Genomic DNA, 142,948 nt, shown 5'->3' with positions numbered 1-142,948 from the left:
AATTCAGAGTTTACTTTTACAAGCATAAAAGGTTATCAGCTTTAACCTCTGCTGCAGGTTTCGGAACAGAGGAAGGGTTAGGATCAACAAACTAAATCTGAGCCAAAGTTTAACTTCTAGTTTCCTTAATTGAATATGTGTCACAAAGGATAAAGAATTTATCATATTCTGTTTGATTTAAGTTTTACTAAGCATCCCACCTTTTTTTGGAATCAGGACTTGTAATACAGCACAGCTCAGAAATACATCTACAATGCATAATGCACTACCTGATTGCTCATAATGTGCAACACAGTAGCTTATGTCACACAGTGTTCTTTAGATTCAGTGTTTAAAGAGAAGAGAAATGTCTTCTGTATTCATTTCTGGGTGCTGCACAATCAGAATCTCACCCTGAATGTGGACTGCCACTATCAGCAGGAAAACCAGCAGCATCTTCATTATGGACGTAGATGTGTTTGAGAGAAAACAATTCAATCATGTATCAGTGGACTAAAGACTTGAGGCCTTAAAGCACGATAGATATTCAAAGTATAACTTCTGTGGGTGACACACACATTCCAGTGAGAGCTGTCTGTGTTCTTGCTTTATAAAGATGAATACTGCCCTCTGGTGTCAAACATGAGGAAGTACATTCATTTGAATCATTCACATCATGGAAGAACAATGAGACAGTGGGCCCCTGGACACAGACATGTAAAAGGGCCCCCAACACTCCATTAGAGGAGCAAGATCCTCAGAGTCTTTGTAATTTTCTCTCTTTGTAGTTGAAGAACTCTGAGGGGCTTTTTGTCTCTTTAACGTTGTTTTGAGTCTCTTTATGGTCTTATGTGTCTCTTTGTGGTCACTTTATTTCTCTTTTAAGTGGTTTTGTGTATCTTTAAAGTTGTTTTGTGTCACCTTGTTGTCATTATTTGAACTGTGCATTAATACCTTTACTGACAACAAACAAATATGACTTCATAGTTTTGGGTCTCTTTACTGTCTTTGGGCTTCTGTAAGGTTGCATTGTGTCTCTTTGTGGTTTCTTTATGTCACTTTGTCTCTTCTGGTTGTCTTATGTATGTTTGAAGCTGTTTTGTGACCTTTTTTTTTCTGCTCTCATTATTTATTTCTCCTGCCCGGCCGTCATACTCTTCAGTATAGTTCACAGAGTTAGCAGTAAAAAAAAATTGGTGCTCATACACACACACAAAAGAGGCACATATGACACATCATTCAACTTAAGACAGTGGGAGTTAAGAAATGGCAAGTTAAATAAGAAAATAAATAAAAACTAGGACTGCAAGCAGTACTGAACGGGCCCTCGCAGTACACGCGTGTCGGGGCATGCTGCCGTCGGGGTGTGTGCGTTACAGGGGCCAGTCTATACCAGCCCTATGAATTTCATTGCCTTAAGTGTTATAGTGTGGCCACGGTACCAAATATGATATTAGACTGCCACCGCAGTGCCACCTAGGGGCCGATCAATAAAACCTTAAAGGGTTGTCCTCAGGAGGGCATTGAGAATAATTGTACCAAGTTTTGTATAATAATGCACAAACTATCCCTTTAATCCTCATACAGTGTCTGAAGGAGGACTCTTAACTGATATGTATAAGTTAGAAGAGGCAGGTAGCAATGGTGGAAAGTAACTATGTACATTTACTCAAGAACTGGACTTAAAGTACAATTTTGAGGTACTTTTATATACATTTTATGTAACTTTATACTTCTACTCCACTACATTTTGAGGCAAATATTGTACTTTTTACTCCTCTACATTTAGCTGACAGCTTTAATTACTTTTACATTTAAAATGATTACCCATTTTTATAAATTAAACCACTAAAAACTTAACTTAAACTGAAAAGTTTATTAGGTAGTTAAAATGAGCGGAGTGGAGTCATTTCACAGTGTGGTATTAGTACTTTTACTGAAGTAAAGGATCTGAATACTTCTTCCACCACTGTCCTTTTTACTTCTTTACTTTTTAAAAAAAACTTTTTTTAAACTTTTTATTTTAAACGTTTTTGTAAAACTTTTTTTTAACCTTTTTTTTTTTAACTTTTTTTAAAACTATTTTTTAAAACTTTTTTTTGTAACTATTTTTAAACTTTTCAGGTCGAGAACTGCGCATGCGCGGCTTTGCAGCGTACTGCGCATGCGCGGCCCCGCTGTTGACTGCGCATGCGCAGCCTTGCGGCGTACTGCGCATGTGCGGCCTTGCGGCGTACTGCGCATGTGCGGCCTTGCGGCGTACTGCGCATGTGCGGCCTCGCGGCGTAATGCGCATGCGCGGCCAGTAATCCCGCACATGCGCAGTACGCCGCAAAGCCGCACATGCGCAGTACGCCGCAAGGCCGCACATGCGCAGTACGCCGCAAGGCTGCGCATGCGCAGTCAACAGCGGGGCCGCACATGCGCAGTACGCCGTGAGGCCGCGCAGTACGCTGCAAAGCCGCGCATGCGCAGTTCTCGACCTGAAAAGCTAAAAAAAAAGTTTAAAAAAAAGTAAAAAAAAAAATAAAAAAATTAAAGTTTAAAAAAGTTTTTAAAAAAAGTTTAAAAAAAAAATACGTTTTTAAAAAAAAGTTCAAAGAAAAAGTTTAAAAAAAAGTTAAAAATAAAAAGTTTAAAAAAAATGTTTAAAAAAAAGAAGTAAAGACGAAAAAAGGACAGTGGTGGAAGAAGTATTCAGATCCTTTACTTCAGTAAAAGTACTAATAACACACTGTGAAATGACTCCACTCCGCTCATTTTAACTACCTAATAAACTTTTAAGTTTAAGTTAAGTTTTTAGTGGTTTAATTTATAAAAATGGGTAATCACTTTAAATGTATCATGTTTTTCATTTTAAATCTTGACCTGAAAAGTGACTAAAGCTGTCAGCTAAATGTAGAGGAGTAAAAAGTACAATATTTGCCTCAAAATGTAGTGGAGTAGAAGTATAAAGTTACATAAAATGTACATAAAAGTACCTCAAAATTGTACTTTAAGTCCAGTACTTGAGTAAATGTACATCGTTACTTTCCACCATTGCTACCTGCCTCTTCTAACTTATACATATCAGTTAAGAGTCCTCCTTCAGACACTGTATGAGGATTAAAGGGATAGTTTGTGCATTATTATACAAAACTTGGTACAATTATTCTCAATGCCCTCCTGAGGATAACCCTTTAAGGTTTTATTGATCGGCCCCTAGGTGGCACTGTGGTGGCAGTCTAATTTCATATTTGGTACCATGGCCACACTATAAAACTTAAGGCAATGAAATTCATAGGGCTGGTATAGACTGGCCCCTGTAACGCACACACCCCGACGGCAGCATGCCCCGACACGCGTGTACTGCGAGGGCCCGTTCAGTACTGCTTGCAGTCCTAGTTGTCTTTGGGCTTCTGTAGGTTGCATTGTGTCTCTTTGTGGTTTATTTATGTCACTTTGTCTCTTTCTGGTTGTTTTATGTATCTGTGAAGCTGTTTTGTGACATTTTCTTCCTGCTCTCATTATTTCATATTATTTCATTTCAACCATATTATGTAACCATCATTTACTTGTGAAAGTGAAAAATTAATACAAATATTGTTTAAAAAAAAAAGAAACAGTGTAATGACACGTCCTACGTTAATATTTTGAAAAATTAATTTAAAAATCTTCAAAACCGAAGATGCACACCTTCGTGCCATGCGCAAGCCACATAGGAAATCTTAGGTCAGTCTAACGGTCAGCGAAATATGCCCTAGACACACACACACACACACACACGCTTCTTGCTTTTATAGATAGATATACTTTTGTAAAAACTTGATCAAGTTCTTGTTTTCTAATGGCCCCTTGAGCCCCTTTTGCACCTTTTTGTAATAATTTTGCATCTTGTAGTTGTTTGATTGATGCCAAAAAAAATGTTAGTCACTTCAAACGCATTCAGTGATCCAGTCACAAGCCTGTTTCGGTCCAGCTTTAATAATAATTTACATACTGTATGGATGGTATTCAAATGTCAGGAGTTGTTGGTTTCATGATTAACAACAACATATTGATTTTAAACTCTTCCATCGTTCATATTACAGGTTTACCTTGAATGTGTGTTGTGGTCAGAAGCAACTGTGTTTTCCAGCCTGTTCACAATATTTGCAGGTACTCAGCATGTGTGTCAACCTGTTGGGTACCATACGAGTGGGTTTTACTGCATCGTGCATCTGTTAAAGGCACATTTAGTAAATGTTTTTAAATGCTTTACAGTGATTGTCTAAACTTAGTGGATAATGAGGTATTAACCAGCCTCATTTGATACTCCAAGCAGGATAAAAAATAATTTCCAAATACTGCTCGACTCAGATCTGGTTCGATTGTCTCAGGCTTATCAATACAATTCATGGTTTGAAGTCCATAATTACACAGTTACGGGAACTGTGGATGAAATGGTACACAAAAAGACAAAAAAAATCTCTGTTGTGTTAGTTACAACTATAAAACAATGATATACACACTTTTTAAAAGCTGTTAAAAAATACAGGACATCACCAAATACATAATATACAAAGAAATGGAAAGTCTTCCTCCAGTTTGACACATTCAGACATTTTCATACAGTATTTGTGTTGTACTCGCACCAACAGCTAGAGACAAACAGATCATCAAGAAGAAATGTCATAGTGATAGAAATGCTGCTTTAAACATCAGTTGGGATGGTTTTGCATAGTTTGAAGAAGAGCCTGCAGAGAGTCTGATAGCAGTTGGTGAGGTCTGGGCCAAAGTTAACGATAATGTAGTTTGGTAGCACCTGAAGCTGCCACCAGAGGGATAAAACCCATAACAGAAAAATTAAGGACATTTTTTCAGAGATTTTCATGTACAAAATGTTGAATTCCATTCCTATAAACAGGAGCGGTTTGATTTCCAGTGACATGCAGGGTCAGACAGTGACATACTGATATGGCTTTCCTGCTGCACAAAGACCGCACTGTCCCATGACACAGTAGACTTTTAGTTTTCCACGCCACTTTCAAAACTACTGGACCCCGACAGAATGCACGTGAAACCATGGCAACAGCAACCATAGAAACCAGTTGCAAAGGTTCAAGCCTCTCACAAACACCAAATATCCTCACAATCTTCATCTCATGGTGAGAAAGTTCATAAAACTTTTTTTTCTGATACGAAAATCAGGTACTTTTTGAAAGACTTCCTCATTCACAAGATATCCTAAAGCTAAGAGAAAAAAACTTAAATTGAAAGGTCACGTCAGTCCCAACTTCAAAGGGACGGTTCGACCCAAAATCAGAAATAAGCATTCTCCCTCTTACCTTTCATTCTATTCATCAACCTAGATTGTTAAGGTGTGAGTGGAGGTATGAGCCATAAAGATGTCTGCCTTCTTTTCAATATAACAGAGTTTTTGGCACTTTGCTTGTGGATCACAATAATCCACATACTCTGTTGTGAGCAGTTTCATGAACAACTACACCAAAAAGAAAATAGTATTTTTGATTTGGGGACATTTTTGTTTAAGTTAGAGCCTGTGTCTGGACCAGGTCTGCAAATTTATCAAGTATCAAGCAGAAAAAGGAGCAGCCAAACTTTGTGTGCAGCGTGTGGCAGCAAATGTAAAGTGTAGGTCACACTGCATCTCCTCAAGAATCTCAAGAATAAGAAGTTTCTCGCCTAATTTCTGGGCATAAATTAAGGGAGAGTCTGTGGGATTAAAAGCTGTGGAGCAGAGTGGGCTGCTTCTCCTCAGCCTAGGTTGCAAAATGTAGATCATTATATTTATTCAGTGCTTTTTTGTGCCTTTTTATTGTGCACCAACCTCACATTTACGGGTGTATTGCAAAAAACCCCATTGAAAGTGTAGTAGCGCTACAGTTTGCATTTATGTGAAAGGCAGCTGAGACAAGATTCTGCGTTGAGCCGGTTCAGACAGCTGCATGGATTATAATAAGAGTCTATCTGCTGCATGTCATGTGCGAGTGAAAAACGCCTCTAAAACTCTTGCTGTCTTGACAACTCAGCACTAAAACTACCTTCTAAGTCACTACCTGCTGCAGGTAATGCACCAAAAAGTTAAGTATCTAACTTACAAAAGCACATCTTGAGATAACCAACAAACCAAAACGACACATAAAACCAGATGGTGGTTTCCACAACACGGCACCACTTGAAAATTCAGTTTGCAGCCCTGAAGAACTTGAAATATCTTTGCTGTAATCCTAAATTTAAAATTTTATTTTTCTAACTCAGACCAGTCACCTGTAAACCAATCAGTACAGATATAGTGAGAAAGTTCATCCATTAAACATGATGTCATCCATAGGAACAGGGTCAACGGTTCCCCTTCTCTTAATTTAAGTGTCCCTCATTTCTTCTTCTTCTCACAGCAACAGTTTCAGAGGAAACTCTTAGCTAGAATTTTTCAGCGTCTTTAAGGAGGACACGTCATGATAAGATAAGATCTTGTGTAAATATCACCCTTGATGTGTAAAGAGTCTTGAACCTTGGCAACAGGGAAACAACATTCCTGATATGCATACCGTAGTTATCACTGTCAACATGAACAACACACTCAGATGTTCTGGCTGCAACAAACACAAAACACATTATGGCTGTATGAGGCTTAAGAATAAGGCACAAAAGGTAGAATAACTCTTGTATCAGTACAGAAACACTGGGGGGAGGGGCGGAGTGGCATTTTGTGACCCTTTGAAAAAAAACACAAACACCAGCAGAGTGCTGATGGTCATCATACGTAGAGCAGGAGGAGATGTCGGCTGGTTCGGCTGTCTTTGGTGTCAGCTCTTATTAGTCTTTAGAGACTGGGATTTAGCGGTTGCTCTTCATGGCCTCCTTGGCTGCCAGGATGAGCGGGGTGAGGCTGGACAGAGGCTTGGCCAGCTTCAGGAATGGGTGCTGCAGATAGACAGAACAAAGGCGAGAACACGTTGAGGAACTAACTCCATTTTCCAGGTTAACTCACATCACTTACCTATATAGGGTACAAAGGAAATAAACTTTATACCTTTATGTTTAAATTTGTCATTTTAAAAACGAAAATGTCAAATTAGTCTCATGTTCCAGAGCCTAACTCACAAAATTTTGCTCCTTTTCTTTGTCATCTGTGATCATAAATGTAATATCTTTAAATTTAATAGCTGTTGGTCAGACACAACCAACTATTTAAAGTTGTCCTCTGGGTTTAAGGAAATTGAAGTGGACTTTTTCACAATTTCTGCCACTTTTAGACCAAAAGATTAACAGTAATATTAATGTTAATATTTCTTTATGCAATTTCGGCCTCTAAATGTGAAGATTTGCTGCTTGTCTTGTTTTAAAAATGGTATACAGACTTTTTTTTATGGCCGTTGGTTGGAAAACACACTAAATTTTTAAGTAACCTTGCAATCTAAGTAAACATAATGGCCATTTTAAAATATTTCTTAGACAATAATTTGACAGTAATAAACACATAATTAATTGAGATTTTAAAAAATCTGCAGATTCGTCTATAATGAAAATAATTGTTCCCTAATGTGCAGTATGTGGTCGTGTGTCGGCCGTTCTACCTGCAGCAGTTCTCTGCCTGATCCTCGTTTCTCCACGTCCATCTCCAGACAGCGGGACAGGAAGGATCTGAAGATAGGAGACAGCTTCTCTGGACTCTGCAGCTCAGGAGTCCCATTGGTGGCGATTAAATACAATGCCTAAGACGAGCACAATATCACAGTAAGAAAAATAGTATAGTGTAATCTTTAAGCATCACAACATTAATCCATTTCTTTGCATATTTTTGCTAAAATCTGACAGACAATGAAATAGAAACAAATTATGGTTTTTTTTAGACATTTTGGTAATCATAATAATCAAATGTGATTCTTAATGATCAAAATGGGGAAATGGAAACAGTGACAGAAAAAACAGAAACTTAGTTAAGGACTTATTTTTAGTGAAGAAATAATTCAGAGATTTGGGGGGAAAATGTTTATATGCCCTCTTGATGAGAGTTAGATGAAGAGATCGATAGCACTCTCGTATCTTTCCAATAAATATGAAGATATAGCCAGTTAACTTAACACAAAAGAAACAGTTGACCTGTCCAGCAGTAAGCAAATTAACCACCTACCAGCAACTCTGAATCTCAAAACTGAAGTTTATTCAATTATTTAACATTTTCTGGTTCATTTTTTCCTGTTTTACATTATTTCAATTGTAATTTTTGGGGTTTAACCAGACAAAATGACCAATTTAAAGACATAACCATGAGCTCCACTAAACACTGATGGCCATTTAATAAACTATACTGGGGCAACTGTAAACAGACTAATATAAAAAAATTAGAATATCATAGAAAAGTTTATTTATGTCAGTAATTAAATTCAAAAAGTGTAAATAACACATTATATAGATCCATTACACACAGAATGAAACATTTCATGTCTTAACTTATTTAATTTCTTCTAATTATAATGATTATGATTTACATTTAATGATGACCTAAAATTCAGTGTCTCAAAAATTTGAATATTACAAAAGACCAAAAGACAAAAAGTATGTTTAATATGGAAATGTTGGCCTCTGAAAAGTATGTCCATCTATATGCACTCAATACTTGGTTGGGGCTATTTGACTTTAACTACTGGAAATTGACTTTTCCATCATAATTTAAATTTATTGAAATGCACCTGTATATTCAAAATATTTATGATAATAAAAATAATTGGTACTGGCCACCAAACAGCAGAACAGCCACCTGTCATTTCTTCCTCCCAGCACACACTCACCCTGAGAGGGTTCTCGTTGAGATATGGAGGCTCTCCCTCCACCATCTCGATGGCCATGATCCCCAGAGACCAAATGTCCACTTTGGGCCCGTACGCTTTCCTGGTCACCACCTCTGGAGCCATCCAGTACGGGGTGCCCACCATGGTGCTACGCTTGCTCTGCTCGGGGGTGATCTGGGCGCAGAAGCCGAAATCAGCTGCAAAGAGAGAAATAAATATCTGTTGTGATCAAGTTATTCCTGGTCCTTGTCCCTGATGCCTTAGATATGTGTCCCTGCTCTCCCTCACTGAGTTTGACTGATCCGTCCATCCCCAGCAACACGTTGTCACTCTTGATGTCTCTGTGGATGACCTGGTTGGCATGAAGAAACTCCAGAGCCTGGAGGACCTGGATGCAAAGAGGGACGAGGGTTAGGATCCCCTGCAGCATGTGCACATATGATGTGATACACAGTCCTACAGGTGGCAGTAATGCACAAAGGCACACTGCAATAAGACAGCAAAGGCAGGGAAGGCAAAGAAGACTGCAAGCTAGTAAACATGATGTGAACTATTCAGGTTTAAAAAATGCCAGTAAAATCAGCTGTGAAAGCATTTTAAGGAAGGAGAAGCATTCAATGGACACACAAAACATTTTAGTTAGTAAGTAAGTAAGTAAGTAAGTAACTCTGAATGTAAACATAGCTTTTGATAAAAATGGGCTCTGGTCAATAAATAAGTCTATTGAGCCCTCCACTGGATATAGATTTTTCCATACCAAAACACCATGACTTCACAGTTCATGTCATGGATTTTTTTTTCTTCTTTTATTTATTTTTTTTAAATGTGAAAACTTGTATCAAATGATTGGCTCCTTGTATAATCCGAAAGCTACATTTAAAATACTTTAGAGCTACACATTTTTGAGGTTGCCCTCTAAGCTAAAGTGAATGATTTTGTGATTCTTTGTACATTTATTTTAAGCCTCTCCATTTTTTTTCTCCCTGGAATAAGTCGAAAATTTGTACTGAACACCCAAGAAACGGTCAGGATATTTCCAACATAAATAGTTGTTGCTGAATGTTTTACAATAATCAAATTACAACTATTAGGGCCCGAGCAGGCAACGACCTGCGAGATGCCTATTGTATTTCGAATGATTATTTATTATTTTTATTCTCATACCCAAATGATCGCATTTTTCATTGCCTGAACATACCCCAAAACTCATGAAACTTTAAATATAAGTCACACCTGGCGAAAAATGTGTGGTATTAGTACTTTTACTGAAGTAAAGGATCTGAATACTTCCACCACTGTCCTTTTTAGTTCTTTACTTTTTTTTTAAACTTTTTTTTTTTTACTTTTCAGGTCGAGTACTGCGCAATGCGCATGCGCAGTACACTGCAAAGCCGCACATGCGCAGTGCGCTGCGGGGCCGCGCATGCGTATTACTCGACCTGAAAAGTAAAAAAAAAAAAAAAAGTTTAAAAAAAAAGTTAAGAAGTAAAAAGGACAGTGGTGGAAGAAGTATTCAGATCCTTTACTTCAGTAAAAGTACTAATACCACACTGTGAAATGACTCCACTCCGCTCATTTTACCTACCTAATAAACTTTTAAGTGGTTTAATTTATAAAATGGGTAATCATTTTAAATGTATCATGTTTTTCATTAAAGCTGTCAGCTAAATGTAGAGGAGTAAAAATGTACAATATTTGCCTCAAAATGTAGTGGAGTAGAAGTATAAAGTTACATAAAATGTACATAAAAGTACCTCAAAATTGTACTTTAAGTCCAGTACTTGAGTAAATGTACATTGTTACTTTCCACCATTGCTACCTGCCTCTTCTAACTTATACATATCAGTTAAGAGTCCTCCTTCAGACACTGTATGAGGATTAAAGGGATAGTTTGTGCATTATTATACAAAACTTGGTACAATTATTCTCAATGCCCTCCTGAGGATAACCCTTTAAGGTTTTATTGATCGGCCCCTAGATGGCACTGTGGTGGCAGTCTAATTTCATATTTGGTACCGTGGCCACACTATAACACTTAAGGCAATGAAATTCATAGGGCTGGTATAGACTGGCCCCTGTAACGCACACACCCCAACGGCAGCATGCCCCGACACGCGTGTACTGTGAGGGCCCGTTCAGTACTGCTTGCAGTCCTAGTTATAATTTGTATTTGTAGATAAGGAATCTTTAACTTATCTCCACTAGATTTGTTTTTTCTGCAAAACATGTTCATTCTGCATATTATTAATGTTCATATCCATGTTCATGATGCTATCATATCTAGAAGTTATTTGGTCCTGCATAAAAAAATGAGTGTCACATATCTTGATAAATATAGCTTCATAGCTGTAAAACACATGGTTTGGGATAATTTTTTCTGCATATTTTCAAAAGAAGAATTATTTTAATTTCCTTGAAACTTTATTGGTCAGTATTGATATTCATTTCAGATATTTAATAGTTAAATACGTGAGGAGCATGGATTTGGAAGATTTAACAAGGTCCCATGAATTTATCATAAGTTTTTAACATGATTTCTTTTCTTTTTAATATGAGAAAATACATTAAATTAATGGCAAAATGTTCTGAGTTCTGGGTGAGTTTGTGTGTCATGATTTATGTATGAGGCTTGAATTATGTGACGAAGGTGCTTTGACAGGTTTCACGGATATTTTCTAAAGTTTTTTTGAACCACTTCTGTAAGCTCAGGTGTCAATGAAAGAATCCCACCTCTCTGCAGACGGCGGCGATCTGAGCCTCGTCCATGCACGTCTCAGTCACAACATCAGTTAGAGAGCCACCAGCCAGGTACTCCATCACCACAAAGAGCTCGTCTCCTACGAGGAAACTAAAAGCCAACACAGTCACAAAGTTGTCGAATCACAGTCGGCGCTGTGGATATTTGTCTGACTCTGTACAGTTTGTGTTCGGTCAGTGTTACCTATCTACAAAGTTGACAATGTTGGGGTTCTTCATCTCCTTCATGACCAGGATTTCGTTGATAATCAGCTCTTTCTTCGGCTGCTTCTGCAAGTTGATCTGTTTGATGGCCACCTGCAGAACACAACAGCCTGTAAAAGTGGTGCCACCTATACTGCCCTACAAAGCCTAACTGCAGTAACTACATTTTTGGTCAAAGTTTTGTCTTGTGACAAAATTTATGATACATATAATTTAAACTCTGCACTCTTAGTATAACTGCAACTTTCTGAAAATTGAACTGTCAAATTCTTAAGATGTAGATGAACTAGGTTTTAAGTACAACATATTCATTTTGAATAGATATCTTCTTACAAGAGGAAGATAACTCTACTGATAAGTTTATCAGGAATTCAATACAGCAACAAACAAATATGACGATGGAATTGTTTCATTTCAAATATAAGGCTAAAATATCTTTATAATAATATCTTGATTATGATGAAATTCAAGCATTTTTCAAGAATTAAATTAAAATTCAAGCATTTTAAAAAAAAACATAACGGTTAAAATTTTATATTTCTTCCAACTTTTTAAGACAAACCTTCAGTCATGGAAAAACAATATTAGACCACCTTTGTTTTCTTCATTTTCTTGTTCATTTTAATGCCTGGTGCAACTAAAGATACATTTGTTTGGACAAATATAATTAAATATATTGAAATATTTATAATAATAAAACATTAGAATATAATTTTATGAAATAAATACAAAAGTTAATTAAGTAATGTAACTTGATGTCTATAAACCATTCTTCACGAAGAGCCTGGCTGAATAGGTAGGTTTTAAGTTTAAAAATAACCAATTACTTGTTACTTTTATAGTTAAAATGTACTCCTTCAACCCTACCACTTATATATACAAACTTCTTTGTATCTCTTCCTAAAACTCACTTCTATCATATTGCCTTTATTGACCTTTTCCTTCTTTTACATTGTTTTTTAAATTGTTTAATTGTTTTTTATTTATGTGTTCTTAAATTGCATTTTGTTTACTGTCCACACCTTGTAGCTTTGTTTTGAAAGGTGCTATACAAATAAAGTTATTATTATTATCATTTGTTTTTGTTGTACTAAGCTCAATCCAACCTCCTCTTTAAGTTAAGGGGAAACTATTGTGTTTTGTAGTGAGAGGAACACAGGCTGCAGGAAGCTTACCTCTTGTCCTGTGGCAACATCTATGGCTGTGTAAACTGTGCCAGATGCTCTGAAAGTGACAAACAGTAAGAGGTGAAATAATCTTCAACAACCTGCCCTTTTTTGGTCAGTTTTTCAACATGCTATCCTGCCAATTTTCACTCTCCACATCATCCTGATTCTGGACTCACCCCTGGCCGATCTTCTCATAGCGAGTGTATTTCTTCTTAGGGTCGCCGATGCTGACAATAGTTCCTAAATAGCATAAAGAAAACAGTCGAGTCAGCTTTCCTGGAGCTAAATATAAATGCGGCTCTGCCTGCGATGTGTCATTTCCAGTGAATCTGCGTTACATACGGAGTTTCTCCATGATCTCCTCGTCGGTCATCTTGCCTCCCTTCTTCTTCTGTCTGTCCGCTGCCTTCGAGGCGCCGTCTACCTCTGGAGCTGGGAGAGGGTCGATCACCGACCTCGTGTACACCTGACACGACACAGGAAATAAACACTGAATATACTGACCATGGGTGTTATTTTCCTTCTCATTTTACCACGTTTACATTTGGCCAGTGTTGGTCAAGTTACTTAGAAATAGTAAATAGTTACCGATTACTGATTACTTCTCCAAGAAAATGATCCAGTTACTTTACTGATTATTTTTGTAATTAGTTACTTTAATTACTTTGCTTAGTTACTTTTCAAAAACACGATGCACAACCTGAAAACGCTATACAAAGCAAAAGACCTTTCAGCCTAATTCTATTCTTTCTGCATATTCCATCATATAAAATTGAATCAAATGAAACAGTCGTGTTCTCTCTCAAGGTGTCCTGAAAATGACTTTCTCTGCGGCAGCCTGGCACCACTTTTGGTCGTTATTTTTTCCATGATGCTTCGGAATGATTTAGAGTCTACAGTGGAATTGTCCTCGACAGTATAGCCAGCGACGAGCTTCTTCAGTTCAGCGGCACTAAGTCCTGTCGCTCATAAATCTATTTTCCCCTGTTCCTCAGGAGAGGGCCCGTCGGAGGTTTGCCCGGTTGAATTGGACATAGTAGCTGCAGCGGTCATGTCAGTGGGGGGATCCCGGGGTGTCTCAATAAGTTTCACATTCCTGTGCCGGCTTGCTAGCTGCTTGCTCAGATTTGAGGGGATATTTTTCGCTGTAGATAAAAGTTTTCCCACGCAGCATGTACAGTGGATGCTAATGTTTTTGTCACTTTTTACCGAGTCAAACTCAAAATAATGTCGGTACTTCCAGGCATTAAACGCTACATGGTCCACTCCATCTCTTGTTGACACACGTGTTTGTTACCACGGATACTTAGATGTGATTGTCATGAGACACTCGTACAAACAAAATCCTGGTTTAGTAACGCAGCCTGCTTGCGAGAAAGTAACACTAATCTAATGACTGTTTTTGCAATTGTAAACCCTTTACTCTATTCGTTACTTGAAAAAAGTAATCGGAATACAGTAACGCGTTACTGCCCATCACTGCATTTGGCAATTAGATATTCAGCCTACTCTGGTAGCAGAATCAACTAAATGTGTAAAAAACAAATAGTAAACTAGGTGACGTTCGGATACAGTTAGTACAACTAATTCTATATATTTAATTTTGTAAGTATTGTTTAAAATAACACGTGCAGGAAAAAGTGTGGAAAAATCACAATCTTTTCTACTCACTGATTTTGTGTGTTCTGGCCGCGGTGCCACAATCGGAGGTGGTGTGTCGTCATCGTCATCATCGTCTCCATCCTTGCGACCCGACGGCGAGGTCGCTGTGCCCTCCTTACCTGGCTGCAACAGCAAACATACAGAGGTTAAACAGAGCGACAGGCAGAAAGTGCTGAATGTATTCAGAGTAATTATGTGAAGGAGAGTGGAGGCGATGAAGGGGACTCCTCACCGACGGAGAGTCTTTATCTGAAAGAAATAATGTGTAATAAGGACAGATGAGTGATTCAGCACATTTTGCAGGATTGGACTTTTATTTAAGCAAAAAATAAAACAACTAACTAACCAGAGGCAGAAAAACTGAGGTATTTCTGTTTTCCACTGGTGGAGTCGTAGAACTTGAGAATGTCGAGGACAGCCTGAGGATTCTGTTTCTGTTCTGATTTACTGATGTTGGAGGTTTGAAGGAGACGGGCCCACTGCTCCGGCATGCCCTGGACAAAACATACACACACATTTAAAAAAACATGTACAGAGATCTATCCTTCAGTATAAATGTGAAACACTCTTGGTGATTCACCCAAACAGCACATACGGAAGCTCCTGTCACGAACTTGTTGCAGTTATGTTATAGCTTGTGATGCTGCATTGACTTCCCTTTTACATGTTTTGTTCTTCGGATTGGACCAATCTCTGGATGTTGCCTAGCAACAATTTACTTCAAAACCACTGTTTGGGAAATACACTTTGAGTTGGATGATTAGAGTGATATGATTGTCATGTCTATATGATGCATATGTGGCTGCAAATAAGTGAGACTCTGGCAGAGCAAGGCTAGCTGTTTCCCTCCGTTTCCAGTCTTTATGCTAAGCTATGCTAACGGAATCAGCTACAGGAGCATCTCAATAAATTAGAATATCCTAAAAAAGTTTATTTATGTCAAAATTCAATTCCACAAAAAGTGGAAATGACATATTATATTGATCCATTACACACAGAATAATTCAGTGTCAATTCAGAAAAATTCAGTGTCTCAAAAAATGTAATATTACAAAAGACCAATTTTAAAAAGTATTGTTAATATAGAAATGTTGGCCTCTGAAAAGTATGTCCATCTATATGACTCAGTATTTGATTGGGGCTATTTGACTTGAACTTGAACTGGAAATTGACTTTTCCATCATATTCTAATTTATTGAGATGCACCTGTATAAACATAAGAGTGGTATCAATCTAGGACAGCATGATTATCGCAAAAAATCCTCATCATGATTGTTAAACACAATTACCAACTTTGGTAACACCATGTATTCATTGAAGTAATATATATATATACACACTAAAAACCCTAAACATATCTTCAACATTTTGATCAACTATATTCAACACAGAACTTTATCTATCATTCAAGACAAAACAAGAGCATCATTGCAAAACAGAATGTGGCATATTGCAACACAATAAACCAAACTGAGTTGCGTAAAATGTCACAAAAATAAAAAAACACATTGCACAGTATTAGGTTTTTATACTTACAGTGAACTCTCCAGTGACAGAATCAAAACCCACGTGGATTGTGTGTTCAAAGTCTGACGGGGAAGAGATCTCAGGCCTGTCCTTGTCGCGGTCCTTCTTCCTGCCTCCTGCAGGTAAAGGTCAAGGGTCAATGTGTTGGTCATCTACTGCAATGCATGGGATTTTTCTCTATTGTAGCCGGTCAACTAGGGGTGGGAGATATGGCCCTAAAAGATTATCACGATATTTCAGTGTATTTTTGCAATAACGATATTCTTGACGATATTACAAAATACTGAAAAATATATAGGAAATATGATTTTTTTTTTGTCTGTATAATTAAAAAAAATGTCAAAATATAAATCAATCATGAATCTTAAATGTAGTGCAAAGTGCAAATCTCAACAGTTACCAAATTCCCCAAAAATACTCTTGACTCTTGAGTATTAGCAAATACTGGGGCATTTTTGTACATTTTAAAGCACAATGCATCAATCTCATCCACTTTGAGAGTGTCTAAATGTGAGCAAAGACCTCACTTAACATTTTCCACAGTAAGGCATCTTGTTTTGACAGTCTTCATGAAAATTCTGTGGTGGATTTAACACACTTTGCTCTTATTTTGAAAGCTGCATGTGTTTAGCGACAGGAAGTAATGGTAGCTTTTTGTGAGCAACACAAATTGTTAGCCTATGTTAGCTCACGGCTAATGAACAGTATAATGACAGGTGACAGACACTCTGCTGAGCAACACAACGCAAAATAACTTTATATTATGAATAGTGTAGATATACTTTCAGTAGCTTGAAATGTGAAGTTAGCGCAGCACGTGAGACTATGGTGGGCCGCCACAGTCTAGGTCAGGGTTGGGCAACTTAAATGTTGGAGGGGGCCACAGTTTTTCATGGACACTTCCACAGGGCCACACATGGGAATGTGCACCAGATATGATGAAACTGCAATTTTAAATATGTTTACAGTGCAGTAACTTAACATATTTCATGCTCAAATGCATGTATAACAGTTTAAATAGGAATACAAAAGGTTTGAACCAAATAAAAAATAACCACTTTATGTGATGTCTTTTTTTTCAGTGCACGAACAGCAGACCAACGTTAATTGCAAGAAGTAATTTTGTTCATTTTTACACTACACTTTTAAGATTTCATGCTCAAATGCATGTAGTTGTACTGAGGGCCACTTCAAGTGAGGGTGAGGGCCGTATGTGGCCCCCGGGCCTCCAGTTGCCCATCCCTGGTCTAGGTAATTAACCCTCTGGAGTCACAGATCACACTGGCGAAATCAAATGACATGACTTTTTCATGACGTCACAATATAAAAAAAACGAAGCCCTGCCGTCAACTTCCCGTTAAAGTACTGGCTTGAATGCCAGTTTTTGTTTGATGATGATAGGCCGAGTAAAACCAGAGATAAAGTCAAATATAGTATAATATTTAGTATAAAAATATAGAACTAGATGTTATCCTCATGTTATGTCTTATATGTTATATTTACCACCTTTGTTCACATTTGCAACATTTAAAATCCTCCATTGAGCATGGTTGTGCTTTGAAAAGAAAAAAAACCCATCATTTCCAAAATCTGATTTTTTTTGCTGTGTTTTATGCGGTTCAAAATGTTAATCCGGTAAGTCGAAGTGAAAAAGTAATTATCGGATCATATAGGTGAGGTTGTTAAAAAAAAAAAACTATATCAACATAGCATTGTAAACATTTTTAAGTTGTATATACACGCAGAATGAAAAGGATTCAAAAGTGGACAAAATAGCCCAAGAATCCAAAATGTTAATGGGAAACCCTTACGCCACTATGTCAAGAAGAAGTAATGTTGCAAAAATCGTGATATGCATTTTTACTTTACTCATAAAAAAAATATCAGTATAATCTTGAATGATACGATATGGCACATCCCTACGGTCAACCAGTGGTGTACTCTCTGATCTCTTACCTTTCTCAGAGGCAAACATGGAGATGATCTTATTTCTGGACTTCCTCTCTTCTGGTACAGACGGCAGCGGCCGAGAGCTGTGATTGGCCGACTGGGCGTCCTTGGTTCCTCCTCCTTGGCTGCTCATCCTGACAGGGGGGGCGGGGGGCTTGTCCTCACACACTCCGCTGTCACACATCTACACACACGTACACCTGCATCGACGGGACGAAAGGCACGAATGACAATGCATACAAGAAAAACAGTAAGTCTGTAGCACGCTCAATCACTGGTTCAGTTCTTCCTGTTTTTTTTTTTTTTTAGATTTCACAATGCCTGTCAAAGTCATACGTGTTAGCTCAAAACACTGCTGAGAAACGACTCCAAATCAAGTAGCAGCTTAGCTTACATTAGTCAGAGAAAGATACAACAAGAAATTAAACTCACACAGACCTAATTAATCCGTCCATGCCACAATCAGTGGGTCAGCTCTGAGTGTTGGAGCGAAAGGGAACAGAGAGTGTGAACAGGAAGCAGCGCTGAATGGGCAAAGTGACGTGTTGAGTCTCGTTACACGGCTACACATGAATGAGGAAGGAAAAGAGGCACACAGAGAGAGAGAGAGAGAGAGAGAGAGAGAGAGAGAGAGAGAGAAAGAGAGAGAGAGGCAGAGAGAGAGAGAGAGAGAGAGAGAGAGAGAGAGAGAGAGAGAGAGAGAGAGAGAGAGAGAGGCAGACAGAGAGAGAGAGAGAGAGAGGGAGAGAGAGAGAGAAAGGTGTCTAGGAGTGAGAGACAGAGAAAAGGAAGAGGAGTAAAGAGCAGCTTTCAGGCATGAAAACTGAGCTGGGTGTGAAATCTCAGAGACATGATGTAGGCATCAGTGAAGTACTGTGATTAAGGGCAATTTTGAAGGACTCATACTTGAGTTGAGTAATTCCATTTCATGCTACTTCATGCTTCCAAACTGCACATGATAAGCATATGAAATACAATGCATTGTTGTATATTAAGCCAGCAGTTTCCAATGTTTCTGTTATGTTAAAGTAAAGCAATAAAGCAATGAATCGCTCAGTGTGTGCTGTATTGACTAAAAGCTGCCTTCTCCTGCTGAAAAATCTGTCGTTCCTCTGCATCAGACGACAGTAATGTAGTTGGAGGTGAGGAAGAAGTATGGGCAACTTCAGCTTTGATTTCTAGTCTAGAGAGCCTGGGGAAGTGCTCTAGATACAGCTCAGAAACGTCATTGTTCACTTCGATTACATTGCAAACTAGCACATGGCATCCCAAAATATGAGTGCAGAGGATGTTATGGACGAGGGCTAGGGCTGGACGATATGGACCAAAAGTCATATCCTGATATATTTAGTCTGAATATCGATATATGATATATATATATCCCAATATTTTTAGTGCAAAGTGAGAGCAAATGTTCAGTCAAAGTCAAATATTACATGTCACAAGTAGTTTTATTGAAACTATTTACTTAAATGAACATAAATATTGTAGAAGAACAGGAGTACCTTTTTTCCAAATCAAAGCTCCATAAAGTGCACATGTAAATAAGAAATATTTAACTAAACATGACAATCCCTAGTAAGGGCAGCATTTATATATAAAGAAATAAAAAAAATTTGAACTATATCGATATATGCGATATGGTCTAATTCCATATCACATTTAAAAATATATTAATATATCTTTTACATTGATATGTCGCCCAGCCCTAACGAGGGTACATTTTGCAGATTTTAGGCTGACTTGGATATTTAGCCATATTTACTTGAGTGTATGGACAAAGAAATGCAGAGTAGAGGATATAAGCAGTGGTGAACCTTTTGAAACCTGAGCTGCCAAGAGCAAACTTTGGCTGCTGGTTCCACCGCTGCCAACAAAAACTAAATAATTATGCTACTTTTATTGGATGCTGTTGCGGATGAGTGTGTACATTACTATGCATGAAAGGGTTACTCCTCATTTGGACAGATGTGTGCTGCGGACCTTAAGGATAACCAAGGACTTTATGGCCCATTTTTGTGATTTTATTTTGCTAATTTAATGGTCTGTAACCATAAGAGGAGTGAAAGCAGCTGCTTAGGATCCAGCTGCTGACATTAGGCAGACGCTCAGGTGCATCCTTGTACATGTAGACATGGCTGACACAGCATGTCAATACAGAACTTACTAATGTATTTATTTCTTCAGTTGACTACATGTATCATGAACACTGATTGGACACCTACTTAAAAAGTGGCCCTTTAATTTCCCTTCATGTTGATTGTTAAAATAAGCCCTTTTAGTTATTATATTAAGAGGTTGTTTTTTTTTGTCAGGTCTTGATTTACCTCCTCCACCACTGGTAGACTGAGTATTACCCTAATATGGTGAGATTACACACACACACACACACACACACACACACACACACCAGCACCTTCGAGTCTTGCAGAGCGAGCAGTTTGATCGACTCTGAGCTGCAGCCTGCATTCTTGTTGGTGACATCACAGACAGGAAACAGGAAGCAAACAAAGGTTTCCTCACTTCCTGTGTCTGACCGCCAATGACACACCATATATAAAGGCAGGATAACAGACGTGGCTCAGGTACAGTAGGTATGCCCGTGACCTTTCCTTCACACATATATAACTCCTCCTCCTGCAGCAGCTCTGCTGACCTCACTCACCTTTGGCACAAAACGCCAATAATTCAATTAAATCAGGCTCCAGCAGACAATAAATCCTGATACAAACTGCTCTTCCTGAACAAATGAACAATCCCACACAACAGTAGGCCTTTGGGGCTATTGGGGAAAAAACTTCTACACAAGCTGATTTGTCCTGTGTAATAACAGAGTCCTCGGGCCACAAGCTGGAGACACATCAGCACTAACTTGACTCAAACTAGTCCCCTCCCTGCATAATTTCATAGACACTCATTGTACTGTAAATGGTGCTTCATAATGAAAGCACTGCTACTGTCTCTTCTATGTTTACGTTTTATCACAGCCTTACTGTGTGCAACCTGTAGTGGCTTTTTATAACTTTGATTGTACAATACAGTCAAAGTTCACATTTTCTCATCATTATAAAACAAAACCCAATAAGCTCGTCCACCTACAGAACATGAAACACTCTCCTTGCTTTCTCAACAGCTCTAAAAGCCTCTTCAGTCCCTTCACCTCTTTCATACAATCAGCTCAGTACTCACCTGTTTGTTGCCTCTTCTGCGTCTTACAGAAGACCAGGTAAACAATAAAAACGGTTGTATTCCCAGCGAGTGAATGCTCCTTTTCTTCCTCCAGCACTCATTTGTCTGCTTAGCCCTCACTGCTTTGCTTCCTCACCCCTCTTTCTCTCCTCTAAAGGCAGGTCTTAGCAGGCTACCTCATTCCTCAGCAATCTTGGATGGGGACAAGCGTGTTCTTGCCCCAGCAGGATAAAATTAGGCCTAGTCCAGCCTTAATGTGCATTTTCAAAGTGTGTGTGTGGGTGTGTGTTGGGCTTAATGTTGGGTGCTGGCTGGCCAGGCTGTAACAAGTTGTCTCTCAGTAGGAATTCCATAGCTGCAGGGCTGCAGGGGCTGGGCGTGTTCTCCTGTTCATCTCACACACACACACGGACACACACGACTCCTCCTCATTCCCTGCCCTTAAACACACACTCCACATGCCAACAGGGGCTCCATTGTGAGCACTCCAACATCTTTCATGTCGCTTCGAGCTAAGCTTACTGAGTGCAGCAGGAGTAAAAACTTTGAGGGGAGCAGGCAGGTGCACACATCAGCACTGCAGGCTACATGCTGGTGTGTTTGTATAAGTGCACACACCCTCGTACTGCTTGCATGATTAATGGATTAATTAAGTGGATTGTCAGCAGAGATTTCTAACCATTATTTAATTATCGGAAGGAATAGTTTGACATTGGGGGAAATACTCTTTCCTAGAGTTAGATTAGAGGATCGGTACCACTTTCCACAATGTCTGTGCGCTGGAGTTAGCAGCAGGTTAGCTTAGCTTCACCAGAAAACATAACACAAAATGATAATTGTGTGTTTTAAGGCGGATTATGTGCCAGATTAGTTCTTAGACAAGACACTAGGATGATCCTGGAGGAATTAGGGCTGGGTGATATATCGATATAAAAGTTATATCGATATATTTTTTAAATGTGATATGGAATTAGACCATATCGCATATATCGAAATAGTTAATTTTCTTTCTTCCTTTATATATAAATGCTGTCCTTACTAGGGTTTGTCATATTTAGTTCTTTGGTAATGTTCGTTCTTCTTTTGTCATATAAATATATTTATTTCAGAAAAAGATTGGCCTATTTTATTTCAAAGGCTATTTCTATTTGAGATCTTTTTTTTATTTAAATGTGCACTTTATGGAGCTTTGATTTTTTTTTTTTTAAAGTACTCCTGTTGTACAGTATTTATGTTCACTTAAATAAACGGTTTCAATAAAGCTACTTGTCATATTTGGCTTTGACTTCGACTGAACATTTGCTCTCACTTTGAGATAAAAATATCAGGATATATATCATATATTGATATTCAGCCTAGATATATCGGGATGTGATTTTTGGTCCATATCGCCCAGCCCTAGCAGGAGTCATGAAATAGTCTGCCACATTCCTCTGTAAAACTTCAGACAGAGCCAGACTAGCTCTTTATGCTAAGCTACGGTTGTTGGCTCCAGCTACACATTCACCGTGTGAATCTTGTCATCCAAGTCTTGTTGAAAGTGTATTTTCCTAAATGTCAAACTATAATTTAAGCAATTTATTACAAAAGCTGAAGATTTGCTGGTTACAGCTTGCGAAATGTTAAAAAGTTGCTGACTTTTTTTAAATACACAGTAGGAGAAAAGCATTTACATCCATCGAGTCCCTTGGGATATGGGCTGCATGACATTTTCTTGGTGCAACAGAAAGTTTTCATTTGTTCCACTGAGTGAGGCAAATGCTGTGCAGATGTCAGCTTTGTCTCTGTAGATATCTAGAATCTTTACGGCAAAAGAAGAAGTTGGAAAGGCTACATGCTGGTGTATAGATATATTTAAAATTTAAAACTTTACATAATGTCATATAAGGAGGACTGATAAACTATGACCTGCACAAAATCTGCTGACTGAATATATTAAAATATAAATAAACAGTTAAAGTTAGCTAAAAGGTTTCATTTCGGCACATATCAGACGACATTTACGCTGATGCTGATATTTTTGTGATAGAGCTGGAAATGATGAATCTATTGGACTCTAATTATGAGATTATTATACTAAACATGTGACAAGAGGCCATACATGCATGGAAGTTTATTTTGAAGTAACACAAGCCAAAAACATTTATAAGACATTACATAGCATTCTGACAGCTTGTGTAAGGGGCCAACTAAGGACTGTTTGTGTTATCAAATAATTTGGCCATTATTCTGTGGTTAATCAACCCATTATTCAGTCTGTAACATTTTAGAAAATAGTCAACAAGCTTCTCCAGAGAGCCTGAGGTGATCTCTTCTAACTGCTTTTGTCCAACCAACAGTCCAGAACTCAGGGAAATAAAATTTACAGAGCTTTAACAGAGAAAAATAAACAATTCTCATATTTTTTGAACCAGCAAATGATTTAGTGACTCATATGGTTTATTCAGGCTGCACTTTTCCTTCACATTCCGGTTTCTATGCTTTTATTTTTTCAAATGTATTCCCTCAAATCAGACTAGGGTTGGGCGATATGGACCAAAAGTCATATCCCGATATATTTAAGCTGAATATCGATATACAATTTGTATCCCGCTTTTTTTTAATCGCAATATGAGAGCAAATGTGCAGTCAAAGTCAAATATGACATGTCACAAGTAGTTTTATTGATGTTTATTTAAGTGAACATAAATACTGTATAACAACAGGACTATCTTTTTTATATATCAAAGCTCCATAAAGTATAGGCCAATCTTTTTCTGAAATAATATATTTATATGAGAAAAGGATAACGAACATTACAAAACAACTAAATATGACAAACTCTAGTAAGGGCAGCATATATAAAGAAAGAATAACATTTTGAACTATATCAATATGCCATATGGACTAATTCCATATCACATTTAAATACATATATATATATATAATTTTTTTTTTATATCAATATTTTGCCCAGCCCTAAATCAGACCCTCACAGAAACCTTCACAACTCTATTTCTCATCTGTTCTCTGTTTTTATCATCGCTGTGCCTCGGAGCCACTCTGCCCTTTTATGATTTCCATTCCCCATTCTGAGAGTAGCACTTTCTATTCCCTGTGGCTGGCCGCCATCAAGGGAAGCCCACTTCCTCATCCTGGAACTCCCCCGAGCCCCTGAGGGTCACAGGACCGGGCCGGGCCAACCAGAGCGCAGCAAACACAGCCTCTGAGCTGTTTACAGGAAGTGGACAGCAAGCCTTTTGTATTCGGCTTCTATAAAAGGAAATTTTGCGGAGGACTTCCTGGAAGGAGTGATGAAGCCGACACACACACACACACACACACACACACACACGAACACACACGAACACACACACACACTCTACACCCTTTCATTCACTCACACAGATACATAGAGACAGACATATAAACACACACACATTTGTACTACATATATGCACACACTCCCTCTACAGTTCACTGATTATGGGTCTGCCAGTGAATAAATACAGTGCCCAGCTGCACACCCACACCTGAACACCTTATCCTGTTATTCAAACAGCCACCTCACCCCTGTGTCAACATTTGGACGAATCATATCACCAACCTGGCAACCCGAAGTCCCACGTCACTGTCAGAACTTGACTCTACAGTTTGGACCAGGTACAAAAACAGCCTCAGGACTCACAGTCGAAGTCTGTTAGTTTCAGGGTCTTGTGCATGAATGACCGGTGCAGTGCAGCTGCAGGATTACCAGTCCAGACTCAGGAATCACAGCCAGATTTACAGATGTGGAGCATATGCAGGCAGATTTTTGGAACCCAGAGGGCATGAGTCCAATCTAAACCAGTCAAACACACATTTTATATCATACTTTATGTTATGTTATCAGTTTAAAGCCTCCACACTGCCAGGAATACAAATCTGGTGTCCTAAGCGGTAGTTTGCATATTTGTATAAACATCTTTTAAAGCAATTTGTTTACAATTTGTAGACAATAGTTTATTTCTGAGTGCTCCAAATGCTTCCACTCAAATGTGTAATGATACATCAATCTGTATCGATGTATAGATTCAATGATTGGCCATCTGATATCATCAATGCAAAGTGAAAATATTGCTATTGTCATCTTAAAAAAATATTGCTTTATTTTGAAATTCCACCTTGCCATTAAAAGAAATAGATTGATTTGTATCTAAATGATTGGAAGAGCTCAGTAAAATAGTCAAATTATATTTTAGTTGCTTTTTGTGTGTCAATATAAATGTACCTGGGGATATAATATGTCTCATATCGATCACAGGTATTGGGGTGAACTGTGTGATATCAGCAGGTATCGTATTGTTTTCCACCAAATTAATATGATATCAAATCCTAATTAAACTTGTGATTTTTACACCACTACTATCACTACAAGAAAAGTGATAATTTCCAAACCCTGACCTGAATAATATCCATTAAAGCACACTGTGTGTACTGTAGCTACATGTACATACATATTATACTGTATGAAAGCTGTACACTGTTGCACAGATCAACTTAAAGTGACAGAGTCTTTTAAATGTGATCAAACCAGCTTCAGATATCCATAGGCCCAACTCAGTGAAGTAGGCCAGACTCTGCTGTCTGTGATGGCTATTTTTTTTTCTATTGACATCACGTGTTATTACAATATTATAGTGTCCCTGTACACTATTATTAATTTGCGTTAAAGCCACAACTCCCACTGACAATAATATTGATCTTGTGGCTGCTGCACTTTATTTATATCCCTTTAAGAGACTAGAAAACTGTCTTCTCAGCAGTTGAGGAAAGGGAAAGCCACTTAATCTGAACGCTTCCTCTGCCAAAGTAACGTCAATAGTAACCAAGTTTTTTACAAAGTTAGTAACTTTAATGTCAGACGGATTGATATGTTGAATGAGGATAATGTGTAAACTCACCGGTTGCTGTCAACCGCAGAAAATCAACCGCACTCTGGCCAAACTCCTGAAACTCCGCCCCGTCTCTGCTGGTTTTCACTCCGTTTAAAGGCCCAGATTTGACGCTGAGATTTCACGAACCTCCCTCAAGATATGGAGAGAAAAATTCGCTATCCTGTTTTAATCACAAACACTTTAATCCTGTCTCTCTCCCCCCGAGTACTCTGAGCCTGAGCCTTTTTGCTTGGCCCGGGGAGGAACCTGGCGGAGAGGAAGCGGAACGTCGTAGAAACAAACCGAGGAGGACTCGGAACCTCGCGGCTTCCGTAGCGCCTTATTGGGCAAACGTAAAGGGCGCGTAAAATGCAGTCAGCAAAAGGTAAACAGGAACCAAGGTGGCTTTCATTTCAGAATAAAATCTATATACTCTTTTGTGAATTCCAAAACTGTTTGTTCAAAAATAGGGGCTGAAATCTTCTAATTACCCTGTTGAAATAATTGCCTAACTCATTTTTCAAGTTTTGCGGAAAACACAAAAAACTTTACCAAAAGTGTAACATATGACATGTATTGATCATTTCACTCGAAAAGGATGTAGTAAAGGATGGCTATTGGTATAGTAATAACACTGTGTGTAAATGATGTAACTTAAGAGAAATAAATGACTTAGGCAATTTTTTAAACATGCCTTTGTGACTTAAGCAAGATATGGTAACACTTTATTTTGAAGGTGTCTACATAAGAGTCACACAAGCCTGTCAGAAACATGACATGAAAAGTATCATGAGCATTAATGTTACTTCAAAGTGTCATTAATGTTCATTACTCATCCCATGTCATGTTTATGACTCACTCATGTCACTCTTATGTAGACACCTTCAAAATAAAGTGTTACCATATCTTGCTTAAGGCATGTTCAAAATATTGCCTTAGTCACATTTTATTTTGACGTAGGCATGATAAATCCGCTTAAGTCACACACTTGACATAGGCCATTATCTTAAAGGGGTAAAATCACATGATCTGATCAACTGAGGATGTAGGCGATTTTATGAAAGGTGGCCGGCGTCATGAGGAGATGATTTAGGCACACACACAAAAATTTACAAAAAATGACTTAGGCGATTATTTTAACAGTGTGACCATATGTTTTATAAACGTTAAACAAATGTGCAGAAAACAAAAATGTGGTTGTGATAAAAACATAAACATTTATTTTGGAGGCTACTACCGGAAGTCCTACACAAACGACTGCTGACTTGACATTAACTGATTTACAATCACAAAGTAGCTCAAACATCAGCGGCAGCAACATACTGTAAACGCACAGATCCACTGTGGGAAAGTCGACAGTCGCCGAGGGGAGAAAAACAGTAAGGAAAAACACTAATACAGTCAATGTAAAACACACTCATTTCGGAATTAAAGACGGTATCGTACGACAAAGTAACAACGCAATACCCCAAACTAGCAGCCAGCTAAGTCTCAAATATTTAACGATAGCTCGCTTTCAAGCAGCTTTAACGCTTGTGTATTATTTAACTAACGTTAGTAAACATTAAGCTGCGTTGGCTTAACGATTGGATAGTTTATTATTTGTCCAGGAAGAAATCATTTTTCACAGCAGGTGCATACAGAGCAGCACAAACATGTCAGACATAAAGAATGATACAAAGTTATTAGTGGAGCTTAGCACCAAGTGCACTGCAGCTGTGACTGATCAATTAATTAATTAAGGTTTAATAGCTCATAAGCCTGAAGGGAAATATCGTCACCCTGTTAAAATAATCGCCTAACTAATTTTTTCAAGTTTTACAGGAAACACAAAAAACTTCACCAAAAGTGTAACATATGACATTTATTGATCATTTCACTCAAAATGGATGTAACAAAGGATGGCTATTGGCATAGTAATAACACTGTGTGTAAATTATGTAACTTAAGATAAATAAATGACAGAAACATGACATGACAAGTATCATGAGCATTAATGTTACTTCAAAGTGTCATTAATGTTCATGACACGTCCCATGTCATGTTTATGACATGCTCATGTCAATCTTATGTAGACACCTTCAAAATAAAGTGTTACCATATCTTGCTTTAATCACAAAGGCATGTTCAAAAAATTGCCTTAGTCACATTTTATTTTGACTTAGGCATGAGGAGTTGATTTAGGCAAAAAAAAAAAGGCGATTATTTTAACAGTGTGACAATATGGGGTTTGGTTCTTGGTTAGCTGGCTTTGCTGTTCAACACAACAACATTTACTTCTAGTGTAGGAATTTGCTAGTTTTTCTGCAGAAAACATGGACACAAGCCTGTTTGTCAATTTATATTTAGTAGTCTGTACCTGGTTCGACTCTTATAGTTGTTACAACCTTATTTGTGCACCCATAGGACAGACTATTATGAGTCATGTTGTCAGCTGAAGCTTCCCTCTCTACTGTTTGTCATCAAACTGATTTCCTTCTTTTGTCTGTTTGTGTTTATGAATGTGTCTGTCTTTGCTCCAGGTGTCATGTTTTCTCGCAGGTGGAGATTCGGTTGGGACAGCCACAATGAGGTGGACCTCTTCACAGACCGCCATGAGACCAATGCAGAGACCCTGTCCCAGACCATTAGAGCTGCCATGTCTGAGGAGCGGGATACAGATAACAGCGTGGTGATTGGCCACCTGAAGGGCACCGTGGTCGGCCTCAGATATTATACCGGGGTGGTCAGCATCAACTGCTTTTTTTCTTCTAGTGCACAGATTCACAAAGCGGACAAAACGGAATCCATAAAATCATCTGTTTCTCTCTTTCCAGGTGAATCCAGGTGAAATGGTCGGTTTAGTGCGACAGCCCCAGAATCAATATGACCCCAATGCTGTGATGGTCGCCAACACTTATGGCAACCAAGTGGGCCACATCAAGCGGGAGCTGGCTGCAGCTATGGCCCACGTCATGGACAACAATTTGGCTAAAGTAGAGGGGTGAGTAGCCTGTTGTTTTGCATTCTTCTTTACATTAAACCCCATCATTTTCTTTATATATAGTTTTTGAGGAACTTAAGGCCCACTGTATTTACATAGGGGATAATATGTATTTGTGTGTATATTTTCTCTCGTTGCTGTGTCAGGGTGGTACACACAGGGACTAATAACACATTCACCATGCCAGTGATGCTGTCCTTCTGGGGGAAAGAAGAGAACAAAAAAGCTGTGATTGAGAGCATGGCACGTCGTGGATTTAAACTGAACACAGGTGTAAGCAGCGCAGCAGGTACCAACACACTCAACCATCCAGTCTCACTTACCTCCTGATGGAAAACTTCTCATATGTAATCACGTAGCCTGCACTGTTGCATTAAAAATGTCAGTTTTCAGTCATTGTTATTAAGTCCACTGTTTATTTTGTCCGTCTGTGATTTCAGGTGCAAGTCAGAAACCATATTACAGTCAAGGTGCTCTCGCTCTGGCATCTAAAAAAGGATTAACCATCGCACTATCTGCAGAGGAGGTAATGTACTTACATTAAGATAATGTAATATATAGAGATTTTGTATAACATTTATACAGAAGTCATTTAACATTGACGTTGCTTCACTTAAACAGCAAATATGTCTAGGAAATTCATATTGTGTTGGATATATAATGTAAAGCAGGTTAACAGTTATCAGTAACTGTATTCCTCGGCACCCACAATGTGTGGTCGAAGCAAAATATCTGAACATCATGTAACAAAGCATTGTTGGATGATTAAAGCTGGCAAAATTCATTGTTTTAGGATCTTTTAGTGCTTAGAGAATTCATTGTGCATCAAATGTTGCATAATTGTTTTGCTAAAATAATTTGCAATGACAATTTATTTGTATTAAGTTCTCAAGATTGTGAGACGTATATAGGGCATTAGCCAGCCAGTAGTAATTGCTTTTTTTCTTTCAGCTGAAGAATGCATTTGACAACCTTTTTGAGGGCTTGATGGAGAGTAAAGACGGAGAAAAGGAAGCAGCTGAGGTGTGTATTTAATCTGTTATCTGTCAGCATTTTATGTTTGTGCTTGTGGTCAGCATTTTGTCTCATTTGGTATTTTCTACCACTCTCACAACAATAAATTTAGTTTACTTTAGTGTATTTTGGTCGTTTCAAACATATCTATTTCCCTAAAAGCTCACTTAAATACAATTTTTATGTCTTCACGACAATATATTTTGTAAGTCTGGATAGACATGGATGTAAACTGCAACTTGAACGCTTGATGGAGGCACATGAGCTAATGATTATAGTTCTGCCAGTTACATAATTAAGAATTAAATATGAACATGCACCTCTCTTTCTCTGCAGTCTGTGGGTACTTCTCTCCTGCTCCACCAGAAGCAGGCTTTGTCCTGGATGTGTGCTCGAGAAAACAAGTCCTCACTGCCGCCCTTCTGGGAGAAGAGAGGCGAGCTCTACTATAACAGCCTCACGTGTTTCTCTGCCAAAGAAATGCCAGAGAGAATACGTGGGGGAATTCTGGCAGATGACATGGGGCTGGTGAGTAAAATGCACCGTTGATGTGATGTGATACCATTTCTGTTACAAATAATATGTTGTGATGTTATAGTTATTTGTGTATTGCAAGTTAATTTTTTACAGTACAAGAACTCATGATGAGATTGTTTGGTCAGTCGCTCAATACTTTATATAGTATATCAAAATGTAAATTGTGTTTTAAAATGTTGTGTGTATATGTGCTGAAAAAGAGGCAGCAAATGTTGACCTAAAAAATCAGTCATACTGGTAAACATTGTAGACGTTTTCTCAACAAAACAAACGGGAAGATAAAGCTGTTTTCCTACATTTACTACAATAAGGAGCTTCACACTGCTGCTGTCCAAGCAGACATGAACCAACACTAAACGTCCTGTTTGTGTTTTCCAGGGAAAAACTCTGACAACCATCGCTCTGATTCTCACCAACTTTCACAATGGAAAGCCTCTGCTTGTGGAAAAATGTGTGAGTGTAGCTCTCTGTGAATGTCTTCTTTTCAGACAGTGTGCAGTCTGAGTAATGTGGAGGAAGCTCATTGGATTATAATAGCCCATTCTGAGGACGGACGTCGTTCAGAATGCAGTTGACAGGACCCATGCTTTTATCCACTGCTCTTTATTGAATTAAATTAAAGGCACATGAGTGCACAGGGAAATTATTCACAATAAGGAATGAAGCTTAGTCAGTTACTTGTTAGAACCTGCAGTTCTGAAAACAGAAAATGAAAGCACAGAGTTTAAGGCATACTTACAATAAGAAAGTTTGCTTCACATACCTGAACACGCCCCAGTTAAAATGGTACATATTAATAACCGAACAGATTAAGTAATTTTCTAAATTTAACTTAACATAAGCTTGTACTTTTACATAGCTTGCCATCCTGTACAACAAAACCAATGTGTTATATAATAAGCAGCAATTAAGGCAGATCGTGCCATAAATGTGCTACAAAGAGAGGTAAATTTAGTTCCTATTGTTTACATCCATGTTACATTGAGAAAGAGTGCCATCTAGTGGCAAAAATCGACCAAAAATAGGCGTACATAGTGCTGCCAGCTGGGACTCTAAGATGCCCCATCATCAATTACACAGTGAATCTCAGGAGCTAAGCAAGCTATGTGGAATACTAAGAAATATACACACATTAATAACAATTATTTTCTACAATTATACAAGAGAATTTTGTGCAAAATTAAAATGCAGCATACATAGTACAATCATGTGAAACTGTATTGCTAATCACTTGTGTTGAACCATCATAAAATGTTTGTTCATATGTGTGCAGGGGGAGCGGTCTTCACCTATCAAAGCCAAAACTAAACCAGGGAAAGCCTCCAAACTGGAAGGTACTCACAACTTTCAATAAATTAACTATTTATGTAAAAAAAAAAAGATGTATGTTTACGTTCAGTCTTCCTTTATCACTCTTTGTGAGTGTGTGTGGGGGGGAAGTGTGGGCATGCTTGCATCCAAGAAAACAAAATGTGCGATAATGAGAGATGACTTGTTGTCTGTGTTTCAGGAAGCAGCAGAACAGGCGATGGAGCAGGAGGGAGTGATGCAGCAGCTGGTTCTGCATGCTCAGACATGTAAATGGGATTTAATTGAATTTGGCATGCTTAGATTATAGCATTTTTTATTATCACTGCATAGTTTAATCATGTGTAAAGGGAAAATAGTTTAATCATGTGTAAAGGGAAACTTGCTCATGCACATATTTTCCTACATTTAGTCTTTCTGTATGTCTAACGTGCCCACCTGTTTGTAAAAATGTAATAATGTTTGCAAGCTTGAGGTATTATTGATTTAGCTAACTTCACTTTGCTCTCTGTGTATTTCTACTCTGCTCCTGCCCGGGTCAGTCCTCAGGTGGAGGTGCCAGATGAAGGTAAGAATTTATTGTCTTCTCCATATGGGTGGTTGACGTGACGCTCAATTTTTGTGTTCCCAGTGACAAATATTACTAAAATTTGATAATATTTCATTAAAATTAATGTTTTAATATGCAGTTCATTCTTCTACATCTAATCCATCTGCAAACAATGAGTATCGTTCTTCAACTATGCAAATATTCTGTTTTGAACATGACATTTGTCCACCGGTGCAACTGTACTAGGTAGCATTACTTATCTTAAACCAACTGTAATTTAATGAAAAATTAATCTAAATACATTAAAATACTTGAATGCATGTGATACGAGTGTTTACCTAATGAATCTAGAGGATATAAGTGTTAAGGTCTCTATGTAGAGTTATTATGACACATTACATTTTGTCCGCAAAACTGATGTCCTTCTGGAGCAACGGCATTATGTAGATATAAAACAGGCATTAATGTGACCACCCCATTACTGAGAGGGGTCCTTCCAGAATCAGGAAGGACAGAAGACATCTCTGGAGCAGGTGGACTGCACACAAGATCAGTTCTGTCTCAAATATTTTCATAATATTACTATTTCCGTGTAGTGTTGGAACTGGTCGTCTTAAGGTAGTCCTTTGGTACAACGCAGTTTAAGTATTGATCTGAATATTTTTATCAATTTACATTGATTGATAATTGAAAATAATGTAAACCTTAACACTGTTACTCAAGATGAAGAATGTCTCTCATATAGCTAGGCCGCAACCTAGCATTGATTTCGAAAATGTCCACTGGTGAAACGCACTGTCCTATAGTACAACATGAAGTCAGTTTCACTTATTTTTTTCCTTTACTCCTATCATAATGAAAATTAACATAGTGTAAGCAAACATGTAAACAAACATTTTTTGTATTACAAGTTCTATTGAAAAACTAGTTTAAATATGCAAAAGAGCTATAATCCGAGTCTAAAAAATGAATGGAGGTTAATGGACGGCCGCATTTGGATGACCCGTCCTACCTGGCTGACGGGAGCTTCTCTGTCCTGCTTGGGGATTTCTTCTCCTCTGTTGCCCCCCTCACCTGTGGGGTCCCTCAGGGCTCTATACTAGGTCCCATCCTCTTCCTATTATATATTTTACCCCTAGGGGACATCCTAGTCAAACATAACATCTCCTTCCACTGCTTTGCAGAAGATGTCCAGCTCTATCTGCCTCTTAATGTTGATGGGCAGGCTGCACTCCAGCCATTGCTTGATTGTCTGGCTGACATCAGATCATGGATGGGTGCAAACTTCCTCAACCTTAACGAGAGCAACTTTTAATGACTAATTTAAGTAGCTTTTTGCATTTTCTCTTAACCTCAGAATTTGAGGACAACACAACTCAAACCTTCCTTCCCTGTTTTGTTAAAGCTAGTTTGATTTCCATGTTGAAAGTGAGAGGCTGAGGTGACCACCAAGGAAAGGTCTAGGAAGTTTAGGGAGAGGCTGAATGAAGATCCTGAGAGGGAAGAGAACTTCCTGAGAGAGAGACGCAGAAAGTAAATTTGACAATGTTTGATAATTAATTTGACTTTGTACACGACATGGGCATACTAGTACTCTGTTGTCCAATGGTGCAACGGAATGTCCTGTGGTGCAACAAATTGAATTGTGAGTGGAAAAGGCATTTTAATGAAAAATGTATGTAAAAAGTGTGGGATAGTACAATAATGTTATCATCACTATGCAGCTATACGGATGAAATGAAGATTCCTTGGGTTTTATACCAATTATAATGAACGTAACCCAGGCATTTGGGTGGAGTCTCTATGTGTACATCTTATAGTATATAAATAACATAATTCTGAATTTTTTGGGGGTATGTTTGATGTGGAAATATAATTGGGACAAACTAATATGCCTTTGGCTTATCAATCTTATCTGTCCAACATTCTCTGAATTAAATAATGACATTCTTTATTGTGTTGCACCGGTGGACACATTTTAGGACTACCACACCAAAAAGTGAATAATATGTGAAGAATTAGAAATGGACACATTCATTTTTGAATTGTTCACATATAAGGGAATATAATTATATATCATTTGACATATATTTTTGAATTATTATTTTTTTCACTTTGAATTTGAGTTCACGTCAACCACCCATATACATACAGTCATGGAAAAAAATATTAGACCACCATTGTTTTCATCAATTTCTTGTTCATTTTAATGCCTGGTACAACTAAAGGTACATTTGTTTGGACAAATATAATGATAACAACAAAAATAACTCATACAAGTTTAATTTAAGAGCTGATATCTAGCCAACCATGGAAAATATCTAGATATCAGCTCTTAAATTTCTATCTGACTTCTTCACTTACAGGTACGAACAAAGGAAAGAAGAAAGCCACCAAGCGAAAGCCGAGTAAAGGTACAAGCCCAGTAAACTCCTTGTATTTGTGCATGTAAATATGTATGGCGCTCTGACCAGTGAACTGATGTTTGTAAATCAATATTTATCCTGTATAAAGTCATTATCACCATTCCCTGTGAACTGAATCAATAATCTGTCTTTCTGTCCAGTATTTCTGGAGGATCTGGACTTTGCTGCAGCGCTGGCTGGCCCAGCAGCAGATACAGGCCTAAAGAAGAAGAAAACGGCCAAGAAGGCCACAACCCCACTTGGTGGGTTCTAACAGTAGATTTTTACCTGGTGTGTTTTGTGTTTCACATACTTTATACAATTAGGGGCTTGCAAATGAACAGCTGTAGTGATATTGGAGATGTTTGTGTACCTCCTTGTATGTGCAGTTGTGGAATCCACCATCAGTGAAAGTGCGGATGAACTATCGGCTAGAACGACTCTCATCATCTGCCCACTCTCTGTAATCAGCAACTGGCTGGTAGGACATTTTCAGTCTTTGAACGTCATTTACACAGTCCTGCTAAGTAGCCTGGCGACAGGTGTAGGTAAAGGCTGTTTTCTGCTCCTGGTAAACAAATAACTAACTGTTTATCATTAAAGCTAAGGGCCTCATTGAAATGCAAGTAAAAAAATCAATATGTTATCAAATGTTGGTCATTTTGACAAGGTGCCACTCTCAAACCTACTTTTGTGTTGTGTTTTTCTTTCCTTTGTCGTGTGTGTGTGTGTGTGTGTGTGTGTGTGTAGGACCAGTTTGAGGAGCATGTGCGTGAAAACGTGAAGCTAAATGTGTATCTGTATTATGGCTCAGAGCGCAACAGGAACAAGTCATTTCTGTCCTCTCAGGATGTGGTGATCACCACCTACAACGTCCTCTCGGCCGACTTTGGGGTGAGTTTAGACGGGTCACATGTATTTCTGTTAATGAGGGAAGGAGGCAAACATGGGAGACACAATTAATATGTTGGTAAAGACTGTATGTTAATTTAGTTTGATAAGCAAAATGATTGTCTGTCGTGAATCAGGATTGTGTGTTTAATTCATATCATAGCTTCTTTATTAATAACAAATATTACGTGTTTGTCTCCCTTTATAGAATAAGAGTCCCCTCCATGGGATCAGCTGGCTGAGGGTTGTGTTGGACGAAGGACACATTGTAAGAAACCCCAATGCACAGATGAGTAAGGCTGTGCTTGGCCTAAAAGCTCAGCGGCGTTGGATTTTGTCAGGTATACCTGCACCTTACCATAGAAAATTCAGCATATGAATACACACACAACCTCTGTATGGGTGATTATTTTTTATTGTTCATTGTCTTTTTTAAAGTTAAAATTGTGTGTGTGTGTGTGTGTGTGTGTGTGTGTGTGTGTGTGTGTGTGTGTGTGTGTGTGTCCTCCAGGTACTCCTATCCAGAACAGTGTGAAGGACCTGTGGATGCTGCTGGCTTTCCTGCGTCTGAAGCCCTTTGATGTAAGAGAGTGGTGGAACAGAGTGATCCAGAGACCTGTTACTCGGGGAGACAGGGCCGGCCTCCAGTGAGTCCTCACGGACACATTATATTACACGTTTAATGTGGTAATAAGACTCCAGAGGGCGTTATCTACTGCGATAGAATCTGTAGATGGGGTGTTGTTGCAATCCCTACATATTATTAATATGTTTACACTTTTTGAAATTGATCTTACTATTGGGAATTTGGTCTGACGAGCAAATCAACCAACCGTCGGTTGCTTGATTTTGGTCAATATGCAAGTATGAGTCAAATATAAATTAATAATCAGACGTCCAATATAATACACTGTGCGCAGAAACCTTCAGACCCTGGTGAGGTGCATCACCCTGCGGCGGACCAAGAGCAGCAAGGTGAATGGGCGCCCCCTTGTGTCCCTCCCTGAGAAGACAGTATCCGTGGAGCAGGTGGAGATGAACCAGTCGGAGAGAGAGGAGTACGAGCTGGCACGCAATGAGGGAAGGAACACCATCGGCAGGTACGTGTCAGTCTGTGTTTGTGTACATGTTCATGCATGTTTGCATATAACAATGACATGAAAAATTGCTCACTAATGATAAAGAGTAGAGGCCATTTTAACAGAACCTACAGCTGTTTTAAAATGTTAGATGTTACAGTGATGTTAGTTTTCTACTGTAAACTTCTGCATATTGCTGTCTTTTTTTTTTTTTTAAAGTTGCCATAACTGCGTTTATGTGTAGATACGTCAGTGAAGGGACAGTCTTAAAGAATTATGCTGATGTGTTGGCCATCCTGATGAGGCTTCGACAGCACTGCTGCCACCCTGATCTGCTTGGAAAAACATCCTCAGACCCTGGTAAGACCTGTAGTGTGATGGTATGAGACTTATTCAATAGCTGTCAATAACTGTTTGCTTGAGTTTTTATTGAAAATGTATTTTGTTTCCAAGGTTCTCCTCTGTACAGTCAATTATAGTAAATTGTCCTGCCATTTCCTATTTAAAAAAAAAAGAGAATTATAAGTATAGTTATAGGTCAAAGCAACATGTAAGAAGAGCATAATCCTAGAAGATAAACTTCCCTTCATGTCATTATAAAACCCTACATTTTCCTGATAAAAGAGGACATGGTGTTTGTGTCCTCAATTGTAGCTACAGCTCTGGCCTCAATACATGTTTAGCAAATATTTTCAATTATATATGTATGTAATATTTTGTCTGTAGGTGCTGCAGCGACGCCTGCAGAGCTGCGTGAGCGTCTGATAGAGAAGCTGCGGCTGGTGTTGGCCAGCGGCTCTGACGAGGAATGCTCTGTGTGTCTGGATTCAATCCGTCTGCCCGTCATTACACACTGTGCCCATGTTTACTGCAGGCCCTGCATCGCACAGGTTATCGGCAATCAGCAGGTACATGTACTGCCCACAGCAGACAGCAGGGGGTTGTAACTCCTTAAAATGCAAGTTTTGTCTTTTGTATAATCATATAATAGTGTGTGTGTGTCTTTGCATAGGAAACATCGCGCTGTCCTCTCTGTCGAAGTGACATAAAGGCCAGTGAGCTGGTGGAGTTTCCACAGGAGGCAATGGAGGAGGAGAACAGTACAAACTCTGAGAAGTGGAGGACAAGCTCAAAGGTACACTGCACGAACTGAAGCTGCAGAATTAACCAAGGGATAAAAAATAAAAAAAATTAAATGCAGAAGTATTTTAAACCTTAACTGTGAGTTGGACCTTTGCTGGTGCTGTGCAACATCTTCCTCTTTAAGTTGTCTACAAATAATTTTGGTCTTCTCTTTCATTTAAACTTGTAACATTCAGGACCTAATATAATTCGACAAAATGGTACCATATTGTTTATGTGTTTTGTTTATTAAATGCAGGGAATTATTAACTATTTGAAAAAAAATGTTTCACTTTTCAAACCCATCTGGATTCAGTTGAGTCTCGACTTATTACCCATTTATTGGCTCTCCTCATGCTGGTGTTTTCTGTGACTCTTTTCATAATTATTTTTAACAGAAGTCACTCAAAAGTGATCTTCAGCATTGTGACATTGATGGAAAATTAGCTAGATTGCTTCCACATGCGAGCCATGTTGCTCCTCCTTTAGACGTTTGTTCTGGTCTGTGCAGGTGCAGGCGCTGATGGGAAACCTGCTCAGGCTGAGATGCAATGACAGCAGCATTAAGAGTTTGGTCGTCTCTCAGTTTACACGCTTCCTCACCATACTGGAGACTCCACTCAGGTAAAACACACACTCACAGTACACAGTAGAGGTGCAGGATTTTAAGTGGTTTAAGTGAGTATGATAGCTGTAGCGAGTCTTCTGAAGAAGTTGTTGTACCTAATTTACTTATTACAGCTATGGGAGTTGTTTGCCTTTTTGTGAAATTATTGGTTTCTCCATTAATAGCACTTCACAATTATCATTCCTCCGTGCTGGTGAAAGCTGTGGCTGAAGGCATTATTATTTTGGTTTGTCAGTCCATCCATTCTATTCTCATGAGCGCGATATCTCAGGAACACCTTGACGGTATTTCTTTAAACTTGGCACAAACGTCCACCTTGACCCAAGGATAAACAGATCAGTTTTGGTGCCATGGAGGTAAACTGCAACCGATTTTAAGTGACTATATATCAGCGAAACGATATAAAAGTGTCTATTGTATTTATTTTTCTATAACATTTATATCGCAATTTTGAAAATCTAGCAGCAGAACTGCGTTATATATTAACTTCATGTGGATGACACTCTGTTTTGGTCCATGCACCATGTCGTTATATGATCTAGACCAGGGGTCTGCAAGCAGCAAAAGAGACATTGTTGGCCAAAAAAAGAGTTAAAAAAAGTTGGAATGTAGCCGTAAATCTTATTTCGAGGCTTACAATGAAGATAAAACGGCATACGAAGTCTAAAATAGCCTTCCAACATTACAATAGGTCATAATGAGCATTTATTATTATGATTTTATTGATTTTTCAGAATGCAATGAGGATTCAAACGCAAATTGATAATTGAAAGCTAGCCTACCTAGGCAAAACTCAAAACTTTACTTAAAGTTGGCAGAATTTAGAGTTTAAGGCACCGGGCAGTGAGCTTTTGCAAGCAATGATGCACATTTTAGTTGATTAATAATGGCATATATAAATTATACATTTTTACAGTTGAAGAATTCAAATTGCTTTGGGCCTACAACAATGATAAATGACAATTAAAATGTAAAGAAATAACCGTTTCATTACGTATAATTTTTTTGTTACAGTGACGGAGAGCCACAGGTTCACTACCCCGATCTAGACTTTTCATTCATTGAATTATCAGAAAACATGCTATTTCGCAATATATATTGTTTTTGAGATATCAAATTATCTATTTTGAGATAGGAGTTTTTGGCGATAACCCTAATTTGACAGGTTGTGGGAGGCACATGTGTCATTTGTTCAGGTGTAAATATGTCTCTTTGTCAGAAGAAGATTGTCTGTTATTTCATGACTTGTTGTCTTGGGGTTGTTTTTTCTCTTCACCAGAGAGCATGGATTCAGTTTTGTGCGTTTTGACGGCACCATGAGCCAGAAGAAGAGGACTGAGGTCATCCAGGAGTTTCAGAGCTCTGCAGCCGACAGTCCAGTCATCATGCTTCTGTCACTCAAAGCTGGAGGGGTGGGGCTTAACTTGACGGCCGCTTCTCATGTTTTCCTCATGGACCCTGTAAGTAGAAATATAACTCGTACAACCATGGCTTTTTAAATTTATCAGGTTGTGCACACAGAAGGGATTTTGCCTGAGGCCACACATAAAGAGCTTGTAGCTTGCAGGTTTACTGGTACTTTGACAATGTTCTTTCCTGTTTCTTTCACTTTTAATGAAAATAAATGGAAAAAGAAGGGAAGCCGAGAAGAAAAGAAGAACCACAATTTCACACAGAAAATACCTAGATGGATAACCCTACAGATGAGATCGAAAAGGGAAAAGCAGAGATTTAAATGATAAAATCTTTTAATGAAAAAACAAATCCTGAACTGCATGTTTACTTTAAATGAATTGATGTGTTTTAGGCGTGGAATCCTGCTACTGAGGAGCAGTGTATCGACCGATGTCACCGCCTGGGACAGACGAGGAAAGTTGTCGTCACCAAGGTCAGAAAACTTACTGAACTGTACGTGTTTGTGCTGTTGTTTCAGGGTCTGCAGTGGGAACTAGTTCACATGATCCTTAGCAGATCCATTTTACACTGTGAAGACTGAAAAACTGAATGTTTGTACTATATTTTGTCACCAAAACTAAGCCCTGCTAAGGTACCAGCTGATTGAAGCGATTTCTTCTGATTTTAAATTATTTATTGTCTATATATACGATAATAAAAATCGAGCCTTTCCTTTAAATAGCCTGCAGTTGTGGAGCTCCCTGGCCAAGGAACTTAGCTTAGCAAATTCAGTAGCATCTTTTAAATCACTCCTCAAAACCTACTTTACAGAAAAGGTTTGTTTTTTTACAGTGATTCGAATTAGGGCTGGGCGATATATCGATATAAAAAATCCATCCATCCATTCTCGTTCACTTATCCGGGGCCGGGTTGCAGGATAAGCAGGGCATTCCAGGCGCCCCTCTCCCCAGCCACAACGTCCAGCTCCTCCTGGAGGACCCTGAGGCGTTCCCAGGCCAGGAGAGAGATATAATCCCTCCACCGTGTTCTGGGTCTTCCCCGGGACCTCCTACCAGTTGGACGTGCCCGGAACACCTCTAACGGGAGGCGCCCGGGAGGATCCTCACCAGATGCCCAAACCACCTCAACCTCAAGGAGCAGCGGCTCTACTCCGAGCTCCCTCCGGATGTCTGTGCTCCTCACCCTGTCTCATATTAGCTTTGACTTCGACTGAACATGTTGCTCTCACTTTGCGACAAAAATATTGGGATATACATCGTTTATCGATATTCAGCCTAAATATATCGGGATATGACTTTTGGTCCATATCGCCCAGCCCTAATTCAAATGTCTAGTTTTAAATCCTCCTCATAACATTTATCACCAACTTTGTTTCGTCGTCTTTTTTTTTTGTGTCTTATTTATGATTGTTGTGGCTTTTATCTTGACTGTATACCACTTCATCCTGTTATGTAAAGCACTTTGTAACAGTCTTTTCAAAAAAAGTGCTTTCAAATATTTAGTCTGTTCTTAGTTTATTCAGAGGCTAAAAGCTTTTTGGATTGTTCTTGGTTTCATACTAGACTAGACTAGAGGGATGCATGAGAAAGATCATTGACTGGAATATTTTTTTATGTATCCATATTTTAATTGTATGTGTGTGTGTGTTGTTGCAGTTCATTGTAAAGAATTCAGTGGAGGAGAACATGGTTAAGATTCAGAGACAGAAGCAGGACCTGGTGGAGAAGGCTTTCGGATCCACAAACACTGATAGAAAAACATCCCGCATTGATGAGATCACAGCTCTGCTGGAGCTGTAGACGTCCGACCCCACAAAAAAATCACAGTCAGCTGTTACTGGTACAGTTCAGATGTTTCTGTTGTTTACATGTTAATACAGCAGTTCAGGTCCATTGTCAGAGAGTTCTAATCTGAAGGGCTGCAGAGATTTGTTTGTACACGTTGTAATTTTTCTGTCCATATTTCAAAAAGTCAAAATGTTATTATATAGTTTGTCATCAATTTTCTATTTTCTGTTTTATTTCTCCTTCACAATTAATGTTTTGATACTGATTCAACACCATTTGAAAGGCTTCAATCGTTATTCAGTTGCAGAAGCCGTTTGCCTAGATCTCCGTTTTAATCATAAATACATCACAGCTGCCATAATGCATTGAGGTGTCTCTAAAGGATGTTGTTGAAAGTTAATGCCCTGGGAGTTCAGACCCTGAGATGAAGACAGAGCAGTAACACCCGTCTATTTTAGCAGCTTCAGTTTTCAATAAGCAAAAAAAAAAAACAGCCTTGAAGATTCAGATATTTTGTATGCAGGAATTTTGTGCCATCTCGGAGTTAAATAAAAGCAGACTACTGATGTTGTATATTTGTAGCCAAGACATGGAGCAGAACTTTTGTTTCAACAGTAAATTAAAGGGAAACCTTTACTACACAATGTGTGCACTGCTTCATTTCATCAATCAGTTTGTTGACTTTGTTAATCAATTTCTCTTGCAAGTGGTTTTATTACAAGTGCTTCTCAGTGTGATACCACATGTCTGACATTAAACAAGACATTTAAAGACATCAGAACAAAGGTCGACCTGTTACTCAAAATATATAAAAACTTTTTCACTATTAAGTGACATCAAGTGACAACCTTTTCTTTTAAGATGTCGCCCTGCAACCCTTTCAGAGTTGTTTATTTGAAATGATCATAAACTAAATGTTATTAAAGACATTACTTGTTTTGCAATATTGTTACTGATTTTTTTATACATCTATAACTAAACTGTTAATGTTTTAGTTAGTTTTGGTGAAGTTAGACATTCAGCTATTTCAACTGCAACATTTTTCCACTACTTTAAGTTGGCTCACTAATTTATCTGTATAGGAATTCTTTTTTAAATGCTTTAAAAGTATTTGTGCGCACAATTTCAACATATTGTGTTCAAAGTACAGCTGACTGTACTTGTTGAGCTCCATCAGTTTTTCCCATAGACTGTATAAATAATGGAAGTAGTGACCGTGACGTCACCCATTGTTTTGTGGGCTGCCCGTTGGAAGCATCGAGTTCAGCGTTTCACTCGTCGACATCTTGTTTCCGATACGGGGATCATATTTGGACTGTGGAGGTGCGAGAGGGACCTGACGACACTGGCTACACGGCAACCTGACTGAGAGAAGCCACTGCTAATTCATGTTAGCATTAACTGGGATGTTAATTTTGGCTAGCAACAAACAAAAACAAAATGTACATTACTTACCTCTGAAACTGAACAGCGACTCTTTGGAGCATCTGATAGTCCAACCAAATGCTGAACAAGACATTTTTACTGAATAAAACATTCAAATAAACTGTCATTAACTTAAAATACAGTGAAAGGTACAAAAGTTATGAGACCAAACTGGTAAATGTCCTTTTTTTTATATCTATGTAACTTTATTGACACGTTGCCGTGGATACTCATTGTTCTGCTTCTCTTCTGATGACGGCTTGTCTTGTTAGTGACCTGTCAATCAAAGGTAGCCACGCCCCAAATCATACAATTCTTTATCTTCTCTTTTCTTCTAAATGGGACCATTGTTTACACTATTAATATCAAATTGTCTTGTAGAAGATTTTTTACTAGCAATTGAGACCATAGTGTTGTCCTAAAAAAAAATTTCTAAGGTAATAAATCAAGTGAGAAGTTTTCTCATTTTGCGTGGATGGACAGAAATGTTTTTGCGGCCACACTTATTGCCCCCTGCTGGAAAAGCAGTAGAATGCAGCTTAAGGCACTTCCTGGTTTACCTCCCTGCTCAGATCCGGATGTTGCCGCCTGGTACCCACTGGTAACTGCAAGTGACCCCTAAGGTACATCTTGTTCAGGATAAAAGACTAAATAATTAATTGCTGCCCGAAAATCAAACCAACAGTACATAAATATAAAATGAAACTCAGGACAGGAGAAATTGATAAAAGGTGAATTTTTCACCAGTTCTTTATTTGCGCTTCAGCAGGGATGAACAGTTAACAGCTGGGGGACGGGACAGATCTGCATTAACTGAAGCCACTACAATTATTTTCCACTTCCACACTCATGCATATTGAGGATTTAGCGGGCTGATAAGATTAAAGAAATCTCACATGGACATTTGTCTCAACCTCGTCAGCTTCTTGTAGGAGGAGTGTGTTGTTTTTGTTAGGAGATACAGATTATCGTTTAAGGGCACACAGCTGGAGTGAAGTAAAAGAGGTATTGGCTACAGGAAAAGCTGAATTTGTTGTGCTACTAGCAGCAGTTACAGTAAGTGAGGTTTTGTAAACAGTGAACGGCAATAAGGCAGCTGGTAACACTACAGACAGGAAGTGATGAAACGGGTCATGGCACAAAGATATACTGATGTGGGTCTGGCAGGGACATAACATGCAGGGCACGCATACAGATGACAGATGTCTGGGGAGCGCACAATTTATAATCCCACAGGAATACAAACAAAACTCAACATCACTTCAGGATGTGGCTGGAAGTACTTCATTACTGGCCCACTTTTTGAAACGCTGTGCCATGCAAATACAACACAACAGGCCTTTGTCCTAAAACAACACCAGACATTACGAAGCTGAAGTCACAGGGAGCTGGTGAGTGTCAGAGGCACAGATAGGGAAGTTTACCTATGTACTCTGGTGAGGTGAACTGTCTTATTAAAGTGAGGCAGGGACTTGAAGAGGAAAGTGAGCCAGTTTCTGCGTATCTGCTTTAAAAAGAGACTTATTGCAGGGGAGGAGTTGTAGTAAAATCCAGAAACAACCTTCAAACTTACTGATTTCCCTTCTAACACAGGCTTCTCCCACAGACATTTTCTCAGTTTGTGTTGTTGCTGAAAGTTTCCACAGGTCAGGAAGACTTAGGACTGTGAATCCATCTCCATCAGATGCACAGGAACACTTAAAGGAACAGTCTGACATTTTGGGAAGTATGCATGTTTGCTTCTTTTTTCCTGAGAAAGTTGGATGAGAAGATTACACCACTAACATCTGTACCATAGACTGTTTCAAAAGATGAATGACACATCTCCACTTCCTCCCTCTGAAGAAACACACACCCCGAGCCATCTGGTGCTCGTGGTGTAATTTTGAGTCAGAGTCTGCACAGTAGTGATCTATAGGATGAGCCGTGGTGTCAAGATTCCCTCCATACGCACGCCCACTCAATCATAAGTTAATTACAGCGATGTCCCTTTTTATAGCAACAAATAACTCATTAAAACCAAATCAGAAATACTTCAATGTACATCAGTGTGATAAGAATCCGTCATGACAGAAAATAATGTTTTGTTTGTAAAAAAAAAAAATGATTTAACATGTTGGATTTTTTTTGTTTGACCCATATCCTATCTGCTAATAGGGCTGTATATTGGCAAGAATCTGGTCATAGGATACGCATTATATACACAGGAGTTATGATTAAATGTATAGCAAAATATAACAAGATATTGTGTTTTGTTTTTCTCTAATTTTGCGGAAAACTGTCACAGTATAAAGAGCAATCCACTATATGCATAAAATATCAGTAAAAAAATGTTTACTTTTATGAGAACAGTGAGATCTGTGTAAGCATTTATCACAGTCTCTGTAACATCCAACATCATAGCACTAATATTTGTGCAATTTTTAAAAAAATCGATACATTTTGAGAGTGGATACAGTATCGCAGAACATAAGCTTTTGATACTGAAGTGTATCGATATATTTTTCTTACAACCCTATCAGCTCACATGGAGGGGGTGGGATTTATCACTTATTCTGCAGCTAGCCACCAGGGGGCGATCAAAATCATTTGGCTTCACTTTTGGAAAGTTGTCATGTTGTCCATCTTTATAAACAGTCTATTGTCTGTACAGCAAACACAAAGAATGGAAACAGCTAAAAAGCTACCCAGGCTATGTTCAAATGTAACAAAATCCACCGACCAGCAGCTCTGAAGTTCACTAATTTGTATCTCCGCTTTTGAATCTGTATAAGTGTAGTCGAAGTGGTGGGAGTGGTTATATGCCAAAATAGGCTAAGCTGAGAAACAGTCAAGTAACAATACATAACAACAACGTTATCTTTGAAGAGGTCAAAATAAAAATACAGATGTGTGATGTCCGCAGTGCTGAGGTCACAGCTGATGCTAGTGGTTTCCAATCTTTATGCTAAGCTAAGTAAGCCGGCTGCTGGCTGCAGCTTCATATTTACCACATGAGTATCAATCTTCTCATCAAACTGTCGGCAAGAAACAGAATGACTTTCATTCCCGAAAATGTCAAACTTTTTCCTCTGACAGACAGAATAAATGATTAGAGTGCATGGGAATTGTGTCTGCTCTGTCATTCACAAACACACTGACAGTAAGCAGAGAGTGAGGCTGAACCATAGACTGTATATGTGTACTGATTAACAGTCTACTGGCTGAACGGTGCACAGAGGCATTCATCCAGTCACCTGCTAATCAAGCCCCTGTGATTGGCTGAGCACTGCTCAGCCGGCAACTGGTGCTCTCTCTGTCCGCCACGCTCCCTCGCCTGCCCGCTACTTCAAAAAGGAGTCAAGCTTTCGTTCGATGTTGGCGAAGGAGTCGTCACCCATGTAGTCGATCTGGCCCTGCTCCCAGCGCTGCTTCCTCTCCTGTGATGAAACCTTCTGCGGAGGAGGGGCGAAGGGTGCCGGGTGCTCTCTCACATCCTCCTGAAGCTTATTCTGCGTGACAGACGGAGAATGAATGAATCATTAAATGGCACTGGAGCAACACTTTATAAGGACTGGTTTCCCCACTTCCAGCCATGCTCTGCTGATCGCTCTTTTCTTCCCACAATCAACTCATGCAGCAGTTTCGTCAGAAGAGTCAAAGTACAGACAAGACATTTTGCAACACTTTTGCAGCAGATAAGGGTCGAGTTGGGCAGATGATGAAAGCTGTTTAACATGGAGAAATAGAAAGGATGGTTTCCTACCATAGACTGTAGACACTTAATAAATCAATACCAGTCAAAACATAATGTTTGAAGTAGGTAGGAAGCATCACTGTAAAGTCAGTTCTCTTAACATTGTGTAAGCTGCCTGTTACACTGTGATGTCACAAAATCATTATGTCTGTACAAACATGATTCTGCACAATGAAGGTACTCGGTACTCCTGCTTTTGTCGGTAGTTGACACATTTTAGGATAATTTATTGTGCCATTGTCCCATATTTAACACTCTTGGCCACTGTGACTAAACTAAACTATATTCAACCTCCGGCAGCACAAGACAGGCCTGGACTTGTCGGTACCGTACAGCTTCAAGCAACTGGGCAAAGCTGCACGTTTTGCCAGCTATTCTTTTGTTGACAAAGAACTATTTCACTGCTGCTCTTTTACAACCGGCAGCATGGCAACTTCCTGCGACTCTGTGAGGTGTTGAGCATTTGTCAGAGGCCCAGCATCCTGCTTGTTTCAAGGACAGCAGCAGGCTATTCATGCAGCCATGACACTAAGGAGGGGACTGGAAATACCAGCAGCAACAGACACAACTTTTGGCAACAGATTGGTGCTGAGGAATGTGGAACAAATGAACCTTTTCTTGTCATTGTGGCAACTAAAACTAGCCAGTATTTGTATCAGGAGCTTAAAGAGGGAGTCAGAAAGTGTACAGCACTTTCACTACTTAGTAGTCAGTAAATAGATTTACACATTTTGGAGACGTGCAGGAGAAAGCAGAGTTCACCTCGTAATTACAAGTTTCAACACTGTCAGGACATGACGATTGTGTAACAAAATTATATACAGTTCCCACCTCATTTATGTGTCAACACACCCCGACCACGCCTAGAGCCACACACTCTTGTTTCACACACAAACATCACAACAACAGTCGACGTACCTCCTCGCTTGCCTCTAGGAAGCCGCTGTTAAATGGAGTGTCCCCGTACGCATTCTGCAGTAAAGGCATCACTGATTTGGCGTACAGCTGCCACCACATGAGAAGGTAGTCGGGGTGCAGATGGCACTGGTCCGGGGACAGGGAGTGACCTTTGACCTCGCCCCTCTGAGAGTCGTAGGAGTAGCTCCACGGCTTCACCTTGCCGAGGAAATGCACCACCTTGGCATCACGGCCGTACCTGTGGAAACACAGCAGGCAAAGTGAATTTCAGACAACAGGAAAGATTGAGAGAGAAAGAGAAGGTTTAAATGCACAATTTCTGTCGCCTGGGATTTTGTTTAATTGTGTAGTAGGGCTTTTCAACCAGAGACGGTTCGCGGCCGGTGCAAACTGTTCTTTGGTTTTCCACCGCCAAAGAGCCGGCTCCTGGCCTGGAAAACTGGTTCCAGAGCAGCAGCTACTCTTTGGGGCTGGGGTCGGGGCTTTCTGACCAACAAGACCAACTCCGTGCCATTGAGGGAAACCGATTAAAACATGTATCATTCATTTATTTGATTTGTTTAACCGCAATGTGATTGATACGGGCAAGCTAGCGTGCTAACGTTAGCAGGTGATCGATAGCTTGCTAACATTAGCACGCTAGCGGGCTAGGGTTAGCTTTCAACAAAGTCCAACATTAACATCTTACGTTCAGTGTTTATAAGAATGTATTCGGCGTCCATAGTGATCAAGATGAGCAGCACAGATGTGTTGTAGAGACGATGTAGTCTATCATATTTGCCAAGAAGGCGGAGACTATACAGACATTAACAGTGATGTAATGATGTGGTTCTAGAGCCTGTGGAAACGCAAACAGGTTCAGAGCCGGTTCGTAATTTGGACCAACTGTGAACCAGCTGTAGCACCGGCTCCGAAACGGCCCCGAAACTGCTTTGGTCAAAAAGGGGTATAGTAGGTTCAGAAGATTTCTACCAGGAGCCTTGTTATCTGCAGAGCTCCTCTCCTAAACAAATGGAAACACTCAAAATACAGAATAAAGTCATTTCACATAAAATTTCTGTTTTTCCGACATTGTTTGCTAGCCGAACATTTTAATCACCTTGTTTCTCTGATAAATGAAAAACCAGCCCTCCGATGATTGAAATCCTTTGAAATCCGGTTGAAATATATAGTCAAAAATAACAAAGGTCCTAAAAAATGTAGCTTAAAACTGGTTAAAAAGTTGAAATTTGTGACAGATTCTGGCAGACAACCAAAACGCTGATGCATGTGGACATTCTATATCTGGTGAGTGAGAATGAAGCATTTTTATGTTGAAAAGCGACATATTATACCTTAAACGGCTGTTGTGAAACAAGAAAACAGTGACGTTGTTACAACAAAGTCAAAGGAGGGAGGAAACAGGAATGCTTTACTAGTTTACACATCATTTCTGATATCAATCTGAAAGTATGTGCACCCAGAATGTCTAATTTTACAATCCACCTCTGTTTTCTGTTGCAAACACATTTCTTTTGCCCAACCTGACTTCTTCTTATTGATGTTCCCAATCAACATTATAATAACAGAATTTTCCTTTATTACTCACTGAACTGAACTCTTCAACAAAAGGAAACTCACAGTACAAATAAAAAAAATAAAAAAAGTGTACAAGCTCAGCAGCAGCTCCTTTTTGAGGCAGGTTGTGGGAGAATGTGTGCTGTCCTTGCTCTGACTTTGAGCAGCTTCTTGTAATTCAAAACCCTCCAACAGACAGACACACACACAGACACACAGTTACACAACCTTTGAACTGACCTTGGATAAGCTTTATGCCTCTGAACACACAAGCACCCTGAGGTTTCACAAGCAGAGCTATAGAACCAGGTCGGAACAAAGGAACATATGAAGAAACACTGGATGTAGTGCGTGTGTGTGTGTCTGTGTGTGTGTGTGTGTGTGTGTGTGTGTTAGGGTTGTCACGATACTAAAATTTTCAACTCGATACCGATACTCAGGAAAATATTCGATACTCAATACCATTTTCGATACCACAGGGATAAAAACAAAGACCCCAAAATTTAACAGAAATATTTTCATTAACAAGAAAAATGCAACATGTAAAAATTAACAGAATCACAGGTTAAATATTTATAATAAAAAACAGTTGTGCAAAAAGAAACTGCAACTATGATAACAAGCTTCAGATACTCGATACTTTTGAAAATGAGTATTGTATCCAGATACAACGTTTTAGTATCGATACTTTTTTGAGTATCGATACTTTTGACAACCGTAGTGTGTGTGTGTGTGTGTGTGTGTGTGTACTGACTGTTTGAATGCTGGCAGGTAGGAGTAGATGGCGATACTGCTGAGGTTGTAGATAAAGGGAAGGTGTTTGGAAATATCTGCTGTTGCCCAGGTGTTAAAGAAACTGTTGAGAACCCCCTGATCTCCACCTGCAGACATGGACACACACAAATACACTCAGAATCATAGTTAGAGTCCAAACTTTTTTGGGGAATAAAGTAGAACAATATGAGAGATGGTTAGGCCTGTCACGATAACACATTTTTTAGGATGATCTATTTTCCCAGATACTATCACGATAAACTATAGTATCGTTGCATTGGTGTTTTAGTTTTATAACGATATTAGAGCATAATCACTACATCCTTTTCCACAGCAAGGAATTTTTTAATCTTGAGAATATTTAACATTGGAATTGAAATGTGGAAAAGAAATATTAAAATATCCTGGATAAATACAACATAAATAAATAAACTACAACTAAAAACAGATAAAATAGACTTTCAGGCTAAGTTAACAAAACATTGCACTTAGATAAACATTATGTATTGTATTCTTTTCTTATTAAAATAAAATATAAACAGCTGGAATGGCTGCTTTGGAAGTATAGTTTTTTTTCCGACAAATCGTACTGCCTGTCAAACATTTGCAGTATTACTCTAAACACAACACAAAAAAGCACAAAAAGTCACACATGTAAACAACAATATATTGAGTCCATTTTTATATATTGAACGATAAGCCGATATAGTAGATATCGTGACAGGCCTGGAGATGGTTATGAGTTCTGGATAAAATACACAAACACATCCAGAATAGTATTAGTCGTGTCATAATGATTCTGCATTTTTGCTAAAAGTAACTATTCACCATGTTTGACCTCTCTTCTCTGGCTCAGTAAAGCCATTCACACATGCTGTAGTACATACCTGAATGGTCAACACCACACACACACACTCACTAACACCATGCATTCCCACAGAGTGTGTCCTTTCTGACATATATTAATAGAACCTGAGAAGGAACATGTTTACACACTCATAAACAGATGGCAGATGTATGTGTCAAAGTGTTAAGTGCAGACAAACAGCAGGGGTGACATGGCAGTTTGAGGACAAGGTTAGACCAGGACAAAGTTAACATTAGGACACTATTTCTATATATAAGAGTGTGTGTGTGTGTGTGTGTGTGTGTGTGTGTGTGTGTGTGTGTGTGTGTGTGTGTGTGTGTGTGTGTGTGTAGAGACATCCTTAACAGAGTTAAGTGGTAGTCCAAGTAACTTTAACTTTAGTGTAGGGCTGGGAAAAAAATTGTCTTTGTCTTTTGTGGGGGAAAAAATATCTAAATCGTAAATCAGATGTGATAAGGTCATATGGCCCAGCCCAACCTGCTAAACATCAGCATGTTAGCATGATAATATTATCAATTAGCTAAAAGCAGTAGGTAGAGCCACACAGAGCTGCTGGCTCCGGCTGAAGACCTCTACTGTTGTTTTAGTCAAGAAGAAAGCAACTTTACAGAGCTGCATTTTCTAAACTGATTGAGATCAGATCAGTATCTATTTCCTTATACTTACAAAACAATTGATGTCATTTCCTCTTGTCTCTACAGGTAATGTTGTAATAACTCTCAAAGCAGACCTGGGCATTAGTGAGGTTAGCCCGAAATTAGAAATCAATACAACTGTGGTGCTGTTATTTTGAAGATGATTTACGTATGTGCGTGCATGCATGAGTATGCACAGAAATGCGTTCCACAAAAAACAGAATTACCTTGTTACCTGGTGAAAAACACTTATTGCTTTTTGCATAAAGTTAATAAACTGCTGGTTTACTGCATAACAAACATGCTCTATATTGTTTTTGTGGTTTGAATGCATGTTGTATTTAAAATAAATGGAAAAGTGAAATAATGATTGGAATTTTTACTATTTTTTACTGCTATATTTGACTTAATCCACATTAACATAGTCTTATCATAACAAGTATTCACCAGTAGCAGCTCAAAAATAGATAATTTACTGCATTTCATAAAGCGATGAAATTAATATTGAGCAGAATTTAATTCAGAGAATCTCTGCAACCTTCGCAGTATCTCATGTGGCCCCTTGGGAAAATGACTTGCCCACCCCTGTCTTAAAGGGACAGAAAAGGAAAGAAATAAAACACTCAGGTCTCACCGTCGAAGCTGCCGTTTTCGCTGCAGAATGTGAGTAGCTTCTCGTGTGTCTCATTGGACGGTCTGAAGACGAACACCCCGGAGTTGAAACAGTCTGGCCAACCAGGATCTGGAGCTGCAGACAGTTCCTCCCTCTCAAAGAGTTCATCGATATTTGACAGCACCTGCATACATTAAAGTGAATGTTACTTATTAATTCATATATATATATATCAGGGTTCATACACTTTAGCAGTGGTCAAATTCAAGCACTTTTCAGGGACTTTCAAGGTCAATTTTCAAGCTTTTCCAGTATCTTACACCTGTTTTAAATTGCATGTTTTAGATGAGTACTTACATACTAAAAGGGGGAGATTTCACTGAACCATACCAACAGCGATGGTATTACACTTTAAGGAGGAACGGTCTTCATTTCAGATAGGCTTCTCATTATTTTTTACATTGAACATGTGATTATCTATAGTCTATAGATGGATATAGTCAGATTGCAAAAGAAAAACAGCAAGAATTTCAAGCCTTTACAAGCACTTTATCCAAAATCCAAGCACTTTTTAAACCTTGAAAAATACAACATTTAAATTCAAGCATTTTCAAGGATTTCAAAGACCCGTACGAACCCTGATATATATTGAGTTTAATTCATCATTTTCACATTCCATAAAGTATTTCACTGACAAAGTGTTTCATGTTGTGATCAATGACAAAGAGTGCTGTGATTTATTATTGTATGTTCTCTGCTGTTGTCAGGGTTTTGTCTCACCAATGTGTCTGCGTCCATGAACACACACTTGCTGTATTGTGTGAGAGTCCAGCAGTGCAGTTTGGTGAAGGTGACTCCGAGGTCCGGACGCTTCATCATGGACAGATGAGCTGAATCCCCCGAGTCCATAACGTCCACCACAACCACCTCATCATAAATAGAGCTGAGTGCATCTCTAAAAACAGGAGGATTTATCTCAGTGTTGGATATTGGCATTTGACATTGTTTCCCCACAACATCAGCTTTGTGAGTTACCTGGAAGGTTGTGCAACATGAGGTCCTACGAGTGCGACCAGTTTCCTGGTTGTGTTGTGGTTTCGTAATGACTGGCCCAAGACCATGGCTCCTTTGGCGTAATTGTCATTTGTGGCCAGTGTCACAAAAGCTTGGTCTGCTTGGAAAAACACACAAACACACATCCTCAAACACTCATCAGCCATCTGATTGATAATCCTGTGTCTTGAGTCAGTCCGGCTATTATTTATCTGTATTTTAAACTTGTTTTAAAATTGAGATATTGTGTATAATTTCTTTCAGTACAACCAGGGATGTTTAATAAAGGAAAAAATATGTGATTAACAGTGAGCCAAGCTATCAATAAATCTGACATTTTTGGTGAAACTGACAGCTAAGGGCTCGCAACTAATGAAAAAACATAAGTTAAAACTGATAAAGAATAGAGCCTGACCGATATCGGATTTGTGAAACGGATTTCAACTTTCAAGATGAGAAATTCAGTAGTTATCAATATGGCCGCCAATATAGTGAATTTTTCTATGTGGACTGTGCAAAAATACTTTTTATTCTTTATTACTCTTATACTCTTTATTAAATAATATTTAATAGTATTATACATTATACATACAATGTATTACATTGTTAACTAATTAGAAATGAATACTTAATACTAAAATAAAAAATAAAATAAAATAAAATACAAAGCTCCGTAAACATCATTACAGTATGTTCAATGTCAGTCTATATATAATATATATATAAGAATTATATATATAATACAATATACAATATAAAAATACAATAATTAGCTAAATAAACATCAGCATATGTCTATATTAGTTAATTGCTCACAATTTAATTAAATTAATAGCTAAATAAATTTGTATGTTCAGCATCAGTCATTTAAAAAAAAACAATAAATAAAAATAAAATAAATAACTTAATATACATCAATGCATCTTCAGTATTGATTAATTGCTGGCCATTTAAATAAATAATATAAAATATACAGCTATATGGCACCATTTCTAATCACCCCAAGCACTGTTAACTGCATTATTTATTCTGCAAAAAGATTTACATATGGATGCATATTAGAAAATGTTTACGTTGATACCTATAGAAACTGAAATGTCTGTGATAAGCTAATAATGGCTGATAAAACAAGAAGAATGTGGATAGTTTGTAAAAGCATCATAACCAACACATAACAGCAAACTTTTTGCAGTACATTCCCCTTTTTAAAGATAATGGGACACAGCCCAACTCTAATCCTTACATAAGAAAAGATAAACAAATCAACACCAGTTATGTAAAGGTTTTCTCTGTTTTTATTACCTCAGGAGACACTATCCATGCTCTCACATCTGGCTGTTGCAGCTTTTTTGAGCATCTATATTTGTTTTATTTAAAGATACTTAAACATATCTTAATTGGACAGTAAACTAAACTAATCCATTAACTTTTTTCTGCTTTTTCCTCCATAACAAACATGCACCGTTACATCCACTGTGTGTGCAACTGATCTGCAGGCCTATTGTGCAAAGGTTCAGAGTCTGATGAGTCCTCCATGCATACATTAACTGCAGCAGGGGGGCACACTGTGTTTCTGCTCGAGTGAGAGATTTGGCCCACAGCCAGCAGATAGTATTCATCAGTCTGAATGTGTGCTGTTGTCATGGGGCTTCTGGGAAACCCGATCAGAGATGCAGTGTTGCAACGGTTGCTAGGATCTGATTCAAGGAACTAACAACTGACTATCAAAAGAGTGGAAGGCCCGTCTCGCCTGCAAGGCCGTACAGGAAGCATGTGCCGTGTTCCCACGGAGTTATCTGTGGTGACATAAAACCATTTGACCTGCATACCTCTGGGTCTGACTCATTTCACAATCATGAGGACAGATATCTGTGTTTAACATGGTCCGGTAAACCAGTTTAAAATATTATGTTATCTGGGGTCAGCGCACCCATTTTAAAACATAATTAATTCAGTCATGGAAAAAATTATTAGACCACCCTTGTTTTCTGATAATGATTTTGGTTATTATCAAGAAAAACATGGAAAACGTCTAGATATCATCTCTTAAATTAAAGTCTCATGAGCTATTTTTTGTTGTTATCATTATATTTGTCCAAACAAATGTACCTTTAGCTGTACCAGGCATTAAAATAAACAGGAAATTGAAAAACAAAACAAAACCAAAACCAAGGTGGTCTAATAATTGTTCCATGAATGTATAATCAGGGAAAATAAACATTTAAGAGATCACATGTAAATTACTCATTAAGGACATGTAAATATTGTTTCCTGGATGTAATTTCATGTTAAAAAGCTGCTTGCAAACATGCAGTACTTCCTGTTTGTGCATTTGTTTACTGATATTAACTTTTTATTACAGTAAAGAGTCGTTTTTGTAGTTTATTTTAATTAGGGAACACAGCAATATACTATAAAAAGCGCGACACTACAGGCCTTTTTTAGTATTAAAACGCACTGTAGTGCACGTCCGCACTGAGAAACAACTGTGTCAAGTTAATTACAGACCCAACAATAACCCAGGAAGTTAATAACGTTTTCTTTAGAAAATAAAAGCATAGCATGAGCTATGGCTCAACCGAAGAACTGTTCAAATTTACTTTCATTATCAGTTTATCTGTTGGATTATTTTCTGGATAAATCATTTAACCTAGAAAAAAATGAATTTAAAAAAACATTGATATTGGACTAATATAGGTATATTATGGTATGCTCCTCATCTTATTTTACTTATCCTGAATGATGAAACCTGTTGGTAACATGGAGAACAAACTACATTTATAGGAATTAAGTGAGACAATGAATAAACAGTCATTTAAAAAATGTGGAAAAAATCACATTATCCCAAAGCACTCGGTGATGTCTTTAAATTTCTTGTTTTTGTCCAACCAACAGTCAAAAAGATAGAAGATAGAATATTATAGAATACTAGATATTCACATTTGAAAAGCTTGAAACGGTTAATTTTTCATTTACTGATTTTAAAAAATTATCGGAGGAATTTTCTGACAAAAGACTAATCAATAAATCAGCTGCTTTGATTGATCTGAAATTATAAAGCTCTTAAATCTAATGAATTAATCAATCAGCCATTTATTGATGACCACACTACAGAGGTCGTGGAATTTGCTTTGGGTACAGCGCATATGTAAGCTCAGAGTCAGTAACATCAAACATACACAGATATGAACATATTGACATTTCAGGGCTCGTCTACAAGAAGTGGCCTCATGATTATGTAATAATGCAGCTGTTGCCTTAAAGGAACAGTCCAACATTTATTTCGAAAGATAGCTTTTTTTGCTTTCTCGACGAGAGTTAGATGATAAAATCAATACCACCCACTCACACGTCTGTACTGATATGAAGCTAACCGGCTACAATTTACATGGAGAAATCATGTTTGTGATGCAATGTACGTTTTTTCCACCTGCCCACTTTGTGACACCCTGATGTCACAATCTGCACTTCCACTCTGACTTTACTGGCTGTGAAGTAATCACCTCTCACATTAGAGCTATTAACAGGGTTAGTATTAATGGATTACATATAATCCGGACCACATAATCAGATGATGATAAATAAGCAATCAGCCCAGATTTCTTTTTTTTTTCTAAATGTGTAATTAGATTATAGTTACATTGTCAAGGATTACTGTTTATTTAATACATGTTGTATTCGGTAAGGGTAATTTGATTTGACCTATTCTAAATGTGAATATGTTCTACTGTAGTAAAGTAAATTATAGGTTGCCATTTTTGTTAATAGTGACTTAACTTTGATGATGATAATGTCGTTTTTATGCCTTTACTTTACTTTTATCTGCATTGAAAATAGAAGATGAACATTTTCAGTAAATGCTCCTCGTGTGTTATAACAGCAAAGTCCTCCGTGTGGACTTTTATTTTAAAAAACAGTCGCAACAAAATCTTCCCACATCGCTTCCATTTCATTTTATTTTCCATGCAAAAATGGCAGAATTGCTGTTTCAAGTCATGGTTTTCTATGTTTTATATAATGAGTTTTGGACATTTGGGCTTTGGATTGACATAACAAGATATTTTAAGACATCACCTTGGACATTAAAAACTGGGATGCACATTTTTTACTATTTTCTTGAATAGTATATTCAAGAAAATAGTATAGTATAGTATAGTATAGTATAATAGGATATTTTCTTGACCAAACAATAAATAGATAATGAAAATATTTGTTGATTACAGAATACATGCAGTAGTCTGTAGTTTTTGATAGTACTGTTTTTGTAAAGATTATTAGATTTGACCAAATGTGAATGCTAAATATGCGAAATGCATTTTAATACCATTGAAAATGCCTTGAGATGACCTTTTGTGTATAAAATACAATATTTCCATATTTTATTTTGAAGTAATCCAAAACATTAGATTACATTTTCTTTCAAAATGTCACTTAAGTTAAAGTAATAAAATCTTTGGCATTCAAAAAATATCCTAAATACAAAAAGTACAAGTACTCATTATGCAGAATGGCCCATTTCAGAATAACATAGATTATATTACTGAACTGTAATTATTGATGCATTAATGTGTAGCCTAGAACATACTACTGCTCCAGCTAGTAAAGGTCGGGCTTATTGTTCACTATATATACTGCCAGGTAGGTTGTGAATTTCTTCTTATCTTATATATAATACATCAGAATGTTTTTGTTGTCATTTTTGTATAATTCATATGAATCTGCAAAGTAATTAGTAACTACAGGTATCAAATAAACATAGTGAAGTAAAAAGTACAACATGTCCCTCTGAAAAGTAGTGGCGCAGAAGCATAACGTAGCATAAAATAGAAATAGTCAAGTAAAGAATAAGTACATCAGAACTGTTTTTAAGTACAGTACTTGACTAAATGTAGGCTTGCCTAGTCACTCCGGTCGTTTTTATATATAGTTATTCCACTACTTATTATTAAGGTATGAAATTATCTAAATTGGGATTTTTGCCATATAGCCCAGCCTTTTCAAAACATTTAATTTTTAGGAACATATCTATAATTCTTCTTTTAGATTTTTAACATTTTGTTACCTAACACCAGTTGCAGCTAAATCGCTTTAACTTTGAAAACTGTAACCGGAAGTGTTGTTTTTGATCAATGGCAGCTTCACTTTGGTCCAAACCGCTGCATCAAGTCATCAAATCAAACGTCTCTAAATGTCCGCAGCACATAAAATATAATAGCATAAAAAATAAATAAAACTCATCGCCTCCTTAATATCAGTATACAAGCAGCAGTGAGCGCTCTAGTCGCTATGTATTTTTCTGCAGCGTTTAATAAAAATACGCGATATTTGGTCAGAAGAGCGCAGTTCGCGCAGCCCCGGTCCGGTCCGGAGATGCCGTGTTCCGGTATCAGTGTGGCGGCTGCAAGTGTCGCAGGAGCTCCGGTGTTTCTTACCCGACATGGTGCGAGGAGGAGAGTCAACCGGGGGCGCCGGGGTCGTGATGATGGTGCGGACGGAGGGTTTGCACTGAGAAGGGCAGAGACTCAGCAGCTGGGAGCAGTCCAACACAGGAATTAAGCCCCACATTTTCCGGGTCATGTGACCAGTGACAGCTGACACGCCCACCTGCGTGTGAAAATTATGTTCTGTCGAAATTATCATAACAAATAAATAAATATTATAACCCACCAAAGAATTATACAGCAGCAATAACACAAATCCTCTGTTGCAAGAAGTAATGCATTTAAAATCTGAAAACACTACCATTAAATTACACTGCAAGTACTCATTATGCAGAATGACATTAGATTAGTGGTTCCCAAAGTTTTTCTACTGGGCCCCCCTTTTCTATCTAAAAAACACATTCTTCTTTTCTTTGTCATAAATTACTTTGCTGTAAAAATATAACATTTTCATGCAAAATTTATGGAGAAATACCATGATGTGTGAATGAATGACACAATTACCCTAAAATAACAATATTCAGTCTAAATTACAGTTTTTGATGATATTTACATTTAAATTTACAGTAGAAAATCCACTCACTGTAATTTTTACGATGAAGTTCTGGCAACCACAGCTGCCGGTATTTTTCTGTAAATTAAACAGATTATTTTTTACAGTGCGGCATTGGAGAACAATGAAATTATTTTAATTCAGCCTTGCCACGCCGCCCCTTTTGTAACCCTGGGCCCCCTAGGGGTTGCGCCCCCCAGTTTGGGAACCACTGCATTAGATTATAATTATTAATGTATTAACAATGTGTAAGCATGACTTTACTGTTGCAGCTTGGGCACATCACAACTTTATTTTAGAAAACATTGTGCAGGCACACAAACTGTTCATACCAGGGGTAGATATTTAAGTAAAATAAACAAATAAAATAAATTCAAAAAGATAAAAATGGGTTAAAATGAGTAATAAAAATAAAAGTAAAGAAATGTTACAGAAAAAAAATATAGATTCAAGATAATGTATCATCAGTACATTAAATATATATATATATATATTCTATATATGCCTTCAAAATTAAGTTTTTCCAATTTTCTTCCTTATGAAATATTGATTACTTTATGAACTTGTTAGTTTAATCTAATTTACAAAAGCCTTATTCTAAATTTGCCAAGTAACTAGTAGGCTCAACTATTAAGAACAATTGTGACATTACATTAGGTACTGCAGTTGCCCTTTATATTCTGTTGCATGCATCCAACTGGGAAATAGTACTTTGTCATAACATTGGGCTGCATGCAAAAACATTTTTTTTCTTTTATCTTTGCCTTACTTTATAATTTACATACCAGAGAAAAAAATGTACACGACTCCTGCAACAGGTCTGGACCAGTCGTAAATTGTCTTTGTGTCTGAGAGGAAATTCAAAATGCAAGCAAATAAATGAATGTGGAAATCACTCATACAAGCCACTAAAGACCAACCCTGTCTGAACAAGTGGTTCTTGCATGAGGCCCTAGAGCCTTGAACTTTGACCCTCTTGCTCATACATGCTGTGCAGAGGATTGTGGGTCAGAAGAGCCAAAAACATGCTTACTTTCATTCTACAAAAAGCAGACAACCTCCTGGTATTTCTGGCATACTGCATTTGAACCACTTTGCATTGGCATTACTGGCATACTTAAAAGTATAGTGGCATGAGTACGGGAACACAGTAGCATACCATTTAAACAAAAAATACCTCAAATTGTTGGCTATTTAGGTACAGTACTTGAATAAATGTACAGGAGATACATAAAGCTACAGTCATGAAAGTTTCCTCTAGTTTTACATTATCTGTAAGTTTTATATAAAATTCTTGACACGAATGAAAATCAAGGAAGCACAAAAAAAAGTGTTACATGTTATTATTGAGAAAATGGTTATAATAGCAGTTTTCAGCTTTAGTTTAGGTCCTTTTCTGATAGAATGAGAAATGAGTTATGTCTGATTACAATCTAGATTTTATTTTCGTTTCTGCAGCAGCAGCAGTACACTGATATACTTTTCTTAGAAAACAGGATCCTCTTGGCTGCGGCAGCTTGAGTCGACACTGCCTCTGAGTGGCCTTGTCTTCACATTACAGCTGAACAAAGACATGCAGGTGGGTGTGGCAACCATCATACCCAGCTATTATTACATTAAATATAAATGGATAAAGATGAAAGACAAAGTGTGTACTGTCAAAATGTTTCATCTATCCACTTTAAGGGGAGGTCCAGCTTTTATGTCTGAAAACAACACTCACATGCCCATATGTACACTGAGAGACTTTTAAGTCACAGTAAAAACTCTCATAACTTGATTCTGGTTAAATTTAAAAATTATTTTTTTTGTACAGAGCAAGTACTCTGGATTATGGTTGGGATTTGTTATAGCTTTTTTATTCTATGTTCAGTCTTGGACTAAAGTTAGGTGGTCGTATTTATATTAATTAAGGCTGGAAAATAATTCAGTTTGCAGATTTTTTTTAGCAAAATCATACAGGTTTCTTCTTCATATGTTTCTATCATTATCTCTCACATTCAGTGGTTGGATTGCCTTGTATTTTATTAGAAATTCTTAAGGCTTTTGTACAAACCAATTTGTGCAACAGAGGCATGAGGATCGCTTAAATTAAAGGACTTTAAATCCAAAAAATAATGCTGATATGACCTGTGTCTGATATGGGTCAGTACTCACCAATACTGACTACCAGCACTACTGATTTTTGTCCACATTAGTACCCTTACTTTTAATCTGTATTACCACTATTACAGGCTGATATTTATTAGAAAATAACTATATATCATGATTTATTGTGAGAAACCAAGCTATAAATGTAAAATCAGATAACAATTACCGTACAGCCCAAAATAAATAATCCTGATTTTTTTTTCATGACCACATTTTCCCACCACTGCGACAATTTGACTGTGAAGTTGGCAGTTAAATCGGGCCAAATAGTCAACTATTCTGGGTCACCCCTAAAAGATATTCATGTAAATAAAAATGTATTCATTACACATGTGATGATTGTGTCATGCAAGTGTTGAATTAGGTTCCTGGAAGTTTTTTTGTGTGTCCAATTTAGACACTGGATGTCACATTATCACATCACATGTGTCCATGCTAGTTAATAGTTTATGCTATGAGCTCAATCTTCATTATATGCAACAGTAGAAATACCTATGAATTAACTTTTTATAGCTTTTGGGTGTGCATGCTTGTGTGTGCTGTATTTGTGTATCTGTTTGTGTGGTTTCCCTTCTATTCATCTGCCTGCGCATGTGCTCTGAGTTGCCAGTGAATAATGCAGGAGGCTTATGAGAAAGTCTTTGGCCGGTTGTTACACTTTTACACCCAACAGCTGATCCTGGCTCAGCGTCCACAGCCCAAAACTGTGCACGGCTGGAGGTGGAGCGCTTGCCTGAGAGCGGCGATCAGGAGGAGAGAGGGTAACCGGAGAGCACCTCCGAGTCACAGAGTGAAACTGGGCTGATCAGGTGTCTGAGGGAGAGAGACCTGACAGGGAGCTGGAAAGATGGAGTCCTTTATCCGTGTGGATTCAGAGGCAAAAAATAGACTATTGTAGTGAAGAGGTATAAAATGTCTTAAGTGTGTTTATCTGAGCCAAGAGAGAAACATTTTGTTCACTCTTATGTCTTGTTGTTGGCTCATTATGGGACTGTGTGTGTTTTTGAGTGATGCTGGTGGTGAAAGGAGAGGCTGACAGGTGAAAACAGACAAAGGGAGGTGAGGTGAAGACAGGAAAGGAGTAAGGAGAGAAGAGGAAGTGTTGATAGAAAAGGAGAGAAGTAGAAAGAAGTTGCATATGGAATAAAGGGGCCTAAAAGTCTTCAAGCTGATTTTCTTCTTTGGACTGGCCCTGCTCCGCACTCTAAGCCCTTCAGCCTGCCTGGAACTGAATGTAAGCTCCTTACTTCTATTGTTTCCTTACGTTACAGTTTGACTATTTCCAAACACAGGGAAGTTTGCTGCACAATGTAAACTCTGATATACTGTAGCTACAATAGATTCCTAATCTAAATCTAAACCCATAGGTCAGATGACAGTGATTTTGGAGCATCAAGGGCAATACTCTTAAGATTTAAGAGAAAAAACAAAGAGATAATAAAAATAAAAGGCATAATCTGCTATGGGTTTAAAGCATTTGTGTATCGTAATAAAGAGGGACTTTTTCAGTGTTGCTGTGAAGTGGTCTAAGTGATGCAGTTGGCTCTGTGCCTCAGGTTACAGGGCATTGTGTAGCAGTGAGGCAACTTCTGCAAACACAGGCCTCATGTTTTAAACATGTTTGACAGAAATGCAACTTGTGTGCATGGTTTCGTTAAAAAGCATGTGACAAAACAGGCTTTGATCCCAAATTCTTAACTGCATAGTCCAATACTTTTATGATGAAGTAAATTATGCATATGGAATGAGACAGTGAGGGTTTGGCAGTATTGTTTTCTTTTTTAATTAATTTATTTATCATCCAACTGATGACTGTTTGAAATATTAGGCCTGTGTTGAGGTAATAATTAAGTAATAATACCAAAGTAATAACCAGGTAAAAGCTTGGTATTAACAACAGATATGTATGGGTAATATTAGACTTAAATTTATGTTTTTAGGGTAATAAGAGGCAAAAACAAAGGGTATCAAAATAATTACCATTCTATTATATTGAAATTAACCCCCCTTTATGTTCCAAAAAGTCGTTTTTGTGACAAGGTTCACTTAGCCCTTTTTCACACAAATTGTGAACCCGGGATCAACCTAAACTCAGGGTTTACTCTGCACCACTAGTCCTGGATTAAATGTGTGTTGAAATACAATGTTCCTAGAATCAGATTATTTACCTTGCCTTGTTTCACATTGGCAACTTTTAGCCCTATATTTAGTTTATTTTTAGGGGATAACACCACAAAGTCAAGGCTCTGGAGCAGGGCCCAGAGCCCCAGGCTAACAGCTCCCTTAGCTAAGTGCAGTTTGAAAAGTGATTAAACCAACAAAAACCAAAAAGGCAACAACAAAAAAAAAGCTTAGCCTACAGGAAACAGGAAACAGCTAGCTGCTCTGTCTAATGGTAACAAAATTAGCTTACCAATTACCAAGACAGCTGACTAATTAGCATATTAAATCTGGTTTGTTTCATTCAGGTAAACAAAAAAAAAAAACAGTACAAAAGGACAAGATGTTGTTTTACAGGTTATGTGCTAAATTACTTCTTGGGCAGGATCAGGGGAGACTTCAGGACTTTCAGAAAGTGACTGGATCAGAGCCAGGCTAGCAGTTTCCTTCTGTTTCCAGTCTTTATGCTAAGCTAAGCTAATGGTGTCCTTGTAGCTTCAAATTTAACACACATAGGCTATGTGAGAGTTGTGTTAATCGTCTCATCTAACTCCTGCTAAGACAGTGAATATTTCTTTAAATTTAAACATAAAAGAGCAAATTAGTTTACAATTCCAGAGATATGTCTGTCTGGTAGGTTGAAACTGTGTGAGAAAATGGTCCCATAACAGTACCTGCTGCAGTATCAGTGTGTGAATATGTCACATATGTTATTTAGTTTCCCTTTTTAGTGTGTTTATTTTATGTAATCATTAAGTTCCTTTTTTTCATATTTATCTTCCATTCATACCTGTTGTCCCCACAGTATGTACTGTACGTTAACTTTTTAAGCTTTCAGGTGCATTGTAAATCAGATCTGCACTTTAACTGAAACCACTTGCCTGGAGGAGACAAACAGATGAACCTCTCCCCACAGAAAACATCATGATGACACAGCTGAGGAGGTGTTAAATGTTAACTGTTAGGCTACGCCTGTCCCAGGGTCCAGACAGACCAAAGGTCCACTCTGCGTCTCTCCCGAGAGACTCCTCCTTGGAGAGATAACCAGCTCTGCAGCCTCTACGGGATCCAGCTTCCGCCCTGCCCTGCTCTGAAGCCTTGCAGAGCTCTGGAAGACGTGACTCCTGCAGCCAGTCCAGAGCAGATCTGCACAGAGAAGCTTTTGGAAAACAGGACTAACGGGAAACTCTTATGAAGGTACGTGTCTCTGTCCTGGTTGCCTTTCCTTTGTTGTCTCATATAAAAAACCAAAGAGATACTTTACTGTAATATACCTCAGAGGTTTTGTGAGGAACCTATGGTGTTGGAATGTGGTATTGTCTGTGTGAATAGTTGGTGCAGGGTAAAGAAATGACACAGAGAAGTCACAAGGCTACCCTGGACAAATTCCAGCATATAACCTGACACTTCCTAATTGTTCTTCTACCTTTAACACAATCTCTGTTGTAAAGCTCAGCGTTTTTTCTGAGGCTGAAAAGACTTCTCTAAGTAAACATGCAGCTCCCTTGTGAAGTCGAAATATTGATCAGTCTTGCAAAATCAGCTTCTAGTTTGTGTCCAGTGTCATCCAGAACTGTGCATGTGTGCATGTGTGTGTTTCAGGTACAGTAAGCAGGAGCCATCATGGAGAATCATGTCACGCAGATTTCCAGAGACGACCTGGAAGATCTCAGGGAGGCCTTTAATAAAATTGGTCAGTTTCACACTCACACACACACCTACCCTGACACTGCAGTTGTATTGACAAGAATTCTGTCCTTAGTAACAGTTTTACAGCTGATCATAAAGCATGACTCTTATGCAAGATATTTTTATTGCTTGGGCTATTCGAGTGTATGACCTTTTGTGTATGTGTGTGTGTGTGTGTGTGTGTGTGTGTGTGTGCGTGCATGCGTGCGTGTGTGTGATATTTCCAGATGTAATAATGAGGCGTTATCAGTTTATCAGTCAGAGGTTTTTATCAGTCAATCATCATAAGCATATAATTGCAAAAAGATGCTGATAATTGTGATGTGATGTGGGAATACAAGGCACAAAAGATAAACAGCTAAACTGAGCGAGACAGAGATTTTGTCAAGTTTAAAATGGTTTATTTCCTACAAAACATGTAACTGTAGATTAATAGGAAGGTTCTGGCTACATAATTGGTACTAATTAAAGGTTAAATAGAAGCAGAGTTTACATGAGGACATTAGCTATCATAACTAAATCAATCTGAAGATAAACCTGGCAGGTCAGTGGCTCTGTAAAGTTGTAATGCTAAAGATAAAGATTGAGGTTCAGAATTAGTTTTCAATCTGCAAAAGCTGAGGTGCAATAACTGTAAGAACTGAACAGATGAAAGTATGAGAATAAGATCTCTGGCATTATGTATTAGAGTTGGTTTATCATGTTTTGGGGCATCAAAGTTTAACATTATTTATTAATGTGAGGATGACATAAGCAGAAAGTTCAACACGATAAGCAATCTATGAGATTTTATGATGTCATATCTAATGTTAGATGAGCAGAGATGTAAAAAAAGAAAAAGAAAAAAAGGAACCATTGACCAGTAAAAGTGAAAGTCTTCGATACAGCCTAGAAAATGCTGGATCAGCTATTATGACCAGTATGTGAGTCTATGCACAGATCGGATATAACATTATTATACATTTTATCAGCTCATGTATGATTCACAGGAACAATAACAGTGTCAACATTGCTTTATTTTGGAGGGATAATATGTCAAAAAGCCTGGTCAGTGCACAGCAGGTCAGCTGAGAGCAAGCGTACAATTTAACATATATGGAAACAAGGTTAACAATATTATATGGCCTATGATTGATTAATTATTAGAGGTTAAATAGAGAAGTAGCTGTTTATAAAGCAATAACTGCCTATAAACTCAACACAGCTAATTAAACTCAAATATCAGTCCTCACTGTTATCAGTCCCAAAGTTAAACTATTATTAAATTACATTATTGTGAAATTAGAGACCTGTTCATTACCAGATTTTTGTTTGTCTTTGCTTTTATCATCTCTGTGCAATATTTACCAATAAATCTTGAGCTCATCAGTTTCAGATTAATATTTGTAAAGCAAATTGACTCACTGTATCTGTGTGTGCGTTTCTCTGTGTGTCTATTTGTGTTCCAGATATTGATAACAGCGGCTTCGTGAGCGACTTTGAGCTCCAGGAGCTGTTCAGAGAGGCGAGTTTCTCCATGCCGGGGTACAGGGTGCGAGAGATCATGGAGACCTTCATCGCTGGAGACACCAACAAGGACGAGAAGATCAGCTTCGAGGAGTTTGTTTCTGTGAGTTTGTATGCAGATTGTGAACAAATATACAAAGTTATTCAATGAAAGAAGGCATGCAGTAACAGAGCCTGTCCATGTTCAGATCTATCAAGAGCTGAAGAGCAAAGAGTTCAGTGAGACGTTCAGGAAAACCATCACAAGGAGAGATGGGATCCGCTCCTTCGGAGGAACGTCTGGAAACTCCAGCGAGGGAACACAGCACTCCTACTCTGGTGTGACAGAATATGGCTTCATGTGTGTCTGTGTATTGTGCTTTATGTTGTTTTTCTTGATTTAGATCTGTAGGTTACAAATGATAGATTTTCTGTGATTCCAGCGTACCAAAATGTGTGACTCCCTGAATATCCTAATGTGTATGTGTGTGTGTGTGTGTGTGTGTGTGTGTGTGTGTGTTTGTGCGTGCGTGCGTGCGTGCATGTGTGTGTGTGTGTGTGTGTGTTAAGATGAGGAGAAGGTGGCATTTGTCAACTGGATCAACAAAACCCTTGCAAAAGATCCCGACTGCCAACATCTGCTGCCCATGAACCCTGACAATGAAAGCCTCTTCGCCTCTGTCCGTGATGGCATCCTGTTATGGTAACACACACACACACACACACACACACGCACACACAAACGCATCTTAAATCACAAAATTGGGCAAAGCCAAAGTAATCTAGTCATTTTTTTCCTGCTATTTCCCTCTGAACTCCAAGACGTTTCAGCGTCTTATTTAAAATTATTTAAAATTATTAGACCACCCTTGTTTTCTTCAATTTCTTGTTCATTTTGTTTATTATTATTATTATCATTATTATTATTATTATCAATATTATTATTATTATTATGTCTGGTACAACTAAAGGTACATTTGTTTGGACAAATATAATGATAGGAACAAAAACAGCTCATAAGAGTGGAGTCGATGGTTTTATTGATAATGATTTTGGTTATTATCAAGAAAACCATGGAAGATATCTAGATATCGGCTCTTAAATTAAACTCTTATGAGCTATTTTTGTTCTTATCACTATATTTGTCCAAACAAATGTACCTTCAGTTGTACCAGGAATTAAAATGAAAAAGAAATTGAAGAAAACAATGGTCTAATATTTTTTTTCCATGACTGTACTCAGTTTTCCTTCCGCTCACGCTTCTGGTTCTCTTTCAGCAAAATGATCAACCTGTCTCAGCCCGACACAATTGACGAAAGAGTCATCAACACGAAGAAACTTACCACCTTCAAAATGACAGTGAGTAGCTTTTCACAGATTTAGTGAATCCGAAATCTAAATAATACACTGCAAATACTAAAAATGTGTCATGCATTGTAACTTTTACATGCACACTGCACATAATATCTTTCCCTGTATCCCTACTTATATTATAAGTAGGGATACAGGGAAAGAGAGGAATAACCACACTTGTGATAGTGAAAGCATGAACTAGAGGAGTAGTTAATATTTTTGGGAAGTTTGCTTATTAGATTTCTTGCTAGAGTTGGTTAGTCTTGATTGAGTGTAATATGCTGCCTCTTTTGTAGCAGCCGGTTAGCCTAGCTTGGCATTATCACTGAAAACCTGGGGTTAACTGGTTCTGTCCAAAAGTGATAAAATATTCCCACCAGCACCTCTAAACCTCACAAAATAAAACAGAAAAAAAAATCACCATGCCATGTTAGCATTAACTGCAGGATTAACTGAGATGTTTATTTTGGCTAGCAAAAAACAAAAACAAAATGTATGTTACTTACCTCAGAAAACTGAACAGCGACTCCTTGGAGTGTCTGTTAGTCCAACCAAAAGCTGAACAAGACATTTTAATGAACAAAACGTTCAAATAAACTGTCATTAAGTGAAAATACAGTCAAAGGGTCAAAGTTGTGAGACTAAACTGGTAAACGTCCTTTACCTTGTAATTTATTGATACGTTGCCGTGGATACGAATTGTTCTGCTTCTCTCCTGATGACGTCTCGCCTTGTTAGTGACCTGTCAATCAAAGGTGGCCACACCCCATATCTTACGATTCTCTATCTTCTATTTTTCGTCTAAATGGGGCCATTATTTGAACTATTAACATGAACTTGTCTTGAAGAAGATGTTTTACTAGCAATTGAGACCATAATGTCATAAAAAAAGCTCCTGGTAGGTGTATTCATTTTTATTTTTATTTACCTTTGCAAAGAGACAGGCAGCTTTCCCCTCTTTCCAGTCTTTATGCTAAGCTAAGCTAACAGGATGCTGGCTCCAGCTTCACATTGAACAGACAGCTATGAGAATGTTATCAATTTTATTTTCTAGCACTCCAAAAAACAGTATTTTTACCAAAATATCAAGCTTCTTGCTTTTAACAACGACTGATAAAATACATGGATTAGGCCACTAAGGCAATAAAACTATGACTTAAAATTGCAGAATTTATTTGATTTTATTGAGCAGTAAACAAACCAATTCCCATGTCTAACGTGCGATAAAGTCTTCTAGTACTGTTTGCATGACTGTCAACTGAGATAGTGACGGTTGTAAGTGTTGATCTCTAGGGCAAAAGATTAGTTGTCCAATAATGTTGCACTGTGCAAAAACAGCTTGTAATATATTAACTTTTTACTGCATACTTGTTTTTATTCTCTCTTATATCGTTTGTGATTCTGTAGTTGTCACTTCTATGTAGAAGTAAAGGAAAAGAGCAGACATATTTGTCCTTTTAATTTCTTATTGGATAATATTTATCCATTCGGCTATCTGTCTTCTGAAAGGAGCTAGATTAGAGTGCTGCATTTGATTTCTAATAAGTAATTTATTTTAAGACGATTCAGGCCACAGTCTTTGTTTCTGCTGAGCTGTTACAATGCTGCTGTTTTTCTGTAAACTTTCTGACTTGCAAAAATGAACACGTTAATTCGCGAATGATTCGTAGGAGAACCTGGTCCTGGCGCTGAACTCGGCCTCAGCGATCGGCTGTATGGTGGTGAGCATTGATGCCCATGATCTGATGGCTGGGAAACCCCATCTGGTGCTGGGACTGTTCTGGCAGATTATCAAGGTTGGCCTGTTTGCTGATATAGAAATCAGCAGGAACGAAGGTCAGCAGAAACACACACGGATACACACACAATAACTTACTGTACACTATCAACCCAGTGGGGATTCAGTTTGTGTTCTACTGTTAATGTTGCCAACTTTCTACTAATGGCATGTGTGTCTTTAGGCCTGATTGCCCTTCTGAATGATAAGGAGAGTCTGGACCAGCTGATGTCTCTGTCCCCTGAGGAGCTGCTGCTCCGCTGGGTCAACCATCACCTACGCAACGCAGGAACAAGCACCATCAGCAACTTCAGCGATGATATTAAGGTCCCCTTAATAAACACACACACACACACACACACACACACACACACACACACACACACACTCACAGACACACACACACACACACACACACACACAGTCCCACTAACACCCCCTTCTTGTACTGTACCGCTGTAGGACTCTCGTGCCTACTTCCACCTGTTGAACCAGATTGCTATTGAAGGAGAACACGACTACAAAATGAGCGTCAAAATCAACATGAGCGGCCTCAATGTGAGTTGGTTTACTTTGCTTTTTACAGTGGAAAATATTAAACATGAAGTTGATAATTATAAACTATGAACTCAATTGAACTTTCAGCTCATCTTTTTTAATTTATATAGCTTTATAGTATATTTTATATAAACATGTAGCCAAGTGGTTCACACAAAACTGAAACAATGCAGAGAAAAATAAATAAATAAATTAATGAATTAATTAATTAATAAATGAGTGACTTAATTAATTAATTAATTAATTAATTAATAATGAATAAAATGTAATCTTTAGCTTTTAATTTTTAACTTCATGGTTAAATAAAATAAATTAAAATATATATAATCATTTAAAAAATTTTTTTTTTAAATAGAATAGTAATAGAATAACATTATATAAAATAAATATAATATAATATAATATAATATAATAGATAATATAATAAACTTAGACCATAACATTACTTTTAAACTAAGACCATAACATTACTCAAATAGATCGGTTTTTCATTTTATTTTAATAATACAAAGAAGGACTTACCATCCTAATATCCAGAGGCAGTAAGTTCCACAGTTTAAACAAAAACAAAACAAAAGGCTCTCTCACTGGTACTTTTGCGGGATAAATAAGACAAATATTAAAAGAAAAGCAGTGGAGGACCTTTGTGATCTGGCTGAAGCATAAAATGAAAGAAAATCTCTGATGTAGGTAATTTAAAGCATTATAAATAAGTGATTAATTAAAACTGATGAAGGTTGAGATAAAATATAGAAATAAGTGTTTTCTTTAATCTGTACTGTACATGTACATGTGTGTCTGTTCTATGTGCATGTAAAGGAGCGTGATTTGGACCGGAGGGCGGAGCTGATGCTGAAACAGGCGGCCCGGCTGGACTGCAGACAGTTTGTTTCTCCTCATGACGTCACATCTGGAAACAGCAAACTCAACCTGGCCTTTGTAGCGAACCTGTTCAACATGCATCCTAGTCTGCAGACAGTCAATGGCAACTACGACCTAGAGAAGGCACAAATAGAGCGTGAGACACAACCCTCAATGAATCAAAGAGTGTGATGCTGATGCTCAGTTCAGGATGTTTAGCATAATGTGAATGTACAGGGAACTGATGTAAAGCTAAACACACAGGTCATAAACCCAATAAAAAGAAAATGTTTCAGGGTGTGTTACAGCAAGTTATAGCAGCCATAAATCAAAATGTATTGTATATACGCTATACAGTAGCTGAACCTAAAATCAGATGACAGTAATTGTGTGGGAACACATTGCAGAGGAAGGTGATGTGAATGTTTATCTTGTCTTTATGTCTTTCCAGCTGAGACCAAAGAAGAGAAAACATTTAGAAACTGGATGAACTCTCTGGGCGTCTCTCCATATGTCAACCACCTGCTCTGGTATGTCATCACATACACATCACTGTGGTTAATCTTATCAAGGAGAGGGCATTCACAGCTTCTCTAATCAGCTTCATAATCTAAAACTAGCCATCAGTTTACTTAAAATAAGGTTTAATAGTAAGTAAATGAAAAGAACTTTCGCCAGGATATTTTATAATTAGGTTATAAATCCATGTGAATCTGGTGGGGACATTTGTATCCCAAATTTATTTATGTAGTTGAAGGATCAGTAATCAAATGCAAACATATGAAGAGTAAGATTTATCCTGTATCAGAATCACCTTTATTGTCATTGCACAGAGTAACAAGTACTAGGACAACGAAATTAGCCATCAACCCGGCCAAACATATACATAACATACATACAATATGACAAAGGGTTGACAGGACAGGGAGACAGGATGAAAGAAAAGAAATTCAGTTTACACAGCTACCCTTCTTGTCCATCCTGGTCTCCGGAAGGATCCAACTGCCTTCGCAAGGCCGTCAGTTTCTCCAACATTTTATCCATATTGCGGTTTATAGTCACAGTCTGAGTACTGACAGCTCTGCCCATCGCTTCAATCAAGTCGGGCAGCCTAATGGGGCATTTATTAATCCCAAATGGGGAAATTCAACCTCTGCATTTAACCCATCCTTTTTCTTTTTCTTTTTCACACAAGTGGACATACTATGCAAGTAATATTGAGTCTAAAATTGACTTAATGTGTGTTTAAAAATTGTAAGAAGAACCCCATATTTGTGCACAAGCCTAGAATAATAATTAGTTATTACTTAATTAGAATTAGGGATACTGAACTAAACGTACAGCTACAGACCTTAGTAGGAACCCTTTTTTTATTATTCTATTTTTTTTATTTTATTCCTAGTTAGTTATAAAATGAACAACTGTTGCTGCAGTGATATGTGGATATAAAATTTGAGGCTATGTGTTTTCAAAACACAGAAAGTTTTTCTTGCTAAAGAAAGAATTTAACTGGATGTCATATAAAATTAAACCTAGCTGCTTTGAAAAATATATCTTCAGTGGTAGTTAAGGACACATAATATTTTTTTGTCCAATTTTGGTTTTATTTTGAAAGGTAGAGTGTTATAGGCGAAGACATACAGAAAAGTTGTTTCCAGTACACATGGTGATTTTAAGTTGATGTTTCCTCTTGTTTTCTGTGTTTTGTCTTCTGCAGTGACCTGTGTGATGGCTTGGTGATCATGCAGCTTTATGAGAAGGTTAATGTGCCTGTGAACTGGAAGAAAGTCAACAGCCCGCCTTATTCTGTCCTGGGGGCCAAAATGAAGAAGGTGTGTGTACTATGTGTACAGAACAGTAGCATAATATAGCAATAAACAAATATTTGCTATGTAAAGACTTATGGAATAATGGCATCTGGACCAGAGAATGAAGTCCAGCTTCACTGTTTGTTGTGAAAGCCAGTACAACACCTTTAAAGAAATAAAAATAGCTAAATGTTGAGCACAAAAAAAAAAAAATTATGGGAAAATTAAATGTTTTTCCTTTACATATCTTAGCTGGAGAACTGTAATTACGCTGTGGAGCTGGGCAGGGATGTGGCTCACTTCTCTCTGGTCGGTATTGGAGGAGTAAACTTGAATGAGGGGAACCGGATGCACACCCTGGCGCTGGTCTGGCAGCTGATGAGGAGGTACATGGTTGGTCCAAAGCTGTGGGACATGTCTCTTGCTGTAGCATGTTGTTTGGGAAAGTTACATGGTCCATTTTGAATCAACTTCATTGGTTTAAATCTCTTTAGATTTGCTACTTGTAAAGTTTCAGTTATATCTCTCCTGCTTGTTTTCCTTCAGGTACACAGTGCTGGTTTTGTCGGATCTGGGTGATGGAGAGAGGGTCGGAGATCAGATCATCCTCGGCTGGGTCAACTCAACATTGGGCCAAAAACGAAAGGACTCACAGATCAGCAGCTTTAAGGTGCGTGTGTGTGAGAGAGCCTGTGGTATTGAGATAATATACAATATACAAGAAGAAATACTGTACGATATTTACACGAGGGAGTGCATAAACAGTGCAAAATTAGTGCAAGTGTATGGTAAAGGTAAAGACAAGGCTACATTTGATCTTCTAATTTTCTTTTTCCTGTTTTCTGCAGGACAAACTGATCAGCACCAGTCTGCCAGTGATTAACCTGATCGATGTCATCGCTCCCGGTAATGTCAAGTGGGACATGGTGAGGAAAGGAGAGAAAGGATGGATGAAGGATGACGACAAACTCAACAACGCAAAGTAAAATATCAACAGTTCTTTGCCCTATTCTACAAAAGCGTATTGCATTCACTTGAAAAAAAAAAAAAAAACTCCGGTCTTTCTGAGTAATTTCTCCTTTTTCTGTTTTTCGTGGTCATTTTTTCCCTCCTGTTTTTTCAGTTTAGAGAGCAACAATACATGCATTCATTAGTTTATTGAGAGCTTGATTTAATGGAAGCAAACATGACCGGCTTGTTAGTTTAATCAAGTTTTACTTTGATCTGGGTTTAAGACACGGTGCCTGACCTTTATCGACCTGGTACGGTAGAAAGTTGAAGATGGGGCAGGAGTCACCATCCACGGGAGTCACTTGCAGGTTGGATGTTCTCGCAGGATTTCGAAGTATCTCGATAATTCAGGAAAAACAATTACCCGGGAAAACGGGGGTAAAAATTGCCATGAAAAACAGAAACAAATTAGTCAGAAAAACAGGGGGAAAAATTACTTAGAAAAAACAGAAAAAAAATTGTAAAAAAAAAAACAGGAAAAAAAAAAATTCTCATAAAAACAGAAATAATTACCCCGAAAAACAAACCAGAAAATAAATTACTCAGAAAAACCAAGTGAATGCAATACTTTTCCGTACTATTCCTTCAGCTCTGTTTTAATCACTAGATCATCTTCTCCTGACTCCTCCCTCTTCCTGTTCCTCTGCCAGGTATGCAATCTCATTGGCTCGTAAAATCGGAGCACGTGTCTATGCACTGCCTGACGATTTGGTGGAAGTGAATCCGAAGATGGTGCTGACGCTGTTCGCCTCCCTCATGGGCCACGGTTTGAAAAAGGTCAACCGCTGAAACAGACAAGAACAAACCACCTGGGAACCAACCACAGATATACATTTTGTTCTTAATGCAATTGTATGTCTTTTTTTTATCCTCATTGTAATTTCTTTTCTTCAACCTTTCTGTGATCAGAACGAGGCAGTCTCGGTTTATCAGTAAGCCTACCTAAAGTTGGAAATAATTTCTACTCAGCAAAGCCACTGCATTTGTTTGTTATCTGTGATTTTATAGAACAAACTCCTGATTGTTCTTTGCATTTAATAGCCCATAACATCTGTTTTATTGCTGTGTGACCAGAGAAGAAGATCCAGCAGGAGGACAAACATAAGCATACACACACTTGTCTTTTATGTCTGTAAATGTTGTGCATTAAATATTGCTATTTAATTATTAAAGAGAATCTATTAAATGTAAAAACAGCCTTTTATGTGTGTGTTGTGTCAGGTAAAGGAGAAAAAATAAAATGTTGATTTTGAGATCCTCGGTTACTTTTTAGGACAGATAAATTGGGAGTATTGGATGTGATCCTTTGTGTTTCAAAAATCTGGGAAGGGAAGAAAATAGTATGAAGTGCTCAAACAAAGTATATCTTCTCCTCTTGGAAGCTTGAGTCAATATCTGCAACATACTCTTAAGTGACGCTGAAATAAACTTCAGCAAAAAAAATGTTAAAATGAAGTTTCACACTAAAATACTAATAACCTATTTGTACATGCAAGTGAGTAACTAAGGAAACAAGCTTTTTTGCTGGGCATTAAAGGGAGAGATATGTGATATTAGGCTTTACAATTAAACAATTGCTTTAACAAAAAAAATGCAGTCAGTGGTGGAAAGCAATTAAACAAATTCATTGAAGTAGGCTACTAAACAATATTTTACCATTTTCTGGTACTTCATACCTCTACTATTAAATAGACTATTAAATGTATTCTATCACTTTAGTTACTAGATACTCTGCTTTTAGATAATTAATATAAAATACAATCAACAAATAGGTTGGGATGAATGTTTATAGATTAAGCTTCCCAACATATAAAAAATAACCCTACATTTACCAGCTGCAATTTAAAAACTATGCTTACAAATTGATGCATCACTAAATATAACCTTTAAATAGGATATCATTTTGAAATGGGCCATTCTTCATAGTGGGTACTGTTACTTTAAATATATCTTAATATATATTTTTTAATATATACCTTTTTTTAATACAGTTTACAGTACCTAATACATTAGCCAATTTATAATGGACTAAATACGTCTTCTTCACCATTGTATACATTATTTACTTTAACATTAAGCATATATTATACTGTATATAAATAATACGATTACAGGTGCATCTCAATACATTAGAATATGATGGAAAAGTCAATTTCCAGTAGTTCAAGTCAAATCACCCCAACCAAGTATTGAATCATATAGATGGACATACTTTTCAGAGGCCAACATTTCCATATTAAACATACTTTTTAAAATTGGTCTTTTGTAATATTAAAATTTTTTTGAGACACTGAATTTGAGGTCTTCTTTAAATGTAAGCCATAATAATTATAATTAGAAGAAATTAAATCAATTAATGTGTTTTTGTCAAAAAAATGTTTTCCCCCTAAATCATCTCCTCATGACGCCGGCCACCTATGGTAGAATCACCCACATCCTCAGTTGATCAGATCATGTGATTTTACCACTTTAAGATCATCACTTCTTTGACAATTTGCCACATTCATAGGCATCAGATAAGAACCCAGCATAGAAGAGCTAGAGGGAAATTGTTTAGTTATCAGTTTAGTTTATCAGTGTTTTATTGTTGACACCAACATTGGTAACACTTTACTCTAAGGTGTCAACATAAGACTGACATGAGTGTGTCATAAACATGACATGGGATGTGTCATGAACATTAATGTAAAAGTAACATTAAGGGTCATGATACGTACATGATACGTCATGTTTCTGACAGGCTTGTGTGACTCTTATTTAGACACCTTCAAAATAAAGTGTTACCATATCTTAAGTCACAAAGGCATGTTCAAAAAATGTCATCATTTACCATTTATTTATCTTAAGTTACATAATTTACACACAGTGTTATTACTATCCCAATAGACATCCTTTGTTACATTCTTTTTGAGTGAAATTATCAATAAATGTCATACGTTACACTGTTGGTGACGTTTTTTGTGTTTCCTGCGAAACCTAAAAAAATGAGTTAGGCGATTATTTAAACAGGGTGACGATATGCTAGTTCGTGAGGGCGAGCAGCAGTGTTCGAGTTTTTTAGGTGTTTTGACCCTCGGTGGCTGCCGTACCAAAACAAAAACGTCATTTTGGAGCGAAAGTTTTCGAAGGACCTGACAGGATGGACAGGGCATTTAGAGGCATGGTGGTTAAAACTACCTGAAAAATATAATATTATACTTGAAGAAGTTGCTTGTACTAACAGCGACAACACAAGCTGCTGTAAGAATGGAGGGACTGGAGATGTCTGCGATGATACCGGCTCTACAGGAGCTGGCTAGGTGAGGAACCGGCTAAAGTTGGCTAAGCTAACTGTCAGCAGCATGCCAGACTCTGAAGCTGCTTTATAATGTTTACATAAATAACATTAACGTGTTGGTATTGCAGTGCCAGCGCGGCTGAGTACGACCAGGCGGTGCAGAAACCTCGACAGATCCTCTGTCAGTTCATCGACAGGATACTGACGGATGTGGATGTCGGTAAGTTTATATGAATCCTCTAATTATGGCAAGATAAGATATTTGTGGGTCAGTGACAAATAATGGTTGGCAAGATGTCAAATGGTGTAACCACAAAAAAATTATAAATATTAAATACTTCATCCAACTACATTGTATTTAAGTGGACTTATACATATAATTACTTCATTTAAAAAAAAATCAAATTATTTTTTATTTTAGTTTAGTTTTTACCATTTCTACATTCATACATTTTCGTCAATATTGAGCAGAACATGTTCTAAATACAACCATTTTTTTCTAAAGCTTTGACAAATTATGTAAAATTTGTTATATACCACAGTGTTGTAATGTAAATGTGGATTGTTTTTTTTTCTCATTTCAGTTCACATTTATTTTCCTGTGTATAATCAGATTTTTATGGGGAAAAAATTACTGGTTACACCAACTGACACTGGGTCAGCTGACGTCATTGACCCTTGTACATTTATCTTACATAATATCTGTAATTTTAAACTTTTACTGGAAGATAATTGTTGTTGCATAAAAATATATCCGTTGTAATGAATCTTGTTTTATTGATTTAAAAAAAAAATTCAGCTAAGTGTAAATTTTGCTGAATTAGACATCACTTTAATTCAATTCAAATTCAATTAAACATTACTTTAATTATCCCAGAGGGCAAATTAAGTTAGTCTGTTAGCTCTTGAATGTTAATGTTGTTGTTGTTGTTTTTAAAGAGAAAACTAGATTGAAAAATTGAGCTATGTATGAAAACAAGAACTAAAAAAAAAAAAAAAAATCAATCAAAAAATTATTTAAAAACTCAGAGACTTTGCTCCCAATTTAATTATTTTATTTTAAATTACCCTATATTTTTTCTACATGTTTTTTTATCTGCTATAATTTAATTTTGTATCTATTTTTTAAATTATTAATTACTTATTAAATTATGTTTTTTGTTGTTTTGTGTTGTCTTTTTAATAAATAAATAAAAAATATATTTTGTATCATTGTACTGTAAACTGACTACAATGAAAGGTCTTTCATATATCTCTGACCTTAAGCAGTTCAATTAGTGTTTTTCGGCTTCTCTGATTTGTTTTTATAATAAGTTTAGTCCTGAAGACTACAACAATGTTGCATTTCACAGACATAAAAGGTACAAAAAAGTAATTTTGTGTAGCAGAAATATGCTTTTCTTTCTTTTCTAACTATTTTATCATACTGTGATTTGGTCAGATTTATCTTTCAACACGGCAGGGAGGCTCCAGTTCTCAAGTGTGTATCAGTTGGTTAATTCAATCTATTGTCTGTGTTCTTCCAGTCGCTCTTGGGCTGAATAAGAAGTCAAGTTCAGAGCCGGCCTGTGTGATGCTGCTGGACTTTGTGCAGCATATCATCAAATCCTCGTCTCTGATGTTTACCAACCCTGCCTGCCAGCCGGCCGAGTACCCGGACGCCACACAGAGCTCTACTGGTGCGAGATGCTCTTCAAAAAGCTGCAATTTTAAGTTTTATGTTGTTTTAAAAATTCTATTCCTATCTGTATTATTATTGTCTGTTTTATTGTCCCCTCCACGTCTGATATTTCCTTTTTCCTCCTTTATTCAGACTTCAGTAAGTGGGTGGCGGTGCGTTTGTTTCGTGTGGCAGCAGCTCCCGACTGTGACGTCATCCACGGGCGGGTCTCTGCAGTGTTGTGCTCTTTGCTTCACACTCTGAGAGCCAGGGCGCCGTTCATCTTCAGCCGTCTCACTCAGGAGCTCATTGTGTTGGCCCAGGACCTCGGCAACATCCTGTACGCTCACATTTCAACACTGGCAGGAAACGGACAAACAAAGAGCCGGTGGCCCGTCACACTCGAGTGCTTCAATATCTCCCCAGTTTGTTCCTCCTCGTACCTCACCCCCTCTCCTCTTGTTCTCTCCTCACCTGCTGCTCTGGAGTCGCTGACTGCTGTGGCGATGGGTGTCGTTACTGACGCCCTGCGAGGAGTTGTCTCCCCTCGGGACGTCAGCGTTGCCTGGGAGACTGCTTGCTCATTCTTGGCTAATGGCAACACCAGGTTGAGGAAGCTCTCCATGGTGATGCTGAGTCGACTGGTGGAGCTGGGAGGGTTTCCTGAGATGCAGGGCCACGAGTTCTTCATGGCCTACCTTCAGTTATTGGAAACACACCCCTACATGTACACAGCAAACTCAAATGAAAAAGATCCGTATGGAGGAGAGCTGCTGCAGCTGACCCGCTGTGTGTTCCAGTCATCTGGCGTCTCTCACTCACGCTTTGAGCCCATTTATGTGTCGCAGATGTTCGAGTGTGTTTGTGCTCTCGGAGGGTCAGATGTCAAGTTGGGGACAGAAGTCACCGAATCACTCTGCTTGCTGTTCAGCTTCTTGCTGTCTGTCGCTCAAGTTTATGAAAGTGCTGCGTTGTTAAGAAGGCAGCGAGTCACTGAGGTCTGCAGGACGCTGGCTTGCACCGTTGGAACAGAAAATCAAGCTGAAGTAGGATTCTCTTCTTCATGTTTCTCTGATAACTTTGTCACGTTTGTTCTCTGTCTTGCACTATGTCTGATATGTGCTTGTGTTTTGTAGTGTGCAGAGGGGTTTCTGCAAGCTGCACTGAAGTCTGAGACTGCAATGGTGATGCAGAAGTCAGGAGATGGGGAGACTGCTGCTAAGAAATCCTGCAAATCTACCTCCAAGTCAGTCAGTAAATCATCAAAAGCGTCAGCAGCGTGAGTTCATAAACTTTTACAACTGTGTTCTATATAGAAGGAGTCCTGTGGTCAAGTTTAGTGGCATAAAAGATGGCAAAGAGCATTGTACCACATAGGTCTGTACCTAATAGTTCAAACCCACATTCATAATGTCAACATTCAAACTCCAACAACAATAACTCCAGACCGTTGTCAAGCCCCAAAGTCAAAATTATTTGAAGAAAGAAAGAAAAAAGAAAACATTTTGTTACCAAACAAAATATTATATTCAGTTTCAATCCATATTTAGTGGCGTAAAGCCGCAAAACAACATTTTTAATGCATTAAAAAAAACTGTTTGCTCTCCTGCGTGCTGCACACAAAGAAGTGTATATAAACACATTTTCATTAAAGAAAGTTGATCTAATAATCAATTTAATACAATGAATCACTTTACTCAAATTGAGGATTTTGTCAGAGGATTTCTTTTTTTGGGTGATAACATCACAAAATGTGACAACAGACATAAAAAAATTACATTTAGCACAGGCCTAGTATCATATGTAGTGAAAACCACCACATTACAGAGGATTATACATTCAATTATTCTCTCACTTGTGTCTCTCACACCAAAGTACGCTCGAGTGCAGCTGCTCAGTTATGCTTATATAATTACATTTTCTTCACATGTTTCAGACGTTTCTTTGACAGTGACAGTAGAGACTTGATATTTAACTTGATATCTTAACTGATTCTCTGTGTCTTCAGTGAGGTGGACATGCGTGTCGGCAGTGAGGTGTGGGCTGTGGTGAATAGTCGGCTGGAGGAGCTGCTGACCTTTTTGAACTCTGACAAACCTGAAACCAAACAGACTCTGTCAGCGCTGGAGGGTCTGGGTCTCATCCTCCACCTGGCAGCCCTGTGCTCCTCTCCTACCAGGTAACTTATAAACATTCTTTATCTTTTTCTTACACACAGAAATACTAACTAATCAGTTTTTATCTATAAAGACAACTAAGACGTTTCTCTGTCTCTCTCCATCTTTCTCGCTCCACTTGTCGATAGTTCTGCTCCTCTTCTCTGGGTGCCCGCTGAGACTCTTGGCAGGGCCCTGAAGAGCTGTCAGTCAGTGTTAGAAGGAGGTCCTCAACCCAGCTTAAACCAGAACTACTTTCAGTCTGCAGTCCAGATGACTGTCAGGGTCCTGGACTCTATCCTTTACCTGACAAGTAAGGATTTACACACTCAAAACCACACATAATACATGCTGTTCCTGTGTTTTTAAAAAAATTTGGTTTGTTGTTTATTTACTATTTACTTAATGATTATCATGACTAAAGCATATTGCCAGTATGTATTTTTCCCCATTACCAGATGGCATTTTTGAAAGACATGTTTTCTTTGCAAAAATTACACCATTTATCATAACTAGAAACAGTAAAAACAGAGATTATCGTCAGACGTCAACTTTCCAATGGTTTTCGAACGAATCTTGTGTGATGAACTATTCTGTCAGGAAAAATAACCAAATCTAAGCTTAAAGTGGAATAATCAAAATCACTTAATTCTACATGTCTCATTTAACATTTAGCCAAAAATAAAACATGTGCACTAACCAGATTCTGTAAAAAAACATAAAATTCTGCAACAGTCATGTGTCAATAATTCTGTGAAACTTGTGAGAGGATAAAAACAACTACCTAAAGGGTTAATGGACATAAAAACAATCTTTACTCTGAAGCGTATGGCAGAAATCAACCACATTTTGATTTTGTATTTTTGAGTACAGCTTATATCTGTATCTGTATCTGTATATCTGTTTTCATCACCTCGTGTGTTTGTGTGTGAAGTGAGCAGCCAGAGTGAGGACGGGCTCCAGCGGCGAGTGTGTGCTCTGCTGTCTCTGCCCTGGGTGTGTGACAACAGGTCCGTCTCAGCCTATAAGAGTTCAGGATTCCCCTCCTGGCTGCCTGCTTTGGCTCAGAGACTCAGCCTCTGTTACTGTGAGTATTTATCCAACATCACACCAAAAATAAATTTGAGATGAATTGTTTTAAGTGATCCTACCAGGCCGTTTCCACTATGAAAACTAGAAAATTAATGTTAAACACTGTGTGTTTTTCCAGCTCCTGAGATCCAGGCAGACAGTGTGTCACTGCTGGCCCTCCTGCGTCGTGGTGTGTGTGATACGTGGCGTGTGTGTGTGTTTACCAAGGTGCTGCAGGGTCCAGATGAGGTGGTGAGAGCGGCTGCAGTCAGGGCCTTCCCTCTTCTTCTTCACCACCTTGGAAACTCCCAACACAACCTCATCAGCACTGCTCTGCTGTAAGCACATGTATATGTGTAAACACTGGACGCAACATTCTTTATGATGTTATTGTGCTTTTTTTTAAACGGTGTTCTTTATGTTTACATTGTGTAATTGCAGTCCCAGGCTGGAGGACAGTTCGGAGCAGGTGAAGAAGGAGCTTGCCAGGATCGTCGGTCAGCTGAGCTGCATACAGTCAGATCTCTCCCAGCTCAGTGACGCCTGCACAGAGTCCGCTCGTCTTCCTAAGATCCTCTGCCACCAACTCAGCCTTGCAGCAGAGCATGCTGGGAACACTTCTCCATCCCTCAGGGCGACTGTTATCAGACCCTTCCTGCCACTGCTCAAACAGGAAGCTGAGAGTAGTGTTAAACAAGGTATCCGGGGCATTTATTGTGGGATGTTTTCTCCCATAATAGGCTTAAAACCTAAAAGTTGCTGCATTTATTATATATACAGGTACATCTCAAAAAATTAGAATATTGTGAAAAAGTTCAATATTTTTTGTCACTTATTTCAGAAAGTGAAACTCATGCATTATATAGATTCATTACACATAGAGTGAAATATTTGAAGCATGTTTTTCTTGTAATTTTGATGATTATGCCTTATAGATAAGGAAAACACAAAACTCAGTGTCTCAGAAAATTTTAATATTACATAAGGTCAAAAAAGAAAAAGGATATTTTAAACACAAATGTCAGTCTTCTGAATGGTATGTTCACCTTTTGCATGAATTACTGCATTAATACTTGGTGGCATGGAGGAGATCAGCCTACAGCACCATGTTGCTTTTATAGCCTTCAGGTCATCTGTGTCTGGTGTCTCTCACCTTCCTCTTGACAACAGCCCATAGACTCCTATGGGGTTCAGGTCAGCCAAGTTTGCTGGCCAGTCAGCCCAGTAACACCATGGTCACTGAACCAGCTTTTGGTACCTTTGCCAGTGTGGGCAGGTGCCAAGTCTTGCTGGAAAATGAAATCAGCATCTCCAAAGAGCTTGTGGAAGCGTGAAGACTCTAAAATGTCCTGGTAGAAAACACAGTGGACCAACACCAGCAGAGGACATGGCCCCAAACCACCACTGACTGTGGACTCCAATATTGAACTCTTTCACAATATTCTAATTTTCTGAGACACTGAGTTTTTTCTTTTCATTATCTCTAAACCAGAATCAACAAAATTACAAGAAAAACAGGCTTGAAATATTTCACTCTACGCGTAATGATTCTATATTATATATGAGTTTCACTTTCTGAAACTTTTTCATGATATTCTAATTTTTTGCGATGTACCTGTACACAGTACATTACTGTGCTCCTTCTCCTTTCGATGCAGTATGATTTTATCCAGGTTTTTTACTTATTTGTTTCACTTTCGTAGCTTTCCTGGAAGCGCTGCCTCACCTCTGTCAGCATGTGAATCTGGTTGGTGAAGACAGCAGCTCTCAGGCCGTTCTCTGTGCTCTGATTGGTCTAATGGAGGACTCGGATCCAGTGGTCAGAATTCGCTTCAGCCATTCGGTGCGTTTCCTGCTAACAGAGACCACAAGAAACTCCGAGCAGGGCTCTCTGAGTGAGGTAAGCAATTTATAATCTAAAGGCTAATTCTATTTATTATATGCAGCTCTGGAAAAAAATAAGAGACCACTCTCACTCTCAAATGTTCCAACACAAGCGTCCTCATTCTACTTAATGAGACACTGATCAGGTGATCACCTGAACCAATTCTGATTTTATGAGGAAGATTATAAAATGATTGAGATTATCCCACCAATTATGATTTCTAAACTCTGCCTAAGTTAAAATATTAGTGTTGTGTTGTTTAAAAATGAATATGAACATGTTTTCTTTTCATTATTCGAGGTCTGCATCTTTTTTTGTTATTTTGACCAGTTGTCATTTTCTGCCAATTAAGGCTCTAAATGGCAATATTTTAAATTCATTTGAGAAAATGTTGTCAGCACTTTATAGAATGAACAAAAATGTTAATTTTACTTAAACACATACCTATAAATAGTAAAACCAGCAAAACTGATCATTTTGCAGTGGTCTCTTATTTTTTTCCAGAGCTGTGTATTATTTTAAGACAAAAGAGCATACAATGATCAATAACATTTATTTAATAATTTAGTTAAGAACTGAACAAAGCATTTATTTATTTCAACTTATTTATTTATTATTATAACAGGACATTTTCCAGATATAGGACCTTAAAAAGAAAAATAATAATGAAAAAACAAATAAATATGTTGACCAAAAGGGGCCAGTGCAGTTGAGCAGGGTTGGCTACAGATGAACATAACAGTGGCATTTTCAGTGGTACTCCATTATAATACCACAGTTTTGTTATAACAACCGATATCACTTAGTTTAAACGCTAACATCTATGATGTAAACAGTTTTGAGGAAAAACATGCATATTAATGTTTTACATGCTATCTCAAAATCACAATTTCCTAAGTTAAATAAAAAAAGCTAACAAGATTAAAGTAATTTTTTCTTGTCTTGCATTTGTTGTTTTAGAGCTGACCTTTTTGATAGTATAACTTAGTGTGGGTTTGATTTAGGATGATTGTAAGTTAATGATGTGTGTGTTTTTTCTCGCTATCCAAGCTCCTGGTCACTCGTCTTAAAGAGGCATTCAACAACGCTAAACTCAACAGAGACGACGAGCTGCGTAACACTCTCATCCTAACAACGGGAGAGATTGGCAGGTAGAGGTGACCTTTGTCTAAACACAAGAGCATGGAACAGTAATATTAGTAATAGTAAGACTTGTTCCATATAGTATTATATTTACATGTTCTTCTGCAGCATGTTCTTGTCTCTCATTTCTCACTCTGCACAGAATCCTTCTCTGTTTGGATTGAGTCTTAAATCATATGTGTTTTAGCTTTTGTTGTTATTAAAATTTTAGCTAATGAAGACTTTTCTACGGAGCCCCCCAGGGGACACGGGGGAAAAAAAAAAGATGGTTGAAAAAAAAAAAAATGATGGGTGAAAAAAAAAAAATGATGGGTGAAAAAAAAAAAAAAAGGACGGACTTTTGCGAGATCCCGAGATAGTTTTGCGAGATCCCGAGATAGTTTTGCGAGATCCCGAGATACTTTTGCGAGATCCTGAGATACTTTTGCGAGATCCCGAGATACTGACGAAAGAAGAGGAGCAATGGAGGAGCGATATTCGCCTATTTTCCGGCCTTCTAACTGGAATAGCGTCATGAAAACCGCACCAATTTCCCCCAGGATGGTTTTATTTTGTACAGAAAACTAAGACTGACATTTCACAGGCTTGATCAACTCCCCAAAATCAGCGAGTCTGGCGAAAGATTAAAGTAAGCGGGCCGAATATACGTCCTAGTGCCCAACGGCAGCCAGAGTGCTTAGGGACCGTCGCAAAAGTGCAACGTCTTTCTTTTCTATTTTTAATAACTCACTGGAAATTCATCTAATAAACACCAAACGACTTCTGATGTGTTCATGAACTCACTGTGGACTTCCCACACCCTTTATTTTCAATACACACCTTTTCAATTCCTTTTATTCAGTGTGTACAATATTTAAGCCTTTTATTTTGTAATAGCTCTCTTGTTTTTATAGATATCAACACCAAACCACTTCTGATGTGTTCATGAATTCATTGTGGATTTCCCACAACCCTTTATTGTCATTAAAAACTCTTTCAATTTTTTTAAAAGGCATAAGTAATCAGTATATATAATTATTTCATATCTTAGGCTTTTATTTTGTAATAGCTCACTTGATTTTATAGATATCAACACTAAACCACTTCTGATGTGGTCATGAACTCATTGTGGATTTCCCACAACCCTTTATTTTCAATAAACCCCCTTTTTTAAAGGCACAAGTAATATGTGTGTATAGTTCTTTCATATATAAGGCCTTTCTTATTTGATAGCTGTTTGAATCAGTCACAACCCTTTAGTTTCAAGAAAAACCTTTACAAGTTGTTTAGATATAAGGAGCAATAAGCGTGTATATTCTATTCATACTTAAGGCTTTTATTTTTTAATAACTCACTTGTTTTTCTACATATCGACTTCAAAACACTTCTGATGTGTTCATGAACTCACTATGAAGCTTCCACAGCTTCTTGCTTTCCTTTAAAACCCTTACAAGATTCTTAGACATCAATCATTTCTTTACATTTCTCATTTTTTATTTTGACTTCACTGTTCTTTTTCTTCAAAATTGCTGCTGTTAATTCAGGTCAAGCATGCAAATTGTCATTCAAGCATGACACATACAACCTTTCAGGTAGTTTAGCATTAATTGCAAGCTGTTAAAGCAAAGTGAATAAACAAAAATATGATTACTACAGCCACAAGTATGCATCTGTACTTGACCATCAGCTCGTGATGCTTTCCAAAACAGAAAATCGAGAACAACTATAGCAAGCAATAGTGAGGAGTTAAAATACTAAGAGCAGTCTTTGTCTTTTGTTGAACATAGTCATATATAAATTGGGCTGCACAGTAATTAAATACGTAAATTACATTTTTATTCATTGTCTTACAGATGTCTTATGATTGGTGACACACTGGAAGGAATGGTATCTGAAATTTAAAGTGTTTGTTTTACGACAATAAAGGATGTGGGGAATCCACAATGAATTCATGAACACATCAGAAGTGGTTTGGTGTTGATATCTATAAAAACAAGAGAGCTATTACAAAATAAAAGGCTTAAATATTGTACACACTGAATAAAAGGAATTGAAAAGGTGTGTATTGAAAATAAAGGGTGTGGGAAGTCCACAGTGAGTTCATGAACACATCAGAAGTCGTTTGGTGTTTATTAGATGAATTTCCAGTGAGTTATTAAAAATAGAAAAGAAAGACGTTGCACTTTTGCGACGGTCCCTAAGCACTCTGGCTGCCGTTGGGCACTAGGACGTATATTCGGCCCGGTTACTTTAATCTTTCGCCAGACTCGCTGATTTTGGGGAGTTGATCAAGCCTGTGAAATGTCAGTCTTAGTTTTCTGTACAAAATAAAACCATCCTGGGGGAAATTGGTGCGGTTTTCGTGACGCTATTCCAGTTAAAAGGCGGGAAAATAGGCGAATATCGCTCCTCCATTGCTCCTCTTCTTTCGTCAGTATCTCGGGATCTCGCATAAGTATCTCAGGATCTCGCAAAAGTCCGTCCTTTTTTTTTTTTCACCCATCTTTTTTTTCCCCCCGTGTCCCCTGGGGGGCTCCGTACTTTTTCTTTGTATAAAAAAGTTTTGGTTAACATTGTTCATCTCTCTCCTCTCCTCTCCTCTCCTCTCCTCTCCTCTCCTCTCCTCTCCTCTCCTCTCCTCTCCTCCCCTCTTCTCTCCCGTCAGAGCGTCTCAGGGCAGTCTGGTGTCCTTCTCTCTGCTGCGGCTGCTCCACTGTCTGCTGTCCAAGTCGTCCCCGGTGTCTGTAGCTGCTTATGCTCAGATCCGAGCCCTCGCCACCGCCAAAGGTCTAAAACTTCAGACCCTCTTCAGTCAGTACAAGAACCCCATTTGCCAGGTATAAAATCTTAAAGCAGCTTTAATGAACTTGGGCTAAAAGCTGATACTCTTGGAGAAATTTAAAAATTCTCAGTCTGTAATGCTATGAATAATAATTCAATTTATACAACTTTTTTTGTTTTATGCAAACAGTATGATGATAATGGTTATGGTGTAGTGCAGTCTCTACATGATTCTGTGTATTTGTAGGTGGAGAATGTATTCTTTGTCACACTGAATTTCATTGACATGAATAGGTGTTTAGTTTAAGAAAATAAGAGCTGGGTGCAGCGATTCAGAGATTTATAGTAGGGCTGGGCGATATGGACCAAAAGTCATATCCCGATATATTTAGGCTGAATATCGATATATGGTATATATCCTGATATTTTTATTGCAAAGTGAGAGCAAATGTTCAGTCAAAGTCAAAGCCCAATATGACTTGTCACAAGTAGTTTTATTGAAACAGTTTATTTAAGTGAACATAAATACTGTATAACAGGAGTACCCTTTTTTTAATCAAAGCTCCATAAAGGGCACATTTAAATAAATAAAAAATCTTAAATGAAAATAGCCTATGAAATAAACTACGCCAATCTTTTTCTGAAATAAATATATTGATATGAGAAAAGAATAACAAACACTGCAAAAGAACTAAATATGACAAACCCTAGTAAGGGCAGCATTTATATATAAAGAAAGACATTTTTTTCCATATCGCATTTAAAGATATATCGATATATCTTTTATATCGATATATATCGCACAGCCCTAATATAGACATGCTGGCTTTGATTAGTTCTTTCTTCTATGTGTGTAGTTCCTGGTGGAGTCGCTGCACTCACGACATGCATCAGCCTTGCGGAGCACACCTGATCATGGCAGTGAATCAGCCAATCAGAGAGAGCTGGCCCTGGATATCCTGGCTCAGATCGCACACGCTTTTGATTTCCCGGACCTCCACCGCTTCCTCACTGTGCGTCAAACAACTTCAATGTGCAGTACATTGTTATAGTACACAGAGCCTGTATTATGTGTGTTTATATGTGTGTTTCTGAGCATATACATTCAATGCATACTTGTATACAGAGGACCCTCCAGGTGCTCCTCCCCTACCTGGCGGCCAAAGCAAGCTCTACTGGCTCCGCCCTCATCCGTACCCTGGCCAATGAGCTGAAGGCCAACAGGAGAGAGATCCTGATCAACAACTTCAAGTACATCTTCAGCCATCTGGTCTGTTCCTGCACTAAAGAAGAGCTGGAGAAGGCTTTCCACTACCTTCAGGTATTCATTATATTAACATACCGTAGCTGCAATCTGTAATTGTCTCCACATTCAAGCAATTAGTCTTGCATTGTGGCCATGTTGTCGTGTTTGTTGTGGTTAGAGATTAATTTAGATGATGTTGGAAGTGTAAATGGAATAAATGAGTCATTAAAAATGCATTTATCATTGACTCTCTGAACCTGCCGTTGGGTATACAAAGCATGTTTACTTGCAAAAAAAAGACAAAATTTACACCATTTATCATAGACCAGAAACCATGAACATTTTTAAATTTACGACAGTGCTTGAACAAATTATGCATTACAAACACTTTCGTGAGGAAAAAATCTCCAATTCAAAGCTTAAAATAGTGATATTTCATCAAAATCACTTGACTTTATATGTCACATTCAAAATTTGGAAAATATAAAGAATTTGCAGTAACCAGGCTCTGTTAAAAAATCCCATTAAGTTCTGCACTCTGCTGAGACCAAAAGTCATGTGACAGAAAGTAGAGTACAAAGTAGAGGACAAGAGAGTTTCAAAGTAGAGGCTCTAAAAATGTAAATATTTCAGTATGTGTTTTGTATGTGGATCCCCCATTTTTCCCCAATATTGGTAACACTTGTCGGCATTCCAAAAAATATTGTGTATCTACATAGATTCCATTTTTTCTCCCACATTTTGGTAAAAATAAATTATTCAACTTGCGTTTTTTTCTGTTTCTATGACGTATGGCATTATATGTGGTTATACTAAGATAATTTCTAACCATTGTCTGGTTTCATGGAGGTGCAGGATTTATACATTGGAAAGAAAAAAAGGCCACGGTGAATACAATAGAAAACATGCCCTGAAACTGTTTGTGAGTCAGAGGGTTCAAGGTCACAGTCGCCCAAAATAACGATATAACGTATGATTTAGAGTCAAAGGTAAAATTGGTAGAAACTAATATTAAGTTTGGCCAAAACATCAAGAGCTTTATTTAATCTAATAACACATTAGCAGTGTGAGTCTTAGCTGTGTCTGACAAGGCTGATTAATGAAGCAGTGGTTGTTGTCCATGGTAAATAATCACACTGTCAGACTGATTTATATTTGTTTTTTCTGATGTTCTGGCAGAGTGAGACAGAGATTGAACTGGGCTCTCTGTTAAGACAAGACTTCCAGGGTCTTCACAACGAGCTGCTGCTGCGCCTTGGAGAGCACTACCAACAGGTCTGCACACAAACACAGGATGCACCGCAAATTAAGTAGTTTTCTGGATGTATTCTTGTGTGCATATGTCTTGTTTATACATGTTTTTACATTTCTACATAGGTGTTTAATGGTCTGGCAATCCTGGCTTCCTTTGCATCCAATGATGACCCGTACCAGGGTCCCCGAGACATCACCACCCCAGAACGCATGGTAGGTGTCACAGTTTAATGTGGTGCTGCTGCTTTATCTTGTGCTTTAATGAAATTGACAGTTTGGATTTTTGTTATTTTTGAATATATTATTTTGTGCCTGACATGTTGTAAAATAACTCAGTCCAAAAGGCTATTGAAACAAACAACAGTACCTCTAACATACTTGATATCAAAATACAAAAAAGCATATAGAGATCAGGCACATGACATTTTTATATTATTATATAGAGCCACTACATACAGAATGAAACATTTCATGTCTTAATTTATTTAATTTCTTCTAATTATAATGATTATGGCTTACATTTAATGAACACTTAAAATTCACTCAAAAAATGTTAACATTACAAAAGACCAATTTTAAAAAAGTATGTTTAATATGGAAATGTTGGCCTCTGAAAAGTATGGAAATCGACTTTTTCATGATATTCTAATGTACTGAGATGCATATATATCATTTTTTTAGATTATAAAAATATCATGTGCCTGCTCTCTATATGCTTTTTTGTATTTTTGTCAATCAATTTATCAATTTATTTTTTACCAAAATGTGGGAGAAAAAATAGAATGGAATAGAAAAAATACATGACTGTTGGCCTCAGCAGAGTCATGCATTAGTTGCACTGAGGAGTGCAGAACTTAATGGGTTTTTTTTTTAACAAAGCCTGGTAAGAGCAAATGGTTTATATTTGCCAAATTTTAAATGTGACATGTAAAGTCAAGTGATGAAATAACAGCTTAGAAGCTTAGACTTTTCCTGACAAAAGTGTTTGTAATGCATGATTTGTTCAAACACTGTAGTAAAATTTAAAAATCCAAAGATAATTTCTACTTTCACAGTTTGTTGCTATGATAAATGTAATTTTGTCTTTTTATGCAAGTAAACATACTTTGTATACCCACCAACAGCTTGTGGGGTTCAGAGAGTCAATGATAAATGCTTTTCTTAATGACTCATTTATTCATTTTACAATTCCAACATCATCTACATTTAATGCTAACCACAACAACCACGACAACATGGCCACAAGGGAAGACTAATTGCTTGAATGTGTAGACAATTACACTATATAATGTGTTATTTCCACTTTTTTAATTGAATTACTGACATAAATAAACTTTCTATGATATTCTAATTGATTGAGATGCACCTGTATGTATAGATAAATCAATAATTAAACTTGCTACGTGTATCCTCGTGCAAGCAACTGATAACAGTTATTTACATACATGTTGTCTTCAGCTAAAATTATAATTATTACATCATTAGTAATCAACTTTCCTGTGTCTTTTTTAACATAACTGTACTTTTCCTCTGCGGTCATTGTGTGACAGGCGGACTACCTGCAGCCGAAGCTGCTGGGAATTCTTGCCTTCTTCAACATGCAGCTGCTGAGCTCGAGCGCAGGAGAGAAGGACCGCAAGAAATTGGTGTGTGATCCACTACTGACAACTAGTTAGATATCTGAGGCTCCGTTTACATGATGACGTTCTGAACAGAAGATGCGAAAGTGGCGTCGCGTCTTCACTTTTTATTCTGCGTTTAGACGAGCGTTTTCGGAAGGAAATCTGCGTGCAGCTGCGATGACGCAAAAGTGTGTGGAATTGGATTGAGTGTGCATGCCAGACGGCATCACTTAAAGCGATAAGAGCATCTTTGGGCAAGCAGAAGTTTTCACGCCACAGATTTTCATCAGCTACTCCTTCCACAAAGTTATCCAACATCGACTAGATCTCCCAGGTCTTGTCCAAAGCCGTCTGGCTCTCCTCCGACCAATTGGTGCATCCAAAATTTGATAGAGGTAATTACAGATCCTTCTCTGTTCAGAAAATCTATCTGTACATATCCTGTACATTTGGTGGAAATACTCCTGTAAGTTTATTAGAGCTGCCAGAGCAGCTTGAAGCTCCGACACATGGAAATAATCCCACATTTGTTTATTTTCCTGTACTGGAGCATGTATGTGACGTAAACACGTACGCGACGTGAGCAGATCTGAGCAGAGTTTTGTGTCTTGGCAGTGTAGACGGACACACTACGGCAGAGCATATTCAACTTTTCCACTTTGGAGGGTGGTTTCAGATTTTTGCATTTTTAAGCCCCAAAAACGCCGTCATCGTCTAAACGAAAGGTACTTCCGATAAAATATTTTGTCATTTTTACCCGCAAGCGTCCTCATGTAAACGGGGCCTGAGAATGTTTTGTTTCAGTAAGACTGTTTACAGCAGTATCTCTTAAGGTTGATATTGTATCTTATGTGTTTGCCCACTGGGATTCTACTCAGCTCATATATACTGTAAATAAGAAAGTGTGTGCCTGTTTTTTGTGTGCAGGCATTGACGAGTGTGATGGCTCTAATGCGACTGATGGGCTCCAAACACATCAGCTCTGTCAGAGTCAAGATGATGACGACGCTCCGCACGGGCCTCCGATACAGAGAGGACTTCCCTCTGCTCTGCTGCCAGTCAGTACACACACTATCACTTTAAGACAGCTGTATACCAGCTGTATCACAGCTAAGGCATCAGAACTGACTGGTTATTACATACTTAATATAACATTTCAACACTCTTTGTTTACTCAGTCTAGGGCTGGGCGATATATCGATATAAAAGACATATTGATATATTTTTAAATGTGATATAGAATTGGAGCATATCACATATATAGATATAGATCAAATTTGATCTGAGATCCTTGATCCAGGCAAGCTGCTTTATATAGTTATATAGTTTTTTTGTAATGTTCGTTATTCTTTTCTCATATAGAGATATTTATTTCAGGAAAAGATTGGCCTATTTTATTTCATATGCTATTTTTATTCAAGATAATTCTGTATTTAAATGTGCACTTTATGGAGCTTTGATTTTTTTAAAAGGTTCTCCTGTTATACAGTATTTATGTTCACTTAAATAAATGGTTTCAATAAAACTACTAGTGACATGTCATATTTGGCTTTGACTGAACATTTGCTATCACGTTGCGATAAAAATATTGGGATATATATCGTATATCGATATTCAGCCTAAATATATCTGGATATGACTTTTGGTCCATATCACCCAGCCCTAACTCAGTCATGCCACTACCTGTATGATCAGTTCTAACTCCTGCTCCTGTGTATTAATTCCTTCCTCCTGTGTTGCCAGGACGTGGGAGTGTTTTGTGCAGAGCGTGGAGCCGGCACACTTGGGCCCTCTACTGAGTCATGTTATTGTTGCACTCCTCCCCCTGATCCCACTGCAGCCCAAAGAAACTGCTGCCATTATCCGCTTCCTGATCCTGGACAACAGGTAACACACACACACAAACGCATCTTATATCACAAAATTTTGCAAAGCCAAAGTAATCTAGTCATTTTTTTCCTGCTATAACCCTCTGAACCCCAAGAGATTTCAGCATGTTTTTTGCTCCTATTACCTTATACATTTGTGGCCTCATTTTTCACTGCAATATATGTTTCACAGATTTTTTTGTCATGTGTTGGTCTCAAGGTTATAATAGTTTGGGATTTTTCATTAGTTTTAGTTTTAATTTCGTTCTGATTATTATTATTATTTTTTTAAATACTTAGTTTTAGTTTAGTTTTTATTTAAAATTTTCCAGCAGTCTTTGAAATAATCATGTATGACAAATACTTACATTAGGAGAAATAACCAAATCTTAGCTTAAAGTAGTGATATTTCATCAAAATATATTTTTTTCAAAAGGCATTTTTACTATGATAAATGGTGTAAGTTTTGACAGTTTAAAAAGAAAAAGAAAAAAAACACACCTTTCAAACCCACTGGCAGTGTGGGTGTCATACAGTTACTATAATGTAAATTCTTATGTATAAACAACATTTTATGACCTCAAAATATCACTGAGTTTGGGGTATTTCTACAGTGACTGCCAAATAAATGCCAAAAATTAGAGGAAGAAAAAAGTGGTAAATAGAGACTTAATTCCAGCGTTCCAGAGAGAGCACAGATCTTATTCAGTCGATTTCCTACAGGGAAGAAGTCAAGGACTACCTCCATGAGATTTACTTTCTGCCAGACCACGCTGAGCTGAAAGACATTCACACTGTGCTGCAGAACTACAAGAAGGTCAGTATGAAGAAGATGATGATGATGATGATGAATGAATAATGTTTTTATTCTTAAAAACATTATCAAAAACCTATTTATTCTCCTTGGCTTTCAGTCTCAGCCAGACAAGAATCCTTTTTTAAATCCAACTCTGTTTTTAGATTGAGTTTTTATTACTGTTTTATTACTGTTTTTACTATTTTATTGTTTTCATTGTTTTTTTTTAATTTATTGCTATATTTGTGTATGATTTTTACTGTATTTTAATAACTGTACAGCACTTTGGTCAACTGAGGTTGTTTTTAAATGTGCTCTGTAAATAAACTTTGACTTGACTTGGCTTGACTAAAGGATGAAGATGTTGACAAGCATTATTTGTGTTAATGTGTGATGTCTGATTCCACCCAGCTGACAGCGAGCAGCAGTGACCTGGCTGCAGCGCTGCAGCTCTCCATGAGAGCCGTTCAACATGAAAACGTTGACGTCAGGATTCACGCGCTGACCAGCCTCAGAGACATGATGCACAGCAAGCAGGTACACACACACACACACACACACTATAACACACACATACACACACTATATAACACACACCCACTGTAACACACACTATAACACACACATACCGGTACATACACACACACAAACACAAACACACACACACACACACACACACACACACACACACACACACACACACACACACACACACACTGTAACATATCCACTAACACACACACACACACACACACACACACACACACACACAGTATAACACACACACAGTGACACACACACAAACACACAGTAACACACAATGTGACACACACACACTCACACTCTATAACACACTGTAACACACACACACACACACACTGATAGACAACTACCTCTGAAAAGACCACAGTCCATGTTTCTTGTTTGCACATAATACAGGTGCATCTCAATAAATTAGAATATCATAGAAAGTTTATTTATGTCAGTAATTTAATTCAAAAGGTGAAAATAACACATTGTATAGATCCATTACACACAGAATGAAACATTTCATGTCTTCATTTATTTCATTTCTTCTAATTATAATGATTGTGGCTTACATTTAATGAAGACCTAAAATTCAGTGTCTCAAAAAAATTAATATTACAAAATACCAATTTAAAAAAGTATGTTAAATATGGAAATGTTGACCTCTGAAAAGCATGTCCATCTATGTGACTCAATACTTGCTTGGGGCTATTTGACTTGAACTACTGGAAATTGACTTTTCCATCATATTCTAATTTATTGAGATGCACCTGTACCTTTCACCACTGCAGTCTACTGGCGTGCCTTATATTGTTCCATACCATAGCATAAATGTTTTTTTGTATGTGCTGGACTGCAGGAGTGGCTGCTGCGGCAGGTGTGCGCGAGTGAGGCGGTGGAGCCGGTCATCTCCAGCCTGGTGTCAGTGCTGCTGAAGGGCTGCCAGGACTCGTCCCCAGAGGCCAGGCTCCTCTGTGGGGAGTGTCTGGGGGAGCTGGGGGCCATCGACCCCGGACGTCTGGACCTGTCACACACACACACCAATGGCGACCACAACACCTTTGTGGTAAGCTAGCTAGACCGAAGCTCTGCGTCACATATACAGTATATATATCAGTGGTTGGCAATTCATTTTCCCAAGGGGCCACATGAGATACTGTGAAGGTTGCGGAGGGCCGATACTCTGAACTAAATTCTGCTCAATATGAATTTCATCGCTTTATAAAATGCAGTAAATTATATGGTTTTAGAGTTGTTGGTGGTAAGAATATATGTTATGTAAAGGCTATGTTAATGTGGAGTTAGTCAAATATAGCAGTAAAAAATGGTAAAAACCAATTTATTTTAAGCACAACATACATTCAAACCACAAAACAATATAGAGCATGTATGTTATGCAGTAAACAAACAATTTATTTACCCTGTGCAAAAAGTAAAGTGTTTTTAAAAAGATAACTCTGTGCAGGTGCTTATGCACGCACATACGTAAATCGCCTTCAAAATAAAAGCACTGTGGTTGTATTGATTTCTAATTTCGGGGCAACCTCACACGGGCCGGACAAGGACAGCCAACAGGTCGGATGTGGCCCCCGGGCCGCCTAATGCCCAGATCTGATAAAGATTATAACAGTGGCTTGTCACTGTGTGCAAAATACACATGTTGGTTTAACAGAGGTTAAGTAGGGAAAATCTCTGTCAGAAACCAAATGTCAAAGTAGGCCTGGGCGATTATATGATCGCAATTTGTGTTTGCGATAAATTTCAGGTCAATTATAGTGATCAGCTGTGAGCATATTTACTCGTTCAAACATGTTTGAAATGTGTGTAACAACAGCCAATCAGAGTCGACCTTCTGTTTGTAAGTTGCCAGAGAAGTAAATAGAAAGACCGAACGTGGAGTTAAACGCGGAGCTGAGGGCAGTGAAATAGATGTCAGCCATGACTTGGAGTAATAAACCAGGGAGGAACAGGTAAATGTTGGGAAAGAGGAAAGGAAATTACAATCTATCCGCCACTATATCGAGAGAAAACTAACATTCAAAGCACGGCAATTCACACACAGGTATGGAAAATTAGGCTCACAATTTGTTTATTTTGTGTCTTGCATACCTGCAAAAACACTCAGGACTGTAAAGTAGTTCACTGTGTTATTTTAATTTTTTCTGCATTTGTTGCACTGTAAATTTGTTTTTATATTTCTCTATGTTCATCTTATTTAATTTGCTTTGTTGTTTACTTCTTATGTTAATAAAATATTGAACTAATCTCTAGTTTCTTTAGTTTTCAGTACAGATGCTTTAAAACTGGCAGTTTAAGAACATTAGAAAAAAATTTGATAATAATCGAGATCAGACGATATGAAAAAATAAATATCATGATCATTTTTTTGCCATATCGCTCAGCCCTGTCAAAGTATATTTTTATTTTAACAGAGTGGAGTTGATGATCCCAACTTCGCCTACGACCTGCTGACTGAACTGACGAGAACATTTCTGGCTTACGCTGATGACGTGAGAGCACAGGACTCTGCTGCTTATGCAATTCAGGTACTCACACTTGTACTTTTGCCATGCAGCTTAATTTGCCTGTGTGCCTGTCTGTCTCTTTATGTGGCTTGTGTCTTGTCTGTAATGTGTGCTGGTGTTGTCGTAGGAGCTGCTGTCCATCTTTGAGTGTCGAGAGGCTCGAACCGACTCACCGGGGCGCCGTCTGTGGAGGAGATTCCCCGAGCAGATTCAAGAAATACTGGAGCCACACCTCAATAGCAGGTATTCAACTTTACACACACATACACTTGCAGCACATACAGATTTCAATGTTGCTTTATTTCAGAGAAATAATGATATAAAAACTACAAAATCCAACTCAAAACCAAGCAGTAATTGCACTTACCACGGTCTGCTTTGGATATATATATACTAATTTGAACATACAAATAATAGAATTTATAAGTTTATTTGAAAGGGAAATTATTATCAAGATAGTGATCAAGTAAAAAAAAAGAGATAAAATGATATTAAGACTAAAATATAACATTTCTTTATAATATTAAGTCTAAAATACGCAAATATTTGAATAGAGTTGTTAAACACTTAACACTTAAATACACTGATAACAAAATCAATTTGAAAACATTTATTCACTGAAAGCAAAATTTAAAAGCTGAAAGAAGACAACAGCATTGTAGTTACTGCACTCTGGTTTTGAATGACCATTAGAACCTTGTAACAATGTTTTTGCGGTCAAAGGTCAAATAAATCATCATGATTTTTTACCATAAAAATTACATCAAAAATACATGTAGAAATCAGTGTCATATCACTTATCTACATATAATCAATTTGGCTGACCAGTTAATACACATTAAAACACTTTAAAGCAGTTTTTCTCAGTTTTACCTTTTGCCTAGTTACTGCAGTTATTAGGCTTTGAAGGGCAGTGTAAAGGTCTCACACATGATCCAGGAAATCCCTGAAGTCCAAGTTATTTTTCTTTCCTTCTCTCCCGCCTCTTTCCCATCATCTCATCATTCCAACTTCTCCATTACTCTCCTTTTTTCCTCCCTCTCTGTCTTCAGGTATAAGAGCAGTCAGAAGGAAGTCAACTGGTCTAAGCTGAAGAAGCCAGTTTACTTGAGTAAAAGAGGCAGCAAATTCTCTGATTGGTCAGCCACCTGGGCCGGATACCTCATCAGCAAGGTCCGCTTATTTATCTTTAACTTTTGCCGAGCCAAACCATACACATACATCTATATTTATTACTTCTAGGGGTGGGCAATATGAATTGAGCCACAATATGCAATGGTATATCATATAAGATATGTATTGTGTTCAATTTTTTTTTTTTTTTCTTAAAATTTGAAACTGTTTATTACGGTGGCCCTGAGAGCTCACAGCAACTGCAACTTAAGAAAACACATGCAAATACATAAAACACAAGCAAATTGAGAAAACATCTTCATCATTTTGACAACACAAGCGCAGCATTTTGAAAACGCTGCAAAGACCACAACCCAACAGAAGTGTTTCTAGAGGACACTTAAAATTGATGCACACGTCTGCACACGCCTGTGATATTATCGCGTTATTTCAAGATAATAATAATTTCACGTTAGAAAGTTTGCGGCTGATCATAGCGTGCTAACGTTAGCCGGTGAACTATAGCATGCTAACGTTAGTGGCTGATCATAGCATGCTAACGTTAACTGGTGATTTATAGTGTGCTAGCGTTAGCGGGCTAGCAAGACCAAGACCAACTCGGTGCCGTTGAGAGAGACCAACTAAAACATGTACCATTCATTTATTTGATTTGTTTAACTGTAATGTAATTGATACGGTCTAGTGGGCTAAAGCAGCACGTTTTCTTAATGCTGCACTTGTGTTGTCAATTTGATGAAGATGTTTTCTCAATTTGCTTGTGCTTTGTATATTTTCATGTTGCAGCGCTGTGAGCTCTCAGGGCCACCGTAGTTTATGGCTAAGCCATGCAAATAGGAATATCTGATTTTGGTTATTCGCAACAATTACAATAAATACCTGACAAATGAAAGTTCCTCATCATATTGAGGCAAAGATTATATGAAAAGTCATTATTGACATAAAACAGTTATTCTCAATAAGTTGCCCACAATTACATAATAAAACCTGGAAACATTAAAGGACAGCTTACCATGGCATAATAATACTATAATTGATGGTTGACAATTTTACTAATAGATATATATTATTGTATCTCTTTTCTTGACAAACTGTTGCATGAAAACGCATAAAAATAAACAGTGTCATGCACATTGAGACCAAACATGATCTGGGAACTGCTGTGTGTTTTAGGTGAGACATGAGCTGGCCAGCAGAGTGTTCACCTGCTGCAGCTTCATCATCAAGCACGACTACAAGGTGACCATCTACCTGCTGCCTCATATTCTGCTCTACATGCTGCTGGGCTGCACACCTGCAGAGCAACAGGAGGTGAGGATGCTTCTCTAACAGTTACAAAAGAAGTTGATCCAAGTTTTTAGGTTTGCTTTATTTTGGCATTAACAACGTGTCACCTTCCAGGTAACGGAGGAGATTCTGGCCGTGCTGACAGCGGGTGATGGGCGAGGAGGGGGGTGCGGTCAGGAGACGGCTTCCAGCCTATCACAGCTCGGCACACAGACTGTGTTCAGCATGATTTCTCACCTCACACAGTGGAGCCGCCACATCCTCTACTCCAAACCCAAACACAACGGTTAGACACCACATGCTCCAATATCTAGTTTCTTGGTTTTTACTGCATGTATCCTTGTTGTTTGCTAAACCTGCATGCTTAACTCACCCCTTAAGTAAAAAATGTCTCATTGCAGAGGGTGGGGAGTATCAGCGTGTGGTGGCCTTCCTGAAGGGTATTCCACAGGACGTTCTGGCTAAGGCCTCTCTGCGATCCAAAGCCTACACTCGTGCCCTCATGCACTTTGAAGCATACATCTTAGAAAACAAAGAGAACATCCAGGATCATCTCACCTTCCTGCAGGTAAGAAAGCAAGTTAACAATCCTTTAAATACACGTGTTAAATTCTTCTGCTTTCAGATTTTAAAAAACAGTTTTGAAACATCTTGGCACGTTTAGAAGCATGTTATCAATATATGGTTATGCCTTCATAGTCTGTATTTGTAGTTTTTATGTCTATGCATATTTTGTTTTGTGCAGGCAGTACATTTTAGTTATTTTATTTTATTTAATTCAATTTTAATTTATTTTATATTATTCTATTTTAATATTCTATTGTTTACTTTATCTCTTTGTATTGTGTAATCTTTTTTATTGTTGTGCAGCAAACCTTGTGTTTGCTAAAATTGTGCTATATAAATAAAGTAGATTGGATTATATGGAGCCACATTGACTCATTAAGTGCAACAGTGCAAGTCTAACAGTTTTTATTAATCTATAAAATCCTCTTTAAAATGGTAGCGGACTTAAATATTTGCTGTTAAACATCCTTGCTGATAGACGATGATAGTTAACATCTCACCTCATTAACCTCTGCTCTGCACCATTAGCTCATCTTTGTAGTAAATGATCATTGAAATTAACAAAAGTGGATGAGGGCTGAAGTCAAAATTCCAATATTAAAAAAGATTTCTGATTTTAAATTCACGATATGGTAAATTAAAGCATAATCTGACTGATGTGGTATCTACTGCATGACTCAATAAAATTATAAAATTGTGTCATTACAATACGATGCTGCCAAAGGTTAATATAAACTTGAATACTGAATTTTGGAAGATGCAGATCTTTGAACTCTTTTTAATGATTGGCTGTTGCAGACGCTGTATGCTGCGATGCATGAGCCCGATGGAGTGAGGGGGGTCAACGCCCTGAGGAGGGAGGAGCCGTCGCTACGGGAACAGATACTGGAGCATGAGAGCATCGGCCTGCTGCGAGACGCAACCGCCTGCTACGACCGGGCCATACAGCTGGAGTCAGACCAGGTACACACACACACACACACACACACACACACACACACACACACACACACACACACACACACACACTCAATTCAATACAATTCCCGCTGCCTCAAAAGAGCCCAGACCATTATCAACGACTCATCCCACCCTGGCCACACCTTTTTTGAACTGTTACTGTTACTGTTACTTCTGCCTTAAATTCAGGCAGGCGGAACATATCAATGAAAACACATGCAAACAGACAAAAAAACACCTTTTATGCAAAGCTAATTACAGCATTAAATGATCACATGAAGTAATTCATGAAATGGTGTATGTATGTAGATGTGGATTTATGCGCTACTTCTTTTTTTTTTAATTATTCATGTTTTGTTTTATCCCCTTTATCTGTTTTATTTAGGTTTTTATACTATGTGTTTTTACATAGTACATATTTGTACACTCCTGCACTTAGTATTGCACTTAATTTCGTTATGCATTGCATAATGACAAATAAGAATATTTTATTCTATTCTATTCTATGCACACAGTACCATGTTTAGTGGCTTACTATTTCTGCCTTAAATTCTGTATTTTCTTTTACCTTGAATAACTACCTCATACAACCCCAATTAAAAAAATCAGAACTATCCCTTTAATTGATCTCTTGGTCCTTCAGGTTAAATTTAATGAGTATAAATTTTCCCTTGCCAAAGTTAAATAGGCTTCAGTTCTCGGTTTGGCGACTTTCTATATTATTGTCTATATTATGATGAACGTTAATTGTGAGGTGTCAGCTGTTTTCACTGTTTATAATTATTTCCCTGTTTCCTTACGGTCACTGTGTCTCTGTGTATAGATTGGTCACTATCACGGGGTGATGACCTCTATGCTCGGCCTGGGACAGCTGTCAACAGTCATCACTCAGGTCAACGGGGTGCTGGCCAACAAGTGAGACGCACACGCACACACACACACACACACACACACTCGTTCTCACTCAAGAGGCTTTTTAATTAAAATTAAATCCACTTTATCTGTTCATTATTTTATATTCATGATGATCTTGTGCCTCGACCTCTTGATGGTTTCTTAACCAACAAACTGTTTTATTTTTAGTCAGATAACATTTACAGGTGCATCTCAATACATTAGAATATGATGGAAAAGTCCATTTCCAGTAGTTCAAGTCAAATAGCCCCAACCAAGTATTGAGTGCATATAGATGGCAAACATTTCCATATTAAACATACTTTTTAAAAATTGGTCTTTTGTAATATTATTATTTTTTTTGAAACACTGAAGTTTAGGTCTTCATTAAATGTAAGCCATGATCATTATAATGAGAAGAAATTAAATAAATTAAGACATGAAATATTTCATTATGTGTTTAATGGATCTATATAATGTGTTATTTCCACTTTTTGAATTGAATTACTGACATAAATAAACTTTTCTATGATATTCTAATTTATTGAGATGCACCTGTACGTTAAGAATCACTGAATATAGCTATATGTGCACACATTAAGGCCCCAGTGGAAGTCGAACCTGAACACCTACAGAGTGGAGGCGGCCTGGAAGCTCGGAAAATGGGACGTGCTGGAAGATTATTTGAGTTCAGGTGATAAAACAAACACATGATCCCTGAAAGCTGCAACACATTGAACCATCGGTGGCACTAGATATCTATATAAAATTAAATGTCTATGATTTTTAACAACCATTGTGTCTCCAGACCGTCAGTCCAACACCTGGGGGGTGCGGCTCGGACAGTTACTGCTGTCAGCTAAGAAGCAGGATGGCGAGTCTTTCTATGAGAAGCTGAAGCTGGTGAGGAAGGAACAGGTCGTCCCTCTGTCGGCAGCCAGTTACGAGTGTGGAACCTACCAGAGAGGATATGAGTACATCGTTAGGTCTGTGTGTATCCCTGAAATACATCTTGCATGTCATTTTTTTGAGGGTAGATTCTTGGTTTTCAGCAGCAATATGAATAAAAAAACTTGTGTGTGTGTGTGTGGTTAGGCTCCACATGCTCAGCGAGTTGGAGCACAGTTTTACCGAGCTGCAGAATCAGAGGGAATGCTCCGCCCCCAGCCTCAGCCAGCTGCCTCCTCATTGGTCAGATCGACTGGAGATGACCCAGAACTCCTTCAGAGCCAAGGAGCCGGTCCTGGCCCTCCGTCGTGCCCTGCTCAGCCTGGGACCAGAGTAAGGATGTAGACACAGCTGTGTTAAATATGTCAATATTTATATTCAAGCGCTTTATGTGGTTATTCGTAAAAAATGTCCAAATCTCCCTTTACATCCTCTACTTACAACCTCTTTTGTACAACCTCCCTCTCCTCTCTTACTGTGTAAACAGCCTGCAAATTGTTTATTTTTAAAACAATTTTAAATGAGACAAGTGGGATATAGTGATTTTGATGAAATATGATATTTTTGGCTCACAATCAAGGAAAAAAATATTAGACCACCCCTTTTCATCAATTTCTTGTTCATTTTAATGCCTGGTACAACTAAAGGTACATTTGTTTGGACAAATATAATAATAACAACAAAAATAACTCATAAGAGTTTAATTTAAGAGCTGATATGTAGACATTTTCCATGGTTTTCGTGATAATTACCAAAATCATTATCAAGAAAACCATGGAAAATGGCTAAATATAAGCTGCAGTAAAATTAACAAGAAATTGAAGAAAACAAGGGTGGTCTAATATTTTTTTTCCATGACTGCAGATTTGTTTACGGTGCTTTCCTGACTGAATCATCCATCACACGTAGTTCATTCAAACATGATGAAGCTGAGTTTCTTGCAATAAATTGTGAAATCTTGGCAGTTTATTCAATAGAAAACATACATTTTAATTCCACTGGTGGTTTGCAGCCATCAGAGGGCTACACCTTAATAACCTATGTGCACATTGTCCTAGCAATAAATCAGGCGAGTGCAATGATATCCCTCCACACTTGTTCATTAACTAAGATATAAAGCTGAAGAAAAGTCTGTATCAGGTCCAGGCCACATCACAACTCAGTCCTTGTGTTTGCTGTCTGCAGGCCTAATAGCAAGGAGCTGGTGGGGGAGTGCTGGCTGCAGAGCGCCCGAGTGGCCAGAAAGGCTGGACATCACCAGACTGCCTTCAATGCTCTGCTGAACGCAGAGAACACACACCTGGCAGAGCTGGTCACAGAGAAGGCCAAGTGGCTTTGGTCCAAGGTATAAACAACCCTTTGGATACATTTCAAACTTCCTTGTCTAAAGTCCATTATCAGCCACTCTTATGTAAACCTGACCCTGTCCTGCAGCCACTTTATTACTAAAACTCACTCTAAAATGCATATTAGTGTCAACATGATGTATTATCAACCATCCTCTACCATATGTGCTTTCCAGTTCACAAGGAAAATGTGATTTTCATACATAGTGTGCACATAGAAATACACAGAACAACAGCAGGGAAACCTTTTGTGTTCGTGTGTCGTCAGGGCGATGTGCACGAGGCCCTCATCGTCCTGCAGAAGGGCGTGGCCCAGTGTTTTCCTGATGATCTGACACTGACTGACCCTCGCAGCCTGCAGACCAAAAGCAGGGCCATGCTGCTGGTGGGACGATTCATGGAGGAGACGGCTAACTTCGAGTCCAATGCAATTATGAAGGCATACAAGGTAACAGCTGTGATATTATAGAGGCAATGAGATGCTCTGCAGGAAGTCTAAGGCTTTGATGAAACACACTCAATGGGCCTCATTCATGAAACGTTAGTAGATTTGTGCGTAGATTTGCACATAAAAGCCTACTCTACTAAAAACCTACTCCGGATTCATGAACGCCGCGGGAAACTCAGATCTGATCGTAAACACGTGTGTATGATCATGAATGCCAATCCATCGTAAGGTGGCAGCGCGCTCCCGATAATCAGCAATTAGCATGAACCCCGCCCATGAATTGCTAATGACCACCATATAAGGAGGTGTGTAGAGGCATCCTGTCAACCTGTCAGTCATGGCACAAAGAAAAAAAGAACGAGAAAGAAAAAATAATTTTTCCGAAGCGGAGATTGAAGTTATTTTGGGAGAAGCGGAGTCCAAAAAAAAAAATTTTCATCTGTTAGTAGTGGTGTGACAGGGACAGGCAAAGCGAAAGCGTGGAGGGAGGTGACGGACGCAGTAAATGTGGTTTCTGTAGTGCAAAGAACTACGTCCGAGGTTAAACGTAAATGGTTTGACATTAAACTTGACGCAAAGAAACGCATTAGCGCACACAAAAAAAGTACATCTGCCACAGGAGGAGGACGCTCAGAGTCCAAATACCCCGTTGGTGCGCTCTACAACGGCCCGAGTAGCCGCGTGCGCCTCATTGTATGCTCCTGTGGTGTCTGCGGGCTGGCCAGTGGGGTCATAAGCCACGGCGTCAGTGGGTAACCCCTATCCCCTATGGATATAGAAAGGTAAGTCCATATATAACACACACATGTGATTATGCAGGCTATATTCTTCCCAATGAGCCAGCTGTCTCTCACAGCTCCATCCTCCAAACGCGTGCCAACTGCGCAATTATGCAGGATGAATGCGTCATGCGTCCCACCGGGCCACCGTGCCACAACGTTTAACAACACACACTTTGCGTCACAGATCAGTTGCACATTCACGGAATGAAAGTTTTTCCGGTTAATGTAAGCAAATGCATCACCGGATGGAGCCTTGATGCGTACGTGTGTGCAGTCTATGGCACCGATAACACCTGGCATGTTTGCAACTGCGCTGAACCCCTGCATTACTTCTGTCTGCCGTTGTGCGCCGTATGGAAATTGGATATACTCTGGCATTAATTTAATGATACCTCTGAGAACTGCAGGCAGGATGCGTCAATTTACATAGATAATTCACAATTATGAGTTTAATCTGAATCTTAATCCCGCCAATTGCCAACTAATTTAACTAAATATGTTATATTTTTAATCGTTTGCCATGTTTATATCACATGTTTCAAAGGCATCTGCGTATTGTGTACATAACAGAACGCATTATGAATTAAAATTGTAATTTCCAACAGTGACGAGCATTATTTATATGCGTTGTTAAATTTACGCAAGCACTACGTGTGGTCAGCAGCATGTGTAGATTTTGTTAGTAGCTACGAAAAGATCGGAGCTACTAAAATATTGATGAATGCGGAGATGCACGTAAATTTCCGTCTGCGAACGGTTTACACACAAATTCGTTCTGCTCACGTTTCATGAATGAGGCCCAATGAGTTTATGAAAAACATCACATTAACAAACTGGGGTTTATTAACATGAAGACTTCCAAAACAGCTGAGTTTCAAGATACAAGTACTCGATGACTTTTTGGACACTGAAGATGCAATAATACATGTAAAACAAGTCAATAATCATGCTCCTTTTTAAACAAGAAAATCACTGATATTCAGATAACTCCTCAGTTGCAGCTGCCCATCAGGGACACACAAACGTGTTTTTCACATGTGAAAACATAATTGATCAATTAGTATGTCAACAAAAAATTATCAACTATTTTGATTATTAGGGTCATTTTTCAAGCAAGAATGCCTAACATTTCTTATTCCATCTTTTTTTTCAGACTGGAGAAAAAAATTATTTCCTCAGGTGTCTATGCAATTGTGACATTTTATAGCCAATGCAATACTTTTTAATCAAGAAAATAACTTGATTAGATTACGATATAATGGGACAAAATGTCAGTTGTAGCCCTGCTTTAAAGTGTGCTTGTGTTTTTCAGGATGTGACCAACCTTCTGCCTGAGTGGGAGGATGGAAACTTCTACCTGGCCAAGTACTACGACAAAGTGATGCCAATGGTGACTGATAATAAACTGGAGAAACAGGGGAACCTCATCCGATACATTGTCACATACTTTGGAAAGTAAGTTATTGTTACTACTGCTGAAAAATCTCCCCGTCAGTCTATGATCCTTTACTCCACCGTAGACTCATTAGTTTTACTGTCAGCTACCTAAGATTAAGTTGTTTTCCTCCCAGGGCCTTGCAGTTTGGAAACCAGTATATTTACCAGGCCATGCCCCGCATGCTGTCTCTCTGGCTGGATTTTGGAGCCAAAGTGTGTGAGTGTGAGAAAGGTGGGTGGCCTGTAGTGACTGTAAGTGTAAAACAAAGATACACACGGGGCAGTGAGATACTTTCACAGCCTGTTAACGCGACAACGATCTCAGGTGAAAACGACAAAATATTTTATCAGATGTGCCTTTCGTTTAGACGGCAATGGTGTTTTTGGGGCTTAAAAACGCCAAAAAAATGAAACCACCCTCCAGAGTGGAAATCTTAAAAACGCTCCACCGTTGCATTTCCGTCTAAAGGGTTCAAAACACAACAAGTGTGCTCCGTATTGTTACATCATCCATGTGCAGTCCAGGCAAATGACAAAAAACATGTCAGACTATTTCCATCAGTCAGACATTCAAGGTGCCCTAGCAGCTCTGATTACTATCCAGGAGTCATTTCAGCAGTTAAGCAGTTATTATAATGTAACAGAACAGAGAAGGCGCATTAATTACCTAGGGCAATTTTTTGATGCTCCAATTCGGCAGAGGCGAAACAGACAGCTTTGGACAAGACCCGGTAGAACCAGGAAGGCAAGTAGGAGTAGAAGAGAAGTTATATATTTATATATATATATTTTCCAAGAAACTATCACGATAAACAATAGTATCATTGTGTCGATGTCGTTTTAGTTTTATAACGATATTAGAGCATAATAACTCCATCCTTTTCCACAGGAATGAATTTTTAAATCTTGAGAATATTAAACAGTGGAATAGAAATGTGGAAAATAAATATTAAAATATCCTAGATAAATAAAACATAAATAAATAAACTACAACCAAAACAAATAAAATAGGCTTTCAGGCTCTGTTAACAAAACATTGCACTGAGATAAACATTATGTATTATATTATTTTATTATTAAAATAACATATAAACAGCTGGAATGGCTGCTTGGGAAATATCTTTTTTTTTTCAGCAATTCCTACTGCCTGTCAAACATCTGCAGCGTTACTTTAAACACAATACAAAAAAGCACAAAAAGTCATGCATGTAAACAATATATTGAGTCCACAAAAAAACTATCATGTCCATTTTTAGATATTGAACGATAAGTCGATATAGTAAATATCGTGACAGGCCTAGCGAGCTCTGACGTTAGTCTAAACACGGAATAAAAAGTGAGAATGCAACGCCGCTTTTGCGTTTTCTGTCGACATCGTCTCCATTTAAACAGGGCTTCAGTGTCTTTTGTACTTTTTATGAACACTGGAAACAGAAAAAATATGTAAACGCGTTCTCACATCCCTCCACCACAGCTGGACGCACAGACAGACAGATGCGTCAGGAGCTGGGGAAAATCAACGCGGCGGTGAGCGAGCACTGTGCCAACTTGGCGCCGTACCAGTTCCTCACCGCCTTCTCCCAGCTCATCTCCAGGGTGTGCCACTCCAGCGACGACGTCTTCAACGTTCTAATGACCATCGTGGCCAAAGTCTTCCTGGCGTACCCCCAACAGGCTATGTGGCTGATGACTGCTGTCTCCAAGGTGTGTGTCTGTGCGTCTGTCACCTTGACAACAACAAGGGCCTTATGTGCTTCTTCTTTTCAGCTTTATTTATAGCAAAGAATTTGTAATTCTGTTTGTTTGGAATGCCTGCGGTGTATTGACTGTGTGTGTGTCATTGTCTGTGAACTGTTATACTATATTTTATGTGATTGATTGATCAGATGTTTAGGAACCTGCATAAACTTACAAGAACACTAAATTACTTTTACTTAAAAGTGATGCTTCACTTTCACTCCTGACTGTGTGTGTTTTTATTTTATTTTTTTCAGTCTTCCTACCCCATGCGAATGAACCGCTGTAATCAGATCCTTAAAAAAGCAATAAGTCTCAAACAATCTCTGGAAAAATTCATCGGCGACGCCAACAGGCTGACTGACAAGCTGCTCGAGCTCTGCAACAAGCCGGTACACACACACACACACACACACACACACACACTAACACACAAAGAAGCATTATATATTACACGGAATTAAAATAAGTGCACTTCCAAACTGGCAATTTCAGCCTTATTATTTGTTTTATTTATCTATTTGGATTCCCATTAGACACTACCGAGGTGCTGATAGTCAGTTAAACATTTGATACAGATAAAAAAAAAAGGTTATATGGTGACTGAGACAATAGAATGAGCAATAAAATTCCTTATTAATGATGACAATCAGATATTATGAAGATAAATGCATCCCATTTGGAGAGAGGCTAGTTTTCTGTACCATCAGGAACTTCTTTAAACTCTCACTTCTTTTAGAAGCAGCCTTTCTTGTTAAATGTGTAAACTCTGATGGCAAACCATTATTTATTATTATTGTTAAATACATATATAAATATATGCAATTTTTAGGCGCAAAACTGTGATTAATTTCATCTTTAATTTATTTTGTAGTTACTGCAGGAAGGATTAGTTTTTGAAACATGAAGTAAAAAACAGCCTTTTGATGCATGCCTAGTATTGAAGTTATAGCCATTACTTATATTATTACTACTACTACTATGAAGGTTGATGGTACAGGATTGTAGAAAATAAGATATTTCTATATATTATAAGACAGAGCAGAGAAATAACCAGAGTTCCTCATGAAGTACTTCATAAGAACCTTTTGAAGTTTATCTAAACTATAGTTTGTGAATGTGAATTCTTAATCTTCAAAAGGTTAATTTTTTACCTCAAGATGACAAATGTAGGAATTGCCTATATAAAGTTAATTATAAATGTAATAAAAAAGGTGTTCATACTACAACTTTCTGTATTGCATGGAATATACTCTATTTTAAGGCACTATTCAGTTGATAAATGATGCTGTTTCATAATTTAATAGAGTGTGGAGCCATAGCACTAAAATATAGTTGTTCACATAACTTCAAAAGCTTGTTATAAAATCCCTCTAAGTGCATATTGACCAACACGTTTTATTGATAGACTAGATTAGATTAAATCAAATAAACATTTATTGAGTCCCTTCAGTGCTTACCAGTTAAAAAAAAGGGACACATAATGGTGGCAGTAAAACCCATATTTCTTTGAATGTGCCCCTCAGGTGGATGGTAACAGCACCACCCTCAGCATGAGCGTTCACTTCAAGGCGCTGAAACGCCTGGTGGAGGAGCCGACCTTCAGCCAGATCCTGATCCCGCTGCAGTCGGTCCTCATCCCGACGCTGCCCTCTACTGGCGGGGCAAACACACAGCACGACGCCTTCCCCGGACACTGGGCATACCTGGACGGCTTCGAGGACACTGTAAGAGAAAGGGAAAGAAGGAGATGATTGTTGTCAACAATTTTAGTGTTGACACACTTGAAACAAGGTTTCAAAGATCATTTTCAGGCAAAGAGTAGTTGTAAAACATTATCTCAGAAAATCAAATTTTATGATCATAGAAATAATCTTAAGGTGGCATATGCGTCCTAACCTGTGCCTGTGTGTGTGTGTGTGTGCGCGTGTTTGTGTGTGTAGGTGGAGATTTTGGCCTCTTTACAGAAGCCTAAGAAGATAAGTCTGAAGGGTTCAGATGGGCGGTGCTACACCATGATGTGTAAACCTAAAGATGACCTGAGGAAGGACTGCAGACTCATGGAGTTCAACTGCCTCATCAACAAGGTGTGTCACATCTGACTACAAATAAAATAACATACATAGAGTTATTGTTTTTTTCAGTCTACCTGTACAATATTTTAATTATATTGGGAGTTATATTGGTGTGTTGAGAATTTATAATCCATCTCTTTCATGTACAGTTGCATCCCAATACATTAGAATATGATGGAAAAGTCAATTTCCAGTAGTTCAAGTCAAACAGCCCCAACAAAGTATTGAGTCATATTGATGGACATACTTTTCAGAGGCCAACATTTCCATTTTAAACATACTTTTTGAAATTGGTCTTTTGTAATATTCTTTTTTTTTTTTGAGACACTGAATTTTAGGTCTTCGTTAAATGTAATAATCATTATAATTAGAAGAACTTAAATAAATTAAGACATGAAATGTTTCATTCTGTGTGTAATGGATCTATATAATGTGTTATTTCCACTTTTTGAATTGAATAACTGACATAAATAAACTTTTCTATGATATTCTAATTTATTGAGATGCACCTGTATAAAGGGATGGATGATGAATATAAAGGTGGATAATTTAGTCCAGTAGAATTCAATGCATATACCTGTATTCATTCACTCTGAACAGTCTGAACAGTGGGTGGAAAAATTAAGAAATTAAAAATACATTCATTATATGTCTGTATGATTACCTAATGGCAAGAAAAATAGAAATAAAAGAAAAGAAAAAGTATCTGTATATACAGGAAATTGACACATAAGTACAAAGAGAAACTTTTTTCTCCATAATAAATATATATTGTGCTTTTAACACAGCAGAAAAAGGGAAATGCAGTAAATTGATAATAATCTGATAATTGCAACCTTCTATTACAACATCATTCTCATTTTCAACAAACAAAATAATTCCATTTAAATGTATCAGTTAATTTCTCCATAGATTGCTCCTCCTGAATTGCATTTCTCCAGTTAATTAAGCTCAGTGTGTGTGATTATATTTTTGCTTTGCTTTGTTGAGTTCAATCAGCTCGTCTCCTACTCAGTGTGTTCAAAACTGAACATTCTAAAACACACAAAAAACAGCTGTTTACAGGGCTTTCGTATGGATTGCATTGTTAATCCTGATTAATCAGCAAGCAGCTATCAGTGTGACGAGGATTTAGCCTCCTGATAACCTGATAACAATTATCCGGGCCAAGACTTCCTCTTCAGTCATTGTTTAAAGTGCAATTAGCATTATGGCTAACCTCAATAAACAGATATCTGTGTATGAATGCAGATACATTTACAAACACAAACCAGTGCGCTTCCAGTACCAAAATCTTGTCCTGTTGCCTACAAATTCTGCATTATCATATCTGTTTCCCACACTCTAAAGTCAGCAGTATTATCATACATGTACATGCTTTCTGTGTGTATAGTGCCTCCGTAAAGATGCTGAGTCAAGGCGGAGGGAGCTACACATCCGCACCTATGCTGTGATTCCTCTCAATGAGGAGTGCGGCATCATTGAATGGGTCAACAACACCGCTGGACTTCGACACATTCTCACCAAGCTGTATAAAGAGAGAGGTATACTCCCACATAAGTCTGAAAACAGAAATGAAGAGACATAAACTGTCTGCAGCATAATAAATGTTATGAATAAGGTTAATGTATTCATATTTGCAAGGGCGAAACTTTCTGTTGAACTTTGGGGGGATTGAGATTTCTGCCTGCAAGCATAAATCACATTCACAATTCACAATCAAAACTTGTTTTGGCCTGGTCTCCTTAAGAACGCTTGTTAAACCTGTTAAACCTCAGCCCTGTGAGGTACAATCAAGTATTTTACATCCTTTTTTCAAATGTCACTATTTTTTACTGCTAAGTTTAGAAAATATACCAAATTGTCGTGTTTATAATACTTAAAATTCATTATCAACAATTATGGTATCATATTGGGTGGGTTGTGGTGGCTGGTTTGGATTATTGGTTGGGTTGCAACCCCCCCCCATAAATTATGCCTATGCATATTTGTGTGTGTGTTCTAGGTATCTACTTATCAGGTAAAGAGCTCAGGAAGCTTATTCTACCCAAGTCAGCCCCCTTTGAGGAGAAGCTACGAATTCACAAGGATGTCCTTTGTGTTCGACACCTTCCTGTTTTCCACGAGTGGTTCCTCCGGACCTTCCCAGACCCTACATCATGGTACTGTTACATTTATGAGGGCAGTTTCACTTCTGGATTTAAAAAATGTGGGAGTTTTTGAATGGTTGTGAATTTAGAAGGGCCCAAGTTACATTTAGGATCAGGTATATCACAATATCACTCATGGTGTGTGTGTTTACAGGTACAGCAGTCGCTCTGCATACTGCCGCTCCACTGCTGTGATGTCCATGGTGGGCTACATCCTGGGTCTGGGAGATCGCCACGGAGAAAACATCCTCTTTGACTCTTTCACTGGAGAATGTGTCCACGTCGACTTTAACTGCCTCTTCAACAAAGTTTGTGTTTCTCTCATTGTCTCGAAATATAAATCAATTACAAGTCATTTACAAATTATGTAAAACAATTAATTACATTTTTATGTACTACTTTTTCTGTTTTCTTTCTGTTCCCTGCATTTCTCTCATGCTCATTCTTTCCTCCTCCACTAGGGGGAGACGTTTGATGTGCCTGAGGTGGTTCCCTTCCGTCTGACCCAGAATATGGTGCACGCCATGGGGCCAATGGGCACAGAGGGTCTCTTTAGACAGGCCTGTGAGGTCACCCTGAGACTAATGAGAGACCAGAGAGAACCGCTCATGAGGTACACAAATATAAATACTTAATGATTATCGAATAACTTTATGAAACATATAATCTGAGCGTACACATACAATGGGTTGCCTAAGTAAAACAAAAGAAGTATGGGAATAGAGGAAGAAAATCATTAACAATTGTTGTTCCAACATCAAAATCTCTGTTTTTTTAATTTTCCCTCCAAGTGTGCTGAAGACCTTCCTCCATGACCCGCTGGTGGAGTGGAGCAAACAAGCCAAAGGACTCTCTAAAGCTCAGGCCAACGAGACAGGAGAGATAGTTAATGAAAAGGTGTGTGCATTATAAATTCGTCATCATAAATTTCGCCTGTGGAAGTATGTTTACATGCATTTAGAGCAGCAGGCATGTCAACGATCACACATCAATGTCACATTTTTGCTATAGGTATTACTTAATTGTCTTATCTTCCCCCATTCTTCTCTGCCAGGCTAAAACCCATGTGTGTGACATTGAGCAGCGTCTGCAGGGAGTGATAAAGAGCAGGAACAAGGTGCTGGGTCTACCTCTGTCCATTGAGGGACATGTCCACTACCTAATACAGGAAGCCACAGATGACAAACTGCTCTGCCAGATGTATTTGGGCTGGGGACCCTACCTGTAAAACCAAGTTTACAAAATGAGAGGAAAGCATTTTAAATTCAATTCAGGTGAATTTAACATGCTTTCCCGTAATCAAATGCCTTAACAGGTGAACCTGAAGTGCCCCCCAAGGTGGCTCCAAGAATGTATACAAGTGCAAAGAAATATTTGCACATAAAGTTTGTAATAATGACACAAAAACATGTCCTACAGTCATTGTTTGTTTAAGAGCTCTTCATGCTATTTGTTTGTTCGAGTAGCTCCTTCATTGTTTAGTTTCCTGTTTTCTAGGAACAAAAGATATTTGTTGTGTTGTATTATGTATGCATTCCCTTGTAATAAAGGATGTGTTTTGCAGATTTTGTAGGTTAATGTATATGTAAGAAGCGTCTTCTAATCTCTTAACCCTCCTTAGATTTTCTTGAGCAGTCAGATTGTTTTAATCCTATCTGTGTGTGTTTCTTTCCTCTTACACATACCCAATCAGCTGACCGTTTTCACAGGAGCACCAATTAGAGGGAAGTGTTTGCTCATGGAAGCCTTAAGAAGCTGTAGAAAGGCTGGGAGAGGTTAGTGGTGTGATGTAAGTGATGGGGAATTTCTTTAAATGATAAAGATTTTTGTCGCCCAATCATGAGTTCAGACACTCAAAAGGTCACTGTATTTTTCATAATTACTTTTCTATTTTTTGTCAACGCATGGCTGCTGTTTCAGCTTTCTTTTGGATAGAAGTTTATAATTTTTGAGGACGTCAATGAGTTATCTTTTTACATACATGGCAAGATCATCTCTGCATGCCTTACTGGAGCTTCTCTCTGGGTAAACAATTAGCTTTTTGCAGATATATTCATTGTTTTTAATGTATGGTTAGCAGCTAGGTGTGGGCAACTAGAGATTATGCTTTTATTTTGAAAAAAGGGCAACCGGAAGTTTGTCCTTCTTCGTATTATGATCATTATGGGAGGATTTCAATTAGATATTTTGTCATATTTTCATCCACTTTAGGACACCTAACAGTCCATGCATTTTAAAATGCTAGTTTACCGTGTAACTTATAGGTGTTTAAAATTATTCAGACGTTATTAGCTGTAGTTAAGCTAGCGTTTGAGGCAGCAAATAAATCCTACAAGAAAGCGGAGACCTTAACGTTCCATATAAACAACGTACTGTAAACGACAAAGAGGCAACCGCCCGTTTGTGTCCTGAAAGTCAGCCGTTAAGACCAAACCGAGGATGTAAACCAGTAACAAACAGCCAGCTTGTCAGCGGAGGCACTCAGCATGGCTGGAGGATAAACTGGCAACGACACACGCAGGTGGTTGCACTCGCATCGTCTTCATGTGCTCGGCTGGTCGGTGTTAACGGAGACCGTAATCTGGCTAACAGAGTGGCGGTTGACGCCATGGCGAGGTCAGGTGGCTGTTGGGCTTTTTATAGCTAACGGTAGCTCAGTGCTGCTGGACCGTTGACGTTCTGTTGGACCACCGAGGAGGACAGCGCGCGACCTTGGAGACGTTGCCATGGATTTGACTCGGCTTGCTGTGGATGCTGGGCAGTTCATCAACAGGGCTGTTCAGGTAACAAGTCCAGGCTAATGTTAGAAATAATTAACCTAAACTCGTAAATAAACTGCTTAAGAACGTGGTTTATTGTTATAAGACAGCTCTAGGGCGTTAGTATCGCCCCATATGACAATGTTATGGCATCACGTCACTGCCAGAGCACGTTAATAAAAGGATAAAATACAAAGTACGTATAGCGGTTAGTTAACGTTAGTGTTTTCCTGTGATTCTCCCCAGTACACAGAGGAAAGTCTTGGCCAGGCGGACAAGACAGACTTTCAACCCGGGCTTGAGCAGCTCTTGGCCCAGGCAGACGCCACCAAGACCTGGACAGACAAGATAATCTCCCAGACTGAGGTTTTACTGCAGCCCAATACCGGTGAGTGACAGTACATTCGTGTTATTTATTTAAATTGTCTGCAGGTCCTAAGAGTCTGCATATGTCTCGAATTCAGATGAACACTTACAAATCCTGGTCTTGCACGGTAAATAATGGGATAATGTTGAATATCGAGATAACAATATTATTTGCGATAAAGAAACCGATATTATATTGTACACACAGTTCTGCATTTCTGATGCTTTCATTATATTGATGCTGAGATATAATAAATTAAAGGAAATTATTTACAAGACTCTTTTATTGAATAAATTGAACATTGAACTGAACACAAAAGTACTAATTTAAAAAAAGCAATGGTTACATATTAAAGTGCAATTTTTCTACTAATGCTCTCTGTTGACTAACGTTCAAAAAGTCCCCGAGTACAATATCATAATAGAGTACCAGAACTGGTCGATGTCTTATGAAATTCACTGCAGTGACCTCAGGCAGATATACAATACTTATTGTACATCCCTTATATATTCGCAGAAAACCTGTTACACTGAAGATAAACCAAACTCTGCAAAATTAGCTACCAGTGTTTATGTATACTTTGTAATAAACAGTGTCGGTGGATGCTGTGATTTCAGTAGTATTTATGTAATCTTATTAAAACCTACTGATGTTTTACTGTACATGTTGATCATCAACAACAAAACATTTTGTCTTAATAAGCACACCATCTCTATGTGTGCATCAAACCACAGCCAGTAGACAGGCGCTATCTCCAACAAGTGGGCACTAGCCATTACAGTCTGCATAAAAACCACTGAGTGATGACTATGGCTCTTTACCTCTGGAACCCAGTATTCGTTTGCCCTCCTACAACAGATACATCTCCTGTGTGCTCCTCCGTTGCTTTGACTGTAATTGGCCTGTTCAGATGAATAGGGATGGTTATTCTTTTGCCTTCAATTACCTCAGCTAATGGAATTATGAGTGGATGTGGTCTGCTATCTATCAAATAAGGGCACTCTGCTGCCAGAAATAATAATCTCATATGTTTATTCAGCATCAAGGATATGTTTGCAGATCATCTATCGACTGAGGGCTTTTAGTCTCTCTGAAGAATCATATTTGTTTACCGTAGGTATAGCTCATAAGCCTATAGTCAATTGGACCATCAATTTGCAAGCAGCTGCCGACTGCTTTGTTTGACATACGTTTATAAGAAATCATTTTTCAATGCTTGTCCTGGTACAAAATAGTATCAAATACACTGCAGTAAGTGGCATGTTAATGGCATGCATTGACTATTAAATGTCCTTTGTAGTATGCTGACAACTGTTTTTGACACTTTGTTTTGTAAAGTATTTGTTTGTGTGCTCAGGTCTGACATTACCAAGTTATTTGTGATCGCCCAGTGGCAAAATACAATTTCAGGGCATGGTCAAAGATAACAATTGAACCTAAATTGAGTTTCCTGATCCCTGATGAACAGGAGCGCGGTTAGAGGACCGGCTGTATGAGCAGCTGGAATGGAGCGTACCCCCTCGACAACGTGCACATGAGGTCATGGGAGACCAGATGACACAGGCTGGGCAGGAGATGGGCTCCAACACACCCTATGGTGAATATACACTGAAGTGAATCTAAATAAAATGGTTCCCATCACTGATAGTATACTCTTTAAACAGCACTATGTTTTGTGGTCAGGTTCTGCACTGCTCAGGTGTGGAGAGGCTCAGAAGCAGCTTGGTGAGGTGGAGAGGAAGTTTGTCCAAAGCACTAACATCCACTTTCTCAGCCCTCTGAAGAGTTTCACTGAGGGGGAATATAGAACCATGCAGGTAATACACAGATAAACAACCATCACCGTGTTGACTTTGGCATTAAATTGTATGATTTGGATGTTACATTATCTTTGTTTGTTTGTTTTTTCAGTCTGCTGTTCAGAAACTGTTTGCATACATAACATGGTGTTTAAAAAGTGTGTGTGTGTGTTTGTTTATAGGATGAGCGCAAGATGTTGGTGAATAAGCGTTTGGACTTAGACATCGCTAAAACCAGACTGAGGAAAGCCCACGAGGCCGACCGAGAGGGAAGAGTGAGTTACAATGTCTTATAGACATATTATAGACTTTTAAATGCATTTATTACACAGCTTTGTTAAATACTAATTTGTAATTGGTAACTACAGTCTGTTATGACTGACGATGAGACCGTTGCTATGTGTAACAGACCGTAGCTATGTATAAAAACAGCCACGTCCAATCATATCAACCTGCAGAAAGAAGTAATTCAATATCTATTCAGCTTTAGATTGCTTTAGACACAGTTCAAACCGTAAAATCAAATAACTTTTTTCAAGCTGGACTAATAAAATCATTTTTAGGTGAAAATATTGCAGCAAATGATTCGTTTACTAAAGTAAACAGCTGTGTAATAGGCAAAAAATATTACTGCACCCCCTGTCTGGGTTCTTTTCGCTGTACATTATCCCATACCTGTTTATTATTATATTTGGATCAATCAAAAACACCCAGATATTTCTCTTTAATACAGTACATATAATTTCTCCACCTTCCTGTTTTTTCCTCTCTCCTTGTCAGAACCTGAATGCAAACCCTCTGGGAGAAGACTACGTGTCTCATGTCTCTTACATGTTTAGCTTCCTGCGCGTTAAATGGCTAAAGGTTGGTGACGTTAGAGATACGTGAACATTAACAGGCACAGCAGAACTTTCTGTTTAGACGCTGAGTAAGTCACTTGTCTTCTGTCTCTCCCATCCAATCAGATGTGGGCTCAGGAAATCTCTCAGGTGAGTCATGTTTATCATTGCATGTATATAAATATTCATGCTGTAACTGAGGGAGACTATTTTCACTCTGCCAGCATTTATAGAATTGATTATATTTCTTTTAGTTGCAGTAATTGTTTTCTTTCTATGGTTCAGCTCATTAAGACTTAAGAGCTTCTGGGATTTGCTTTTTTCGCTGCAAAGCTGGACAAAATTAGAAAGAAAAGATTAATTTATGTGTGCGTGTTCAGGCAGAGATGGAGCTGAGGATCTGTCAGAGTCTGTTCGACCGACAGTCGGAAATAACAAGACGAGTTGTGGAAGGAATCAGCAACACTCACGTATGTGCAAACAAATACAATCCCAAAGATAGAAAATAGGATTCTGTCATATTTCTCAAGCTTGGAATCTGTGTGTGTGTTTTTGTATCAGAAGGTTTTCCTTCCTTTGCGTCAATTGTAACATTATTTTTGTACAAATACACATATTAAATTACCCTGTGACAAGCAAAAGTCAATATTTTACTTTTTTAAAGGAGTAAATACAATAGATCTTTTACTGTAGCTTGCCATTCAATATCTCCTCGAATAAAGGGAGTCAAACCTGTAAATGGCATTTTATCAATAAAGGATGCAAATTATGTTTTACTTTTTCAACTTTTTACAAAAACTTAAATTTCTGTATTTTTTCCGCACTCATCTTGTGTTTTATGTGTTTTATATGTTGTGTTTATTTTGCTTATTTTTTCAGACCAACCACATGCGGAGCCTGACAGACTTTGTGGAGGCTCAGGCCTGTTACTTTGACCAATGCAACCAACTCGCTCAGGATCTTCAGAAGCAGCTGGCCAGGTCTGTATGTCTGGTTTACAACATTAGAAAACCAAATCTTTATAGAACTAAAAATTTGTATGAAGTCCCTTATTCATTCCTTAAACTATTTGAAAGTTAAGTTTTCTCACAGTATTGTCACACAGCACTACAAAAGTGCAATTTGCAGCTGGACAGCTCGGCGTCTGTCTGCAGCCTTTTTTTCCCCGAAAAGATCTCTAAAAGCCAGTTTGAGATTCACTCTTGCCCAGCAGCTTCCTCCCTGAGGTCAAGAGCTCCCAGTCCTGGCAGCACAGCTAACTGAGCATGATTACCGCAGCTACAGTTAGCAGCAGTTTGCGGTTCACTTTTGCAACAAGTAAAGACCAGAGAGCATTTTCTCCATAAAATATAATCCAGTTTCACCAAAGTGTGTCAGTGCTGTTATCCACTTCTTGCGGCAATTCATACCCGCCCATCAAATTTACACAGTGCAAGAACCGGCGTGAAATTAACTTTATTACAAGTCAGTGCAACATCTGCAATTTAAAAGTCTAATAGTTTAGTTATATTGCTTCAATCTCCAAAAATGCAATGTCACAAAACTGAAAACAAGTGTTTTCTAAGCTTATCAAAGCTCATGTTTTGGAGAAATTAGATTCTTTAAGAGACACTTGACAAATTGCCCTTTCAATGAGCTCTCACTAAGGTCACAGGCTTTTGTTTTATCATGAATGAAGGAAATCGATAAATTCAGAAGCTGTATCATATCACAGTTGGCCAATGTTCTCTGGACATATGTTCCCACAAAGAACACAAGACTATTAAGAATGCTTTGTAAAGCAAATTAGTCTATTCACGTTAATGAATAGGTTGTCATTTAATTTCTCCTTGCAGCATTCCAGCCGTCCTCTGCTCCAATAACTGGCAGTCAGCAATTAGTAATGAGGTTAATCATCCGTCCACAAGCAACCACGTAGCCAGTGAGCCCATCGGGTCAAATAACGTCACTCCAATTCCCATAATCGTCCACCAAATTCCAGACTTCGACCAGGACTCATGGACTGCAAATCAACCGGGAACAACTGAAAAATCAACAGATTCTTCTGTAACCACACAGCCTAATAACAACAATAACAACAACATATTTTCCGATGGCCAAGCAACCAGCCACGGTACAGCAGACAATCAAGCTTTTGATCAAGTCTCAACATCAAATCCGGACAGTCACCCAACAGATCAGATCTCAGCATTCAGCAGGACAGCCATCACAGAAACCAAAGGAGAAGCGGCCACAAAAACCAATGGTGCAGCTAGTCTGACAACTGCCTCCTCACCTTCTGAACTCAGTGGAACCTCAAACGAGTCTAAGTCTCCAAATGCAGCAGCCAGTGAGGCCATAACAACAAATGACATGCCTATTAAGACTCTAATAACCAATGGCACGGCTGCTGAGCCCCAAACAGCCAATGAAACTACAAGCGAGCTGCTCACTATTAACGGAGAAGATGTTGAGGAGGCATCAACAGCCAATGATGGTATGGTTGAGTAACTGGGACTGAATTTTATCTGAGCTGTAGCTGATTTAGAGCAGTGGTAATTGTCAGTTGTCATTATGTATCATTATAACATAGTACAGTTTAAAAAAAGAGGAGAATATTAATTAGTCCCATAGGGAAGATCATGTGAAGTGTTTGTAAAAGTGCTTATTTTTCTAAACGTGATATAGTGCCACAATAAGTTTAGCCTTTAACCATATTCATATATTATTCATGTTGTATGAACATGATGACTGTTGTGTATCAGTCCCCTCTTTTGGCAAAGGACGTGATATTTAATGATGACTGTTATCAGATTCTAAAAAAGCTGTTTTCAGTCTGTGAAACGAAATTACCTCTAGGTAAAACATGAGAGAACTAATAATGCTTTGTGCCATATATATGTGTGTATTTGTTGGTGTGAAAACATCAATGCATGTGTGTCTCTGTCTGTCAGTGACACACTCATGTTTACGGCTTTCCCCAACCTGTTACACCTTTAAAGAGAGGTGTGTGTGTGTGTATACATGTGACTCTGCCACCTTTTGACTTGTTACTGCAAGTTGAGGTCATTTTTCCAAATGAAACATGTTACTTACATGTGTTTGGGAGTCCAGCGAGGTGCCAAAACACCAAGCTGAACAGGACCTTTATGCTTTACCGTGGTATAAAATATGAGTCCTCACACACACTCTGGGTGTGTCCCCCTATACACAGTCTAATCACACACTCACTTTTACCCTTTTACCCCATTAAAGCCCCCACTAGGTGAAATGGGTAGAAGTTTCCGAGTCCAGATGTTGTTAATTTTCTTCGTGAGGGCAGCCCTGCTGCGGGTCCACTCTGGGGACCCTTGATGGAAAGACACACATTAATGTAGCACTGACCTTACTGATGTAATCGCCCACCAATACGATTTTGTCCCAATACGTAAAGATGTACGTCTATGGACAGCTACAGTTTTCACTATCCTGGCTGCTGCCAGCTTTAAACTGTGCGTCTGTCCATGCAGTCATTATTCAGTCACATGTTGTGCATTGAGCTGATGTCAGTGTGAGGTTTGATTCATGTGAAGAAATAAATGGAAATAAATATGCAAACACTGATGTAATGTCAATAGAAATCAAGTGTGGATCTTTGTTCTCCAGTCGAAGTGTTTCTGTTATTGCCTTGTTAATGTGGGCTGCTCGCTGTTCGCTAATGTGTTTTCTCATATTATTTAAACACACGCACACACACACACACACACACACACACACACACAATCATTTCCAAGTTGAGGTCTTGCTCAGCCTTCAGAGGCCAAGTCTAGTTATATTTGAATAACATTTCTGGCAATGTAATGCTTGCAGTTGATCTTGGCTTGCTTCACTGATTGCAGTATTACCACAATCTCAACACATGCACACACACTGAAATACTACTCCAAAAACACAGACAAAAGAGTGTGTGTGTGTGTGTGTCTCATGTATATTGCTTCCACTTCTTCACCTCTTTCCTGTCTGAAGCTGTACAAACAGATTAGATCGATTAAGCGCAGGTTATGTGATATTGATCCGAGTACGGACAGGAGGCCCGTGGTTCAATAACACCATCAACACTTACATCACACCACTAAATCAGCTCTACATTTTAGAGGGGCCTCACAGGAGGCACAGCCAGTGCTTAAAGACAGATTAAATAGTGTTTCGTTCCTGCAACTTCCCTCTGACTCAGCCAAACCAGAATAGATTCTCCTCCATATGTCCCTAGCTGCTCATGAACGCGTTTCCGCCATACTGATACAGCAAGTCCCTGCTACGTTTCCAAATTATTTTTATCATTTCCGCTACGCATCCCGTCCGTCAGCAGACAGCATCTCTCTCTGGTATTCTAGTGATTTTGTGCTCATGTGTCATACAGGAAGGAAGGGAAAGCTGAAATCATGTTTTGGAAGTCTGGTTGTCATGAGTGAGTTATGAAAGCAGATAAAGGGAATTGGGATTTACAGTAATTATATTTGACGCAGTACTTTCCTCTACCTGAGGGACACAGACAAAGATAACATTTTCATGCATAGGTACAATATATTGTTTTTTATTAAACTTATATGTAACCAGGTATATCCCAGAAGGATAATGTGCAAAATATCTGGCCACCACTGCAGTTCATAGAATGCAGACACAACAATATAAAACCATCCAACAAATACAAACAGATAGTTCTTAAATCAGGAAAATGGAAGGCTAAAAATGGACACAATACTGTAATGAGTTATTTACCATAGAGTTTACACTACGCTGGTTTTGAATTCTGTTAGAAATATCAGGTTATTGAGATGAGATGAGATTGAGATTCAACTTTATTGTCATTGAACAGAGTAACAAGTACTAGGACAACCAAATGACCAATAATCAATGATACTTCCTTTTTCAAGTGGCTGAAGCAGAAAATATCTTGGGTGTTGCTGTGCATACATTAAGGACAGAAAGCAGACATATATTTCTTGTGGTTATGGTTATTTCCAGAGATATGATGGTAATTTGCCCAGAATTGCCTTAGAAATAATAAATACAATTGATTTACGGACAGAGATGGCCAACTAACTCTGGCATACAAAGCACGACAAAACATGTGAGAAAGGATTTAGTATGATTACAAATCTCATTGCACTAAAAAGTCCAGAGTCTAATGTGGCTATACTGTCCTCATGCATTCATATACAAAAAAAAATCATAATTAAGAAGTGGTAAAAATGCTGTGGATGTGATCATTCATCCAACTATCTTGATATTTGTAACAGGCAACTTCTACTGTCTATGAGTTTGACTTGAGTGAGAATCCCAAGTATACGAAACTGTACCATCTGCACAATAATGAGCAATGGTGGGAAAAGTATTCAGATCTCTTACTGAACTAAAAGTACTAATACAACACTGTGAAATTACTCCAGTACAAGTAACAGTCCTGCATTCAAAACTTACTTAAGTTAAAGTACAAAAGTATCAGCATCAAAATGTACTTAAAGTATCAAAAGTTAAAGTAATCATTATGCAAAATGATTTTATATAAGCAGTTTTGTTTAATTTGGTAAAGACAGGGCTCATTTAATTACCCAATATACTGTTATACAATTTAATTTTAAAAAGTCTAATCACATTAAATGTGTCATGTTTTTTATGTGAAATCTCAACCTGTAAAGTAACTAAAGCTGTCAGCTAAATGTAGTGGAGTAATAAGTACAATATTTGCCTAAAAATGTAGTGGAGTAGAATTAAAAAGTTACATAAAATAGAAATATTCAAGCAAAGAACAAGTACCTCAAAATTGTAGTTAAGTACAGTACTTAAGTAAATGTACTAAGTTACATTTCACCACTAATAATGAGTATTAATTCCATGTACGTCAATGCCAGTAGACTGTATGAAATAATGGACGTAGCCACCGTGACATCACCAATTGGTTTGTGGACCACTGTTTTGAAGCCCCGAGTTTGGCATTTTGGTTGAAGCTATCTTCTTTTTTTGTTCTTTTTATTGTTGTTGGGGTTATTTTGGAGTACCGAAGGTAGCATAGCAAACACTAAGTGACTAATGCAACCACTGGCTAGCTAGCTTGCTTAGAAAGGTGAATTTCTCAGTCACGTTTTGACGTTTAATGCAAATTTTGGCTTGCGAAACTCTACTGACCATTTTTTTCCCCCCATTATTCACAAAAATAAGTGGACTGTATTCTTACAATGGACCTGTGTTTTACAGTTCTCCGTGTTTCAATTATATCTCAATGGTTCCCTCCTCTCCCCTTCCTAATGATTGGGGATAAAAAAGGGGATACACCCAGTTCACATAAAACTGGCTGACTTTGCAGTGTGAGCGTTAGTATGTGGTTTATTCATCAGTAAAGTCCTGTTGCTGTTTTATATCGGCTGTTTTTAGCCATGAAGTTCTGCTGACAACACCCACTGTCCCAGTTTCTCTTGCACCTCTGGTTTCGTCAGATCAAACCAGACGACAGGATCTGTTCTCCTCTAATTCTCTCTGGTCTGAATATAATGTGTGTTAATACACAAGGAATACTCTCCTCAAATCCAACTTTCATCATCAGTCTCGTCGTCTTTTCCTTCTCCATCTTCCCCCCTCTCTTCTATGTTGTCGCAAATCCTTCATCAGTCATCACTTCTCCTCCTCCTCACAGCCAGCTGGGAGTGTTTTGTGTGACAGCTAAACAGTAGGTGTGGTGTCCAGATGGGGGTGGTAAATAGCGTCTGGTGGCTGCTGATAAATATGGCTCCTCTTTTACGATGACCTAAATAGAAAGATGACCTATAGAGAGAAAAAAAAAGGAGACGTACCTCAAATGGGAACACCGACTGTTTCTGACATGCATTTGCTGAATTGCTGAATTTTATATAACACCTGCAAGTTATATCATACAAATATATTGCTTCGTGATGGGGATCCTAGTTACTGCGTTTTATGGAAGTGGGCCAGGGAAATGCTCAAATTCATGCCCACAATAAGGTATTTTTGCCGCAATAAGGAAAGGAAAAATCATACAAATTTCCTCCCTGCCCTGTAGCTTTCCTCACCTGCTGTCCTCCCCTGAAATCTCTTCCTCTGCAGCTACTCTCTTTTCCTGACATAAATCTACCTGCTTCCATCCCAGTAAGTCCCTCTGCTACAATTACAACCTGGCAAGCAGAGAAAATCACGCAAAGTTACCAGCTGACATGCTGACATCTGCAAGGTGAGCCGAGTCTGGAGGTCTGCAGAGAGTAGAAAGGTCAAGGTTTTTCCTCTGACCTTGACATGTCCTACTTCTGCTGCTTAACCCCAGCACCTGTTGACCAGACCCCCCTGCCTATAGGAATAAGGTCATTTTGGCCTCACTAAGAGTGCATCAAATAAGTCCTAATTCTTCCTTACGGAATGTTTAATCGACAAAGTAACCAGGCAACAAAATACAATTACAGCCAGTGTTGCTTAGCAACTAAATTTAATTTCATGTGCTAAAAACAGACTCATTGCGAGCTTAAAATATAATCCAGACTCCACAATGTTGCAATTTGTTTTGGTTAAGGGATTTCATGTTGATTCACACAGCAGGGAGGGACTCTGACTCATCAGCAAAAAGGTTAAAAAAGGAGACAGACCAAATGAGAGTGTGGATTGAAATGTCCTGTGTAAACAATGTAAACTATAGCTGCTCACAACAATGGTATGCTTGTTGCAATGACAAAACTGGCCTATTTGGAGGAATCATTCAAGTTTGTTTGTGTAGCATGGAGGAGCTACAACTGCATTTCATTGGAAAATTGTATTATAACAATTAAGCAGCATTTTGACACATTTAAAACATCAAATAGTTGGTGAAATCTAAACAAAATATATAATTGTAAGTGCTTGAATAACCAAAGTAAGAGTTGTGTCCGTTCCTTTGCAGAACATTAAAAAAAAAACTGAAAAAAATGATTTGTTTTGTGATTTTTAATGATCAGGATCTCAAGATGCAGCTGAAGTGATGAGAGTGTCGGGTTTGTTGACCTCAGAATTGTTAGCTTCATCATACCGTGACCTTTAGCTCTCACTGGGGCACTTGACATGTAGAGGAGAGTCAAAGACTCTAATACCATAATTATGCCAAAAAACATTGGATTGCTCCCTCCAGGCTGGGAGAGAATCGAGCCACTGCTCCTTTGTACCAAAAGTGGAGAGGTAAGGTGGTTAGGACATATTCTGATTAGGATGTCTCCTGAGCGTTGGAGGTTTTCCAGACACCTCCAAACAGTAAGAGGCCCCCAGGTAGACCCAGGAGATGCTGAAGATGTACGTATATATCTCATATGAGCTGGGAACACCTCAGGCCCTCCAAGAAGAGATAAAAAATGTTGCTGGGGAGAGGGGAGTATGGAATACTGTGCTTAGCCAGCTTCCCCCGCGACCCGGCCCTGAATGCATGGATGAATTGATGGATGGAGGGATGTGTATTTCATTTGTCTAGTAGAGATTTTATGCCGAACAACCACATTTGACTATATAGACATAATCAGTTATACAGCAATATTCAAGTTTTTACCTTCAGCATTAGCCACCATAAGCTAGAAGTCATATCTGACGAGTAATGATATACAGTAGCAGGGAATGGCTATTTCTACTTAAATATCACATAGTTCTGCTTCAATGACAGTTCTTGCAGCTAAACTGGTTTTTTTTGCCTGGTGGGTCATCCTTTCTCCCTGTTTCACTCTTTTTCTGTTTCTCAGTTTCCTCTGCTCTCCTCCCTCCATCAATTTCTTTTCACCCCCAGCTTCCCCTGTGTCCCTGTAACTCTCCCTCTTTTCCCTCATTATGCCCCCATTTCCCACTCAGTTTGACTTTTGACATATTACCTCCACTGAAGCATTACTCACCCAAGCCTCCACAGCACCCCCACCACTGTCCCACCCTCCTTAACTTCCCTCCTTCTTCCCTTTTGCTGAGTTTATAAGTCAGCACCCGCAACAGTTGGCTCAGTGTGAAGATCTTTACATAGCAGCTGGAAACCTGGGTGACAAACTGATACATTTGTGATCATCTTTAAAAGCAACATATTCAGAGCTTCAGATCATGCAAGTGATCGGGATCCTGCGTGTGCTGTGTGTCCTTGGCTTCGTGGGTGCATCATCGTGTGTCAATGAGATTGAGTATGAAGGAAACTACGCAGACAACTATGGCAATGAGATCTCACAGGACCAACAGGAGGGTGAGTTTTGTTTATTTGTCCCTTTTGTGTCTTTTCTTCTCTGTTTGTTTGAACAGATGGTTCATTTTGAAGAATTTGTCCTCAGCTGTCATGCCAGATTTTAATAAGCCATTAAAATAAATCCTTTGAATAAATATTCATCAACACACTTTGATTTGTTAGTTTTTGGAGGCAAATAATGGTGTCTCGCAAGGGGCTATTCTCGGTCCACCTTTATTGCATATATACTTAAAAAAACACATCTGCCAGTCTACATCATAATGTGCATTTTTATACAGATGATACCATCTTAAGCCACCGTAAAAAAAACTCTAATGGAAAAATTATTTCTGCTCTCACTCTGATCACATCGATAGAGTAAATATTATGTCAGGTCAGGGAACATTTTAGATCTAGCTGTAACATGCATAACAAACTTAATAAACATGCGTAATAAAGCGCGCATGAAGCTAAGGAAAACATATTTTAAATACTGGAATGTGGAATAGAATGTGTAACAAAAAAGCCAAGAGATTAAAATCCTTTGAACATTAAAATATATTACTGAAGCATATTGAACACTGCATGTAATTAATTTCTTTAACATGAAACCATGTATATGTAAACACATTTGAATGTTTAATTTTGTTTATACTGTATGGTTAGTTGGTCAAAATTAATAATTAATTTAGACAAAATCAAAACTATGGGAAACAAGGGAGTAACAATTGGGCATTTAAGAGGGGTTAAACTACAAAATGTAAGTTGTGTTCTTTAGTGTTTTTTTAAGCTAATGTGAGCTGACATAAAAGCTGGTTCTCCTTTAGAATAACTAAAACTATAACTGTTCCATGTTTGGGAAACACATGTTTTAATTGACATTTTATTATTTGTTATCATGCAGACCTGGAATAATCTTCCAAACTATATTACACAAGCCACTGACCCGTTTTAAATCACAGCTAAGCACTTTTGTATTTTATACTGCCTAATCTACCCTATAATCGCTTGAAAGTTATCTTCTGGGGATAACTATTTAAATAATCTTAATTCTAACAGGATGGTGAGGTTTTCTTCTTATCTTTTGTACTCTTAATTGTGTTTTTATTAAGCAATAAAACACTTTGAATTGCCCCAGCGTGTGAAATGTGCCGTAGAATTGAAGTTGCCTTGCCTTGTACTTTTGTAACTGTGAATTTAATTTCACTTTATATACAGGAAATACGTGCTGTTAATATAATTTTCCAAACTTTTTAAAATGATTCCTTTGACTGTATCCTTAGGTACTCCAGGTCCCTCTAGATCCCCATAGTCTTGTTTCGAGTTTTAAGAAAGTTTTGTTGTAATATAGGGCAGTATAGAGTGTTTGCAATGTTAATATTTTGCTTATATTTGGTTTATGTTTATGTAAATAACTTTTCAACTGGTAATGAATGTGTAACTGATGCATCGCTGTGATTGTTATCTACAGAGGGAACAAACACACCATGTCCGCCTGCAGATTTCTCCCGCTGGGACAAGCTTTTCATCGCTCTGGAAGACTCCCACATGAGGCAGAACATGCTACTGGAGTCTCTGGAGCAATGTTGCGGAGGAATGGTATCTCTGAGGACCCAGGTGGACAAGCTGGCGAAGGGGACGTGCCAGCAGTGTCTACCTAGCCTCGAGTCATCGTGCAGGGTGCAAGCAGAGCAGGCGAGTGTCAGGGTGCACCGAGGCTTGCTGGAGCTCCGAGAGGAGACAGCGGAGAAGGAGAGGAGGTTAAACGCAACCCTGCAGCAGCTCCTGCACAGCAGCCACGAGGGGAATGCCCGTCTGAAGCGTCTGGAGGAAGGCAGAGGCAGGACGGGGCACCAGCCAACACCGAGACCTGGAGGTTTAGGGTCCACATTAGGCCTGGGGATGAAGCCGTTCACATCTGGCCTGAAGGAGCAGGAGGTGACCTCACCGCTGGATGTGGCCACAATTGAAAAGGCCCTGGTTGCCATAGCAACAGAGCTGCAGATGGTTCACCTGCAGCTGAGCAGAGTGATAGAGCAGACAGGGACACTGAGGAAGGACAGAGGAGACACATAAATTGCCCAGAGGGGAAATAATAAGATTGACTGGGGACACTACAGTAATAATGATTTTGCACTTACTCGGTTTTCAATGTTGTTTTTCACTGGGCTTTTTGAAAAAATATGTGGCCATGTGAGCTTGTTTTTGTCTGTTGACAATGAATTTAAATGTACCATAAATGCTGTGGGTTTACTATAATGAATAAAAACAAATTAACCAACCTAATCAGCCTTGTGGAAAGGTTTCCTCCCTCCTCCCACACACTAATCAACTCATTTTTCACGCACATACCCACACTGTCATTTGTCAGTGCGTGTGTGTTTTATTCTTTCCTACACGTGTCAGAATTTACACCACTGTCTCAATGTTTGTGTAGATGTGGTGGTGACTGCAGAAACCGCAAGAAAGTGTGTCAGAGGTTTTGGACTGTGTTCAGCTCTGGGCAGGTCTCTCCCTCTCATTAGCAGCTTTAAGGGTGTCTGAATGCAAAGAGGGCACAACTTACCATGCTCGGGGTGTTTATGATTTATGAAACCATGCCACAGTTATTACTCTGCCGCCATCCCTCCTGCAGCCGCACACACGCACACGCACACGCACACGCACACGCACACACACACACACACACACACACACACACACATTCTTTATTAGAAACCACTCAGTGGCTGGTGTTGACTGGAGGTACTTTCTGTGTAGTTTGCAGTTTCTGGATAATGGTCTTTGGTCCCAGATCACCTTTTCATTCATTTTTAAAGCATTTATAAGTTTGTTTTGTGGAGTTCTAATCGAGTCAGGAGGAAATTGGGCAATTGCGAAAGCAGAAAGAGAGAAAGATGAAAACTGAGGAGGAAGGCATGGCAAAATCATTGATAGAAGAGAACATTTAGATCCTTAACTACAAAGTATTATCAGCAAATGTACCTGCGCTATCAAAAACAAAATAACAAGGCCGCCGTCAGTGATATATTACACTTTTTTCTCTTACCTGAAGTGATATTTATCAATCTAGATTATTTTGTTTGAATAGCCAAGTGTAGAGATTTCTGCCCATTCTCCAATATACATCCTCTCCTCTTTATGGCACTCAGCTTGTGGTGCTCAAATTGCCAAAGTAAATACATTTTATAAAAACTTCACAGTAATGTCTCTTTGCAGAAATCACAACCTGGTTACGCAAGATAATCCACAGACTTTTTGTGGGCAGTTTCATGTAGGAACTTTTTTCTTTCTTTCTACCAGTTTCCACAACCCTGATTCCAAAAAGGTTGGGACACTGTGTAGAACATAAATAAAAACAGAATGCATGAGATTCAGAATTCAGAGTGTATATTTACAAAAAAAATCAGTTTGAAGATTTTCAACAACGTACCAGCTTTTTTAATTGGGGTACTACATAAAACTGCTCACAACAAAGTCTATGGATTGTCTTGAGTAACCGGGTCATTATTTCTGGAATGAGACATTGATGTTCCGTTATTCATATATGTATCTTGTTACTTTAAACAGCACAGTGCCCTCTGGTAATATTGAACTACATGTAGGTAATTTTCATTTTGGTATAATTGGTCCCTTTAATCAGTAACAAAATGTCATATTTAATAAACTGGTAACATATCTTGTATGTCAAACCTTAAGCTGCAACAGGCTGCCAAATAAATTTAGTGCAGTAAAAAAAATTTTTTTAAGAGTAAAACACCTTCCACTTTATTGTAGTGGAGTAGAAGTGTGGAGCAGCATAAAAAATTGAAGTGCAAGTACCTTTAGGTCGTGCTTGACTCAATGTATGTTTTTATGTTCCGTTAGTGGGAAAAATCTAACAACAAAGAACATTTTAACCATACTTACTGTTTTTAATTAGGCCAGCTCACTGACATCACACGAGTACTTTCACTAATGAAACTCATACAACCATGGCATGAATGTAGACTTGTGCCCTTGCCCGTGTACATGTGACTTATAAATCTGCAGCTGGGTGGAAAATCGCCGGCAAGATCTAAAGATTTCTGACCTATTTCTAAAATGTCACAACTAACAAGCTGCAGAGGAACAACACAGTGCAGTAACAAGGATAATAGTTTTATCTCATATCCAGACTCTGAACACTCAGTTCTGCTAAAAGTGGGAACATTGCTTTTTTTAAAAGTCTCCACCTGTGCAGTTTATATGTGGATTTTAGTGAATGGAAGCTTCGTCATTTATTCTTATATACAACCATTTTTAACACAAAGAAAAAGAGATAAAAGGAAAAATGGAGAGCAGCAGGCTAATGATGAGGAAAATAACAGAGGAGGCCCAGAAAAAAAGAGTGCCGGTGCTTATGTGTCTGACAGGTAGTTATTAGTTATAATGACTGTTCTCCACACATAGAACAGTGTTTCTATCAGCCAGCTGGCCAGGCACAGCACAATACCCGGGCACCGTCAGCCTCGCCTTCTGCCCTGGCTTCCTTCTCTTTCATCTCGGTTTCGTCATCTGCCATCACTCTCTTTTCTCTCCTGCTCCTTATCTGTATGCCAATCCCATCATCTTCCCTCTCTCGACCCCCATTTATCTCCCTCTCATTGTGCGTCTCTCGCTCCTCTCCCCTGTGCTTGCTCTCTCTCGCCAGCAACCAAATAGATGGCATCAATCCTTGGCCGACCCTCAGCTGGCTGGTTAAAGTGACGGACATTACGCTCTTGTGAAATCTCGCCAATATACTCAAACGCACTCGAACACACGCTTAAGGATGGCGAGGTGCTGATTACAAGTGGCTTCAGGAAGGCATTGTGTTTGTCAGAGAGATTTTAATGTCACATCACATAGTCACTATAACAGACAACACAATATTGGCACTTTCTCAAAAGCAAAGAGGACAATACAAAATAGATAAAGCTCCAATAAACATTTAGCAGTCTCTTATGTACACTGGAACCAAACTCACGAAGGAGGAAGTGAAGGGAGGGCAAGGAGGAGGTGTAAAGAAGAGATGTCTATTTGATGGGTGAGTCCAGAATCTCCTCGTACTCTTCCCTTTGGCGCCGCCCTCCCCCACGAGCAGGTAGCAGCTTCAGCGCCACCAGCCAACCGACGCTCAGTATGACCATCACGTTCCCGACCACCTCCGACGCAGCGGGAGCCAACGGCAGCACGGCCAGATGCAGCAGCATGGCGACAGGTATCTCCAGGCCCTGAGAGGCGGAGACCAGTGCCGGGTGGAGTCGGGTGAGGGCGTGCATCATCCCCAAAAAGGCCGCTACCGAGCAGGCCACCAGGCCCAGGACCAGGCCCCAGGCTGGGGCACTCATTGGCCAGGACCAGCCCTCCTGGAGCAGAGCCAAGGAGGCTGGGGCGAGCAGGCAGCCCGTCCAGCTGACTGTGAACAACGCAGTGCCCACTCCCACCCTCTCCTTCAGGGAACGATACCCAACCAGCGCCAGAGCCATCCACAGCCCCGCAAGAGCCGAGAGAGACCAGCCGAACGCACCCCTCCAGAACACAACCGGGTCAGTCGGGGCGTCTGTATTACTCTCGTCCACTGTGGGGAGCAAAACAAGCCCCAAGCCGCACAGCCCCGCAGCTATGGTGATCCCATCAGCCAATCCAAGCCTCTCCTCCAGGAGCAGGAAGGCCAGGATTGCTGACAGTGCTGTGGTTGCAAGGCGCCAGGTCGTGGTGGCGTCCCCAGGAGAGACAAAGGTTAAGGAGGCGTAGGCGCAGCAGAGGGACAGAGAGTAGGCGATGCCGTAACAGAGCAAACGTAGACGGTAGCCCTCCGGTCCGAAAGGGTTCTCCCCCTTGTGCAGTGGTACGGCCACAGAGAGGAGCTGGACGATGGACCGAACCAAGAGCAGAAACAGGGGGCCCAGGCTGAAGCGTTCAGAGGCCAGGCGGGTCAGAACAATCAGACAGCCGTGTGCCAGCGCCGCACCGAGCAGCCCCACCCAGGTGAGCCGAGACGCAGACACAGACGCCTCCCCAAAACTGGCCAGCTGTTCCCCTACCCCTTTCCCAGACCCCTTTGCTGCTCTGGCTGCCCCCTCGCCGCCGTCTCCCCCCGACGCAGCCTGAGGTCTGCTAGTCGTGTCCTTGTCTTTGGAGCCAAACAGAGTCAGAGGCCACTTCCTGCCCTCCGTCAACTGTTTCTTGTCTGACGTCTCCTCCAGAAAGGAGCCAAAGTCCTCAAAAGACGGAGCATCGTCGTAGCCCTCGTCCCCTGGCTGGGGGAAGTGTGTGTGTACTCCAGGTTGAGGGGAGTAAGGGGTGTGCGTGGCGTATTTGGCTGTGACGGTGTGAGGATGGATCTTTACTCTCTTCTTAGAGCCGCTCAGGAGGTGAGTGGACTCCATTTTAAAGCTTCAATGACGACAGACACCTGCGAGGGAAGAGAAAGGACACTTTTAGAGCCACGTACAAGATGCATTTTATATCCTTTCTTTGCTGTTGCCCTCATGCCGCCTCTCACTGGGATAGCGCTTGATATCTCATATATCTTTAATATCCGAGATAAGAATAGCAGTGACTCACATTTTCCCATGTGCCCTGCGTGTTTGGAAGGGAATGAACGTAAGCTCTGCCCGTCTGAGCAGTCACCAGTTTAATTGTTTTTTCTGTTTGATGAGAGTTCACATTGAGTTCATATTAGCATAATTATACAGAACCATAATGGCAGATTAGCAACTCTATTATCGCGCCTTTTAGTCTTCTTGGATAACATGACCTTCAAGGGGTGTTGGAGATTGTTGGCAATGACAGTTATGTAAGTGCCTCCTGCCTCATTTGTCTTTTATCTCTCTGTCTCTGACAATCTTTTTCTCTCTCTCTCACTGTCTCTCTGTCTCTCTCTCTCTCACTCTCTCTCTCTCTCTCTCTCTCTCTGTCTCCTCCCTCACGCTACACATTCAAGCTTGGAATAAACGAACCAAAGAAGTATTATTCACATTCTCAGTCAGTCAAAATATTACATATGTCACCGTTTGCATAAAAACAACTGTATATGGATCCCTTGTGCCTCCCCAGGTCTCATCTAATACCTCTTTCTCCCTCACTCATATCTCCATCTCATTAATTTTTCCCTTCAAGGTCCTGCTCCCTGCATGACTAACTTATATCCGATGTAGTAATGACTCTCTGCAGCAGAGCAATATGGCCATGCAGGTGCTCTACGGCACACACCCACTGCTGCATTTCAGGTTGTAAAACATTCAGCAGTCCACTGGTTTCTCAGGGAACGGGGGAAGACATGTGGAGCGCAGAGCTCAGTTATTTCCCAGGATTTAGAGTGTTACTCTCTTCAGTGACTTCACTCAACTTATTGATATACATTCACTTTTAATCTATCAGAACTACTTGGTTGGTATAAGAAAAATAGAATTTTGGGGGATTAAATTAAGCATGTGATATAATTACCTTAGCAGATGTAATAACACAACTGAAGTTGAGTTAAAATAACTCAACACCGAATTTTGGTTTACATGGGACTTAGACAACAGTTTCCTGAGTCAAAGTCCTGGGTTTGTTGACTTTGTCGCTCTTTATACCACAACGCCTGACTACCGCATTTGATCCAGTCATAATTTCCAAGGCAATTTGAGGTTGTTGCCTAATGCCAAATGGAAAGGCAGACATGAATATATTTGTGCCAAATACCACAACAATTAAAGCATCTTTGAGTGTTTAGAAAAGCGCTATATAAATTATTATTATTATTATTATTATTATTATTATCCAATAGTTGTTGAGACACAGTCAAAACCCAGAAATATCAACTGATTAGTGGCAATATAGAGGAAAATTCAGGGTATCATCAAAGTTAAAGATTGTTAAGATATTTTTGACTGACCGACCATCACTGCCACTCCTATAAAGCCAAGCTGCTGGCTATAAACCACCAGGAAGGAGCCAAATACTTAAAAGAATACAGGACAAATACAAACAGTTTGGTCACGTTTTCTATGCCATATGGATATGCATCATTATAGAGATTTTTTTTCTGGAAAATCAACTAGTTAATTGATAAAATAACTAGACAACAAGGTCTCTTATGGCTCTATTCTAGAAAATTAAACATCTGACAAACTAAGGTACTTCATCAAATTGATGCAAAAATCATAGATATAAAACAATGTTGCCTCGGAGCAATTCTGCACATCGACTGCCCACAATAACTTTCTGTGACGGTTCAAAGAAAGAGATCTCTAAATAGCAACCAACTCTAACAATTAACTCGAACAAAGGTGCATCACGTCTGATTCCAAAAATATCGTTCTGTTTTTCATTGTACTTTCCTGATCAGTTTAAAGAATCTCAATGAATGATCTGACTGCAGCAAGCAGAAGTAAAACACAGAGAGTTTTTGGCAGCTTGCTGCTTTTTTTCATATCGTTGGTGGTGCAGTCCTTTTGATTTGGTAGAGCAGGGGGAGGCTGTGAATTTGTGGCTGCCAGCGTGGCCTTTACTCTCTCCCTGGAGATGTAGAGTATTCCCACGAATCAGCCTGAATTGCTCTGTTACAAATTACACCATCGAAAAGGGTCATGCTGTGAGCGCCGCTAAGGAGCTCATGAAGTGTTCGATTTATAAATACTTTTCTGTGAAAATAATAGGTTTTGAGGAAATTGTGCCTAATTAGTAATTTATTTCCTTCTCAAAGCAGTGCAGCTTGAAGATTTCATTCTTTGCACTAAAATGAAGCATGAATGTGGGTTGAATGAAAAATGTGTCATGATTTTACAACTTCACAGCTCGCTGAATGGAGGAAAAAAAATAACCGCAGGCATAAGTTCTCACCGATGACATGTGAGAAGTCATTTACTACCACTAAAGGGTAGATGAAACCTGATCTGCTGCTCTATGAGAGCACAAAGACCATTTAGAGATCAGGATGTTCCGGTACGACTCTTCTCTTCTATTTAGTGATCTGAATGATGCAGCCTCCCTCTGCAATGCTGCTGCTGCTCTCAAAAGCTTGTTTCACACCTTACACAACCCTAAAGTGAGCCGCTACTCGCCAACATGTGGGGTAAAGCCACCTAGTGTGTTTACAAGCATATTTTACTGTATTTTATTTTAAAAGCAATGCCATCTTTAATTTGGTCTGTCAATAGACCAATTACTTCATGAATGGTGCTCTTATACTGTAAATAATTCAACAGACTAAAAGCTTTTTGCAGCTGTCATATTCTATTACTTCAAGTATGACTGATTAGAGCTACTGCTTAATGTATCATTATGGAGGTAAATATATACGTGTGTGTGTGTGTGTGTGTGTGTTTTGCTGAAGGGTTATAGCACAACTTTATGTAAATCCATGTGTGTTTAAATGTGTCTGTGTGTGAAGGGAGATGTTATTTTTCAAGGTTATCAAGGTTTCTTGGTGATGCGCCCCTGTGACGCCACACACACACACACGCACACGCACACACACGGAGGAGAAGGGGTTGTGCTGTCTCGTGAAGACCAAATAACATAGTCGTGTTACATCATAAAGCATAATTTCCCTGCTGGTCCAGACTCTGTGAGGCGCCCCATACCTGCAGGAACGCTGGTTCGATTCCCGCCCATGGCTCAGCGCGAGCCTTTCAAACGTCCACCCAATAGCATGTGTGTATGTTTGATGATGTAGCCTATAATGACAGCCCGACCCGTGACCCAAGATGAGTTATTGAATGGAGCGAAGCACGCGCGCTCACACTCTCACACAAGCGCCCGCAGAGTGGCACGCGGCAGCTCAATCAATGAGCCCCGGCTGAGTCCTCAGACGGTTTCATAATTAGTGACCTGCTGTAATTGCGTGTTATTGCATAATGTGGTCCAATCAATAAACCAGCGGGTGGGTGAGGTGTTTAAACGCCTCCTCCGCCTCAACTCACCTGCTCTCCCGCAAACCAGCGGATCCCACCGTGTTGAACTTCACTCTCGGTCAGCCTCAGTCATTTACCGAGCATCTCCAAAGCTCCATCACCTCTTCTTGGCCATTTGTTCTTCTCCTCTTTTTTTGCTGCTACCCTCTGCTCCTCCTGTTCTCCTGCGGCAGTCAATAGTCTCCTCAAGGGCACCGCGACGCGCCTCCGCCCGGCCACACTCCTGCGGTCACCTCACTTCACTCTGCGGGAGGAAAATGTGGGTTTTATGGCGTCCTGCTGCCCGTCCATCACACTCTGAGCACTGATACAGATGCTCCTCCTCAGCCTGCCCAGAGAGAGAGAGAGAAAGAGAGAGAGAGGAGGGGGGTAATAACGTATGAGCATGCGTGACATCCACTGAACACTAGCACTATATCCCCCCTGATCATGTTATCTGTCACCCCAGTGTGTGTGTGTGTGTGTGTGTGTGTGTGTGTGTGAAAGAGAGAGAGAGAAAGAGAGAGAGAGAGAGAGAGCAAGAGACAGAAAGAAAATGAGTTTTTAAACATTCATATATTCACAGAAAAATCGTTTGCAACAAAGACAATGACGCAATGACAGTCTGTGACGCAAAACCAACAACAGGCCCAATCAAATTCTAATACAAAATAAATTAATATTTATATTCACACACGTAAATCCTCCATGTTGACGTAATATTTTTTTCCCATCATACTCTTGCTCTAACTAGACTTTTACAATGATATTAAGAAAATGTTACATTTGTGTGACCAAAAAGGACATTTAACAATCAGCATTTTCTACTTTTCAGATATAAACATTTTTCACGTTTAGTGAGAAACTCTGCCTGAAGTAGTCTGAAGTAGTAGAAGAAGTCTTAAGTCTTCAACCATAAATACATTAACCCAGAACAGGGGTTGGCAACCTTCACTAACAAAAGAGCCATTGTTGGCCAAAAAAAGAGAAAAAATGTTGTAATGGAGTCACAAACTTTATTTTGAGCCTTACAATGAAGATAAAACAGCTAACTAAGTCTAAATTAGTCTACCAATATCATTTATTAATATGATTTTGTCAGAATGCAGTGAGGAATCAAGTGCAAATAAGATGAAATGGGAATAAAATGGAGTTTGGAATCGAAAGCGAGTCTAACTGATGAAACTGCAAACGAGACTCAAAGTTGGCAAAATATAGTTTAAGGTGTCGGCCATAGACTTTCATAAGCTATGAAGCACATTTTAGTTGACTAAAATGTTTAAAAAAAATTAATGCCGTATTTCAGGTAATAATAAATGAAAACCATATTTCACATAATAAATGAAAACTAAATGTGAAGAAAAAATGTCATTTTGTATCATTTTTTGTCACAGCCGCAGGGAGCTACTGCAGATGGCCTGAAGAGCCACATGTGGCTCTGGAGCCGCAGGTTGACTAGCCCTGACCTCAAACATTGTACAATACCATGAAATAGGATAGGTATGAGATTGTGTTCAACACTGATGAAAATGCATTTACTGCTACACTTCCACAACAAATACATCATTGTAAATCCTGGCTTTATCTCAGACTGGATATTCAGGATACACAACACTCCCACATGAATGTCGATTACTTATATGTCCTGTGTGTACGAGTGTGTTTGTTACTTTGTTCCTGTCCTGGTGCTCTTAGACCTTCAGGACCCATGTTTGGGAATAATCACCATTTTGTTACAATAACCTCGCCTTTAAGTCAGGTTCTGCAACATTGCTTCATCATCCAAACAATATTTAGTTCCAAGCAGTGGTGGCCTTCAGGTTCGAGTCGAGAACAGAAGGTCATTGGTTCAATCAAGCAGTGATTGACCCTCCCTCATTACCATTCCTGAAGTTCCCATAAGCAAAGCCCTTTACTGCTTTTGTGGCCGGTGATCAATTTTCCTGGACAATCCAGTTTTGTTCTCAGTGAAACATCCTCCCTGAAAACATAAAGTTGATAAAATAGCTGTACCTTTATCTTTTCAGATTATACTGAGCTCATGTATTTACGTGAAGGTGACGTATACAATACACAGAGATGGTAGTGGGGGGTGGGGGGGTGGGTGTGTGTGAAAGGGTGTCATTAAAGGCTCACAGCTCATTTCCTTACCTAGGGCTCTAATTGCCATCATACTAATTATGCAAAACGATGCAGAACAGGAGACAGCAAAAAACAACATGTGGTTTGCACATATACATGAATATGTATATGTATATATATATATATATATATATGTATATATATATATATATATATATATATATATATATATATATATATATATAATATTATATATAAATTGGAAAAATAATGTTAGACCGCCCTTGTTTTCTTCAATGCCTGGTACAACTAAACATACATTTGTTTGGACAAATATAATGGTAACAGCAAAAATAACTCATAAGAGTTTAATTTAAGAGCTGATATCTAGACATTTTCAGTTTTCTTGATAATGATTTTGGTTATTATCAAGAAAACCATGTAAAATGGCTAGATATCAGCTTTTTAATTAAACTCTTATGAGCTGTTTTTGTTGTCATCCATGTATTTGTCTGAATAAATGTACCTTTAGTTGTACCAGGCATTACAATGAAGAAGAAGAAACAAGGGTGGTCTAATATTTTTTCCATGGCTGTATATGAAGTGTATGAAAATCTCTTTGCATGCTTAGACCTGTAGTTCTATTTCTTATTCATTCTGCCATCCCAGTTATGCTCCCTCTTAATTCTATTGCTGTTATAATTGTCCTGTGCTTTTCTCACATACTCACCTCCATCATGAGCCTATCCTCCGTCTGCTGCCTCTTTTTAAATATAATTCTCTCTCTGCCTCAGTAGTTAATGCTGTTATTACGTGCGCCCCTCCACCTCCCCATCACCACCCAGTCTTTGCAGACTCATCAGCCTCTGTCTCCACAGGTTCTTCTCCCACTACCAGTGTCTGGACTCAGTAGGAGATTTATCTCATTACTGCTCAGGGCAGCACCCCTTCCATTATAAATCCTGTGTCAAAGCACAAAAGACTTTCTGTCAAGACTTAATCATCTCATGTTATCTGTTTAATAAACATTTATCTTTTCTTTATTCTCTGATCCCTCCTGATGATTATAGTCCACATTCTTTTCTGTACTTTTGGCCCATGCCTGTTTTTCATGTATTGGGCTATGTCATTTATTTCAAATTAAAGGAAATATTAATGCTACATTATACAATGATTAAGTCATGGAAAAAATATCAGACTGCCATTGTTGTTCATTTTATTGCCTGGTTCAACTTAAAGTATATATGTTTGGACAAATATAAAATCAACAAAAATAGCTCATAAGAGTGTAGTTTAAGAGCTGATATCTAGCCATTTTACACGGTTTTCTTGATAATGATTTTGGTTAATATCAAGAAAACCATGGAAAATGGCTGGATGAGCTATTTTTTTATTGTTATCATGATATTTGTCCAAACAAATGTACCTTTAGTTGTACCAGGCATTAGAATGAACAGAAAATCAAAAAAACAAAGGTGGTCTAATAATTTTTTCCATGACTGTATTAGACAATAGTGTTTGTCTTTTAACTTTTTAATGACAGTTCAGACAGTTCAGTTCCTGTTTCAACATGACAAAACCCCTGCGTATGAGGCAAGGGCCATATAGAAATGGTCTTTATAGTTTGGTGTGGAACAGCATTACTGGCCTAAATCATAGTCACCCTTAAGTTTCGGAAGATTTATTGTGAAGCTCAGTATGGTGGCTCCAGGCTTCAACATCTTGGGCAAAGAGGTGGAGCAGGGGTTAATTAAGGCAGGCTGAATGAAGCCTGGTTGCTGGAACATGACACCTGTGATGACACCCACCTGTCACCTGCCAAGAGTCAGTTTTTATCAAACCTCATATCAGTCAATAGTCATAAACCTCAGTTTCTTTTTAATACTTTGAATACTCTTTTAAACCCCTGTGACCACAATGTTGTTGTTCCTTCATTTGAACTGTGTCAAAAATGTTTAAGGTTTTTTATTAACAAGATCTCAGATATTAAGTCCTTGCTATTGCCATCTGCAGTAGATCCTGCTGTTTCTCCCACTAGCCCTGCAGTTTTTGACACATTTCAGCAAGTGTCTGTCTCAGAGCTAACTGATGTTGTCCACCGTCTCAGGCCTTCTTATTGTCCTCTTGACAGCATCCCTCCCCGTCTCTTGAAGGATGTTTTTAATGTTATTGGGCCCTGTGTGTCGGATCTGATTAATTTATCTCTGATGTCTGGATGTGTCCCAGCTGCCTTTAAAC

General features: G+C 38.6%; 8 protein-coding genes across 12 annotated transcripts; 5 read left to right on the top strand and 3 right to left on the bottom strand.

Annotated features, from left to right (window-relative positions):
- Positions 1–3,923: 3,923 nt before the first annotated feature.
- On the bottom strand, positions 3,924–26,400 carry LOC131987941 (serine/threonine-protein kinase PAK 2-like). Of its 3 annotated transcripts, XM_059352885.1 has the most exons (16): positions 26,134–26,400; positions 24,798–25,031; positions 18,029–18,222; positions 16,082–16,188; positions 14,892–15,039; positions 14,778–14,794; positions 14,555–14,668; positions 13,226–13,349; positions 13,060–13,123; positions 12,890–12,938; positions 11,695–11,807; positions 11,484–11,601; positions 9,042–9,141; positions 8,754–8,950; positions 7,539–7,676; positions 3,924–6,885 (listed from the first exon to the last, which is right to left on the bottom strand). In XM_059352885.1, exons 3-16 carry the CDS (start codon positions 18,204–18,206, stop codon positions 6,799–6,801), a joined length of 1,554 nt encoding a protein of 517 aa, XP_059208868.1. In that variant the 5' UTR covers positions 18,207–18,222; positions 24,798–25,031; positions 26,134–26,400; the 3' UTR covers positions 3,924–6,798. The 3 variants fall into 3 exon arrangements, with proteins under 3 accessions (XP_059208868.1, XP_059208867.1, XP_059208869.1); XM_059352884.1 differs by lacking the exon at positions 24,798–25,031; XM_059352886.1 differs by lacking the exons at positions 24,798–25,031; positions 26,134–26,400 and adding an exon at positions 18,461–18,587.
- Positions 26,401–27,362: 962 nt separating this feature from the next.
- hltf (helicase-like transcription factor) lies at positions 27,363–42,764 on the top strand. 2 transcript variants are annotated; one of them, XM_059352882.1, is made up of 25 exons: positions 27,363–27,485; positions 28,629–28,831; positions 28,923–29,089; positions 29,236–29,378; positions 29,530–29,615; positions 30,041–30,112; positions 30,440–30,631; positions 31,019–31,093; positions 31,914–31,974; positions 32,151–32,217; positions 32,491–32,516; positions 34,865–34,912; positions 35,065–35,166; positions 35,293–35,384; positions 35,654–35,797; positions 36,003–36,135; positions 36,306–36,441; positions 36,715–36,894; positions 37,118–37,233; positions 37,600–37,781; positions 37,886–38,008; positions 38,507–38,619; positions 39,903–40,083; positions 40,431–40,511; positions 41,695–42,764. In XM_059352882.1, exons 2-25 carry the CDS (start codon positions 28,634–28,636, stop codon positions 41,836–41,838), a joined length of 2,862 nt encoding a protein of 953 aa, XP_059208865.1. In that variant the 5' UTR covers positions 27,363–27,485; positions 28,629–28,633; the 3' UTR covers positions 41,839–42,764. The 2 variants fall into 2 exon arrangements, with proteins under 2 accessions (XP_059208865.1, XP_059208866.1); XM_059352883.1 differs by having other exon boundaries at positions 27,430–27,485; positions 28,648–28,831.
- Positions 42,765–45,009: 2,245 nt separating this feature from the next.
- Positions 45,010–58,982, bottom strand: LOC131988421 (glycogenin-1-like). 2 transcript variants are annotated; one of them, XM_059353531.1, is made up of 7 exons: positions 58,838–58,982; positions 53,388–53,526; positions 53,133–53,307; positions 52,374–52,536; positions 50,217–50,343; positions 47,906–48,143; positions 45,010–46,742 (listed from the first exon to the last, which is right to left on the bottom strand). In XM_059353531.1, the coding sequence occupies exons 1-7, from the start codon at positions 58,980–58,982 to the stop codon at positions 46,575–46,577; spliced, it is 1,155 nt and encodes a 384-aa protein (XP_059209514.1). In that variant the 3' UTR covers positions 45,010–46,574. The 2 variants fall into 2 exon arrangements, with proteins under 2 accessions (XP_059209514.1, XP_059209515.1); XM_059353532.1 differs by having other exon boundaries at positions 53,388–53,523; positions 58,838–58,956.
- A 5,009-nt stretch (positions 58,983–63,991) lies between these two features.
- pls1 (plastin 1 (I isoform)) lies at positions 63,992–75,526 on the top strand. The gene is made up of 17 exons (XM_059353365.1): positions 63,992–64,018; positions 64,627–64,907; positions 65,313–65,403; positions 66,848–67,008; positions 67,094–67,223; positions 67,455–67,587; positions 68,162–68,243; positions 69,908–70,073; positions 70,199–70,341; positions 70,477–70,572; positions 71,392–71,590; positions 71,885–71,963; positions 73,151–73,265; positions 73,494–73,627; positions 73,788–73,911; positions 74,090–74,223; positions 74,903–75,526. Exons 3-17 carry the CDS (start codon positions 65,334–65,336, stop codon positions 75,039–75,041), a joined length of 1,905 nt encoding a protein of 634 aa, XP_059209348.1. The 5' UTR covers positions 63,992–64,018; positions 64,627–64,907; positions 65,313–65,333; the 3' UTR covers positions 75,042–75,526.
- A 1,862-nt stretch (positions 75,527–77,388) lies between these two features.
- atr (ATR serine/threonine kinase) lies at positions 77,389–115,368 on the top strand. Its single transcript, XM_059353689.1, has 48 exons — positions 77,389–77,551; positions 77,658–77,749; positions 79,056–79,208; positions 79,343–80,235; positions 80,326–80,468; positions 81,198–81,368; positions 81,495–81,658; positions 82,280–82,432; positions 82,556–82,754; positions 82,858–83,114; positions 84,120–84,316; positions 85,352–85,452; positions 88,089–88,260; positions 89,062–89,217; positions 89,331–89,525; positions 90,630–90,725; positions 90,828–90,917; positions 92,255–92,350; positions 93,254–93,384; positions 94,070–94,213; positions 94,918–95,011; positions 95,402–95,527; positions 96,378–96,584; positions 97,951–98,064; positions 98,171–98,286; positions 99,096–99,216; positions 100,348–100,485; positions 100,576–100,747; positions 100,863–101,029; positions 101,827–101,991; positions 102,812–102,903; positions 103,485–103,576; positions 103,691–103,868; positions 103,978–104,163; positions 105,016–105,175; positions 105,445–105,624; positions 107,719–107,861; positions 107,978–108,075; positions 109,318–109,547; positions 109,838–109,972; positions 111,107–111,307; positions 111,524–111,667; positions 113,049–113,199; positions 113,661–113,817; positions 113,960–114,113; positions 114,267–114,418; positions 114,597–114,702; positions 114,860–115,368. The coding sequence occupies exons 1-48, from the start codon at positions 77,499–77,501 to the stop codon at positions 115,031–115,033; spliced, it is 7,809 nt and encodes a 2,602-aa protein (XP_059209672.1). The 5' UTR covers positions 77,389–77,498; the 3' UTR covers positions 115,034–115,368.
- A 610-nt stretch (positions 115,369–115,978) lies between these two features.
- Positions 115,979–122,725, top strand: LOC131988788 (endophilin-B1-like). The gene is made up of 10 exons (XM_059354043.1): positions 115,979–116,588; positions 116,811–116,952; positions 118,400–118,528; positions 118,615–118,748; positions 118,913–119,005; positions 119,511–119,594; positions 119,696–119,719; positions 119,950–120,039; positions 120,449–120,549; positions 121,405–122,725. Exons 1-10 carry the CDS (start codon positions 116,532–116,534, stop codon positions 122,057–122,059), a joined length of 1,509 nt encoding a protein of 502 aa, XP_059210026.1. The 5' UTR covers positions 115,979–116,531; the 3' UTR covers positions 122,060–122,725.
- A 5,904-nt stretch (positions 122,726–128,629) lies between these two features.
- Positions 128,630–130,942, top strand: LOC131988416 (uncharacterized). The gene is made up of 2 exons (XM_059353524.1): positions 128,630–128,765; positions 130,216–130,942. The coding sequence occupies exons 1-2, from the start codon at positions 128,630–128,632 to the stop codon at positions 130,818–130,820; spliced, it is 741 nt and encodes a 246-aa protein (XP_059209507.1). The 3' UTR covers positions 130,821–130,942.
- Positions 130,943–133,574: 2,632 nt separating this feature from the next.
- slc35g2a (solute carrier family 35 member G2a) lies at positions 133,575–138,798 on the bottom strand. Its single transcript, XM_059353654.1, has 2 exons — positions 138,659–138,798; positions 133,575–135,162 (listed from the first exon to the last, which is right to left on the bottom strand). The coding sequence occupies exon 2, from the start codon at positions 135,134–135,136 to the stop codon at positions 133,781–133,783; it is 1,356 nt and encodes a 451-aa protein (XP_059209637.1). The 5' UTR covers positions 135,137–135,162; positions 138,659–138,798; the 3' UTR covers positions 133,575–133,780.
- Positions 138,799–142,948: the final 4,150 nt, after the last annotated feature.

Source organism: Centropristis striata, chromosome 16, assembly GCF_030273125.1.
Source record: "Centropristis striata isolate RG_2023a ecotype Rhode Island chromosome 16, C.striata_1.0, whole genome shotgun sequence".
Classification (NCBI taxonomy): Eukaryota; Metazoa; Chordata; class Actinopteri; order Perciformes; family Serranidae; genus Centropristis; species Centropristis striata.
The sequence above is the reverse complement of the archived record's forward strand: the minus strand, read 5'-3'. Positions and strand labels throughout refer to the sequence as shown.

Excerpts from the sequence above, each read along its gene's own strand:
- LOC131987941 (XM_059352885.1), bottom strand. The coding sequence starts at position 18,206 with ATGTGTGACAGCGGAGTGTGTGAGGACAAGCCCCCCGCCCCCCCTGTC. Across the intron at positions 9,142-11,483 it reads TCGCCGCCGTCTGCAGAGAG|GTCCTCCAGGCTCTGGAGTT; the intron begins GTGGGATTCTTT and ends CTTTGCATCCAG. Across the intron at positions 8,951-9,041 it reads GGACGGATCAGTCAAACTCA|CTGATTTCGGCTTCTGCGCC; the intron begins GTGAGGGAGAGC and ends CTCTCTTTGCAG.
- hltf (XM_059352882.1), top strand. The coding sequence starts at position 28,634 with ATGTTTTCTCGCAGGTGGAGATTCGGTTGGGACAGCCACAATGAGGTG. Across the intron at positions 32,218-32,490 it reads GGTTCTGCATGCTCAGACAT|TCCTCAGGTGGAGGTGCCAG; the intron begins GTAAATGGGATT and ends TGCCCGGGTCAG. Across the intron at positions 35,798-36,002 it reads TCCTCTCGGCCGACTTTGGG|AATAAGAGTCCCCTCCATGG; the intron begins GTGAGTTTAGAC and ends CTCCCTTTATAG.
- LOC131988421 (XM_059353531.1), bottom strand. The coding sequence starts at position 58,982 with ATGACCCGGAAAATGTGGGGCTTAATTCCTGTGTTGGACTGCTCCCAG. Across the intron at positions 53,308-53,387 it reads CATGTTGCACAACCTTCCAG|AGATGCACTCAGCTCTATTT; the intron begins GTAACTCACAAA and ends TCCTGTTTTTAG. Across the intron at positions 46,743-47,905 it reads TCCTAGAGGCAAGCGAGGAG|AATAAGCTTCAGGAGGATGT; the intron begins GTACGTCGACTG and ends TCTGTCACGCAG.
- pls1 (XM_059353365.1), top strand. The coding sequence starts at position 65,334 with ATGGAGAATCATGTCACGCAGATTTCCAGAGACGACCTGGAAGATCTC. Across the intron at positions 70,342-70,476 it reads ACTTCAGCGATGATATTAAG|GACTCTCGTGCCTACTTCCA; the intron begins GTCCCCTTAATA and ends GTACCGCTGTAG. Across the intron at positions 70,573-71,391 it reads TCAACATGAGCGGCCTCAAT|GAGCGTGATTTGGACCGGAG; the intron begins GTGAGTTGGTTT and ends GTGCATGTAAAG.
- atr (XM_059353689.1), top strand. The coding sequence starts at position 77,499 with ATGGAGGGACTGGAGATGTCTGCGATGATACCGGCTCTACAGGAGCTG. Across the intron at positions 100,486-100,575 it reads CACCTGCAGAGCAACAGGAG|GTAACGGAGGAGATTCTGGC; the intron begins GTGAGGATGCTT and ends GTCACCTTCCAG. Across the intron at positions 114,703-114,859 it reads GAGAGATAGTTAATGAAAAG|GCTAAAACCCATGTGTGTGA; the intron begins GTGTGTGCATTA and ends CTTCTCTGCCAG.
- LOC131988788 (XM_059354043.1), top strand. The coding sequence starts at position 116,532 with ATGGATTTGACTCGGCTTGCTGTGGATGCTGGGCAGTTCATCAACAGG. Across the intron at positions 116,953-118,399 it reads TTTACTGCAGCCCAATACCG|GAGCGCGGTTAGAGGACCGG; the intron begins GTGAGTGACAGT and ends CCTGATGAACAG. Across the intron at positions 119,720-119,949 it reads GGGCTCAGGAAATCTCTCAG|GCAGAGATGGAGCTGAGGAT; the intron begins GTGAGTCATGTT and ends GTGCGTGTTCAG.
- LOC131988416 (XM_059353524.1), top strand. The coding sequence starts at position 128,630 with ATGCAAGTGATCGGGATCCTGCGTGTGCTGTGTGTCCTTGGCTTCGTG. Across the intron at positions 128,766-130,215 it reads CTCACAGGACCAACAGGAGG|AGGGAACAAACACACCATGT; the intron begins GTGAGTTTTGTT and ends TGTTATCTACAG.
- slc35g2a (XM_059353654.1), bottom strand. The coding sequence starts at position 135,136 with ATGGAGTCCACTCACCTCCTGAGCGGCTCTAAGAAGAGAGTAAAGATC.